We start from the raw sequence: 141,203 nt of genomic DNA, 5'->3' as shown, positions 1-141,203 counted from the left end.
TCCCACTAAGTACAACTAAAAAAACCCTGGACATTGTAGGTAAAATAAACATAAGGAGATTCCAAAAGGTGGAAAAAAGAAAGCAGACTGGCTAGGGACCTCAGTACCCAAGAAACAACATAGTAGTGGGTTCTATGGGTTTCCTTTTTGCCTCTTATATGCCAGACTGGGTGCTAGAAAGGTCAGTAACCTAGAAATACCAACATACACAGATTAAAAAAAAATTTTTAAGCTGTAATAAAAGCCCTGCTCTCCCTGGCCAAAGACCAGGAACGGGGTGGCCTGCAAAGACAAAATCTTTTAGACAGCCACTCTGCTCCAGCGAAACCCTAAATAAAAAACTGTGGGGGGGCGCCTGGGTGCCTCAGTCAGTTGAGCGTCTGACTTCGGCTCAGGTCATGATCTCGCGGTTTGTGAGTTCAAGCCCCACGTCGGGCTCTGTGCTGACGGCTCGGAGCCCGGAGCCTGCTTCGGATTCTGTGTCTCCTCCTCTCTCTGCCCCTCCCCTGCTCATGCTCTGTCTCTCTCTGTCTCTCAATGATAAATAAACATTAAAAAAAAAAATTTTTTTTTTAAAAACAAAAAACTGTGGGGACCATCTGGGTGGCTCAGTCGGTTGAGCATCTGACTCTTGATTTCAGCTCAGGTCATGATCCCAAGGTCATGGGATCAAGCCCCGAGTCAGGCTATGCACTGACAGCATGCAGCCTGCTTGGGGTTTTCTCTCTCTCCGCCCCTCCCCCTCTCACACTTTCTCACTCTCTCAAAATAAAAAATAAATAAATAAACTTAAAAAAAAAGTGGTAGCCAAAATTTACAAAGAACTCTTAAAACTCAATAAGAAGATAAACAGCCCCGGGGCCCTGGGTGACTCAGTGGTTAAGCGTCCGACATCCGCTCAGGTCATGGTTTCACAGTTCACGAGTTTGAGCCCCGCATCAGGCTCTGTGTTGACAGCTCAGAGCCTAGAGCCTGCTTCAAATTCTGTGTCTCCCTCTCTCCCTGCTCCCCCGCTCATGTTCTGTCTCTCTCTCCTTCAAAAATAAATAAAAACATTTAAAAATTGTTTTAAAAAGAAGATAAATAGCCCCAATTTAAAAATGAACAAAAGATCTGAATAGACACATTACCAACCAAGATTTACAGGTGGCCAATAAGTATATGAAAAGATGCTCAACATCATATGTCATTAGGGAATTGCAAATTAAAAGAACAAGTTACTACTAAACACCTATTAGAATAACCAAAATCCAAAACTCTGAAAACACCAAATGCTGTCAAGGATGTGGAGAAACAGGAAGTCTCATTTATTGCCGGTAGGAATGCAAAATGGTACAGCCACTTGGAAAACAGTTTGGAATTTCCTTGCAAAACTAAACATACTCTTACCAAACAATCCAGCAGTAGTGATCCTTGGTATTTAACCAATGAATTGAAAACGTTTGTCCACATGAAACCCTACACATGAATGTTATAGCAGCTTCACACATAATTGCCCAAACTTGGAAACAGCCAAGATGTCCTTCAGCAGGTGAATGGATAAACTGTGATACATTCATACAATAGAATATTATTTGAGGGGCACCTGGGTGGCTCAGTCAGTTAAGCATCCGACTTCGGCTCAGATCATGATCTCCCGGTTGGTTTGTGGGTTCAAGCCCCGCATCAGGCTCTGTGCTGACAGCTCAGAGCCTGGAGCCTGTTTCCAATTCTGTGTCTCCCTCTCTCCCTGCCCCTCCCCCACTGGCACTCTGTCTCCCTCTGTCTCAAAAATAAATAAACATTTAAAAAAAACTTTTTAGGGGCGCCTGGGTGGCGCAGTCGGTTAAGCGTCCGACTTCGGCCAGGTCACGATCTCGCGGTCCCTGAGTTCGAGCCCCGCGTCGGGCTCTGGGCTGATGGCTCAGAGCCTGGAGCCTGTTTCCGATTCTGTGTCTCCCTCTCTCTCTGCCCCTCCCCCGTTCATGCTCTGTCTCTCTCTGTCCCAAAAATAAATAAACGTTGAAAAAAAAATTAAAAAAAAAAAACTTTTTAAAAAAATATTATTTGATGATAAAAAAAAGAAAAAGAAACGGGCTAAAATTTAAAAAGAAAAAGAAATGAGGTATCACCCCTTAAAAAAGAAATAAAGGATTCTTAAGTGAAAGAAGTCAATCCAAAGAGGCTGTGTGCTGTATGATTCCAACTGTGTAGCATTCTGGAAAAGACAAAACTATGGAGACAGTAATAAGAACAAAAGATCAGTGGTTTCTGGAGCACCTGGGTGGCTCAGTCAGTTGAGTGTCCAGCTTCAGCTCAGGTCATGGTCTCACGGTTCATGGGTTTCAGCGTGACATCTGGCTCACTGCCGTCAGCACAGCGCCCGCTTCAGATCCTCTGTCCCCCTCTCTCTCTGCCCCTCTTCCACTCATGCGCCTCCCCTCTCGCTCTCTCAAAAATAAATAAAACATTAAAAAAAAAAAATCAATGGTTTCCAGCAGGGACAGGGAGGAGGGAGAGATGAATTGGAGCACCCTTCTGGGAAGAAGGATTGAATTGATATTTTGCCAAAAATACCAGAAAGATGGCCTGTTGTAGAGACCGCAGGCTAATTACTAAACCTCATTCCTCCTCATCATGGGCACACAATCAAACTACATTTCCCAGCTTCCTCCACTGTAAGGGAGGGGGGCAGATGACCAAACATTAGCTCACAGAACCTGAGCAGAATGATAAGCACTACTTGGAGATCTGGCCTGTGAAATCTTGCCATGTGCCATCCTCTGACTCTTGCTCTTTCCAGCTTGGTGCAGCCATCCGTGCATAGTGACCTTGGAAATCATGTGTTGAAATGGCAGAGGCACCTGAGTCTCTAACGCAGAAGTCATTATCCTAAGCAAGATTTCCCAGAGTCCGGGACAATACACTTACAACCGAGACCTACATTTTCTCAGGTCCACAGTCCGTCATCTTAAACTCTTGGAGGCAGATGTGTCTCACTATTCAGAACTTTTGGGATTTTAATAAGGTAAATACAGTACGTGAATTACATACCTTCCCCAGCCAGCACCCTAGAATCAAACACACTAATACTTCTTTCTGCAAAAATACGTGAATATTTACTTTGAGATGAAGTCTATAAAGAGCCTCACCTGTTCAGGCCGGGTTTTGCTCCCAAATGAGTTTTGGCATCAGACTTATTAAAAACACTTTTGGGGGGGCGCCGGGGTGGCTCAGTAGGTTAAGCATCTGACTTCAGCTCAGGTCATGATCTCATAGCTAATGAGTTCGAGCCCCACGTCAGGCTCTGTGCTGACGGCTTGGAGCCTGGAGACTGCTTCAGATTCTGTGTCTCCCTCTCTCTCTGCCCCTCCCCTGTTCTCTTTCTCTCTCTCTCTCTCTCTCTCTCAAAAATGAACATTAACAAAAATTTTTTTAAAGAGTTGGAAATTTAAAAATAAAATAAAAGATAAAAACACTTTTGCTTTTCAGAGATTTGGGGATTTCAGAATTGGATGCAGCCAAAGCCATAGTAGAAACTTAGGAGTAACTAGAGAAAAAGAGTAATGAGAATAGTGTTTTCAATGTCAGGCTATGCCCATAGCCATGAAATTAAACATCAGTGAGAGGATTCTCCAATCGCAAGTTTGATGTAGTAGAATGCTCACGTTCCATTTGGGCCAATGCTCAGTCATCCAGAAGCTGGGAAATGTAGTTTGGCTGTACCCCATGGTGAGCTGGACCAAGGTTTGGTGAGCACCTGGAAATCTCTATGACAGGCTACCTTTTTGCTCACCAGTAGAACTATGAAATTAAACTCCACTGAGAGAATTTTCCAATAAACAGGTTGGTATAGCTGTTTCAATCTTTCGATCTTGTAATTTCGAGATATCTCATGATATCTCCTATCTTCTGTGGTACAGGACTCCTCTATCTTAGATTTCTTTGGACCCCATCACTGTTTCTGACCCAACAATGACAGGAGGCCCACCCACACGGCGTCGTTGTGAATAGCTACAACATCCAATGTGTGTGGAAGAGACTACTTCCGGTGCTCTGGGTTTTAAATTTAGTATTTAATTTATCAACCTTGTAAATATAAAATCTGGTTTTGCTTAAATCTTTAAATTCAACTTACGAATCCTGACATGCTATATATAAATGTACTGAATGGTACATTTTAATCACTCCTACTTGTTCTTTGATTGGTGTTTAACTCGACTTGAACAGATTTGAATTTCCTTACAATTAGTTCCGTCTACAAATGTACTAAAATTTCCATAACTGGTTTAGACCACATTCATATGCTTAATATACTTGACTTTTTTTATTTTTTTTCCTCATTCACTTCATTTGCCTGACAAGGTAGAGTTGAAATCCTAACATGCAAAATCTTCCTTATAACATAAGCGACGCTTGTAAATCTAATTACTTGATTTACCTTGTTCGGATGTTAGATTTGTCTTAACTGTTCTAACTCTGTTTATAAGCTTGAGAAATACCTTACAACTTTCAACTGAAAGTCATAACTCTAAAATCAACAGATACTCCAAGTTGAAAATGCAAAGCTTACCTTAACTGCGTACAGATTTTTAAACTTCCCTGAAACTTCACATCAAAATATTATGATTCACTGTCTCTATGCTAAATTTTATACCTTCTCAGAAGATCAATTTGACTGTCTCGGGAAGGCTGAGATCATTAGGTCAAACAATTAGTGCCATAAAACTGTTATCGGTGAAGAGCAGGACAGGAACACACAGCGGGGCAGGGACTGGGGGGTTGTGGTAAGGGGCTACCTGATGCCAAAGTAATTTTTACTGGTGAACTCACTGAGCATGCTCCTGGTGGCATTAACCTGTGCGGACAACAGGACTGGGCTTTCAGCTGGACCAGCTCACAATTTGCAATTCAAATCAGGGCATCTTTTGCATGGCACCTCATCCCATCTTGGATAGATGAACTACGACTGTACCCCCACCTAGCTCTCAGCAAACTTCCCTTTACTTATCAGGTCCTCCACTCCTTCTCTGTTTCTCTTGTCTTATCCAATTCCGGAGCCCCATCACTGGCCTCTTTTCTAATCCTCTAATTCAGGGTCATCAGTCCCACAGAAATCTCTTCCCATTCATACCTGCCTGGCCTGGCCTCTGAGACCTCATGCTCCTCTCCTATGTGTCTAGCCTGTCTCGAAAGACCATAAAACCTTTCTTTCAGTGAAATCTGTCCCTTCCTCCAGCTTAATCAGCCTTCTATTTTTCAATTTTCTACCTCTCCAAAACCCTACGTAAAAGCAAATCCTACATTGTTCTGGTGCTGGTGTCGTTTCTCACTTGATCTCAGCCAGGAGGCCAAGAAGCTGTTGTTTTTTAAGCCGTTCTTCCTGAAGACTTGAGCAAACGCGATTCTCAGAGTCTGAAAGTTCCAGACAGAGGCCTTTATTTATTTATTTTTAATTTTTTTCAACGTTTTTTATTTATTTTTGGGACAGAGAGAGACAGAGCATGAACGGGGGAGGGGCAGAGAGAGAGGGAGACACTGAATCGGAAACAGGCTCCAGGCTCCGAGCCATCAGCCCAGAGCCTGACGAGGGGCTTGAACTCACAGACCACGAGATCGTGACCTGGCTGAAGTCGGACGCTTAACCGACTGCGCCACCCAGGCGCCCCATAGACAGAGGCCTTTTTAATCACCTTCTTGAGTCTTTGGGCTTGCTGTAAGTTCAGTTATTTACCTCACCAAGAAAATGGCATGTCCCCTGTATACTAAAGGATCCTCACTTCTTTTTATCTCTTTATTGGAAAAAATATGCCAATATTTTTGGTAGGGAAAGCTGCAGTCTGGGTCTACCTACAAGACTCAAAGTCACAGCCAAGGACTGGATCATTAACCAAAGGAGTATAAAGGTTACAATTCCAGATCCCCCTTGAGATGACAGGAGGTAACTCCAGGCCTCTCCACACTCCATCCCCTTGTCCCATGACACAGCTCACAATGACAGTAAGAGGCTGACTGGGCGCGGCCTACTCGGGCCTACACAAAGTTCACACACTTCCCTCCTTGGAGGTGCGCAACCCAACCTGAAACCCTGGCTGAAAAAACACAGCATAACAAAAAGCTATTCCATCCACCACCACCTTACCTGGAAAGACTTCATAGCTAAAATTCTGCCCATTTTGAAGTGAGACCAAAAGACCCTCCCTTTGGTGAACTAATCCCTGTTTGTGCTTTAACCGCAGTTCCAGGTCATCGTCGCCCATCTAGCCCAAGGTCAGCCGCAGGAGTCGGCACCTGAAAGCCTGTGAGCTCCTGCTTATTAAGACCCTGGCAGCTCATGTTGCTTAAGCCCCCATCTATTAAAAAATAATCCTGTTATTTTAAAACAGCCTGGCAACTGTAAAAAATAGTCACTCTACTTTGGGCATTAGCCACACTAAGCTTCTGCCAGCTGCTAAGGTGAAAGAAAACCCAGGTGTGCCTGACTCCAAGGTATGTGTTCAAAACCATAAGCCTGGGCTTTGGAGGAAAGGAACTTCGGGGACCCTTCCTTCCTCAAGACTTTGTGTTTCTCAAGACCCCACTGCCCCCCGGGGCTGGGGATGGTTTTTTCCATCTCCCGATAATCAGGGATAATGATAGCTAACGAAACATGCTGATTCTGAGTTACTTCAGAGAAAGTTATCTTAGTTAAGCCTCATTCAACCCTTTGAGCAACAATTCGCCTTGATAGGTGATAAACCAAAGCTTAGAGAAGTTAAAGACCAAGACCACTACGGGTCTGGGATGTGAACATAGGAGCCTGAGAGCAAAGCCCACCTCATGCTCTCCTCCCCACCACCTCATCTTGCCAGGTGAGGTTGGCAAGAGACGCCCTTCTGGGCTTTGGGATTTCCCCAAACAAGATGGCCGTTCACAAGTAGAGTCCTGAGGTACAAGGTCATTGGCCCAGCAGTCTGTGAGGGGACGGCTGAACTTTCAGGGGTCACGGTAGCATGAATAGCCCAAGTCCACCTTAGGCCTGGTACCCCGGGGCCTCGTCCAGTTGTTGGGTGAAGGTGGTATTAGACTCTCTTCACTGCTTCGTGCTTTTTGGACTCAACCCTCTCTGTGGTGCCACGGAATGAAGGAAGACTGCTCCCCCTCCAGGGGCCTAGGTAAAGATCAGAGGTCTTCTCAAGTATTGCTTTGGCCCGTTAACAACCTCTTCCCCACCCCACCCCCAGAGCCAGCCACACTGCAGCCCACGGGAAAAGGTCGGCATAATCCCAACATGCACGTACTTGAGGAGAAAAGACCACATATGATGGGGGAGATGGGAGAGGGCTGTAGAGTTGGGGTGAGAACTTCAAGAGTTGGGGTCAGGTCTTTGAGACTGGATATTTGGGACAGAGGTCCCCTTATCCTCCTGAGTCAGAATCCCCACCGGGCACCATGGGCTTCCTACTCCTGTTCTGACACAGCCAACTCCACCACGTCCCAGAGCTGTATCCCCTCCTCCGACCCACTGTTGCTAAATTTACACCCTCATCTGTCCTCTTCCTGTCGGATGTGGGTATTTTAAGGGAGTGACAGCGTGGGGCCGCAGCAGAAGCAGTGATGGCAGCGCGGTGAAAATAAGCGTGCCAGCTCCTCCTCTCTGTCTGTCAGATGAACCTGCCCGCCAGGGACTCGCCCATCTCCCTCCGCACCGAGCCCCCTGCCTCCTGCTCTGACTCTCTCCCAGGAGAGAGCTCACCGTGAGCCCTTAGCAGGGCACTGGGTGAGGAGAGGACCCCCAGGAGGTGGAGTCCAGGAAAGCGGTACCCACAGTACCACAGAGGAACATAATGGACACAAACTCACCTCGGTCCAGGCTCACGGACACCTCCATCAAACACCCCCAGGGTCTGAGGGACACGCGATCAACACACAGCCCAGAGGAGCCCTGAGGTGTGATAAGTCTGGGGGATCTGGGGGATACGCTTTAAGGAGTGCCCAGCACGGAGATTAAAATCTGAAGGGAATAGGAGATCTTCCATAGCTCCTAGAAGACCGGCAGCAAACTCGTCATCCTTGACCTACCCCAACAAAGCCCACGGGGGTGGGGGCTGGTGGGTGGGGAAATGGAGGCCTCCAAATTGGCGCTGATTAGTGCATCCTCCCGAAGGTTGTGGCGACGCCTGAAGTGGCCAGCGTGCCGTGTTTAAATACCACCAATGTGTCTGTGTCCACCTGCTTGGAAGGCACAGGTGAGTTTTCAGGTGTCTGGTCTGGTAACAGGAAGAAGGGCACATGCCACCTATTCTTGAACTAGCGGTACCATATCTGCTTCTACGGCGTGGCTTTTCCCAAGGGCATAGCTTTTCATCACACGCCTCTTAGGAAGCTAATCAATTTACACTGTGGAGAGTGAACTTAAGGGGAAAACAGCCTTCCAATGCAGAAGGAAAGATCTGAGTTAGGCCAAAGGAGATGTGTTTGCTGTTTCTAATTAAGTTGAGAAGAGGCAAATTGGAAACCCTGTCCAAGGCCTGGCATCCTGAGGCTTTGCCAGCTGCTGTGAGGGAGGTTAGGGAACATCCTTCCAGGAGAACTTGAGCAACAAAATAAAAACCCATGTGGACCCCTGCCTGGTGCCCTTTGTCTACATGATTGGAGGTGGCATTTTGCCTCACTCCTGAGTCCTACTGTGTGTGTGTGTGTGTGTGTGTGTAATGGAGAGTGAGGAGGAGAGAGACAAAGAAACAGAGACAGAGAGACTGAGAGAGGGAAGGCAGGCCAGCAAGCAAGAGCAGCAGTTTGGGGCATGTGATGGCATAAGGAGTTCAAGGTCTTCTCCAGGCCTCCAGGCTCCTACTTATACGCTCAGCCTGCCATGACACGTCTACCTGCCCAATTGTCAAACAGGGAGATAATGGTCAGCAAGGGCTGAGGTCTATGGTATCAGACATTGAGGGTAAAAAGGAGAGGAAAGCTTACACCTATAGGACATGGCGGTCAGTGGTTCAGATTCTGGAGGGAGTCTCCAGGAAACGAGTGCAGAATGATACATTTGGGCAGGTGTTAGGAGCAAGACTTCGTGCTGCCACGTGCTTTCCATGCTGCACATGTATGCACATCAAGCGGGGGACAGAATTCACAACAAGGTGGCCCTCTCCTCCCCCTGCTCCCTGGGGCCAGGACTTGAACAAGAGGTCAACACAGACCCCCAAATCACCAGTCTCAGCCACACGGTAGGGGGTCCAAGGGCAAACCCAAGAAAAATGGGATCTACTTGGCTTTCACTCCACTGCATGGAAAGCTGTAGCCCCTGAGACTAGGGCTGGGTGAAGACTGGTAAGAGGGAGGAGAAGGAGGCAATTCACTGAAATTCAAGACCACAGGCTAAACACTCTCTCTTGCACCCCTTTGAGAACAAGGCTCTCAGATGTCTGAAGTCTCTACCTTTGGAGCCATCGCCTGAGCCTCTGAGGGTCTGCAGGCTGAACAGGTAGCGCTGCCTCCCACTTGGTATTGCTCCAGACACGGAAACATCAGCTTGGCATCTGGGGGGGCCCCGCTATAGACAGGCTGCTGCGGGGCACCTGCTAGGTCCTCTGTGCACTGACACCCCAGGCCAGACGCTCCCAGAGCCCCTCTCCCTCAGCTAATAAAGTCTTCTCTCAGCCTGAGAGCCACACACATCACCTCGCGCATTATTTATGGAGCTCCTACCCCGTGCCAGGCACTATGTGAGTTGCTGGGGACACAGCAGACCCAGTGGTGGAGACAGATATCTGCCACAGCCCAGGAGGAAGTGCTGTGATGGAGGCGTGAATAAGGGGCACCAGAGCACAGACTTCCTGGAAGAGGCAATATCCCAACTGAGTCTTCAGGGATACGTGGAAGACCACTAGGCACACCGAGGGAAAGGGCGTGCCAGGCGCGGGGGGAACAGTACATGCAAAGACATGGAGGCAAAGGAAGAGCGGGGTGAGTTTGGAGCAGCCCCAGTGGTTTGTGCAACTGGAGCCCAGGTACATGGGGGTGGTGGAGGCAGAGAGGGCCAGGGAGGGAGGCGGGGCCTGACCCACTGGGTTAGGGAGCCTCCCAAGGTATCAGGACTTAACCCTGGCGGTGACGGGGAGGTTGGGACGGCTGTAAAAAGCAGAGTGGCGCGACCAGAGTTGCACTTTAGAAAGTTGACTCGGGCCCAGAGTTGGGCTGGACTAGAGCAAGACACCCCGGGCAAGAACAGGTAGGAGGCAGGTAGAAGGGTCTGGCAACAGATCAGCAACAGGTGTATCTTGAAGAAGTATCAACTGAGGCAGCAGTGGCAGTAGGGGAAGAGAAAGAAAGATGTATCTGAGAGATGTTAAGGGGTAAAAAGGACAGGGTCTACTCACCGCTTGGACATGAGGTTAAGGGTGAGGGAGAAAGACTGCCTCCCAAGATTCTGGCTTAGGTAACCTCACGAAAGGGCAAAGGGACAGGTAACAGGTACTAGAGCAGAATTTGGGCAAAGGTTGGCTTCGAGGCACAGGCTGCCTGGGCAGAGGCACCAGTACGTAGCTGTGACCGGGGGTGGAGAAAGAGGTCTGGGTGGGAGACATAAATGGGGACGCATCGGCACAGAGCTGCTAGACGAAGCCGTGGGCCAGGACAGGGCACCTGGCAGAAGTCACACCGGGTCCTGGATGGAGCCTGGGAAGGGCCAGTGAGCTTCCCCTTCACCCTACCTGTGTTAACGAGAACCATGGAGAACCACTGATGGTCGGAGCCCCCTCTTCAACAGAAAGGGGTTAAGACGTGGATCCCTGGTCTTTCCTGTGACGGGGAAGGCACCAGAAGGATGCTCCCTCTACAGTTCCCTCTTCTGAAATGAGCTTGTCTTATTACTGCCCCCGACTATGTGGGGAAGATGAACCAAAGCTCGTTCTCTTGCTACAAATAGCAGGGTTTCCTGCCCTCTCGCCCTGGACCCTGGGGCTAGAAGCTACAGGCAGAATGTCCAAGAGATGGGGAGGGACTGGCGGTGTCTCCCGCAAGGCCCAGACATCTGTGGCATCCTCTGAACTGTCCGTGCTCTTCTAGGCGGTGCTGAAGGAAGAAGGCAGTGGGCACCATAGCCGCACATACCCAGTGGCCTGGCCTTCTGGGGATTTATCTGGGGGGGGGGGGGTTGCTTTGATGGCCCTGCCCCCTCACTTCGGCCCTGCCCCCTCACTTCAGCCCTGCTCAGACCCCAAATGGACCCTGAGACCTGAGCTCCTACCACCTCCGTAGCACCCACACAGGATCAGGCAGGCAGGAGGCAGCTCACGGAGCTTTTTCTGGTTGTTTTATTTGAAAACCCTAGGGTGCATCCCCTCCCTCACCACGCCCATCCCCCTCCCCCCTCTCCCCCCTCCCAGGACATGACGATGCCACACACACACACACACAAGGCCGTGAGCTGCACACAGAACACGGGGGCTGCGCTCACAGCAACATGAAAAAATATACATTATATATAATACACCTGGGGCCCCCACTCCCCCTGCCATCCCCACAACCCAGCCTCAACCAGGTCATGTAGGAAGGGGCAGGGGCTGCAGGCCCTCAGGCAAGGAGAAGAGGGGAAAGAGGACAGAAAAGGAAGGAGAGCGGGCAAGGTGAAGAAGCAGGGATCCCCAGAATGAAGTGGAAAGAGAGGGAGGAGAGGACGGAAGATTCCTCCCAGCTGCGGAAGCCCTGGGGAAGACAGGCCTCCGTGGACAGGAGAGTAGGGAAGGGTTCCCCCTTCAATTCCACCCGGGCCCCTGCCACTGCTAGTGACCCCCACTCCATGCAGGGTGTGCCTGGTGGGGGAGAGACAGAGACATGGGCAAGCTAAGGGGCCACTGCCGGGGGGGGGGGGCGCAGAGAAGGCAGCCAAAGTCTTCCAGGGAACAGGAGCCCAGAGGCACAGGAGGGAGGTGGGCTGGGGGCCGGGGGGAAGGCAGACCCCAGCACGGCCCACTGGGATTTGGGGATTAAAGGAAGACTCGTTCCAAAGAGCTCTCTCCCTCTTGGTCTCTTCTCTCAGAAGGTCCTTCTCTCTTTTCTGGGGGGTGTCTCTGTCTCACCAGGGCAGAAATCTCTCTCTGTTCGGGGAAGGGTGCAGCATCAGTAGCGGTGTGGAGGGGTCTCGATGATGCGTCTCTCGTTGCTGCTGGGGGAGTCGGCTGCCTCCGAGTCGCTGCTGTCCTCGTCCTCCTGCTGGCCACCGGCAGCCCCTGCCACAGAGGCCTGCCGATTCTGGTAGGACTGGATGAGGCAGGAGCAGAGAGCACAGGGCTCAATGGTCTGCACACACCCCAGAGCCTCTCCTTTGGGGGCCATGCTCCCCTCAGGCCCCTTGCCCCACCCCCAACCTCCCTTTTAACCTTTCTCCTTCCCACTCGTGGCAGCTCTGCCTGGAGCCTTTTTCCCCAGGGCCTGGCCACTCTGTGCTCCAGCTGAATCTGGACTCTAGGCTTTCCCCCTTCCCACTGCCACTCACCTCCATGGGGTTCACGATAATGGTGAGTGCCGAGTCATCCCAGAAGAGGTCAGGGTCTTTGGGGTCACTGGAGGCCTCTGGAGGCCCGCCAGCCCCTGAGACACGGCGGTGAAGGGAGTGGATACGCACGAGGCCCAGGATGACCATGAGCACCAGGAACCCCACACACACCACAATGATGAGAGTCGCTGCGCTGGGGACCACTGTGGGGAGAGTAAATGGACTTGGCACCGTGGGGCGGGGGGGGGGGGGGGGGGGGGCGGGGATGGAGGGAGACGGGGGAAGAGGGAGTCCTGGAATAAGAGAAGAAGGATGGGAGCGCCTGGGTGGCTCAGTAGGTTAAGCATCCGAGTCTTGATTTCGGCTCAGGCCACCATCTCGCAGTCTGTGAGACAGAGCCCCGAGGCAGGCACTGCACTGACAGTGTGGAGCCTGCCTGGGATTCTCTCTTTCCCTCTCTCTCTCTCTCCCTGCTCACATGCCCCTGCCCCTCCCCTGCGAGCATGCGCTCTCTCTTTAAATGTTCAATAAACATTATTATAAAAATAAATAAATAAATTTTCAATAAACCTTTCAAAAGAGAGAGAGAGAGAAGACAGGATGGTCCCGGAGCGGGGAGTGCCCTGTACGAGCTAGAGGAGAAAGAGACCCCTATTGAGAAGAACAGGACACAGGGAGGGAAGGGTGCTGAAGGGCCGCTTAAGGCCAAAGGGACAGAGAGGCAGAGGGAGGGAGGTATGCAAAGGGGGGCACGGGCAGGGGGAGAAGAGCTCCTGGCCCAACGCTATCAGAACAGCCCTGTTCTCAGCAGGCAGAGGGCCAGGTTGGAGCTCGAGCCCAGTGGGGGAAGGTGAAAGGCGCCACATAGGCTCAACGGTGTAATCGGAGAGAATGTCCTCCCGCATCTTGAGAAACAGGCCCCAAGCTGGCCTGGCAGCCAGGAGAAGCTGCTGGCACCCAAGGCTGGGGGGACACGTCCAAGGGGCCGGGAGCAGCCCCTTCACTCACCCACCTGAACCGCACTCATTCCTGTTCTGTGACTCCTCCCTTCTTCTCGCGGGCCTGGGCCTCCTGGACACCTGGGGCTTCTGCTCCCCCCGAATCTCCCCCTGAGGATTACCTACCTCCCCCTCGGCCCTGTCATGCCTCTGGCCCCGCAGCCTCACTTTGATGCCTAGGCTCAGGGGAGTGAGGACCCTGAAGGGCAGTGAGACAGAGAAAGGCGCGTGCACTCTCACGCGGACCGTGGAGCTGATGGCGGCAAAGCAGACGTGCATGCACCAGCACGTGCCCAGGAGGACCGCATGGGCACACAGCTGAACAAGGACGGCCACCCCCTTCACCCGAGCCAGGACTCTGCCGGTCTGCACACCTGCCCGCACCAGCAGCCTGGCGGCCTGCTCACACAGCAGGAGCAAAGGGCGGCGTCCGAGGGCCTCCAGCAAGGCACGGCAGAACCACACGTGCAGCGTCACCCAGCTCCCCGCCAGCTGGGCACACCAGGCGACCCCCTGAAGGAAGATGTAAACGCCACAGACGTGCGCCGCGAGGGCCACGGAGCCAGCAGCCGTGAGCACAGGGCGGGCCACCTCCCGCACACACGCACACAGCGCTCGGGGAAGCATGGGCACGCAGAGCAGGAGAGCCCGCAGCCCCCGGGACAGCAAGTGGAGGCAGAGACCCCACACACGTGTCCCCAGGCTGAGGGCCCGCGTAGGCAGCTGGGTCGCTGCACCCCACATGGGTGCACACCCCTGCTCACTGTTTGCGCCCGCAGCGGCTCTCCCAGCCACAGAGGCCCCGTGAGGCCCCGAATCTGGAGAGTCCCGTTGCTAAGGGGTGATTACCCGTGTAATCACACTGTGTTCCAGCCCATACATCTACCTCCCAGTCCCCGATTTACCCACAGCCTTTGAGACGTGTTGAGAGACAGAGCGGAACGCAAAGAAGCCAAGAGCACGGGAGCCGCACACACACCCTGTCCCACACACACCACTCCTCCCCGGCAAGCGGCACAGCAGGCTGTCACAAGCTCCGGGGCCAACCAGGTGTGTGCAGAAGGCCCTGCCTGAGCGGGCACACTAGCCTCACACCTCCCTGAGGCCACCCTGACGGCTCCCTGCCAAGTTGGTCCCTATCCTGACCCAACCCATAGCTTGCCTGTGGCCGCTCGCCAAGGAGAGCCAATCCTGTTTGGCAGGGCAGGCAGGCTCCCTGGGCACGGGCTCTAGGGCAGAGATGGGCCTGGCTGGATCAGCACTTCTCAACTGCCTGGGGATGGGGGAGGAGGGAGAAAGGGGACAGAGGTGCTTTTCCCGACCATCTGCAGGAAATGGTCCCTCCCAGGTCCCCATGTCAGTGGGCAAGAGCCAGGAACAGTGACTCTGCCAGCAGGTGGCCCCTGTAGCTAAGCTCAGGCTCTAGAAGGACTGGAGACCCGCCCCTCCACACCTCCGAGTGGAGGCCGCAGCAGGTGAACCTACTCTAGGAGCACACTGATGATGACAGGCCAAAGTTTCTGGTTTGTGCCTTGATCAAATGCATTTGTTCTTCTGAGCCCCCAGCCTGGTGAAGGAAATGGCAAGTCGATTGCCAGGAATAAGAAATGACCACAGGAAAGACAAAATGCAGACACTGTTATCTGCAGGCAAACAAGTAGAGTTAATTAGTTTAAAATGAGGCTGGAAGCCAGCGAGATGGCAGGATTTTTCAATTAGCCACAAACAAAAATCAAGAGTTTAAAAAAGCGCAATCAGCCTCGCTTGCTGCATGAGACCCGAGCAGGTGACTGTGGCCTTGAATGACTGGCACCGCCGACATGAAGGGGTGTTTTATCAAACGGCCCTTGTGCAACTGCTGGTTTCAGGTGGGTGTGAGGACACGGTTAAAGCCCCATCCACAGTCCTGCATGGTGCCCCCTTTATGAAGACCCTGGGGAGAAACTTCTTTCCGCTCTCAGTCCCAGGGCTTCTCTTGAAATACTGGTTGGCTCTCATCACATGACTCTCGTAACTGCTCAGGTTTCCTTTTGCTTAAACTGCAAGGAAGCTCAGAGCCAACATGCTGGCCCATTCTACCATTCTAGCAGCTCTCAGAGTATGTCTTTTATGAACTGACTTTATTCCCCCCCTACATCTTATTCTTCTTTCAGAATCGTCCTTCCCTCCCCACTCCCGAGTTCATTTTCTACGCTAACTCTATTTCATTGTAGGTCTGTCTGCAAAGCTTCAGGTACTTGTAAGAAACAAAGTAGGGAAACAATTCCCAAACTTTGCTGCACATTGGAAGCACTTGGGGATCTTTAAAAACCATCGACGCCTGCCTGGAGCGCCTGGGTGGCTCAGTCAGTTGAGCGTCCAATTTCGGCTCAGGTCATGATCTCACGGTGCCTGAGTTCAAGTCCCACATCAGGCTGGCTGCTGTTAGCACAGAGCCCTCTTCGGATTCTCTGTCCCCCTCTCTCTCTACCCCTCCCCCATCTGCACTCTTTCAAAAATAAATAGACATTAAAAAAAAAAAAGGAAAGAACTGGAAAAAGAGCTAGGAAATTATGAGGGGGAAAAAAAAGCTGGCCCCAAGGGTCTATTTAACAAACAGGGTTAGTTTGCTCACAGGTCTCTAAAAATTGTATGAAGTTTCTATGAACCTTTGCAACTTGATTACGCATTATGCTCCCCTCTTCACCCCTACTTCCCTACTCTCTATACCCCTACCCCCATCTGCTTTCCTATAGTGAGTAAATACTTAAAAAGGCCTCTCTTTTCAGAGAGAGGAAGGAAAAAGGGAGCTAGCCCCAGGGAAAAGGGAACACAAGAGACTCTGTAGTGGTGGCCACCACTTAAGGGGAGGAAGCCAGATGGAATCCCTGGGGATACCAGGGAGCTAGCCTCAGTCAAAAAAGCCCTAGGAAGCCCCCCCCACCACCACCAAATTAAGTGCAACTATAAACTAACAAGAGAAAGAAAGAAAGAGAGAGAGAGAGAGAGAGAGAGAGAAAGAAAGAAAGAAAGAAAGAGGAAGAAAAGGAAGAGCGGGCAAGCATCAAGCATAAATGGAGAAGGTATGGAGGTCAATGGTTAATGCACAGTAATGTACAGGCTCTGGAATCCTGCCACCTAGATTTGAATCCTGGCTCCTACCACTTCCTAGCTGTGTGATCTTGAATAAAATGCTTAACCTCTCGGGGCGCCTGGGTGGCTCAGTCGGTTAAGCATCCAACTTCGGCTCAGGTCATGATCTCACAGGTTTCTAAGCTGAAGCCCGGTGTTGGGCTCTGTGCTGACAGCTCGGAGCCTGGAGCCTGCTTCAGATTCTGTGTCTCCCTCTTTCTCTGCCCCTTCCCCGCTTGTGCTCTGTCTCCCTCTGTCTCTCAAAAATGAATAAATGTAAAAAAAAAAAAAAAATTATGGGGCCCCTGGGTGGCTCAGTCGGTTAGGCATCCGACTTCGGCTCAGGTCATGATCTCACAGGTTTGTGAGTTCAAACCCCACGTTGGGCTCTGTGCTGACAGCTCAGAGCCTGGAGCCTGCTTCAGATTCTGTGTCTCCCTCTCTCTCTGCCCCTCCCCTGCTCGTGCTCTGTCTCTCTTTCTGAAGAATAAATAAACATTAAAAAAAAAAAATGCTTAACCTCTCTGGGCTTCCATTCCCTCCCCTTTAAAAGGGATAATGCTAGTACCCATTTCATTTGCTGTTTGTAATGACTAAATGAGTCAATATGTAGAAAAGCTCATGGCACACACTGATGTGTTCAATATTCTTATTATTGTATGTATTGAAATGAGCTTTTTCAAGGAAGCATTTTCAGAATTCTTTAGGGAATTGCCTTCAGAGCCTGTGATACACCTTTCGGCTTTTTTCAAAAGGGACAAACTTGTGCCCTTTGTGGGTTTGTATATTTAAGAACCTAAAATGATATCCAGAGACAACTCTGACAAAAATGGATGATGAAATTGGGTAAAACTGAAATGGGTCAAAAGCAAAGCATATCTAAGAAGTAATAAACATAAATGCATCATGTAAATAGGCTTTGAAAGCAATTCTAAAAGGGATTCCAAAAATCATTTTTGGCATCAACAGAATCATTTTACAGTGTTTAGTATGTGGAAAAAAACTCATTTCATAATATTATGTGTAAATACCAGGTTAAGTAAAATAGTTTGATCCCAACTTTGTAAAAAGAAAAAAAATAAGGCATAGGAAAAAAAAAAAGGAACATTAACAATGGCTTCTTCTCTGGGGTGGAATTATGGCTGATTTTTCTTCTTCATACTTGGTAGTTTCTAGTTTTTCTACAATAAACCAACTCTTAAATTGGAAATTAAAACTCGCATCACTGGTAAAGTGCCACGGCCAGGGAACGTGAGGGCAGCTCTCCATCTGGATTTAATACTTTGCCAAGTTGCACACTTGGCGTTAGAAAGACTTATGACATTATAGGGGCGCCTGGGTGGCTCAGTCAGTTAAGCATCCGACTTTGGCTCAGGGCATGATCTCACAGTTGGTGAATTTGAGCCCCTCGTCTGACTCTGTGCTCACAGCTCAGAGTCTGGAGTCTCCCTCACTCTCTGCCCCTCCCCCGCTCATTCTCATTCTCTTTCTCCCTCTCTCTCTCTCTCTCTCTGTCTCTCAAAAATAAGCATTAAAAAAAAAAAAGACTTATGACATTATAGATAGCACATAATTACACACGTATTAGCCCCAACTTTCTCCTTGAGGATAGAGACTGTATCTAACCCATAATTCTTTTATGTCCCTAATACCACTTTAGGACAGTGCTAGTACACAGTAGGTGCTTCATAAATACTTGATGGCTTCACTAGGTCCAAGGCTAATTTGATATTCCTGGGGGAGGGAGCAGGAACAAAAAAGGCGCCTAAACCCCACACCGACTTCATGATTCCAGACATGAGCACCCCAGCGATGAATGACATTGACTCATATTCTTCGGGAGGGAAAGTTAATGGTCCAGGGGTTACAGGGATTGGAACAGAGTGATCAGTTAAGTCAGCACAGGGAACAGAACCATAGCTCCACCGGCCTGCCCCACTCCCAGTGGTAGAGGAGAGAGGATGCCCATGCCCAGCCCACCCCCCGCCACCCCCCCTGCCCTGCCTGGCCCTGCGCACTCTTACGTACTGGAGTTTCGGTGGGAGCTGGCCAGGCTGTGTCCGGCCATCTCAGGAGGGGGCTGGTGGCCGCGGTGCAGGAACTGCTGGGAGCTGAGCATGTGGCTGGGGTGGGCGACCCGGTTCATGCTGTGCAGGACATTGACCTGGGGGAGGGAGAGCTCAGTGGGCACCCGCGTCTCCTATTCCTATCCACTAGAGTCTTGTCCCACCTCACTAGAGGCCATCTGCTAACCATGCCCCACAGCTCCTCCCCCTCTGAGCAGACAGGTTCTGGGCTCCTCCGTGCTGCAATGTCCATTCCCGCCAACTATGGGTCTCAGTCCACTCCTCCAGGGCTCCTCGCTAGTGGGGGAGGAGGGGAGGGAAGGAGACTCTCTGAATACCTCCACGATGAATTCATTGCTGGAGTAACGGCCATTCATTTCTGAGCAGGACAGCCGGAATTTCCTAGCATAGAGGGCAGCTCCGTGTCGCAGCCGATAATGAGCCTGCCTCAGGATCTCTTCATACACAGTGATGCTCTCCACCCCTGGGGGGCGAGGAAGCAGCTCAGGGCGGGGAGCCGGCCAAAAGGGCCCGGCAGGCCCCTCTCTCTCAGACTCCCGCCAGCTGAGAGCAGACGCAGCCACAGAATGGGTCGGTCCCGCGCCTCAGCAGGGGAATGACCTGAGTTCTCCCAAGAGATGTACCCCTCCGCCCCCAGCCCGGCTCTGACTGATTGGGAGAGTGTGGCTGGGGTCCATTTCCTGCTCTGCTCTTCTCTGAAAACTCTGCAGCTTCTGGGTAGAGATGGAGAGAAGGCATTAAGGACCCCCTGCAAGACAGAAGGGAGGAGGCCAGCAGGGGGGAAACGGAGAGAGGGGAAAATACAGAAGTCCTCCGTGAGGTTCTGGAAGGGGATGGCAACAGGAGGGAGCCGGTTATGACCAGCTTCTCCCATCCCCACCTATGGAGGTTTCCTTCAGAGAATAGCAGGCTTCCTCTGAAAGCTACCAAGTCATGACCACGATTCACTACGACGTGAGCACACGAGTTAAAGATCTGGTGTGGGGGCGCCTGGGTGGCTCAGTCGGTTAAGCGTCCGACTTCGGCTCAGGTCATGATCTCACAGTCCGTGAGTTCAAGCCCCGCGTCAGGCTCTGTGCTGACAGCTCAGAGCCTGGAGCCTGTTTCAGATTCTGTGTGTCCCTCTCTCTCTCTGACCCTCGTCCGTTCATGCTCTGTCTCTCTCTGTCTCAAAAATAAATAAACATTAAAAAAAAATTTATAAAGATCTGGTGTGTACATGAGATCAGAGAGATGGAAGGTGTAGAGGAGATGGCTAGGACCAAACAGCTAGAGGATTGAAGGCTCGTCAGAGAAGGCTGAGTCACAGGAGGAGGGAGCAGCAGAGGGGAGCCAGGCTATAGAGAGAAGCGGGGAGAAAGAACCACTTGGGAGCCTGAACCCCAGCACACCTCCTCTAGGGGCAATCTGGAAGCCTGAGGAGCTTCCAGTCTGGGGAGGTACAAGATGGCACTTGCCATTATCCTTGGGGACCTGGGAGGAGGACCTCTCGAATTCCTAGATACCTGATACTGGGGAGGGGCGCACACAGAAAAAGAGGACAGGCACTCAGTCCCCACTGACCGGCAATGGTGAGGTAGGCAGACGTGTTGGTGAGTTCCAGCCCTCGCTGCTGCAAGGACGCCATGTCTAGGAGCAGGCTTTCCCGCTCGGGGTCCAGATCATCCCCGACCAGAGAAATCTCACAGCCATCCAGGTTGTGCACGATCTCATCTGACATGCGTGTGTCTGTCACTGGATGGGAGAGAGTCGGGATCGGGATCAGAGCCACAGGGCCCACCTCATGGCCATGCTTCCTCCCTTTCCAGGCTCATTCCCCGAGAGCAGTAGGCAGCAACTTCAAGAACGTCATTACGCAGTACTTTCCTCACACCCACAGGCCTCCTCCTTCTATGTCCCATGTAAGTGGTTCCAGACAAGCGAATGTGGGATGAAGTCACCCCAGTTGCGGACATGAGCCCCTTCTCGGGATGATATCACTCCCTGGAGTCATCCTTACCTGTGCCCTGCCAATTCTCATCCTTTTTGGCCTCCACCTGGTGGGAAATGGAGCAAGTGATTTGAAGATCGGGGAACAAGGGGATCCCCTCAGGTCCCTCAAAGTCCACAGCCGGGCGAGCAAAATGAGCAGTGCCACTCAGCAGGATCTGGGGGGCATCAGGCTGAAGGACCACCACGTACCCCTCCACTTCGGGGATGGAGACACAGGATTCTTCGCTGAAGCACCTGCAGAGCAGAGGGGAGAGAGGCAGCTTGTGACCCCAACACCTCCTGTCTAATGATCCCTATTCTGTTTCATCCCTCCGGGCGTCCATCTCTACAACAGAGCACCCCACGTCAGGGAGGGGAAGGGAGGAGAGAGGGATAGTGTCCCCGTGGCAGCACAACTACCCCCACCGGGGCAAAGCTGGAGAGGAGATACCCTTTCCTGGGAAGATGCCACTGTGGGAAAGGGTCAGAGACAGATCAGGCAACCCAGACCTGCAGGGGTGATCACATCACCAACGCCCTGACCTAAGACTATGGAACACCTATCAAATTTCATTTCACAAACCGAACTTGCCAAAATGTTTACACATACACAGTTCCTTACTCAGGAGATTTGAATTAAGAAGTGTGTTCAGTAAAACACACGGCAGACACATGCCCAAAAAATACTCAACAACAAAAGTGGAGGGGAAGGATGTGGTGGGGGAGCCTATCCAAGGATGTCCTCCTCCTTGGTGTTTCTTCCCTTCAAGATCAGAGAAACCTCCTTTGGTCGGTGAGCTAATGTGACAATCTCGGACCTGCATCCATGGTCCCATGAAGCCTCGTGGACCTTGGCACCAGGACAGACTCCCTCAAGCACTCAGCCAGGCCAACCAATGCACAGCACAGCTGCTCAGGAAGGCGCTCCCAGGGTCACCTCCTGCCCCATCCTTTGCCAATCGATCAGAATGACACCTCACTTTCTCATCACACCTGCTGGTTTCTGAAGCGTTTACACATACTCTTTCATGCAACCTTATTTCAACCTGTGGAAAAGGGGTAAGAAACCAAAGATGATCAAGCATCTTGGCCACACAAGAAATAGGCAACAGGGGCACCTGGGTGGCTCAGTGGGTTAAGCATCCGACTTCGGCTCAGGTCATGATCTTGCAGTTCATGAGCTCGAGCCCGCATCGGGCTCGGTGCTGACAGCTCAGAGCCCGGAGCCTGCTTCTGATTCTGTGTCTCCCTCTCTCTCTCTACCCCTCCCCCACTCATACGCTGTCTCTCTCTCTCTCAAAAAGAAACAAACATTAAAAAAAAAATTTTTTTAGAAAAAGAAATAGGCATCAGAGTCAAGGCTTAAACCCACAGTTCTTATGCCAAGATCCCACTCTTTCCGCTGAACCACAGCCACTATTTGGCGCCTGGGTTTGCACCAGTCTGATTTATTTATAAAGAAGCACCCCCTGGGGCGCCTGGGTGGCTCAGTCGGTTAAGCGGCTGACTTCAGCTCAGGTCATGATCTTGCAGTCCGTGAGTTCGAGCCCCGCGTCGGGCTCTGTGCTGACAGCTTGGAGCCTGGAGCCTGTTTCCGATTCTGTGTCTCCTTCTCTCTGACCCTCCCCCATTCATGCTCTGTCTCAAAAATAAATAAACGTTAAAAAAAAGAATTAAAAAAAAAAGAAGCACCCCTTAAACAAGCAGCCTTCACAAGGAAGTTAGTAGCATAGGAGCAGGGCCTGTGGTCCATATGCTTGTGCTAACTGAAATGCCCAGCTTGACTGCAGGAGCCAAAACGGGAAGGGGTAACCTCAGCAGATACGAAGAACTCAAAGCCCCTGAAGCTGCCAATGTCCACAGCTTGCAGAGTTCCTGTGCCACAAGGGGTGGGGCCCAAGAATCTGCACGGTCATTCTGAGGGGCCCAGATCAAAGCCTCCTGGAAAACCACCTAAGCTGACCTTGAGAGCCCAGACTCCAACAGACATCCCCACTGCAATGAGCAATCCAAAGGGGACCCAAAGGGGAACAGGGCGCCGGCCCTGGCCCAAAGGCACTGATGATCTGGTCTAGAGCTTAGTTATATATGGCACACAACCTTAAAATAAGGGCAAATATGGTCACCATCGTGTAAGTGGAACAAACAAAAAATCACAAGGGTTTAGAGAGGCAAAGGTTATTTCTGGCTAGGATGGGAATGGGGCATTTGGCCAGGGAGGATAGGAATAATCAAGGGAAGTAGCAACTGAGATAGCCTTTGAAGGAGGGTAGGACTTTGCTAGGCAGAAGGTAGACCATAGAATGGGTGGTGAGGAGTGTACCAAGGGGAACGAAGGAACATGAGGCAGAAATCTGGGGTCAGACGGTTGAAGGCTTTGAGTGCAAATTTTGAGCACTGGCCAAGGGGAGGTCATTAAATTCTTCTATATCAGGAAATAATGAGGATGAAAATTCTGATTTATGACCACTAACCTAGCCTCTGGTGAACTTAGAATACTAGAGATAGGTCAACTCGTTAGGAGATTATGGCAATAGGCTAGGCAAGAGGTAATCAGAGACGGGGCTGGAGTAATAACAGCAGAAATGGAAAAAGAGGAGACAGATTCCCAGCACCCAGCACAGGCAGGATCAGGGTGACCTGGCAACGGACGGAGCGTGGAGGATAGACAGGGAGAAATCCAAGATGACTCAGAGGTTTCAAGCCTGGATAACCGCAAGGGCAGAGACACCATTACAGAAATGGAGAATTCAGGGGGAAGGGCACGTTTGGATATTGAAGGCCATTATTCCATCTTGAGCTCATTTCTGTGAGGTGCTGGCAGAACTTTCTAGATAGAGGTTATAGTAAGCAGAAATTTAAGGGCTATGGGAAAAAGACAAAGCTAGAGAAAAAAGATGTGGTAACCATTTGTTCAGGGGCTAATGCCACAAAGGAGGCGGGCTTTCCAAGAAAGAGGTAGGGGGACAAAATACCTTAGGGAAAGTCTGCATTGACCAAATAGTTAGATAAATCTGGCTTTCAACGAACAGAGCTTCAAGAACTGAACCCTGGAACTTGGGGAAGCCACGTGGACTAGGGCAAGGATGTGTATCAGAGAAGAGGAGGTCTCTCTCTCTCTTTCACTCATGTGCATAAGCAGGTGCACGTGCGTGCACATGCACACAGGTGCGCACGCACGCGCGCGCACACACACACACACGCACCTATATTTTCTCCAAAGACCTCAAGGAAGTATTAGGGTAGCACTAACCACATGATAGCTCTACAAACGGAAAAACTGAGAGCTCTCACAAAGAAAACAAGGCCCCCTCCCCTACTAAAGGATCAAAGTCAGGTTCCTAGCTGGTGGATAAGCCTCTCCCCAGGCATGAAAGAGGTAGGAGGAATTCAGCTGAGTCCATCCACAAAGGATGTCACCTCCTCCCACTGTGGGACTCCCCTCCCCTTGCAAAGCTCCACCATAAGCCAAAAGACAGCGCCCTCCCTTGATGTGGCTTCTGAGCCGAGTGAAGGTGAGGAGGCAATTACTCAGTTTCTAGTGGGTTAAACCCTTCATAGCTGCACGACTGCCCTTTTAACAACTTGAGTTCTGGCTAGAACGTGGTGAGCTGCACGCTCAGCTCTGGTCTGTGCCCACATGACCCCAGCTACTTGTGGCCTTCAGCTCCACACTGTGGGCTAGCAGCCCGATTCCCAAAAGCTGCTGCCTCTGCCTTCCAGAGCTGTAATTGTGAGGCCTGATAATCATGCCCAGTCACTGTGTAGGGCTCAGAGCCCTCTCCTCTCTCTCCTCTCTAAAGCCACCCTTCCCAGGATAGGAACAAGCCAGAGATATTTATCTTCAGATTGCTTATGGAGAAACTGAGGCACAGTAGGGGAGAAAGGCATGCTTGCTCAGGAATCTAGTCTCCTGCATTGTGTAATCCGCCCACCAGATAGCAGTATCTCCTAAAAACTGCCCCGCAAACATTCTAGGGGGTGAAAATAGCCAGCATTGGCGGAAGAGGCACCGGGCTAGGTGGTCAATCTGGACTGTATCATTTAGCTCTCAAAACAATCCCAGGAATTAGATTCTATTGTTATCCCTGTTTTATAGCGTTTGCTCAGTGCAAAAAGCCAGTACATAACAGACTCTGTGTCCATAACTATTATGCTTTCATGACCTCTCAGTTATTCTGCATTTTAAAAAATGTTTTCTTTGCTTTCGAGAGAGTGCAAACAGGAGAGGGGCAGAGAGAGAGGGACAGAGGATCTGAAGCAGGCTCTGTGCTGACAGTAGTGAGCCCGATGTGGAGCTTGAATTCACGAACCACAAGATCATGACCTGAGCCAAAGTCAGACACTCACCCAACTGAGCCACCCAGGTGCCTCTCAGTTATTCTGCATGTTTAGCAACATACTTAAACCTTGAAAATAATGTACAACTTTTCTTTTAAAGAATTAAAATTATTTGCTTAGCATTCAAAGGTCAGAAAACTTTCAGTGAAGGGCCAGACAATAAATATTTTTGGCTTTTGGGGCCATACAGACTCTGTCCCAACCGCTAGCCCTGCCATCATACTGTGAAATAATATGCAGATGAATGGGAATGGCTGTGTTCTAATAAAACTTTACTTACAAAAGCAAGCAACAGGCCAGATTTGGCCCCAGGGTCACAGGTTACCAATCCCTAGACTTCAATGATCCTATTTGATCTTGCAAGGGCTTGCTGAATCGAGATGAAAACAGGTGAAACAACTAGAGCTATTTGCTCAAGGTCATCCAGGCGATTAAGACAGTGTCAGAAGCAACATCAGATCTCCCAGCTCCCAATCCAGTACCTTCTCTGTACCACTTTACGTATCAGCAAAGAGGCACAGAGAAAATTAAAACCCCAGGGTCCTGGAAGGGTGGTTAGTGGAAAGAGTAATGAGTCCGTTGTTTAAATCCGAGTCTAGTCCAGGCTCTTCTACAAACGTGGCTGTCAACTGAGCAGGTCAGTTGTCTTTGGGGCCCAATCTCCCCATCCATACGGTGACGGAGGTGCGCCTAGCCCTGGGTGACCTCTGAGACCAAGGAGTTCTGACACCGTCTACCTCTGCGCTGTGATTTGCCCGCCCCACCCAACACTCACTTGACAGCAGTGGTGAGGCGCAGGGGCCTGACGCCAGGCGTGGCAAAGCGCAGAGTGTTCATGTAAGCCACATGCTGCAGGGCATGGTTGAAGGTCTCCACATCATCCCCCTCCAGGGTGAGCAGGGACTGCGAGGGGTTCACGTGGACCTGGGCCCCAGACACAGACAGCTGAGAGCAGGACCAGGAGGTGGGAGAGGAAGGGAGCAGAGGGAGAGAGGTGGGCAGAGGTCGGGGGCAGGGGGCATGCCCGGAAGGACAGGGCTAGAGGAAGGGGCGATACCTTCATGCCTTTGCCCAGGCTCTCGAAATCCCTATAGTCCAGCCCCTCCCGACATGCATAGAGGCACTCGATGACCTCGCGGCTCTCCAGGCGGCCTGAGCGCACGCTGAAACCAGCCAGGTAGCCATGGAAGTAGTGGTGGATCGGCAAGGGGTCTCCTAGGGCAGGAACACAGGGATGGAAGGGAGGTAAGAGCAGGTGAGGGGAGAGGCAGCTGGAGCAGGAAATGAGGCAGAAAGAAAGGGCAGAAGGCTGGAGTAAAAGTGTAAGAAGGAGAAATGTGGAAATGGAAAGGAAAGAAGAGACCAGGAAGTGAGGCTGAGGGGGGGGGGGACTGGAGAATGCAGAAAAAAGGACAGAAGAGGGAATAAATCCGAGGAGAAGAGAAGGGTGAAAAACAGAAGCAACAGAAATGAGAAAAGCCCCCCAGGAGAGGGAGAAAGGGAAGGAGGAAAGTGGGACCAAAGGGAGGAAAGAGGAGCCCATGGAGGAAAAGAAGGGGAGGGCGAGAGGACATGGTCACAGGGCATGCAAGGGGACCCAGGGGAACGTGTGGAGCTTCACAGATGCCCAGATCTCCCTGTGTGGGACCACCTCCTGCCTCCCACGATCTGCTACGTGGAAAGCCAGCAAGAGAACTCTCCCACTTCCTTCTGTGAGCAGGAAGGGACACTCAGGAGGCCACCAAGCTCCCTCTGGCCTTACCTCTCCAAGGGAGCCCTGCCCTGCAGTAGTTCATGGAGGTTCTGCCCCCTGGTGGCATGTGCAGCAGTAACTATGAGGCTGGCTGGGATTTGGGGTTGGGGTGGTGTCAGGAGCATAGCACAGAAAGTTAAGGTGAGAGCTCTCTGGTCTCCAGTTCTTATGCACAGAGTACCTTGTGTGGTGTCTGTACTGTTGTCTCCTCCCTTTTCCTTCTCTTTGTTCTTCTCCTCTGGAGGAAAAAAAAAAAGTAGCAATGAATTCAGTGTTGTGGGGACAGACTGACCGTAAGGAAGAAGGGGTCTTCCCTGTTCTCTCCCCGCCAATGTAGGGCTTGCAACCTGTTCACCAATTTCACATCTCAATCTCTCCAGCTTCTGTTGAAAACCAGCCCCCAAATACATGGCTGAGAAAACACAAGGGCTTTGGTAAGACACACACACACACACACACACACACACACACACACACACACACGCAGGCATGCACCCAAGTTCCCAGAAGGGAAAAAAATGAAAGAAATAGCTTAAGGAAGATTGAGAACTCTCTGAAGTATTACTGGTATTACTGGCCTCCAGCAAGGGAATGCACTGTGGACATCATCTCTTTGATGGAACAATGTGGGCATTGGCCAAAGTTACAGAAAGAGAGATTCTGGTGATGCCTGAGGTAATGACTAGTTGAACAGGTGGGAGATACTGGGGGGGGGGGGGGGGGGAGGGGGGGGTCCTGTGGTCTCCTCCACAGAGATCTCTCTGAGTCACCATGCCCAACTGCAAGGAGAGATGCATGAAGTCAGGCTACCCTTGCTCCTTCATTAATCCTAACTTTCTAAAGGCTCCAACCTTCATTGTCTTCACTGAGAAGCTCAGAGGGACTTACCAGTCCAGCAGGCCCCAATCATGAGAGCAGGTTCCCTTCGGGGCGGGTGGATGAGACCATTGTCATGGATGAGGGCAGGGTCAAATGAGATGCCATCGGCATAAAGCGTGACTGTGGGGAACTCCAGGTTCAAAGCATAGTGGTGCCATTCATCATCACAGACCTGGCAAAGCAGTGTAAGGGTAAAAACCCTCAGGTGCTTTATCTCCAGGGAACTAACACAAGGCACTGCCCCTTCTCCTGGGAGACAGGGTACAGTCCCTTATATTCTCAGCTCTATCAGCAGGGCTTACTAGTGAATTGTTGCCTACCCAGCTCAGGAAATAACATCCCTGCCCAAAATCTATCAGGCACCAACCAAGTAGGTACCTAAAATTCCGTTCTTCAGGCAAATCTCTAAAACTATAAACATTCCTAAGAGAAGTAACACACTATTTTCTGAATAATTTTTTGCCCAAAACTGTATGTACGCATGGCACTGGAAGGTCCACAGTAGTTTGTATCCCAACAGTAAAACAAACCCGCTCTCCTTGGCAGTTTCTCCTAGGGTCAATCAAGATGGGTGTGGGGGATGGTCAGAGGAATGAGGGGTAGCCAGTTCTCTGCCTTATTAGCTTCCAAGTGCTGGAATGCCTCACGGTTCAACCTAGGCCCTTTTTCTCCCTTTTCTCTCTACACACTCTTCCTAGGAGTTACCTCAACTGTTCCCACGAGTTCAGATACCATATTTATGCTGTTAATTCCAGAATCTGCATCTCCAGCCCAGAGCTCTCCTTTGAACTCTGGGCTCTCCACTTGGATGTCTCAGAGGTATCTCAAATTTAACATGTGTAAGACAGAAGCCCACACCCCTTCCCAATTTCCTCACTTTTCCCTGGGGCAGCATCAACACTCCACTGTCCATCCAGTTGCTCAAACGGACGACCTACAGGAAGCCTTTGATCCTTCTCTTTCCATCACCTTACACATCCGACCCATCAGCAGTGCTGTTGATCCCAGATCCAAACAGAGCCAAAAGCTGTGGATTTCTGTGCAGTTCTTTATAATGCCATGCATCAGTCCAGTCCTCAACCTTACCATGGCAACAGTCTTGTCTGGGTCTTTACCTTTTTATGTCTTTTCAATAAGTTCCTCCCATAGTTTGCAAAGGGATCTTCTTAAAATACACATCTGATTAGAGTTGCAGATATAAATCTGATCTGATTGGATCACCTCCCTGCTTTAAACCCTTCAAAAGGCTTCCTACCTCATACAGGACAAAACCTAAACAAACTGGGGCACCTGGGTGGCTCAGTTGGTTAAGTGTCCAACTTCAGCTTAGGTCATGATGTCATGGTTCTTGAGTTTGAGCCCCACATTGAGCTCTCTGCTGTCAGCACAGAGCCTGCTTCAGATCCTCTGTCCTCCTCTCTCTCTGCCCCTCCCCTGCTCACATTCTCTCTCTCTCTCTCTCTCAAAAATAAATAAATAAAACATTAAAAAAAAACCCTAACCTTAAAAAAATCTAAACAAACTACAGCTGGACAAAGTCCATTGCACAACCTGATCACTGCCCAGCTCTCTAACCTCATGCCAGTCTTTCCCCCTTGCTCATTGTATTCCAGCCCACTGACCTTCTTCCCATGCTTGGAACAGGCAAAGCGCTTTCCTGCCTCAGGGCCTTTGCATCAGCCCTTCCCTCTGCCTAGAACACTTTCTTCTCAGCCATTTCCCATCCTTTAGAACAAAACTTAGATTTCACCTCCATCAGGACTTCCCTGAGCATTAGATCTAAAGTGAATTCCCCCTCTTTGTCCTCCCCCACTCTCTACTTCAGTCCCTGCTTGTTCTTTCAGAGAATTCATCACAATTTACCATTTACATATGTTTCCCTACTTTCTAAAAATCTACCTCTCCAACTAAAATGTAAGCTCAAAGAAGGCAAATATTTTCTTTCCCTTATACTCCACTGTATCCCTAGAACCAAGCAGAATGGCAGACACGTACTTGATATTTAACATGTGTCGAATAAATAAAGGAAAATAAAAGAAAAACAGATGTTACTAACATTAGCAACAAGAGGGAAAGATCAAGAAGCAGCAAATGGCAGACTGTCTCCTTCACAGAGTACCAGAGAAAGCAAAAGCTTTTGTAGACAGCCCTCAATTACCCAGTCTGTGGATTTTCTAGGCCCCTCCTTTCTCTTTCTCTCTCTTCCACTTCCTGCCTTTTTGCAGCTATTTGCTTACTCAGCCACTCTACTGGGGCCTGCAAGAAAAGTAGAAGGAGATGGGAACTCAAATTAGTCCCCATTTGTCCTCACGGTCAGCTTACAGAGAGAGTAAAGAAGAGATTGTAACTGTCGACTCAAGAGAGGATTTTACATATTTTTTGTCCGTTTTTATTTATCCTTCATAATCATGCGTAATAATAGTGAAAATTGACATCCTTCCTGCCTACAAGGTCTAGTCCATCATTCGCTCCTGCAACAACCCTCGGATATAAAGTTCATATTATTGGGGCACCTGGGTGGCTCAGTTGGTTAAGCATCCAACTTCAGCTCAGGTCATGATCTCACAGTTCGTGAGTTCGAGCCCCGCATTGGGCTCTGTGCCGACAGCTCAGAGCCTGGAGCCTGCTTCAGATTCTGTGTCTCCCTCTCTCTCTGCCCCTTCCCACTCATGCTCTGTCTCTCTGTCTTAAAAATAAATAAAACATTAAAAAAATTTTTTTTAAATAAAGTTCATATTATTCCCATTTAATAGGCCAAGAAACTGGGATTTAGACATACTAATAGAGATTTCTTGGCTAGTGAGTTCCCCTGGCTGCGTCCCCCAGAATTACTTACTTTCTCACTTACTACAGCATGCTAACTGCTTGAGAGTCAGGGATATGCACTGTGAAGGTTCTAGGTAAGAAAGAGATGAAATCAAACAAGCAGGAAAAGATAGTTGGTTGGATATGGTGTTAGTAGTAATGTGCTCCCAAATTCCTTTTAATCTTGGAGTGCTTCCTGCAGGAGACAAGCTTTGGAAAAGAACCAGAGAACCTAGGAGTAGAATGGTCAGGAACTGAAGGTGGAGCATGAAGAGGGACCCAGGGCAATGCAGAAAATGCCAACCCTGGTCCCGGGACCCTCCTTCCATCCACCCAGCTCTCCCAGGAGCCTGGCACTGGCCTCACCTGCTCCAGCTTCCAGAGGAACTTGACTGGGCGGGCACTCTCAAGCAGAGGCCAGTAGAGGAAGGCAATTCTGCAGCCATGGACGGTCAGCGAGTAGTGAGAGAAGCCATCCTCTGAGGAGAGAGGACAGAGACAGGGGTCAAACACAGGGCCTGAGGCAAGAACAGGTTCTCATTACTCTCTTAGGTGCTCTCCCTCCCGTATTCCCTAGTGTCTCTTCTCTTTCTCTCTGACACATGCACAGAGTCCAGGCCAAGCGATAACTAGGGCTTCTCGAGCATTCTGATCGGCCAAGGTGCGACACTGGGCAGCCTGTTCCCACCCAGATTTCTACTACTCCTTTGGTTAATACATGGGTGACAACCCTTCTTAGGTCAAGAGAAGTGAGCTCGGAGAAGTGGCAGAAATGAGAGGTCAGGTCAAGACTGAGCCCTCCTAGGAAGGACGTGCTATGCAGTCGAAGGAAGATGGGGACTTGGAAACGGAGCCAACTAGCCCTTCAAAGAGGAGGACGGGATAGTGGTAGGAGAGGAAGAATGGGGCACACCACTATCCAGGCTTCTCCACTGCAGTGAACAGGTTTTAATGGGAGTAGACTGGGGAGCAGCCTACCACATGGTGGGAGGCAGGGGGATTGGGCAACTGCAGGTGAGAAGGGCAGTGAGCCGTCCCATTGCCCTCTGAGAGTAAGCAAGGTCTCAACTCATGCAGGCAGTAAACCACACAGCTTCAGGGAGCACCAAAGCCAGCACCACCTCTTACAAATGAAGAAAGAGGCAGTGGCCTGTCCACAGCCACAAACTGGATGGTGACAGAAACAGGATAAAAAGCCAGTTTCCTCACTCGCAGACCAGTGGCCTGGGGAAGGCTCACCATTCTGGACAGTGTTACACACGATGGTTTCCTCTTCCTTCTTGCCCTTGTTGGGGGTCACACCATGCTTCATCCAGAAGGACAGAGTAAAATGGTCACTGAGGCTGTTCTGGGGCCCAGAGCCCAGCCCGGCTGTGCCACCTAGGGGCACCTGCACGGCTTGGGTGCCGTTGAACCAGTAGATAAGGCTGCTGTCCTGGCTGTAGTGCACCGAGAGTCCGGCCGTCCAGTTGGCATTGGGGCCGGGCATGGGCAACAGGTCTACCTCCCCGGTGGCGGCACCTGCAGAAGCCCCAGAAAGCACAAGTGTCAGAGCTGAGACACAGCAGATGGGGAAATGGGAAGCAGCCAGGGAAAGAGCGAATGAAGGAGAGAGGTTTCCCACAGCTAGTCTCACCCCTTCTCCTGGCCCCTCAAAGACACCAGAGGGTAGACCTCTCTTCTAGAAATGGCTCTCCAATGAACTCAATCTCCAACTCGTCATCTCTCCCTACCATTGTTCCGCAACGTACCTGGTGACTGTCTTGTGCTACGATTATGATTATGCACCATTGCCAATGACCTATTGATTTGCTTTGGGGGCCACAGGAGTTAACCACGTGCTACAACCTCTGTGGATATATATATACATATACACCTGTGGGTGGGCAAGGGAAGATGTGAGGCAGATTCTTCGGAAAGAGGCAGAGGAGGGTCAGGCAGAAGCCTGGGGAGAGGAGGGCACACTCACCACAGAGTTTCCGCAGTGCCCGTTCTGAGTAGTTGTCACGGTCACAGCCCTTGGCCACATGGCTCGTCTGTAGCTCTATGGTGGCCTGAATGTTCCAGAGAGGTTCATCACAGGTCTCCAGGCGGATACCAGGGAACAAAGCCAGGCTCCCTGCGCCTGGTGCATATTCAATCCTTTTGTTCCAGCCTGCACGGGGGACAGGGAGAGGGTAGCGGAGAGAGAGGAAGGCAGCCCCTCTTATCCATTCTGCCATTGTCGTGTCCGCTGACACCGTTGGGTAGACAGCCAAGGTAGACAGCTGCAAGCCTGCCCCCAAATCTCTCTCCCCTGGCTCTTAACCTAGCCCTGTGATTGTCAGAAGGGACAAAAGGGAGACCCAGGTGAGAGATGATTTACAAGATGGGTGACAGCACAGCGCGGAGCTCCTCACCTTGCCAGCTGGGTTTACAGGTGGGCTTCACCTGGATCTCCACCTCGGCATCATCCGCTGCCCGCTTCTTCCCGCAGTCGTAAGCTGTCACCGTGAACTTGTAGAGTCTCTCGCCACTGTACTGCAGCTTCTCCGTGTTCTCGATGTTTCCTGGGATAGGTGTGGGGGGAAGACAAAGAGGGTAAGGTGCGCCAGGGAAAGGCTAGGGAGGAAAGGGGAGGACTCGTGAGCCAATTGGGCAACAGGTGAATCAGGCAGCAGAAGACGGGGAAGGAGGTGTCTGGGGGAAAAAGGCTCTCCATTGGGAAGGCGGGTGTGGAAAGAGGATCTGAGGGACACAAGTGGAGAGTTCAGCCCCGGGGGTGTTCGGAGGGATGTGGGCGCCCAGGGGTGGGGCCGCAGAGGATGCACTCACCGTCATTGTCGATGAGGAAGGGCGTGTTGGGGGTGAGGATCTCATAGTAGCAGATCTGACTGTACTGGGGGGAGCAGTCACCATCGATGGCTTCCACCCGCAGAATGCGGTCGTACAGCTTCCCCTCAGTTACCGCAGCGCGGTACAGCCGCTCCACAAACACGGGGGCAAACTCATTTACGTCATTGACCCGCACGTGTACAGTCGCCCTGCACAGTACCCGAGCAGAAGGAGGGACAAGCAAGAGTCAGCCGGCCTCAAAACTCAAAGAGGGGAATGCAGACAGGGAGTCAGAGCACACAGGAGCCAGTGTGTCCCGAGCCTAGGGCTGTGGGCATGCTCATCCCACCCTCCAGGGCACCAGGCACCACACAGGAAGGGGTGACTGATGTCAGGGGTAAAGGACAACCTCAGAGGACACCCTCAGCTGACTTGGAGAACTCCTGTACAGAGTCCTATAGGTTCGGTGCTAAGACAAGGGCTAAGACAGAATTTTGCGTCCAGCTGGTTGTTCCTCCACAACAGTCAGATCCAACGGGATAACCGAGGAAGACACAGAAGAAAAGCCAAATTAAAAGCAACTGGGGGGTGGGGCGCCTGGCTGGCTCGGTCAGTGGAGCATTCAACTCTTGGTGTCGGGCTTGTGAGTTCGAGCCCCGCATTGGGTGTAGAAATTACTTAAAAATAAAATCTTTAAAACGAACCAGGGGAAGGGAAGTGGTATTTATATAAAAGCCATTAAGTCATCCGACACGAGCGTGAGCGGAGGGCTGTCTTCTGTGCACATGTGTGCAACGTGTTTGACAGGTGTGGCCCCCCTACTCAGGGCCCATGGGGCGGACAGCCCTGGGGCTATGCCTTTCATGCGGAGCGCGGCCTCCCACCAAGATCTAGGCACCCGGGGCCCAGAGGCAGGGTCCTGTCTCCAAATGGGAAACTGAGTCACAAGGTGCGGTTTGCCACCGGTGCCTCTTAGCGGCCCAGGAACCCTGACTGCCAACCTTTCTCCCATTCTCTGATGAGAAGCCGGCTGGGAACAGACAGAGGAGTCTCGGGCCCCAGGCTTGGCCGTGCCGGAGCCATTTCCTGCGCACCCTCTCCTAGCATCGTGCATGTGTACATCGTGAGTATGTGAGTGTGGGACGCGCTGCAGACTGGTGGGGCAGGGGGAAGAAATCCGGATGTGTGCTGATGTGCTCATCCTCCTCCTCCTTGTTCCCCTCCTCCTCCTCATGACCCAGGTACTGAGCCTCTCCCGTGCATCAGGCACTGTGGTGCCTGCTTTTTACATAAACCATCGCCTTTACTCTTCACGGCAATCTAAGGAAGGAGGATCGTCATTCGCCCCATCTTATAGAGCAGTAAAAGCGGATCCAGGAAGGCTAAGTAAGTTGCCCAAGGTCATAAGAGGCAGAACTAGGATTAGATCCCATGAGTTCTTCTACATGTTTCTGTCACCTAGAGTGAAAGCTCCTGGAAGAAAAGACCCCGATGAACAGAGGGGGGAGGGGGTAGGTATTCAATGACAGCATGGACAGAGGAGGGTGAGGGGCTTGGGAGGAGCAGGGAGGGCTCAGCAGCCGGAAGCAGGGGACAAGGGTCTCCTCACTTGTGGGACTTCTTGGTGTTGGCCCCGTCGGGGCCCTCGCCACAGTCGTAGGCCTGGATGGTGAAGGTGTGCTCCTTCTGGGTCTCACAGTCCACTGGCTCCTTGGCCCGGATCAGCCCTTCTCCGGTTGCTTTGTCCAGAATCACGGCCTCAAAGGGCACCCCAGACCCATGGAGCCGGAAGCCACAGATCTCACCTGACCCAGGGGGGGAAGGAGGGATGAGGCTCCTTCTCCTTCACCACTTCCAGCACCTTCTGCCCAGCCTCCCCGCCTCCGTGCCACTTCGCCTCTCCTCCCAAACCCCCGTCCCTTCTCTTGTACGTGTGACAGTGTTAATTATCAGACATATAGCTCCAACACCAGCGTCCCCAAGCTGCAGCCTCTCAGAGCTACTGGGTCTGAGATCTGACCAAATCGTGATGCAGTTAACCTCTGCCTGCCCGCGTCCTTCTCGCTGGCTCCCTGTACTCAGCCACCATCCTTAAGCCTACTTCTACCACTTTGCCGAGGCCTCTTCCCCACTTCCTCTGCTCTCCTCTCCCAGGACCTCCCCTCTCCCCACCTTGCCCTCTGCCGGCCCAACCACTTTTCTCCGTCCCACCCACCTTGGCATCCCCCAACCCCAATTACCTGCATAGCGCAGGGGAGCATCCTTGTCCAGGGCAAAGAGTGGTGGGTTCAGCAGGACCGTGTTGTCATTCTCCATGACGATGCCCTGGTATTCTGCCTCGATCCATGGCTTGTGCTTGTTGGCTGACCCCCGCCCAGGGAGAGGAGAGGACGCACCTGTGAGCTGGCCCTCCACTCCTGCACAACCCCGACCCACTTACACTCCACTATTATCCCCCTTTCCACCCTCTGCAGAAGCACGTGCAGGAGGAAGGGCTGAGGTCAAGAAATCAGCATTAAAGGAGTCAGAGGGTCTGTGGGATGTCACAGCCTTCTGCCCAAGGCATGGCAACAGCCTACCCTGGGGGAGGAGGAGGAGGAGGAGGAGAACCACTATCTCCCCTGGGAAACATGGTCAGGGGGTAAAGAATTTTCTTGAGGGATTTCAAGTGCTAGTGAGTGGAGACCGGAGACTCGGAGAGCAGTGGTGGGCCATCAGAAGGCCCTGGGAAAGGGCAGAGTTGAGATTAGAGAAAAAAGATCTAGACGTTTCCTGAGATCCTGCGTGTTTATCTTCTCCACCACCACCCCCACCCCCACCCCCATTTCAGTCCTGATCCCCTCACTCTGCCCTTCTCCAAGCCAAGCCCCAGCCTAAATCCATCCAACCTAAGAGAAGAGAAAATATATAGGACAGAAGGAGGGGGACAGAAAGGGGCAGGGATGGAGGTGAGGAATCAATGCCAAATGACCGGACCCAGCACAGCCGACATCCTAAGGGATTATTGAGCTGGCCTAGAAACACGACAAATCTCCTGCCTGCCTCTCATCCCTACACCCAAGAGAGCACAATCGCAGCCAGCACACTGCTACGTCCCCCACAAGGCCACCAAACCCCACACTCCCTGACCCCCACTTCTTATTCAGACTCATGAGTTAGTCCTCCTTCTTGCTTACCCCTTTCTTCCCTTCAACCACCAGCCAAGCCAGGAAGGATACAGGACTCACTCAGCCTCTAGATTTCCCTACCTCTTGCCAGACTCAGCTCACTTGTGTCTCCTCCCCGGGACCGATCTCCCCCTAGCCCGGTGAGGGGCCTTGGGGAAGGCACAGTATGCTCCCTTCCCTTCTACATCACCTCCACCTCAGCTGCCACCGTTTGCTCTATGTAATCCCACCATGCCAGCCCCCAGACTCCCAAAGCACATTCATGATGGCCCATCAATGGAACATGGGTGGAAGAAGACATATCATCAGAGGGAAACTGAGTCACCAAAAGGAAACTTCCCCAGGATGTCATGGTGAGCAAAAAATCCTGTCTTCCAGTCTTTCCTCCAACTACACCACAAAAAAAAAAAAAAAAAAAAAGGCTTCTGGTATCGGAATGCCTGCCCCTTTCTAGCAGATGACCACCAGAAACCCCTTCTCGAATGGCAGAGGAGGAAGCCACAAGATGGTGCTCAAAAAGGCAGCACAGGAAGTGGCAGGAGGCTAAGAAGCTGGGTTGAGGTCAGACACTGAGGCGAGGAGCCACAGCCTGAAGATGCAAGGGTTGTGGTGCCGCAGGGCCAGGGCTGGGCGCCTTCTCCACAGCTCACCCCCAGTCTCCCTGCTCCTCTCCTCTTGGCCACAGACTCTCCTTGTGTTCTTTTCCTTCACTCGCTGCTGGCTCCCTGCCCTTCCTTCCTCGACTTCCCCTTCCCCCTCTTCTGTCCCTTTCAATCCTCTCTCTTTTTTTGCCTCCACCTTTACCCTCTTCCATCCATCTCCTTCTTACCCCCCTCCCACACCTCATGTCCGTCGTCCTCAGCTTTTTCCTCTCACCGCTCAGCTGGCACCCCCTACACACCCACTTTTGCCCTTGCCTGCTTTCCTCCACCTACCTGAGCCTTAGCCCCTCACCCCTCGCCCCTCGTCCCTCGTCCCTCGTCCCTCGTCCCTCTGATGGCCTCACCCAGCTGAATTTATCTGCTGTCTGCCAGAGAGGGCAGCTCTGGTAACCCTCAGCCCAGCTGTATGCCGGGTATGGACGCAGAGGAACACGCCAAAACATACGTGCTCCGAATTGCTGAGCTGCTGCAAGCAACTGTTTCCATCCAGGATGGGATGGAAATGAACCAGATGGATCTACCACACACCCTTAGTGCGGGCACACCCCAGTGACAACGGAGAACCCCCCAGAGATGTACATTACCCTCCAGGGGCAAGGCCTTCTGAGACCTGAGATAGCTCCCGGAGGTGAAATTGAAGGGGGGGGGGGGGGGGGAGGATGCAGAGAGCCCAGGATAGAAATGAGGACTAAACGGGAGCAAGAGAAGCACATGGGTAGAAACAGACCAGAGAGGATGGTGTGGGGAAGGGGATGTGAGGCCGAGAAGGGGGCAGCTCCGAGAAAACGGGTGGGAAGGGGGATGGTGGCAAGAACCCACACCTGTCATTTGCCCGAGAGCTTCAACAGCCCCTGCCCACCCCTACCCCCACATGGCTCTCCCCATACCCCTCTTTCAGTGGCCCCCTCCCCCACCTCACTCACCTTTGTTACAGGAGCTGGAGGGGAGCAGGGAGGCCAGCAAGAGGGGCAACAGCAGGAGGGTCATGGTGTGGTGTGGGCAGGGCAGGGCAGGGCAGGGCAGGGCCAGGCGATCGCTCTCCCCCGAGAGCCTCTAGCCGGCTGATTCCACCTTGGGGAAGGGAGGCAGGGGCTCTCCAAGCAGTGGGGGGGAAGCTAGGGGGCAGCAGGGCACAGGCAGAAAGGAGCCTGCCGCCCACACTGGTCCATACAGCAGACCTGGGCAGACCTCAACCCGGGTGGCTGAGGTGGGGGACTTGCAGAGGCTTCTCGTTTGCTCTGGAGCCCGGCGTCCTCACTCTCTCCCTCATTCCCAACCCATCCCCGCTACTGCAGGATGACGTCAGCACAGCCAGGCGAGGATTGATGGGGTCGCTGGCCAATCGGGTGGCGGGGGGGGGCCAGGTGCTGCAGGGCGGGGGAGGGAGCCAATGGGACTGGGGAGCAGGGGCGGGAGAATGTGTTAGGGCTTTTTCCCTAGACTGCAATTTGCGGGCGCAAGGGAACTGCGGGGGCTGGGGAGGAAGCTGGAAAGCCGTAGAGGGGGTGGGAAATAAGAGGGACATTGGGAGAATCGAGAAGCTAGATGCCCGGGGGAGGGAAGGGGAGACGTCAACGAAGACCTGAGCGAGGCGAGGAGGGGCACTATTCACGTCACCCCACCACCACCACCACCACCAGCAGCAGCAGCTCTGCATTAACCTCTTTTCACAGCCCTTTCCAACAGCAGGTTCCTGCTGCGTGCCTCCCGGGAGCCCGTGAAGCAAAACCCAGACTAAACCGGAGAGATTGTAGCATTTCAGTTTCTGGCCCCAGTATCTGAGGAAACCATGGGATGGTCAGCAGGGAGGTGGAAAGAGTTCCGGGACTGGAGGAAGAGTGTGCTGTTTGTGTACCCCCCAACACACACAAACCTGTGGAAACAAGTCACTAGCAGGTGGGATTTTTTTCCATTGCCTAGGCTCTCTGCCTCCCTCTCCCTGCTTTTCCCACCTTAAACCATGATGAACCAATCCAGCTGATTCTGAAGCCAAGGAAGTTGGTAGGTCTGAGAGAGAGAGAGAGAGAGAGAGAGAGAAGGGGGTAGGGGGTGGAGGCGAGGTACACAATAATTTAGGCAGCCCCAGCCACGGGAATACATCTGGTAAGCATGGGCTGTCCAAAGGCTGGGAACTGGGGGGTGATGGTTCCATCAGTGACTTCAGAGGGAGAGGGAAACCCCTGGGTCCCAAGCCAAAGAGTAGAAAATTCTCCAAAATAGCTAACCAAACTCCTCCCTCACTTTCTGCTCTGGACTTTGAACCCAATACTTCGCGCTGACAACCCTCTCTGTGCTTGGGAAGAGCACTATTGGACAAAGAGTTTGGAATCCAGAGTTGGGGCCCCAACTCGGTGAAGCTGTCTGAGGGAGTTGTGGGAGGCAGCACTGGAGAATTCTCTTCACGGTGGCTCCTGGCCAGCTGACTGTCACCCCTTCTTTCCCCACCTCTTCCCCCTCATACCTTTCGGGATCCCTGACTCAATCCCAGGATCTCAGGATATTGTTAGAACTCGTCCCTGGATGAGTCTGGAAGCTCCCCCCGCCCCCACCACACAGCAGGACCGGACCTCTCCCAGGGGAGACTCCCCCCTCAGAGCTCTGGAACAGTTCCCAAACCTGCCAGAAATGGGCTGGAAGCCAAAACTGACCTTCGAAAAGGGTCAAGTCTTGGATGACAGACAGCCCCAGATACTACCTCAGGTTCCTTCCTCAGGAAAAGCCGAGGTCAGGCACAAAGCTGCCAAGTTCTTACCCCTCCCTCAGGCTGCAGGCACCAGTCCCAAACTCATCATGGGGGGAGGGGGGAAAGTCTGGTAGGAGCTCTTATTGCACCAGGGCCCAGCCCTATAAAAGCCCTGGTAAGCACAGACCTTTACGCAGCCTCTGTGTTCGAGAGTGTTCTGTGTGTGTGTGTGTGTGTGTGTGTGTGTGTGTGTGTGACTGTGTGTGTGTATAGAGGCTGGCCTGGAGTCTCTCAACCTCACCTGCCAGACAACATCTGCTCCCTCCTCATCCTGTCTGCTGTATTCTCCTGAAATTTCCATCTCCATCTTGGCCAGCCCAGACAATGCCTCCCAACCTCACCGGCTACTACCGCTTTGTCTCGCAGAAGAACTTGGAACATTACCTGCAAGCCCTAAGTAATGGCCTCACCCCTCCCCCAGGCCCCATTCACTCCCCTTTTCCCCTTTCCCTTCCTTCCTCTCTATCCCACTGAGAAGGAGGAGTGCTGGGGTTAGAAGCTGTGGAAAGGCTCAGGTGGGGGCAGGTGAGCTGGGATCCGTTTCTAGCCAGGAGCACTGGTAGGAGAGTCAATCTCTAGTCTTACACCCAGCTAAAGGGAAGCTCACAGCCCCAAGGTACTGCTGCAGGAGGGAAGTTCCTGGCTGGCTGGTGGGACCCCTGCTAAGAGCTAGCCCCCCACAGACATCGGCATGGCCTTGCGGAAGATAGCGCTGCTGCTCAAGCCAGACAAGGAGATTGACCATCAGGGCAACCACGTGATAGTCAAGACCCTCAGCACCTTCCGCAACTACATTCTGGAATTCGATGTGGGAGTTGAGTTTGAAGAAGATCTAAGGATCGTGGATGGACGAAAATGCCAGGTACTTTTCCCGGGGGGTTGGGGGAGGGCATGTGGGAGAGCAGATAGGTGCCTCTTAACAGACTGAGGCAAAACTAAGGGACCTCTCCCAGCCAGAGAAAGTGACCACCACAGCAGGCTGCAGAATCCCCAAGGTAACAGTCTCCGGGTGCTTCCCCCAAACCACTCCCTCCTGCCCCCTCTTATCACCAGCTAAAGGACAAAAAGAGCAGGTCACCTTCAGTCCAAAGAAGAAATATTTGCTCACCCTCTAGCCTGTGACACAGTAGGTCAATGCAGAGTCTCCTTTCCTTTAGCCTCTCTGACTCCACTCTCTTCTATTTCTTTCTGTTTCTCATGCCGTCTTTTTGGTCTTTTTTGCAGACCCTAGTTCCCCTATTAACCCCTTTATCTGGGGTTCCCCCCCAGTGTTTTGTTCTTGACTTTGTCTCTCTTGTCTGTACACAGCCATCAGCTAAATCATCTATACCCATGCATTCTGCTACCATCTGTAAACTGTCCTTAACTTGTATTCTCCAGCCAGATCTGTCTCCCGAACTTCAGGGTGAAGCTTTCGTCTGTCGGACAACGTTTCCATCTGCACGCGCCAAGCTCAAATCCAAATTCATTATCTTCCTACCCAAACCTATTTCTGCTTTTATATTTACTGCCTTTGTTAATGGTGATAACCAGGCAGACCAGAGACTTGGGAATCACAGTCAACATGTTCTGTTCCCTTACCCCTGCACCCCAACACATGCACACACACACACACACACACACACCCCACATCTAGTTGGTCAAGAAATCCTTATAACATCTACACTGTCTGATATAGTTGCTACTAGCCATATACAGTTATTGAACACTTGAGATGTAACTAGTCCAAACCGAGGTGTGTTATAAGTATAAATACATAGTGAGTTTTTTTAAGACAGTACAAAAAAAATGTAAAACATCTCAGTAATTTTTATTTTAATCACGTGCTGAAATTTTAGTGCTTGGGATATTCTAGGTTAAATAAAATATGTCATTAAAATTAGTTTCACCTGTTTCTTCTTCCTTTTCTAATGTGGCTTCTAGAAATCTTGCAGTTACATATGTGACTTACGTTCATGGCCCATTTTACTTCACTGAACATCACTGATCCTTCCTAGCCTTTCTTGCGATTACTACCTTTATTTAAGCCCTCTCTTCTCGCCTGGTGCCCGAAATTGGCCCCCAGGCTTAATCCTCCTCTAATCTACTCTGCATGCTATAGCCACAAGGATTCATCTAAAATGTAAAAGTGACCATGAATTAAACCCTTTCAGTGACAATCCATTATGTTCCAGATGAGGTCCATGGAATACAAGGGTCTTTTCCACAAACACCCTAGTTTAGAGCCTCTTACAACTACTTGACCTTCTCTCTTACCTCTATCTGTTCCTTTCCTTGCTGGAAATGTCCCAGTATCTCCAATCTAACTAACCCCTCGCTTCCTTGAAGACTCAGCTCTTCCCCAGCGCTTGCCTGGCATCATAGACACCTGTTTCCTGCTCTATCTGATCAAGATTCTCAGCACCTTGGTTAGCAAGGCCTATTCTATAGGAGGGTTTAAGAAATGCTGATTGGAATACCAGGCCCGCCCCACTCCGATGGGGGAGGGGGGGTGATTCTTTACTCTCAGGGACACTTCAGCTGTCCTTGAAACTGAGAAAGAGGAGAGATTCCCTGGTGGGACTCCTAACCAATCTCTCTTCTTTCCCAAATGACCTTCCAGGCCAGCTGGAAGTATCCCAAGGACCAAGTCTTTGTTCTTCATCACCCACCACCCAATTTTACCCCTGGTTTATCCTGCTCCATCCCTGCCCTACCCTAGTAGTCACCATAGACAAACTATGGCCTCAGTAGCCTGTAGGAGTTGGCAGTGGGGGTGGGGGGGTCATGTTGAATCAAAACCACCCTCTCACTCAGAATGAAGAGGCTGGAGCAAGACAGTATCTGCTGCAGTGTGAAGCGGGGCAGCCCAGAGTGAGTTGGATGCATTTGGGGTGTTCTGCCTCCAAATCTTCCCTTATTCTTGCTTTCCCTATAGACCATAGTAACCTGGGAGGAGGAGCAGCTAGTATGTGTGCAGAAAGGGGAGGTCCCCAACCGAGGCTGGAGACACTGGCTGGAGGGAGAGAAGCTATATCTGGTAAGCTCGGTGAGGGCTGGGAGAGGGGTTTCATCTCCCTATTTGGGCTAAGACACATCCCCTTGCCCAAATCAAAGCAGTCTCCTACTCCACTCTCTGCCCCCCTCCAAGGAAGGCAAGCAAGAAAGGAAAACAAAAGCACTGGGAAGAGGAGAGAGAGGAGGAAATAGAGGGGCCAGTTGGGCCCCTGGCTACAAATCAGATGAATGTCCATAAATCATGACTGGAGAGATGGAGACTTAGCCGTTTCACATTCTGTGACCCAGCTTCCTTCCTTCCTCTGGGGTGAACAGTTGAAGGTTTGGGACAATGATACAATTCCCCATACATCAAGCACTCCGACTGCTGTATCCTGAAGGATTAAATGGGGCTCCAGGACCTCAAGAAAGGAACTCTGGCTGGCAAGAACCTTCTTTCTCTCTCCTCATTATTCCTACTGTGTCCCCAGGAACTGACTGCAAGGGATGCAGTGTGCGAGCAGGTCTTCAGGAAGGTCAAATAGCCAGAGAGGAGCTGAGGGGCCCTCCAGACCACACCGGTCCCCAGGCTCCTCCTGGGGAGGAGGCCTTGTACCCCTTCAAGCCAGATTGTTCCAGGTCAGCAGTCCCTTTTTTTGGGCCACTTACTCTCCCTCCAGGTCCCTCCTCCCTCCTCCCCATGTTAATCTATAACTTGTAGCCTCCAGGCCAAAGTCTTTTGTCACACTCCACTGCCTCACATCTGGTTCAAGGTCTGGCCTCCTGGATGAAAGAAACAGGCAAAGGGGAAAGACCCCTTGAGAACAGTGGATCTCAACTCTCTTCATTTCATTTGGTTTCTTCTTTTCCATCTAAGAAAGAACTAAGCTTTGAGCATTTGAGGACTAGTAAGAACTCTTCCTGGTGAAACTTCTGGAAAACTGAGTTGGGTTCAAGAATGTAAACAGGAGCTACTGGTAGAGTTGGTTGTTGTTGTTGTTGTTGTTGTTGTTGTCTGTTTCCTTGTCCTTATTCTCAAGAAAGCCTCATGTGCTCAACAGAACCCATCCCAAGGCACAGCCTCACCCACACAGAGTTCAACAGACCACACATACCAATGTCTGAATGAATCCTAGCTATCTTCTATTTCCATCCTTCACTTTGGGGAAGAGGGATGGGACAGAATAAGACCCTTGTTCAGTGCTGGGGAGGCTACAAAGCTTCAGAATAGTGACCTGGCCTCCATGTCTGCTTTGGGAAGGACAGGCAGCAAGAAGGCTAGAAACCGATGGAAGAGATAAGGCTAAGGGCTAGAAAGATGAGGACACAGGGGCGTGAAGGCAACAGTAGGGAGAAGACCAACACGCCTGGCTATCGGGACCCTTTGCTTGAAGGCCAGCAAGGCCGGGACAGAGGATAAGGGGGAGAAGTGAGGACAGTAAGTCCCCTCCTTTAGGGTCCTGGAATCACTACCGGGAAAACAGCCCAGAGGGCAGGGCCTGTTCAGGGTCATGGCCAGCTCCAGCCTCTGGATACCCCCCCACACACCCCCAAACCGCCAGGGGCCTTGGTCCTTTCAGAATAAAAGTCCCATGGGGCCAGAGGGCTGTATGGCTTGGGGACAGAGCCTGACTGTGTGGGAGGCAGGGCTTGTTGGAAAGTCCCTGGCTCATTAGATGATCACCGCTGCCCCTTCTTCCTGCAATGGCCAAGCCCCTACACATTCAAGACAGTCACTAGTGTTGAAACACTGATCCTACTATACACTCTGGAATGAGTTTGGGAAAGAACTGAGTGGAAATGGATAACTTATTCCCTGCCAGCCTCTCTGCAAATGTCCCCAGTAGAGTAGGATGTAGAAAGCCCTCCTCTGGGCAAAGCCAACCAGCAGAAGCTCTGAGGACTGCTGGATCCTACCTTGTCCCTTTCCAAGGAACAGCGAAGGCAAAGGAAGATGTTCCATGTGTAGACACCCATTGCCTAAATCACCAGGGCAATGCAACGTCCTGGTCACTCTGAGTTTACAGTGCATGTCCAAGCCTCTCCCCACAGGACAGTCCCCTGTGCTCTGCATGCTGGTCCAGCACCCCTCGCTGCAGTCTTGCCAGAGGGCCTGACCCAGTAGCTTGGAGTCCTCCATGGCAACTGACAGGTCCAAGCTGAACCCCTCAAAACCCATGTGACATGAATATCCAGCCATCCACACTGCAAGTTCAAATCCTTCACTTGACCTCACCCCTTCAGGAGCCAGAGTCCAACAAGAAGCCTGGAGATCCGCAAAAGAGCACAAGCAGTCAGAGATGACTGAGCAGCTTCAGAAACATCACCAAGGGGGTGGGTGGGAAAGGGGGTGGGTGAAAGCAGGTACCTGAGACTGGGAAGCTGGGGCTGCTGTTTCCCCTGTGGGAAGCAGGGGGCGCCACTCAGTGCAGTGGGAGCTGAAGAAGCACCAAGTTTAATCTTCCCTCTTCTGCCACATTCTCGAATATTCCATTCCCCACCACACACACACACACACACACGCACGCACATACACACCACACCCCCACCCCCATCAATTTTGAACCCACATACTCACCCTGACAAAACCCCAACCCTTCATTCAGATCAGGCTGCTCCCTCTGTCTTCAGATGGAAGAGATGGTTAGGAGGGACACCAACCTGTGAAAGAAGAAAAACCAGGCCAGAGGGAAATAGCCCTCAAGGAAAGTCCCACCACCTGCCTGTCTTGGAGCACACAAAGCTGTGAATCCAGGGGACCAACTTTGACTTTTTTGACCAGAATCTTCGCCCCCAGGGAGGTGATCAGGGATCCAAAATGTTTATTTCCATGTGAGAGGGAATAACTGCATCCCTCTGAGCCAGCCCCATGCAGGGCCCCTACCCCATTCCCTCTTCCTCAGGCCCAGATAGCACCATATGGTCACAAACAACCTCTGGCCTGAAATTCAGATGGTCCTTTAGTCTTGATCCCTTATATCAATACAGATCCTCATCTCAGAAGAAAGTAAGCAACAGCGTATACGCCAAGAGCAGCTGTGTGTCTTCTGAAGCAGAGAGCCACGTGTTGCCCGAGGCCTCGGGCTCCACGTTCTGGTAGGGGACCAGAGAGTAGGCAGGAGCAGCAAAGTCTAGCCAGACGCTCCTCCCCACTGCCCCCTCCCTTCAGCCACTGCTCCCACGTGACCCCCCACTCCACATGCCCAGACCCGCATGTTGAAAAGGAAGCTCAGGAAAAAAGCGCAGGAAGTTCCTCAACTCTTAAAGCACAAAGGCCATCGCAGCCAGGAGCTCCATTCTATAACAGGGTTGGACCCCTTACTAGCAGAAGGGAACCCTTAAAAGGCACTGCAAATCCTGGGAGCCCAAGAGACAGCAGAGGCTTGGCCATATTGACTCCTTTCCCCAACCCAAATGTTATCCCCTAAGAAGTAAAAACTACATCTGGTCTAGACTTCAGTACCCAAAGGCCAGTAAGAGGCCAGCAGTTGCTGATATGGCTGACCCTGACCATGACCTGCCCCTCCCCTCCTGCCTCTCCCTGCTCTTCCAAAGGCTCTTCCTCCTCTTCTGGAACTCGCTGCTCCTACCCAGCCTGGGGACCACCTCCGGTACCTCCATCCAGCTCTCTGACATATCTCCCCCCACTTCCCCCTGGCTCTAATCCCCTCAATCACAGCAGCACCCATGCCATCAGGGTCCCCAGGGACTGATCTGGAGCCATCCCAGGGCTGTGTCCATGATTATGGTCAGGTGAGGATGGGGAGACCTTGTAGGTATAGCAGAAAGGGAAAAGATAGCAGGTGAGGGGATGACGGCTAAATCAAAGGGGCTCTGTGACCTGGGTTTGAAAGAAAGAAAGAAAGAAAGAAAGAAAGAAAGAAAGAAAGAAAGAAAGAAAGAAAGAAAGAAAGAAAGAAAGAAAGAAAGAAAGAAAGAAAGAGAGGAAGGAAGGAAGGAAGGAAGGAAGGAAGGAAGGAAAAAGAAAGAAGGTAGCCAAAGTCTCTGAGGCCAAGCATACAAGCAGTGGCCCTGCCTGACCAGGGGCCAGGATCTGCATCCATCAGGGCCTCCTCCTCCCCTAGATCTCAGCCAACAGGATGGCTCTGGGACAGCTCCACACTGTATACCCACTCTCACCAGAGGCCATTTAGATTCCAAAGGCATGAGATGGAGCTGACCTTCCAGCAAGACAAGGGCACCACTGTTCTCTCAAGGACTTCCTGGCCCACTGTCTAGCTGGGCCTCCTGCCTTCCTCCACCCACCCAGTCCCACGTCTCACTTCCTTCTGCCTTCACTTTTTTGTTCTGGCTCCTCGAGAGAGGGGGCATCCCTAGGAGCCTCTTTTCTGTCCCCCATGGCCAGTGCCCAAGCAGAGGGTCACCAGCGTCGCCAAGCCATTGGGTTCACGGATAAATCACTTGCCTCAGAGGCTCTAGATCAACCTAAAATCGCACCAAAATTGGGAAAGAGTATTCCATAGTGGTCAAGTGAGTAGGGTCTGGTGTCAAATTGCCACATCTTACCAGCTGTGTGAGCATATCCATCCACTAACCTTCAGTAAATAAGACCCATTTGGTGGTCATACAAAGCAATACCGAGTATTTCCTTCGTCCAGGGAATTTTGTGACAATTCCGTGTGAAATCACTCAGCATAATACCTGGAACAGAATAAGAACTGGTGAATATTAGCTATTATTATTTCTATTCTCTCTTACCTCTTGACTTGATGATCGCAATTCTCTTAACCGGAAGCAAAGCCTTGCACTCTGCCGTTAAGGATAAGGCATCCCTGCCAATGCCTGTGAAGTCACACAGTGTCTTATATTTATACCCAAGTGTTAAGGGACTGAGATCAGAGATTCAGAGACAGTATAGCCTTCACCTTGGCTACTCAGGCAGATAAAATGTCTTCCCCGGGGCCGGTGGGGAGATGGAGGGGTGTTGCCTCCCCCAGGCCTCCAGAAAGAGAACCTCTCCCTGTATCCTGTGGTCCCCTCATCCCCATGAGGACAAGTGTGCTGTCCCAGACAGTGCTGCCCTGCAGAGCCCCTGTGCTGGAAACTGGAAAGCTACGTTTGCTCCTGCCTGCTAAACCTGCAAGAGTAACAGCCACTCTTGCCTTCCCATCAAGAGAAGGCTTCTCTGCAGGGAAGAGGGAGCCGATGGCGGGCAGCCGCCCAGCCCCGGCGCCACTGCCACTGAAGCGATAGCTCACACAGAGCCATCAGGCTCCAGCAGCACCCCCGAGTTCCTCAGGGGTCTCTCCCCACAGCACACACTGAAGCCACACCATTTAAGGGACTGGACCCCCAGCACGAGCTCCGTCAGTTACCAGCTGCAGGTGCGACCACTTACCCTTGGCCCTCCTGGTCCTCACTCGTCTTCTACATGGATGCCAAAACCAGCCAGCACCCTGTTTTCTTCCTCGTAAGTTTTTTTTTTCTCATGCTTCCCTCATGCCTGAGAAGCCTTCCCCCACCCCGCCGTCCCTGATCCCCTGCAGAATATCCCCTGGCCTCAGCAACCCCCCATTCAGGCCCCAGTTTGGGCTTCACCAGCCCTGCTGACCCCACAGATGAGCCGGGAGGAGGAGGAGGGTCTACTTAAGTATCAACTACAGTTTTCCTCCCATGGAAATGTGCGTGTCGCTCCTGAGTCTGTCTCACACTCGTCTCTTCCACGTACCGTGTGTGGGGAGAGGTGTGTGTATTGTCCACGTGGCCTTTTCATCCAGTGTTCTGTAAGTCTGCTGACAGCCAGCACCCACCCTTCTCTTTCCTTCACGCACACAATAGCTGTGGGTACTCATTGACCTAATCAGACCGCAAGGCAGAGCTAAAAGCACTGCCTGAAGAGTCATTATTGCTGCCTCGCTGCATGATCTCAGGGAAATTATGTCACTTCTCTGTGCCGCAGGACTGGTCCTGTTCAGCCTCAGTGTTCTATGACTGATCTATCTCGCCTTCCACACCCACACCCTCCCCTTGGATTCCTTTCTTTTCCGCCACTGTTTTTAGAAAAGCTTTGCTCCCTGCCCTTGACCCAGCAGTCAAGAAATTGTCATCCTTAATGTAACTGAAGTCTAGCCTGCAGCGTCCCCACTGGAGAGAGAACCCCAACGTGGGAAGGAACGGCTAGATCACAGAGCATTCTCTCTTTCCATAAGGTGGCTCCCCTAATCTCTACTGCCACTCACCGTCCTGTTTTCTTTCCCCTCCACTCATTTTTGACTGAGTAGCACAGACGGGACAAGGGTGCATCATTTGAACAAGGGTTTATTAAAGTCTTGGAGAAAGCAAAAGCCAAATAGAACAGAGAGTAATATATGAGTCAATTACCTGAGGTCCAAATGCAGCCTCACCCATAAACTCATTGTGAATGGCAGGGATGGTGCGGGATATAGCAGAACTGCCTTCCTATTCACAAGCAAAGCACATACGCAGTATGTTTAAAGAGTTCTTTACTAGAGGACTTTATTTCAGGCTTGAAAGTCCACACAAAGCCCATCGGGTATGGGAGATTTCGGAACTGGAATCTCTAGCCTCTGAACTTGTCCTGTTAGACAATCTGCTGGTGTGGGACCATTGTCCTAGATTCTTAAGACTCGTGCTATGGTTACCCTCCCTTACGTTGGAAAAAGCATTCTATTTAGGGCTTCTCCTTGCTTCTCTTCCTTTATCCTTTTCAACAGCTTCTTGGTCCTTTTTTAACTCTTTGCTATCCTTCCAAAGCCTCACCTCCTCTGTATTTGTTCTCCTGCAGGTCCTACTTTGATCTGTATGGTCCTGCTACTTGATGGGGACAAGTGAAGGAGCCCTTCAGATCTAAGGTGAAGGAGAGGGTCAGAAGCCCCCAAAGGCACTCTGGCTTTAGGGTAATGCATCTGAAATACAACCATGCCTAGCAAAAATAACATCTTACTAACTGATCTTCTGATTTATTGTACTAAAATAATATGTCTATTTCTGTGATACCCAACCAACCTCCAAGGTGGCCCCCAATGATCCCTGCTTCTTGGCATTCCCTTCCTCGTGCATTCTCCTCCTACACTGTATCAGGGAAGGGTCCTGTGAAGAGGGTCACATGGAAGGAACTGAGGCCTCCTGCCCATAGTCCTATAAGGGAGCCATCTTGGAAGCAGACCCTCCAGCCCCAGTCAAGCCTTCAGATGAATGCAGCCATGGCCAACACCTTGATTGAAGCCTTGTGAGAGACTTAGCCAAAATCACTCATCTAAGCTGCTTCTCACCTTCAGAAACTGTGTGAAGTAATACATATTTGCTGTTTTAAACAGCCAAATGTAAGAGTGACTTATTATACAACAGGTAACCAACACATATTCTCAGCTTTGAATTTCAACACAAATGACCCTCCTCCTAGCACCATAGCCTTAGTATTTGCCAAGCTGGCAAAAGGATGTAGATGAGTGAATTAGGGCAGTATAAACCTGTCCAGCCACAAAAAGATATGGCTGTACACCTAAGGGCGTTATAGGCCCTTCCATCCTAGCCCTAAGCCCAGACACCAGCTGCATGCCCAGCACCAGGGACCCACATCTCAGTGTCCCCCTAGAAGTCTAAAGAAAGTGAAGTCCAGAGATAGGCAGGTGCCCCCTTTCCTTCCTCTCTTAGGCCCACCTGCCGGAGTACTTTCTGAGAACCCACTTTTTCCCTAGGTAATTGTTAAAAAGAATGTCCAAATCTTCAAATAATACCCCCCCCACTTTCACAGATGTATAAGTTTACCTTGTGGCTTTAATAGGACAAATGCAGCAGAATACAACTCAATAAACCTCATGTCAATAGAGAGAGTGCATATCCAGGGGCAGGGAGATTATCTCAGATAGCATCAGATCTTTATTGGCAGGAAGCTAATTGACAAATTCTATGATGGCAGAGCATCAGGGTCCTGAATACCAGCAGTAATGAGGGGAAGTTGGTGTCCAGACATACAATGCAATGGAGAGCCACGCCTGCGTGGTAAGCTATCCCTCACAGAGTAAGAAATCTTTGGGGTCCTCCTCAGCCTTCCAAAGCCAGCACAGCAATACCAGAGCCAAAGATTTCTTTGTTGAAAAAGAGGGTGAAATGAAGAAACATAGATACCAGAAGGCTCTGTGCAGAGGCCACCAGGTGTAGCCAAATCTGATGGCTAGAAAGAGGGGGACGCCAGGGAAGGTGTTTTAATGGCTCTCTGCTCTGCTATACTCTCCCCAGCAATCATAGGCTATGGGAAGCCCCTGAGCCTGTCATATAATAACTTCTGCTTTCACCCAACAGATGCAGGACACTCACCAGGCCCAGATCTACCACCACTGCCAGAAGCCCCATTACTTAGTGAAGATCAGAGCAGGTAGAAGCCAGGTCGCCCAGGTTGGGACCAGCCAAGCCCTCTCAAGGGCATGTTGTATTCATACGCCTGCTTTCTCTACTCACATGCTCTCTTCCTCCCTGGGCACCTTCCTTGAAAACTCCAATACCTCATCCATACTCTTCTTCTTTACCTCATCCCATGAATTCATCCTATGGATACATGTACCAGGCATCATGCTCAGTTCTGTGGATATTGAAACCTATAGAACAAGCCCTCCCTCAAGGAGCTCACAGTCTTAGAAGAAAGATAGCCAAGCGAACAGGTGGTTGTCATATATGAAGATAAGTGCTAATGTGCTGATAAGCACAGGAAAGTAATCTAACCCCGAGTCAAAGAGGGCTTCCCAGAGGAGGGGACACATGAAGAGAGAAGTCCTAATATAATGGATGGCATCCATGGCATGATTACTGCATGCCAGACATTCACCTCTCAACTCATTTACTCGTCCCAAGAATCCTATGATATTGTTATCCTTACTTTACAGGTAAGGAAACCGTATTGTCAGGATTCTCCAGAGATTAATTATAAGATATTGGCTCAAGCAATTATAGAGGCTGAGAAGCCTCACAATCTGCCAGCTGCAAGCTAGAAATCCAGGGATGATGATGGTGTAATTGTAGTCCCAGTCTGAAAGCCTGAGAAGTAGGGGAGCTGATGGTGTATATCCCAGTCCAAGGGCAGAAGACCAGCGTCCCAACTAATCCTCCCTTCCTCTGCTTTTTGTTGTGTTCATGTCCTCAATGGATTGGATGATGCCTACCACAGTGGGGAGGCCCATCTGCTTTAGTCAGTCTACCAATTGAAATGTTAATATCTTCTGGAAACACCTCATGTACACACCAAGAAATAATGTTTAACTAGTTATCTGGACATCCCTTGGCCTGGTCAAGTTGACACATAAAGCTCACCATCACAAAAACTGAAGAACACAGAGTTCCTTAGTAATTTGCCAAAGGTCACATATCAAAGGCAGAGCCAGGATTTGAACCCAAACAAATTGGTTCCAGAATAACCTGGCCACCTAAGCCAGAGTTTCTCAACCTCAGCACTGTTGACATTTCAGGCCAGATAGTTTTTTGTTATGGGAGGTGATGTCTAAACATTATTGAATGTTTAGCCGCATCCTTGGCATCTCTCCACTAGATGCCAGTAGCATCCCTGCAGCTGTGAAAACCAAAAATTTCTAGATATTTTCAAATATCCCCTGGGGAGCAAAATTGCTTTTGGTTGAAAACCACTGACCTAACCATTTTGCTATTCTGCCTTTCTAAACAAGTAGTGATATTTATTGAGGGTTTACCAAAGGCTGGGCACTCTCCAAAGAAATTAAATGATTAGCTCACTTAATCCTCACAACACCCCTATGGAAGTGGGTACCACTGTCTTCATCTTTCTTCTATAGGTGAGGATCTTTATGGGCAAGGAGAAAGTGCATGAGCTGCCTGTAGTCACAAAGCTTCTAAGAGGCAGTGCCTGGATTTGAACCTGGCGAGTCTGGTTTAGGAGCCCACTCCTTTAGCCACTGTGTTATGCTACCTTTTGGTCTCTGATGACTGAAAAACACAGAATTGGCCAAAGAGTCACATGTGCAAATGCAAGGTGTTGTTTAAGAAATAGCAAGATCACCAGTGAGGTTGGAATGCATATGAGAGGAGGAAACTGCATGGAATAAGGCAAGCAGAGCCCAATTACCAATGAAAAATCTGCCATGATGGCCAAGTAGCTTGGGCTCCATCTTGTGCATCAGAGGGTGCAGTTGTTAAAAGGTTTTAAGCTGGGAAGGAGCAAGATGCCATAGACAGATAGCTGGCAGAGTAGGGAAGGTAGACTGGAGGGCCAACAGAGGTGGCTGGCACTCCTTTGGCATCGATTTAGCCTCTGCCCAAATATCCCTAACCTATGGATATCAATGTCCTAACTTCCATACCCGAGATGACTTGGGGATAGTGGAGCTTGCAGGACAGACCCAACTCTTGATAGAGTCACTCTCATCCCCTAAATCTCTGTCTACATCTCTAGTGTCCATTAAGGATAGAAGCCCAGGATCCCAGCGCAACTGACTCAGGCCTCTTCCACTCCCTCTGCTCTCCACCTCTTTCCCATATCTGTCTCCTTACCTGATGTGGGGCATAAAAGGCCCAACGTGTCCTAGCCCAGGGCAAGGTGTCTAAAGACAGGAAACTTCCCCCACTCTCTCAGCCCAGGGTCTCCCATGGCTGTTTGGATTCCAAGAGAGAGCAAACGCCTCTCTAAATTCTAGGGTCTAATGAAGGCTGCAGGAAAACCTCCCTGGTCTGGAAAACCCAGCACTATTCCTCACAGGCCCTTCCCAATGCTGGACAGCAGGTGGCATCACGAACAGGAATTTCAAAACTTAAAACTAAAACTCCAAACTGAAAATGGACTCCCGCACTCCTGCACTCACACCATGTATTCCCTCTGCTTTCTCTCGAATCTGTTCACAACTTTGTGGATTGCACCCCTCTCTGCTTCTGCGCTTTGCCCCTCCTCAGTTAAGGAGAAACAAAATTCAATGGACCCAGAAGTAGGTTCAGAAGATATAAGTGAGACAGAGATGCGAAGGTGTTGAGACTACAGGATATCAACCTGTGCTTAGACAGAAGCCCCCCAAGGTTGAAAGGATCTGTGCCTGGCCTGAGTTTGTATCCAAGGACAGGAAGTCCTTCTTCATTAATCACACGGATTAAAGATGCCCCCAGAGCCAGGGTCTAGCATCATCTTCAGGATCCATGGCCTCATCCTTCTAATTTTGCCTGGCCTAGAAAGAGCCATCTGGTCACAGCTATAACTCTAAATACATTCATTCTGTAATTATTAAAGTGGTTTAATAATGTTACAGAAATTTCACTACACAGAGAAACATTTCTTAAACTATCCACATCCCTCTACTCTAAGATGGCCACAGTTATGTTAGATTGTTCTTGTGAGTGTTTCCTACTTTTGTGCACATGGTCTGCTTATACCTTTGTAGCTTGCTTCCCTTCCTTCCTCTATCCTCTTACCTGTCAGGGGCCTACACGTAGCACAGATGTGGTTTTGCTCTTCAGAGACTCACGTTTGGCCAAGGGAAAGGGGGACAAAGTAGCTGATTGAAGGGCTAGAAATAACCAATTGTCCCAATTTGCATGGGGCTGAACCAGTTTTAGTTTTGAAAGTCCTGCATCCCAGGAAACCGCTTGGTCCCCGACCAACCAAAACGGTTTCTAATAGGTCACCCTGTTAGAAACGAGTCCTGCAAAGTAAGCCAGTTCAGAATCCAATTTCAATGTAATTGATAGATTGACCTTTCAGCTATACCTCTGTGTCTTTCTTTTTAACAAACTATTATAGTGTGTGATAATATATTGTATTCGTTGTATTGTATTTATTGTAGAGTATTTTTAGGGGTTGGTTTAGAGACGTTCCTCTTAAACTTTATCCCCTTAAAAATTGAGAACCCCAAAGAACTTTTGTTTATGTAGGTTATAGCTATTCATAGTCACTGTATTAGAAATTAAAACAGGGGCACCTGGGTGGCTCAGTCGGTTAAGCGTGTGATTTCGGCTCAGGTCATGATCTCGCAGTTTATGAGTCAGGCTCTGTACTGACAGCTCACAGAACCTGCTTAGGATTCTGTGTCTCCCTCTCTCTCTGCCCCCTCCCTGCTTGCCTCTGTCTGTCTCTCAAAAATAAACTTTTTTTTTTTAATTTTAAAGAATTTAAAACAGAACTTTTTTTATTAATTTATTTTCAAGTTAGTTAACATACAGTGTAGTCTTGGCTTCAGAAATAGAACCCAGTGGTTCATCTCTTACATATGACACCCAGTGCTCATCCCAACAAGTGCCCTCCTTAATGCTTGTCATCCATTTAACCCACCCCCCACCCCCACCCCAATCAACTCTGTTTTTTTCTCTGTATTTAAGAGTCTTGTGGTTTGCCTCCCTCTTTGTTTTCTTTTAATGTTTATTTATTTTTGAGAGAGACAGAGAGACAGCACAAGTGGAGGAGGGGCAGAGAGAAAGGGAGACACGGAACTCTAAGCAAGTTCCAGGCTCTGAGCTGTCAGCACAGTGCCCAATGTGGGGCTCAAACTCAGAAGCTGCAAGATCATGACCTGAGCTGAAGTCGGACGCTTAACCGACTGAGCCACCCAGGCGTCCTGTCTCTTTTTATCTTATTTTTCCTTCCTTTCCCCTATGTTCATCTGTTGAGTTTCTCAAATTCCACATATGCATGAAATGTGAAACCATATGATATCTGTCTTTCTCTGACTGACTTATTTCGCTTAGCATAATACTCTCCAGTTCCATCCACGTTGTTGCAAACAGCAAGATTTCATTTTTTGTCATTCCCAAATAGTATTCCATTGTGTATATACACCACATCCTCTTAATCCATTCATCAGTTGATGGACATTTTGGGCTCTTTCCATAACTTGGCTATTATTGATAGAGCTTCTATAAACATGGGGGTACATGTGTCCCTTCGAATCGGCATTTTTGTCTCCTTTGGATAAATTCCTAGTAGTGCACTTGCTGGGTCATAGGGTAGTTCTATTCTTAACTTTTGGAGGAATCTCCATACTGTTTTCCAGAGTGGCTGCACCATTTGCCTTCCCACCAACAGTCCAAAAGGGTTCCTCTTTCTCTGCATCCTCTCCAATGTCTGTTGTTTCCTGAGTTGTTTATGTTAGCCATTCTGACTGGTGTGAGGTGGTAGCTCATTGTGGTTTTGATTTGTATTTCCCTGATGATGTGTGATGTTGAACATCTTTTCATGTGTCTGTTAGCCATCTGGATGTTTTCTTTGGAAAAATATATATTCATCTCTTCTGCCCATTTCTTCGCTGGATTATTTGGGGTTTTTTTGGGGGGGTGCTGAGTTTGGTAAGTTCTTTATAGATTTTGGATACTAACCCTTTATCCAATATGTCATTTGCAAATATCTTCTCCCATTCCATCAGTTGCCTTTTAGCTTTGTTCAAAGTTTCCTTTACTGTGCAGATGCTTTTTATCCCAATAGTTCACTTTTGCTTTTATTTCCCTTGCCTTTGGAGCCATGTCAAGTATGAAGTTGCTGTGGCCTAGGTCAAGAGGTTGCTGCCTGTTTTCTCCTGTAGGATTTTGATGGTTTCCTGTCTTACATTTAGGTCTTTTATCCATTTTGAGTTTAATTTTGTGTATGGTGTAAGAAAGGGGTCCAGGCTCATTCTTCTGCATGTTGCTGTCCCATTCTCCCAGCACCATTTGCTAAAGAGACTGTCTTTTTTTCCATTGGATACTTTTTCCTGCTTTGTCAAAGATTAGTTGGCCATATATTTGTGGATCCATTTCTGGGTTCTCTAGTCTGTTCCATTGGTCTATGTGTCTGTTTTTGTGCCAATACCATACTGTCTTGATTACAGCCTTGCAGTACAGGTTAAAGTCCGAGATTGTGATGCCTCCAGCTTTGGTTTCCTTTTTCAACATTACTTTGGCTATTTGGGGTCTTTTGTGGTTCCATACAAATTTTATTGTTCCAGCTCTGTGAAAAATGCTGGAGTTATATTGATCGGGATTGTCTTAAGTGCGTAGATTACTTTGGGTAGTATCGACATTTTAACAACACTTGTTCTTTTCCAATCCATGAGCGTGGAATGTTTTTCCATTTCTTTGTGTCTTCTTCAATTTCTTTCATAAGCTTTCTGTAGTTTTCAGCATACAGGTGGTCTTTTACTTCTTTGGTAGGTTTATTCCTAGGTATTTTATGGGTTTGGGTGCAATTGTAAATGGGATCAATTCCTTGATATCTCTTTCTGTTGCTTCATTATTGGTATATAGAAATGCAAACAATTTCTGTACATTGATTTTACATCCTGCGACTTTGCTGAATTCATGTGTCTGTTCTAGCAGTTTTTTGGGTTTTCCATGTGGAGTATCATATCATCTGTGAAGAGTGAAAGTTTGACTTCTTCTTTGCCAATTTGGGTGCCTTTTATTTCATTTTGTTGTCTGATTGCTGAGGCTAGGACTTCCAACACCATGTTGAACAGCAGTGGTGAGAGTGGACATCCCTGTCATGTTCCTGATCTTAGGGGGAAAGCTCTCAGTTTTTCCCCTCTTTAGGATGATATTAGCTGTGGGCCTTTCATATATGGCTTTTATGATGTTAAGGGATGTTCCTTCTTTTTTTTTTTTTTAATTTTTATTTTATTTTATTTTATTTTTTTAATTTTTTTTTCAACGTTTTTATTTTATTTTTGGGACAGAGAGAGACAGAGCATGAACGGGGGAGGGGCAGAGAGAGAGGGAGACACAGAATCTGAAACAGGCTCCAGGCTCCGAGCCATCAGCCCAGAGCCTGACGCGGGGCTCGAACTCACGGACCGCGAGATCGTGACCTGGCTGAAGTCGGACGCTTAACCGACAGCGCCACCCAGGCGCCCCAAGGGATGTTCCTTCTATCCCAACCTCCTTGGGGGTTTTTATTAAGAAAGGATGCTGTATTTTGTCAAATGCTTTTTCTGCTTTGATTGACAGGATCATATGGTTCTTATCCTTTCTTCTATTAATGTGATGTATCACACTGATTGATTTGTGAATATCGAACCAACCCTACAGTCCAGGAATGAATGTCACTTGATCATGGTGAATAATTCTTTTAATGTACTGTTGAATTCATTTTGCTAGTATCTTGTTGAGACTTTTTGCATCCAGATTCATCAGGGATATTGGCCTGTAATTCTCCTTTTTAGTGGGGTCTCTGTCTGGTTTTGGAATCAAGGTAATGCTGGCTTCCTAGGATGAGTTTGGAAGCTTTCCTTCCATTTCTATTTTTGGAACCGTTTGAGAAGGATAAGTATTCACTATGCTTTAAATGTCTGGTAGAATTCCCCTGGGAAGTCATCTGGCCCAGGACTCTTATTTGTTGAGATATTTTTATTTATTTTTTTTAACCTTTATTTTTATTTTTGAGACAGAGAGAGACAGAGCATGAACGGGGGAGGGGCAGAGAGAGAGGGAGACACAGAATCAGAAGCAGCCTCCAGGCTCTGAGCCATCAGCCCAGAGCCCGACGCGGGGCTCGAACTCACGGACCGTGAGATCGTGACCTGAGTTGAAGTCGGAGGCTTAACCGACTGAGCCACCCAGGCGCCCCTGTTGAGATATTTTTAATAACTGATTCAACTTCTTTGCTAATTATGGATCTGTTCAAATTTTCTGTTTCTTCACATTTGAATTTTGGTAGTGTGTGAGTGTCTAGGAATTTTTCCATTTCTTCCAGATTGTCCAGTTTGTTGGCATATAATTTTTCATAGTATTCTCTAATAATTGTTGGTATTTCTGTGTTATTGGTTATGATCTCTCCTCTTTCATTTGTGATTTTATCTTTTTGGGTCCTCTCTCTTCTTTTTGCCAAGTCTGGCTAGGGGGTTATCAATTTTGTTTATTCTTTCAAAAAACAAGCTCTTAGTTTCATTGATCTGTTCTACTGGTTGTTTTTTTTTTGTTTGTTTGTTTGGTTTTTTTTTGGATTCTGCATTATTTATTTCTGCTCTAATCTTTATTATTTCCCTTCTACTGGCTTTAGGCTTTATTTTGCTGCTCCTTTTCTTTTGACTGTCGTGTTTTCATTTTCATTTGCTTCCATGTATTTTTAAATTTATTCTTTAATTTCCTGGTTAACACATTCATTCTTTAGTAGGATGTTCTTTAACCTCCATTTTTTCTTGTGGTTGATTTCAAGGTTCATAGCATTGTGATCTGAGAGTATGCATGGCATGATCTCAATCTTTTTGTACCTGTTGAAGGCTGTTTTGTGACCCAAAATGTGATCTATTTTGGACAATGTTCCATGTGCCCTTGAGAAGAATTGTATTCTGCTGCTTTAGGATGAAACGTTCTGAATATATCTGTTAAGTACATCTACTCCAATGTGTCATTCAGAGCTGTTATTTCCTTACTTATTCTCTGCCTAGATAATCTGTCCATTGTTGTAAGTGGAGTATTAAAGTCTCCTACAATTACAGTTTATTATCAATAAGTTTGCTTATGTTTGTGATTAATTGATTTATGTATTTGGGTGTTTCACGTTGGGGGCATAAATATTTACTATTGTTAGCTCTTTTTGATGGATAGACCCCTTAATTATTTTATAATGCCCTTCTTCATCTCTGGTTGTAGTTTTAATTTTTTTTTTAGTTTATTTATTTATTTTTTGAGAGAGAGAGAGAGCATGAACAGGGGAGGGGCAGAGTAAGAGAAGACGACACAGAATCTGAAACAGGCTCCAGGCTCCAAGCTGTCAGCACAGAGCCCAATATGGAGCTCAAACCCATGAGCCACGAGCTCATGACCTGAGCCAAAGTCGGATGCTTAACCGACTAAGCCACCCAGGTGCCCTAGTCTTTTTTTTTTAATCTAGTTTTCCGATAAAAGTATGGCTGCTCTGGCTTCCTTTTGATGTCCATTAGCATGATAGCTGGTTCTCCATCCCCTCACTTTTAATCTGCAGGTGTCCTCTGGTCTAAAATGAGTCTCTTGTGGCAGAATATAGATGGTTCTTGGTTTTTTATCCATTCTGATACCCTATGTCTTTTGACTGGGATATTTAGTCCACTTACATTCAGAGTGATTACTGAAAGGCATGGATTTAGTGTCATTGTGTTATCTGTAGGTTTCGTGTTTATGGTGATATCTCTGGTCCTTTGTAGTCTTTCCACTACAAAGTGCTGCTTTCCACTCAGAGTTCCCATTGGGATCTCCTGCAGGACTGGTTTAGTGGTCACGAACTCCTTTAGTTTTTGTTTGTCTGAGAAAGTGTATCTCTCTTTCTATTCTGAACGACAGCCTTGCTGGATAAGGGATTCTTGGCTGCATATTTTTCCTATTCTGCATATTGAGTATTTCCTGCCATCCCCTCTGGCTTGCCAAGTTTCAGTAAATAGGTCTGCTACTAACCTTATGTGTCTACCCTTGTAGGTTGAAGACCATTTGTCTGTAGCTGCTTTCAGAACTCTCTCTTTATCTTTGTATTTTTCCAGTTTCACTATGATATGTCATGGTGTTGACCTGTTATTGTTGATTTTAAACGGAGTTCTCTGTGTCTCTTGGACTTGGATGCCTGTTTCCTTCCCCAGATTAAGGAATTTCTCAGCTATAATTTGTTCAAATAAGCCTTCCGCCCCTTTCTATCACTCTTCTTCTGGAATTCCTATGATATGGATGTTGTTTCATTTCATGGAATCACTTAGTTCTCTAATTCTCCTCTTGTGATCTAGTAGTTTCCTTTCCCTCTTTTTTTCAGCTTCATTATTTTCCATCATTTTTTCTTCTATTTCGCTTATTCTTTCCTCTGCTTCCTCCATCTTCTCTGTCACTGTATCTAGTTTATTTTGCATCTCAGTTATAGCAGTTTTTAATTTATCGTCACTATTTCTTAGTTCCTTGATTTCTGCAGCAAGAGATTCTCTGGTGTCTTCTATGCTTTTTTCAAGCCCAACTATTAGTCTTATAACTGTTATTCTAAATTCTTGTTCAGATATATTGTTTATATCTGTTTTGAGCAATCAAAACAGAGAACATTGTAAAACACAAGGATACACAAATACATCTTCCTTTAGTTGTCAGGAGACTATGTCTCCACACCTCACGTGGCCTCTGCTAACTCCATGGTACTCCCATGAGAAAAAAGCAAATAATATCTTAAAATTATTATGAAAATAATTTTGACCTCACAACCACCCTGAAAGGATCTCAGGGACCCCCAGGGCTTGCCAGACCACAGGTAGAGTAGAGAGCCACTGCCCCAGAGAGAATTTCTTCTCCACATCCTTAGCTTTTTCATCTCCTTAGAATTAATACTGCATGAAGAACTGTAGTCCAACTCTCTCCATTATGCTATGGTTTTCATGTATATTACATCTACATATGTTATAAAACCCATGATACAATGTTATAATTTTTGCTTTCAACAGGTATATACATTTTTAACTTAAGAATAAAACATAGATGTTTATATTTAGCTACAAACTTACCACTTCTCTTTATCGCAACTCGCAGCTTCCTCTTCCACCTGGATTCCTTTCCCTTCTGCCCCAGGTGCTCTCGCTTGCGCTCTCTCTCTCTCTCTCTCTTTCTGTCTCTTGCATTTCTCATCCTGTAGGTCTGCTGATGACAAAGTCTCCAAGATTTCTTTTATCTGAGAATGGTTTTATTTCATCTTCATTCTGGAAGATTTTCATCGGAAAGGCAATTCTGAGTTGACGATTTTTTTTTCTTCCAGAATTTTAAAGATGTTGCTCCACTCACTTCAGTCTGCGTTGTTTTTGATGAGAAAACAGGGACATTGAAAATGTTGTTCTCTGTGTGCAGTGTGGTTTTTTGGTGTTTTGTTTTGTTTTGTTTTGTTTTCTCTGGGTGTGTTCAAGATTTTCTCTTTACCTTTGGTTTTTAGCAGTTTGACTATGACCTGCTTAGATGTGCCTTTTGTGTTTTTAATTTTCCATTCTGCTTTGAGTTTTACCAAGCTTCTTGGATCTAAAAATGTTTGGGTTTGTTTTTTTTTTTTTTTTTCACCAGAGTTGGGAAATTTCCAGCATATTTCTTTGAATACTTTTTTCTGCCCCATTCTTTCCTCTCCTTCTGGTACTCAAGAACACATATAGTAGAGGGGTTTTTTTGTTTTTGTTTTTGTTTTTGTTTTTGTCCCACCGGTCCCTGAGTTTCTGCTCATTTTTAAAAAAATTTTCTCCTGATCTTCAGATTGGATCATTTCTATGTATCTATCTGCAAGGTCATTGACTCTTTCTTCTGCCATCTCCATTCTTCTGTTAAGCCTCTCCAATGATTTTTCTTTAATTTCATAGAGTATTGCATCTTTCAATTCTAAAATTTACACTTGGTTCTTCTTTAAAGTTTCTGTTTCTTTGCTTATGTTTCCTTTTTTTTTTTTTTTTCTGTACCATGAGCATATTCCTCTTTGCATCTTTGGGTGCCAAAAGCCTGTGTACTGATTCCAACATCTGGGTCATCCTGGGAAATGCTCTCTGGTGTCTTTTCTCTTGAGTGTGGTTTGTGTTTTCCTGGTTCTTCATATTTGGAGTAATTTTGGATTGTATCCTGGACATGGCAATAATACATTATAAAGACTGTGGATTCTGTGATGTTCTTCCAAAGAGTATTGATTTTTTTTTTCAAGTAGGCAGTTAACTTGGCTTAACTCAAACTGCAGACTTTCTTGACAGAGGAGAAGTTCAAATTTAAGTTGAATTCTTTCTGTCTTAGCTAGGCTGCCTGGAGTCTGACCCATGCATTCATTGTTTAGGGATACGAAGGTAGAAATCTCTGAGTCACTCAAGTAGCTGACAACCTGATTATGAATCAGACGTCACAAAATGAGAGAACAACACATTGTCGAACCAGAAGCTCAGGGAGGTGGTTCAAAGGCTCAGGGCTATAGCCCCACAGCCAGTCCCAACACCTGTGCCCCTAGAGAGAGTAAGGGAAGCAAAAGTGTCTCATGATGACAAAATTAAGAAAATAGTGCTAGCTTTCCCTCAGACATGTTCCCCTCCCCAAGGCTCCTGAGCCCAAGTCGTCAACTCCTGGCATTCTTTCTGTGTCCCTACTCCCAGATGTGAACAAGGGAGCATCCCACATGGCACCAGCCCTGAAGAGCCCCTGTACCTGTGTTAATGCCATAACTGCTTGGTAGCCACTTCTGCTCCTCCTGCCAGGCTACAACCTGCAGAGCAAGATCACTTCTATCTCTCTCTTCCAGCCAGAGAGGGAGCCCCAGTGCAGGAGAGATGGTCCTGAAAGCAGGATGGGGGCATAACTACCTAATCCCAGCTCCACATGGGCCTGCATCAACCAGCTGCACAGAGAACCATCAGGCCCTTTCTCCAGTCCCACATCCCTGGAGGCTTTGTCCTCTGACCCCAATGCTCACTGCAGCCACACCACCTATATGGGACCAAGGCAAGCCTTTATAGTCAAAGTGTCGGATTTTTCAAAACAGGGACCACGTCTGGGCTCAAGACCGCTCAAGGCATCAGCTGCAGTGTGGCCACTGCCTCTTCACACTCTTAGCTCCCTGCCTCTTTCCCACCCAGCCTCCACCCAGCACTTGAACCCCTGTCCGTTAGTGGAAATTATCCTGGTTCCCTCAGAACTTGCCTAGTGTTAAAACTGAAAGGCCCCCATCCCAGGAAAGCCCTCAGTCCCAGGCAAGTCTGAACAGTTGGTCATCTGATGTGCCCTGGAGTTTTCTTCTAAGGCTCTTCTCTTCCTCTCCTCCAGATCATCTCAAGAAAGTCTTCTCTGATGGGCTAACCTAGGGACTCTGGTATGTGCCCCTCTTAGAATGGAGTACAAGCTTAGGGGCACAGTACAATCCTACCCATCACAGACTATCAAAGAGAATAGGGAATGATGCTCTGAAGGGAAACGAGGGTGGACTCCCAGCTCTGGCTGCAGCCTTATCTGATTTCTTCCCACCAGATGGGTCATAGACTAGGACCGCTGTTCACTCCTATGGATGTGTCTCTGGCTTCTCAGATGTTCCATGCGATTCTAAGGGTTATTATATAAGAGGGCAGGTGTCAGTGCTCCCAGGAATGGGGAGAAATCCTGGCCAGAGGGGCCTACTCCTCAACATATGGATATGGGAGATTGTTCCCAGGTGTGGTAGGTGTTGGGTATGGAAGACAGGTAGACTGATACCAGGACTGTGTCTGGGAAATTGTGTATGACTTGGCCATCTCCCTTCTGTCATCCCTTTCAGAACCATGAACCATAGTTCTCCTGAAACTTTCCAACTTGGGAAAGCCAAAGATCCAGAACATACCCTGTTTGGGTCTATAACTTACTACATTTGTGAGGATTCACATTACTGCTTGCAAAATGGAAGAAACAATGGAGTCTTCTATGAAATGGTGTGTGTGTGTGTGTGTGTGTGTGTGTGTCTACAATGTAGGACCAAATGGAATGTAAGAGTTTGCATACATTCCACATACTTACACCTGGCACATAGCAGACATTCAAGAAATATTGGTTGAATCAGGGCGTCTGGGTGGCGCAGTCGGTTAAGCGTCCGACTTCAGCCAGGTCACGATCTCGCAGTCTGTGAGTTCGAGCCCCGCGTCATGCTCTGGGCTGATGGCTCGGAGCCTGGAGCCTGTTTCCGATTCTGTGTCTCCCTCTCTCTCTGCCCCTCCCCCACTCATGCTCTGTCTCTCTCTGTCCCAAAAATAAATTAAAAAAAAAGTTGAAAAAAAAATTTTAAGAAATATTGGTTGAATAAATGAATGTGTTTACATGTGCATGTCTCAGGGTCTGAATGGTAAGTTCTTTTTTTTTTTTTTAATGTTTATTTTAAGCAGAAGCAGGGGAGGGACAGAAAGGGAGGGAGAGAGAGAGAATCCCAAGCAGTCTCCATGCTGTCAGCTCAGAGCCCAACGAGGGGTTTGAACTCACGAATCATGAGATCATGACCTGAGCCAAAACCAAGAGTTGGATGCTTAACCGACTGAGCCACCCAGGCACCCCTGAATGGTAAGTTCTTCTTAGGCCTGATATTCTCCCATCCATATGAAGAATTCCTTCTACAACAATCCCCAAATTCCACATGAATTATTTCACTGAGTAATCTGTGGGCGAAAGGCTTCAGCCTCAAACCCCCACTCTCCGATGACTGTTTTGGACAGGGCAGCCTATACTGCCCCCGACAGGCAGAATGAAGCACAACACTACTTCACCACATTGGACCTCACTCCAAACACATTGAAAATCTCTTCCATGATCTTTTTTTTTTTTTTTTTTCTGTTTTGAGGACTCCCCCCAACCCCTCCCTTCCTTCCAGCCACCTTGGCAGGGTGGAAATAGAAGAGTCCTTTGGGGGATATTCCCAGCCTCTTTCTCATGATGAGTTCTTAGGGGCTAGTAGACAGACCTCAGAACTTTGGGACAAACCCATCCACAAACACCTTTCAGGCCTGAGTACATTAAGATGACATTTTTTTAAGTATTCAAAAAAAAAAAAAAAAAAGGAAGGCTCTGATTTTGGTGGAGAAGGAGAGACCAGAGGTATGTTACTGAGCACATTTCCCACATGTTATTCCAGGAGAGTATCGTGTTGCTCATGAAAGCATGCTGACCGATGCAGTGGGCGTGGAGCTGCCAGAAAGTGCTTCAGGTACCCAGAGCTCAGCCTGGGGTAGTGACCACAGTGACAAGTGACCACAATGACAATGACAAGGGCTGGAGAGAGGAAGGAAGGTCTCATGCAGCATACTGAAGTAGCTGCAAAGCACTTTGCACAAGGATGACGATATAGCTTATTGTCCAAACCAGGACTCCTTTGAAAGAGAAGAAGGGTGCTATTAATAACTACACCAGGACAACCAGAGTAAACTGGGACTGTTCCAACCAAACGGGGACATATGCTCTCCCAATGGGTGACCCTAAAGAGTGTTCTGGAAGATTGGATAAAGTTGGTCCACCAAAGCTACAAAGAGAGAGAGAGAGAGAGTTAATACCCTGGTGGGTAAAGCACTAACAATCTTATTAGGCCTATCAGACTCACTCAGGGAGCTGATGACCATCATGGGGAGGTAGGAACACTCTTGCCTCTAAGAATTTCTTAGAGGCAATAAAGTGAATCAGGGCGGGTGAAAACAAGTGCTAAAGTGGCCAATATTGTTCGGGCTGATAGGTGGTTAGATGGGCGTATGAGGAAGGACTGGTATAGTGAAGCGACCAAAAGAACGTCAGAGACAAAGAACACAGTACCCAGCCCGTAAGCCTTGTGATCCAGTGGCTGGTTGGGCACCCCTTCCTTCCAGGGCAGATCCCTGGGGGCTCATGTCATGGTCCCCTTCCTCCCAGAGGAGGTCTCTTGGGGCTCGTGCCATAGTCCCTCTTATTCATGGGCAGTTGCTGCAGGTCCCAGCTTTTTACCTGCAGAGGGCAGTAGAAGGCTTCCTCCTCTGCGGCTCCATTTGCCTCCTCCTGCTGCAATTGGCACCAAGTGACCCAATCTGGACGTCCAAGGCCCATCATGCTTCCTGCCCATGGGCGAAGAAGGCCACAGTCAGCTGCCTTACGTACTCTGACACCCAATAAGAAGGCAGGACCTCAGACAGCGGCTGTATCTCAAAATTTCCTCTTCAAGGCCTGGTGGAAGGAAGAGTACAGGCCAGGATGTGAGGAGGAGTCCACGGAGGTGAATTCTACTCACTTCCACCAGAGTCTTCCTTTCTCCACTGTGAGGTGGCATCCTGGGGCCTCCACATGGCCATTGGTCTTCTCCCCAGAGCACCCGGTATGGAAAGAAAGGGCACAGAGAGAGACAACCACAGTCCGGGGAGTGATTAACAGAGAACCAGGAGCATAAAGAAATAGAAATAGTCTTTGAAATAGAGAAGCTTTTAAAAGTGAACACCTGGCAGCATCCCCCCAGAACTTTCCTTCAGCTTCTCCTTCAAGTCAAGTCTGGGTGTTGGTGGATAAGAGGTCTTCTCAATCTCAGAGATATCAAGCCTCAATTTGGGCAAAAACTATCTCCAATATTTTAGCCATTCCTGAGCCAGGTAGTAAGTTGTGTCTACTCTAGAGATTTTTTTTAACAGTCATTCTGGGAATTACTATATTTCCAGTGATCTTCTGTTCCTCCTGCTTCTCCAGGCCACAGCCCTCACTTGGGCCAAACCTTCTCACTTGACCTGGAGTAAGATGGACCTGTCTTCCAATTGTAGATGAAAACCAGAAAGTATTTCATATGCCATTTGTCAACTTTCTCTTTTGTACATTTTAAGCTTCTCAGGCCTGCCTTTTTTACCCTCTAGATACCCTAAAATGAAATTCTGGTGCCTGGTTTTAAAAAGCAAGCCCCACAAATACTAACAAAATAAATCTCGGTGAGATGAGGAGACTATATTCCCTCTTATCCTAGAGTTGCAGAAAATCAGACACAATTCTGCCTCATAGAGTTGATTCTGATAAAGTGGTAAATCAAGAACATTCAGTCCCACTGGTGTGAAAACATGCAATCCTGTTCTATGTTATATTTATATCATCTTTGGAAGTGTAATTTGTGCAAAGGAATCTTTAAGACATTCAGCTATCAGCGATGATTGCTATATGACCAATACAATGTAATCTATAAATCTTGAAAGTCTGCAACTCTGGTTGGCTGTTGATAACTTATTACTCTGAAAACAATATTTAAATTAACCTCTTCGGTTTTCAAAGGCATAAATACTTGTGAGATTGATGTTTGTTTTTTTGTTTGTTTGTTTGTTTGTTTGTTAGACCTTTGGGACTCTCTTGTCCTTTCAAGCATAAAGGTAAAATCCCATTTCTCTGTTTCAATTTCTTTTTCAAAGAGTTTTAGAGTCTGTGACAATTTGACAAGCACCTGGGTGGCTCAGCTGGTTGAGCATCTGACTCATGATTTCGGCTCAGGTCATGACGTTGCAGTTCTTGGGTTCGAGCTCCAAGTTGGGCTCTGTACTGACGGTGTGGGATTCTCTCTCTCTCTACCTCTCTCTCTCTCTGAGCCTCTCCACTCATGTTCTCTCTGTCTCTCTCAAAATAAATAAGCTTTAAAAAAACTTTTTTTAAAGATCTGTGATGATGTTTTTTTAAGTTTATTTATTTATTTTGAAAGAGAACACAAGCAAGGGAAGGGCAAAGAGAAAGGGGGAGATAGAGAATCCCAAGCAGGCTCTGCACTGTTAGCATGGAGCCCGACACGGGGCTCAATCCCACAAACTGTGAGGTCATGACCTGAGCTGAAATCAAGAACAGGATGCTTAATCAACTGAGCCACCCAGGTGCCCCAAGGGTCCGTGATCACTTGAAATAACAAGAAGAATCCTTGCCCAGTAAAGATAGGAATCAGCCTTGTGGGAAGAGCTGGAAAAAGAAACAGGGGGGAGCAGCTTAACCCCAAGTTCAATTAACTTGAGGGGATTTGGAATTTGTGGCCCACAGCACCCTTTCCCTGGGGGTGATATAAGGAAGACAAATGCTCTGACCATGATATTTGGGGGCACCATCTCCACTGCACCCCTATTACTTGGGAGCAATACAGCTTCCCAAGTACAATAGGAAGTTAGTTGCCTTCGCAAGTCAGAGGCTCCCCAGAAAGGTGGGGTGATGTGAGGCTCAGAGGAGAGGAAGCTGTCAGAGCTAAAGCTTGGATGGGGGAGGAGGATCAAAGGCCTGGAGGAAGGGAGGAAAGCAGTGGGGGCGAGGGACAAATGAAGGAAGAAGTAACGAGAAGGAGAACACATGACCAGGGACCTGAGTGGTGTGCGTGGGCCCAGAGTAGACGTTCCTTCTGAAATGGGGGTGAGAGGGATTGCCTCCCAAGCTCCCCCTTGGACTGAAGGTGGCAGAGGGATGCTCCAGGAGAGAGGGTAGCCCAGAGGGATGGCGCTCGAGAAGGAGCCTGGTCATGTGGGATGACCCAGGGAGAGCCTGGAAGGAGCTGCTTGTTGCTATCACAGGATTACAAAATATCACAGAGGTATACCATTTTTAGTATGTTTTATACCTTTAGATTTTTCTTACTCTCTTACTAGGGCTCTGTTACAGCCCTGTGTGTTTTGTTGCCTGTGTGGGGTAAGGGAAGGATCCTGCAAAAGAAGGGGAAGCAGGAAAAGTCAGGTCCCCAAGACTGGTAGCAGGAAAGCACTTGGCAAGGTGATAGTGGGGCTGGAAGAAGGGGAATTTGAGGGTTAATGTGGAAGGGGGAGAGAAGAAGCCGGCTAAGGGACCTTCTACCCACAGAGTCAAGTTTCAAGAGCACGGGTGGGTGGCGTGTTAGCCATCAGGGACGGTGAGCCAAGTAGCCACAGTCCCTGCCTTAATGGAGCTAGTAGCTGGCCCAGTGCACGGCTTGGGAGTGTCCCTAAGGGTTTCTGGAGAGCGTCTGGAAAGCAGAGTGGACCAAGAGCACTGGAGTGAGTGAGGAACCATTCTCGGCATATGGCAGCCTTTGCGGCTAGCAGAATGGAGGGGGAAAGGGTAAGTCCAACTATTGGACAAAACCATCATGTTAGTTATAACTCTGAGCCCCAGAGGTGTGCGGGCGTGCCTAGACGGGGCACACACACACAGAGGTGTGCCCTCCACGGGGCTGGAGTCCACGCCCAGCACGGGACCCTGTGCTGGTGCTGCAGATTCACCCCACATCTGCCTGCCATCCCCCAACCCCTCCGCTTTGGGATCACAGCGGGGCTGCTCTGAGCTGGTTTTGAGGGCGGCAGGGCTCTCCACTGGGCAGCCCTCCCTGGTCAGAGGGAGTTGTGTCCTCACATACTGGCCGTCCACATACCTGCCTCCTTTGAGGACAGGAACATTGGCCTCCACAAGGGCTTCCCGCCCCCCACCAAGCCATGGGTGAGTGTCCCTCCTGGAGGCGCAGGGAGGGCGGGCTCTGCCGCCAGCCATGGCCTCTGGCGTCTGTCGAAAGAAGCGTGAGTCTGGGCCTGACCCCAGACCTGCCCCAGCATGACCCCACTGGACAAGCAGCTCCCAGGGGTTGTGGGCAGAATTCAAAAGACAACCTCAGCAAGTGCCCCCACCCATCCTGGATGAGGAGAGAGGAGGAAGGAGTAGCTCCAGTTCATGGGTCACAAACTTTCATTTCTACAAGATGCAGTCTGGTAACATAAATGAGTGGAAAAATCAGGGAGGGAGACATATGGCCATTAAAGGTGACAGCCCTAACTCAGAGGGAGCGACCCTACCGTGTGATACATGCATGAGGCAAAAATTAGTTTTAAGTAGTACACAAGACTCAAGAGTCAGCACCTTCCCCAGCCCCCGATGTCTTCTGAGGGCAAATATGGTTTTTGGAGAGGTCTTTCCTCTAAATCGTGGTGGGCAAACTATTCCCGAATCAGACAGCAGGTGGCGCGCAACTCAGAGAATTGAAAAAAGAACTGCGGCATTTACTTAACTCATTTCCAGTAACTTCTCCCTCCTCCCCCACAAGGCCTTCCCCAGCCCCACCTCCTGTTCCCCGGCGTGGGCCAAGCCTCCCAGATGTCCAGTTCCAGATGCCTGGTCTCAGAGTGGGGAAATTACCTCTGGAGAAGCCCCCACTCCACAAGCTGCCAAGGCAAGATGTGAGTGTGCCCTTGAAGAGGCCTGGAAGAAAGGGAAGTGGCCCTGGGGCGGGGGAGGGGGAGGCAGACCCAAGGACACACACACACACACAACACACACACACACAGCCAATTAATGCCCAGGGAGCTGGAATTTGCCTGTAGCCTCTAGCAGCCTTCCCCAGCCTTCCTGTCCGAGCCAGGAAACTAACATATTGAAATGTCCCTCCCTCCTACCACCATTGCTCCCTCAGATCCCGGGGGGGGGGGGTTGAAAATTGCTGAAGCAGGGAGCAGCCCCCTACTTTGAGACTGGCCAGGGAGATGAGCAATGGTGGAAAACTCACAGTCCAAGCTCAGGCTGGCTAGGAGGCTCAGGGTGAGGAGGGACGATGAGGGAGTGGCCAGCAGGTGCCGGGGGCCCCAAGGACTGAGGCCACAGCTCTGTGGCCACATGTTGCTCTCACCCACGCACAGGTGGTGGCTACTCCTCTGGGGAGTCCTCCAGGCTTGCCCCACACAGGGCTCCGTGCTCTTGGCCCAGCGGCTACCCCAGCAGCTGACATCCCCCGGGTATCCAGAGCCATATGTCAAAGGCCAAGAGAGCAGCAGTGACATCGAGGCTCCAGAGGGCTTCGCCGTGAGACTTGTCTTCCAGGACTTTGACCTGGAGCCGTCCCAGGACTGCGGGCAGGACTCTGTCACAGTGAGCTGTGGTGGGGGTCCTGGAGGGACTCTGGGGAGGAAGGCTCCCGGCCTGGAGCCCAGAGGCAGGGGGGTGTGGCTGTGCCCTGAATGGCAAAAGATGGCTGACGAGTCCAAGTCAGGGGCTCAGGCAGCTTACCTGGGAGGCCAGGATCTGCCCCAGGGCACAGCCTTCAACCAGCGGCCCTGTCCCTGCCCGCGTTACCGTGTGGGCCCCACAGAGCAAAAGAGCAAAAAAGACTTCCCTGCCTTTGGAAGTCGTACAGAGGGACACACAAGTACCGCCAAACCCTGGAGTAAAAGAGCGGGACTCACGTATCAGTCGTTTAAAGATCCATCGAGTATTGGTGGAGCGCAGGCTCTGTCAGATCAGGAGGCTGGGCGTAAATAATCACAAAAGACCAGGTGACGGTTCAAGTTGCAGAATAAGAACACTCTAGAAACGGCCCCTTATCTTGTCTCTTGGGTTAAATTTTATTCCTATCGAAATAATACCGTGCACATAGTTCTTTTTAAAAATGAGTATCGTCCAAGGCTTATCAGGAAAACAGCGTCTCCAGCCTTCTTCCCAGCCCCACTGCCCCTCCCGGGGAAGCACCTACAGTTCATGTAGCTGCTCCGTCTGGCATTTACGCCCATATGTATAAATAGCATGCTTATTATGTTACTTTTTGCATCTGATCACTTAATATCTAACTATAGAAGATGAGGACTCTATTTACCTCTCTTAGACCTTCCACATGTCCCCACCCCCATCATCCCTGTCAACCACCATTAGCATTTCTAGTTAACTCTGTACTCATTATTTGCATTCTCTTGACTTTAAAACATTCACTTCAGGGGCGCCTGGGTGGCTCAGTCGGTTAAGCCTCCGACTTCAGCTCAGGTCATGATCTCATAGTTCATGAGTTTGAGCCCCACGTAGGGCTCTGTGCTGACATCTCGGAGCCTGGAGCCTGCTTCATTCAGATTCTGTGTCTCCCTCTCTCTCTGCCCCCTCCCCTGCTCCCGCTCTAACTCTCTCTCTCTCTCTCTCAAAAATAAAGAAAACATTAAAACAATTAAAATATTCACTTCTGAGCATATGGTGTACCATAATTCTATGTCCTTGTTTCTCCAACTTTTGGGTCTCCCAGGAGTCGGTAACCACATGGAATTTTAGGGGGTTTCTGTTTGTTTTTGATTTGATTTTTAGTTTGTTTAGTTCTGTCTGTAACTAATCTCCCCAGACTCTTAGCCAGGACAGTAAATATCCTCTCTATATAATCGACACAATCAACCACACATCTCAATCTCTAGTCCTCCTTTGTACTGGTGACATCCCCCTGAAGAGCTCTTGGTGATTCATCTCCTCAGTCTGAGTCCCCTGCTGTCTAGAGCCTCAGGCATTCTGGGAGTTCCCTACCCTTCCTTCTGGGCATTTCCTTTACGTGTCCTGTGTTGGAACTGAATCCCGTATCATTCTCTTCTTGGTATAGTACCCCATTTGGGGGAGAACATTCTGCTCCAGAAAGAGCAAGAGAAAATAACTTGTAAAGGATCGTACATACCCTGAATGTCCCAGCTCTACCCTCACCATTGATGGACAATTGTTGATATGAGTCTTTTTCTACTCATTGTACAGGTTTTTTTTTAACCTAGAGACTTTTTATTATTTTTATTTGTGTTTGTTCACTTTATTTATTTATTTAGTTAGTTTCAGCGGTGGCGGGAAAGGGCAGAGGGACAGAGAGAACCTTAAGCAGGCTTCATGCCCAGCATGGAACCCAACACGGAGCCCAATGCAGGACTCGATCTCACAACCGTGAGTTCATGACCTGAGCCAAAATCAAGAGTCAGTCACTTAACCAACTGAGCCACCCAAACACCCCTAATGTAGGGACTTTTTTTTTCCTTTTTAAATGTTTATTTATTTTTGAGAGAGAGACAGAGACAGAGTGTGAACGGGGGAGAGGCAGAGAAAAGGGAGACACAGAATCCAAAGCAGGCTCCAGGCTCTGAGCTGTCAGCGCAGAGCCTAATGCGGAGCTCGAACTCACAAACCATGAGATCATGACCTGAGCTGAAGTCGGATACTTGTCTGAGCTACCCAGGCGCCCTCTAACGTAGAGACTTTTTAAATCTAATTCTTCAATTCTGGGAATGTTCTTACATTTTTTTTTTTTTTTACTGAAGTATAGTTGTCATACAATGTTATCTTAATTTCAATTGTACAAAATATTGAATACACAATTCTGTACATTGCTCGGTGCTTATCCCAATAAGTGTAGTCACCATCTGTCACCATACAATGTTATTATAATATTATTGATTATTGATTACATTCCTTGTGCTGTACTTTTCTTCTCCATCACTTAATCATTTTTTAAAGTTTTTACTTAAATTCCAGTCAACATGCATTGTAATATTAGTTTCAGGTGTACAATATAGTGATTCAACACTCAACATACAACACCCTGTGCTCATCACAACAAGTGCCCTCCTTAACCCCCATCACCTATCTCCCCACCCACCAGTCATGTATTATTTGTTAAGTTCCAGATGTCTGCTTTCTGTATTTTCTCTTTCTGGAACTCCTGTGATTGAGTTGTTGTAGATTCCGGACTGATTCTCTCGTTTTGTTAATCCATTCTGTTCTGTTTTCCGTCTCTTTTTCTTTTTGTTCCACTTTCTGGAAGATCTCTTCATTTTAAATAACATTTTAATCAATTTTTTTCTGCTAACATTTTTTCACGTCTAAAAGGTCATTCTTCAAAACGTGCCTTTTTATAAAATACTGTTCTTGTCTCATTGAGGCCATATCTACTTCTTTCCCTCTACGGGGATTATTTTTAAAGGTTTCTTCTGTCCCTTGTATTATCTCTGCCTCACCCAAGTTCCCTTTTATTGTTCATTTGTTTTGGTCTCTGTTTTTTGTGTTAGAAACCATCCTATAATGTCTGATAATCCTTGGCTCTCCATTCATATTTAAGAGTGAAATACTTGGCTGGCACTGGGTTCTCTGTGTGGGTAGCTAAAACTTGTGCAGTGACAGTTTCAGAAATAGAGTTATCAACACGGTGACCTATTTGTGCTATTGGGCGCCTCCCAGATATTAGCTCGCAGAAGTATTTTCCTTGGGGACAGCCGACCTCAGATCAGAATCCTCTGGCCTCCTGCTCAGGGTTGCTGACATTCTGGCAAACAAGCAGAGAAGGGAATCTCATTGTTTGCCACGTGGACTTCCACCTAATCCCTCTGCTCTCAGTTGTGGTTTTCACCTCCTCCATCAAGTGGGCTGGCGGACCCCAAGTCCAGGCTGTCTGGCTCACGCTCAGGTCATCTGCCAGGATGAGCCAGAGGAGTTGCCCGGATGCACAGGGTGGGCAAAGGGATCCAGAGTTCTGAGGTCTCCCCGCATAGGCTTTCCATCAGCCCTTCCTTCGTCCTCATCCTCAGGGGCTCCTGGTTACCCCAGTTTCTGGAACCTCCCTGGGTTGTGTGATGAGAATCTGCCCGCTCTGTGTTGGTTTCTATCCTTGCAGACTCATTGCCATGGTCCATCTCCATTCTATCTTCCAAAGTGTGGACAGCTCTCATCCGCTGTCACGCCGTCCTCTCTCTTTTTTGTCCTTGCTCGCGTAATACCATTTTATCCCTTTGCTGTCACGTTGGTGGGATTTGAGGTGGGAGAGGAGATAAATGCGTGTGTGTAGTGCTTCAGATTTAACTGGCAGTCGGGACTATACTTCCTTCAATTCAGCCTTTGTCCGTTGAGCACCTACCGTGAGCCCCGCTCTTCTCAGTCACGGACAGTTGTGATCTTGGCCTGACTCTTCCTTGTCAATGAGGGACTTTAAGCTCAGGAATAGGACTCTTCCCTCCTCTCTGTGTCCAGAGCAAAGCACACAGACACCTCAAATGCAGAATTCAACACCCTGTAGTTCAGTTCCGTTTTTACTTGTCAGTGTACTCAGCCAGCCTGTGGGCTCCTCGGTAGCAGAACTGTGTGTTTGTATCTATACCCCCCCCCAACACCTAGCACGGTGTTCTATTGCCTAGCACATAGAACATAGCCAATAACTTTTTATTAAAAGAATAAATGAGGGGCGCCTGGGTGGCTCGGTTGAGCGTCCAACTCTAGATTTCAGCTCAGGTCATGATCTCACGGTTCATGAGATCGAGTCCCGCATCGGGCTCCATGCTGTCAGCGTGGAGCCTGCTTGGGATTCTCTCTCTCTTCCTCTCTCTGTCCCTCCCCAGCTCATGTTCTTTCTCTCAAAGTAAATAAATAAACTTAAAAAAATAAATAAAGGATTAAACGAAAGAATGAGTGGAACCCAAGCCTCTGTAGAACACACAACAAAATGAATTTTGAACGAGCAGGTGGCTCCGCGTGAAGATGCTGGACAGCTATCATAGGGCGTGATGTTGTCCTGGCTAGAAGAGGACTTACGGGCCATTTTATAGGAGGTTTCGCTTTATAGGAGGAAACTGAGAGCTGGAGTAGTTAAGAAACCACCCCCCCCCCGCCATGTCACACGGGGAGTCGGGGCAAAGTCTGGAATTTAACACAAGTCTGATGACTTGCAGCGGGTGTTCATTCTACGTGCTAGTTAGACTCTTAAGTGACTTTAGTTAGCCAACAGCTCGTAAGGAAGAGGAAGAAGAAAACTGGAGCATTTAACAACCAAGTATATCAGTAAAGGACCATTTTCTAGGGTAAAATGCTTCTTCCCCAAGAGGTAGGTCTCTGAAATAGGGAGATTAGTTTTGTTGATGTTCTAAGGAAGCAAAAGCATTGGGACAAAACTTTTCTTTGTGCCAACTTCCACCCAGCTGCTGTGACCATGAAGAGACGGGCTGGATGGGGTCTTAAGGGAATTCGAGATTCGGAGAGAATGAGGAAGCAGAGAGCTAGCAAGAACCCAGAGTATGTGTGTCAACATGAAGGTTCAGAAATCAAATGAGCTGACCAGTGAGCGGTGCACCAGAACAGAGATTAGGCACGAAGCATGGACCGGGGGGACTCCTTCCAAGGTGCCCTTCCTTGGATTGGGGAACCCACAGGAAGGGATTTGAGCCGGGGGGAGGCAGCCAGAAGGGACAGAAACAGAGACAGCCTGCTCAACGAACATATTAAGCACAATAGCCAACGTACACACACCATGTCCATAGATTTCACCCCGTGTCAGTGGCCACCGTTAAGTTTATGGAGTATAGGCAGAGGAACATTCCAAAAGAAGAAGAACAGGAAAGCGAGGAACCCAAGGGGCTCAGTCTTTGCAAAGGGTCTTTGCCTCACAGACGTTGGTCCTAGGAAGTTACTCGAACTGGAAGGTGATGGGAGTGGAGGAGGCTGGATGGGAAGGACTTACGTCTGTATATTGTTTGATTCAAGGCTCTGGCGCTCTATGTACCATTTGGAGCGTCAGAGAGTCAGTGGTGAGCAAAATAGATGTAATTCCTGCCTTCTTAGAATTGAGAATCCAGTGGACTGTTTGGAGAAACCCTGAGGTTCCCAAGGAGCTTCTTGAAAGGAGGTAACTATGGTGGGCTTTGAGGTAATTATGGTAGGCGAAAGAAATGTGCGAGGTATCTGGTCATGGATGAAAGAAACCTGGGTGTCAGTAATGCAACAGAAAGCTACTTGAGGAAATCTCCCCGAGGGACAGCTTCTGGGCCCCAGAGGTGGGCAGACCTTCTAGAATCTACGCCCAGGACGTGACCCTGTGGTGCAGATTCACCCCACACCTGCCTGCCCACCCTCCCCTTTCCAGATCACAGCCAGTGGGATGGACCCGAACCGGTTTCTGTGGGCAGCAGGGCTCCCCGCTGGGCAGCCCCCCTGGTCAGAGGGAGTTTGTGTCCCCAGGGAATCGATTGCGGCTGACTTTCCGAGCACCCGCCTCCTCTCAGGACAGGACTACTGGCCTCCACAGGGGCTTCCTGGCTCTCTACCAAGCTGTGGGTGAGTGTCTGTCCCGGGGGTGCAGCCTCTGCCCACGGCCATGGCCCCTAGTATCCTGAAGTGACATGGGGAAGCTTGAGTGACTACTGAGGCAGGGACCAGTGATCCCTCCCGGCCCCACCTGTGCCCCAATTCAAAGAGCAGCCGCTGCTCGGTTCCAGCACTCCTTTTCCATGCAGACTTCTAGGCCAAATGCATACAGATCATCTCATCCTTCAAACGAAGCCAAAAATTCCAGATTTTTAAAAAATGTTTGTTTATTATGGAGAGACAGAGAGAGATAGAGCACGAGCAGGGGAGGGGCAGAGAGAGGAGGAGACACAGAATCTGAAGCAGGCTCCGGGCTCCGAGCTGTCAGCACAGAGCCTGACGTGGGGCTCAAACTCACAGATTGTGAGGTCGTGACCTGAGCGGAAGTCGGACGCTTAACCGACTGAGTCACCCAGCCACCCCCAAAATTCCAGATTTTTAAGTGAAATTCTAGATTTTCAAATGGTAACTCGGATTTTTTTTGGAAAGATAATGCTAGCACATGGTAATTTTTTTTAAATAACATAATATGGTGAATACAAATAATGTAATACGGTAATAATATAAGAAGTAAGTCTTCCTCTGATCTCTGGCCCTTAGTCCCTGGCTACCCTGTCCAGAAACAGCCCTGTTGTCCACTTCCTGGTATCTTTCCAAAGACATCTATGCCATTCAATTATACATATTCTTACAGGGAAGGAAAGGATTGCTGATGAAACGTCTTAAATGTAGTATTTTTCACACAATAATATGTCTTAAAGATCATCCCATGGGGGCGCCTGGGTGGCACAGTCGGTTAAGTGTCCGACTTCAGCCAGGTCACGATCTTGCGGTCCGTGAGTTCGAGCCCCGCGTCAGGCTCTGGGCTGATGGCTCAGAGCCTGGAGCCTGTTTCAGATTCTGTGTCTCCCTCTCTCTCTGCCCCTCCCCCGTTCATGCTCTGTCTCTCTCTGTCTCAAAAATAAATAAAACATTGAAAAAAAAATTTTTTTTAAAAAAAAGATCATCCCATGTACATGTGGCTAGCATTGCCTAATTCTTTTGAATGACCACACAATATTCCTTTGATTGATGCATGCAATGGATTTAACCAGCCCTCCACTGATACTTTGCTGCCACAAACATTGCTGCTAAGGGTATCCTTCCTTGTTTATACACCTTGAGCACGTGTACGAAGGTGAATTCTTAGACGTGTACATGTCAGGTGAAAAAAAAAACGCTTGCAATTTAAATCTTGGTATTGCTAATTTCCCTCCAAAGAAGTCTTGTTCATATATACTGACTAGCCATGTCTGAAACTACCTGTTTCCCTATACCCTATTTATCATGGTTATTTTCAAAATTTATCATTTTTTATGTTCATTGCTTTTTGAGAGAGACACATAGACCACGATCAGGGGAGCGGGAGGGGCAGACAGGGGGAGACACAGAATCCGAAGCAGGCTCCAGGCTCTGAGCTGTCAGCACGGAGTCCGACGCGGGGCTCGAACTCACGAACCACAAGATCATGACCTGAGCCGAAGTCGGAACGCTCAACCGACGGAGCCACCCAGGCGCCCCATTTCGGTTGTTCTAAACAAAAGATTGTGCAAGTCAGACTAAAATATGGCCGTGGGCCAGAATCGGGTCCCGGGGTTGCCAGCTCTAGGTCCTTATGACCACTGTTTTCCTACAGGGGTGAACCACAGTCGGCCCAGTGGGGGCTCTGAGGCCATCAGCATAGCTGAAGACAACTCCTCCAAGATCCAGAACCACTGCCAGGAGCCCTACTACCAGGCAGTGCCGGCAGGTAAGCCCCCACCTGCTGGGGAACTGGCTCCTACTTGCCTCACTCCCACCAGGAGGCCTGAGGCCTTCTGGCGCCCGCCACCCCCACCTCCCAAGGCTGAGCCTGTTTCTTTGCCTCCTGTCTTTTCACTCCTCAGGGGCACTCCCCTGCACAACCCAGGGCCTCTGGAAGGAGACACAGGATAGGGAGGAGCTTCCTCGCTGTGAACCTGGTGAGTAGTGACCTGCCATCGCCCCTCCGGTGGCCACTTCCCAAAGAAGTCTCAGCTGCACATGGGGCCTGTGGGAGCAGGACACGGAGGTTTAAGCCTTGGGGTAGAAAGGGAGAGATAAAGGCAGAAGTGCAGGGGAAAGGGGAACCAGGAGGGCGCAGAGAAGGAGAGGCAAGGATCTTGTCTCTTTTTCTTCAGGATCAAGAGATAACTGAGAAAGGAGGGGCGGCCGTGTGGCTCAGGCGGTTGGGCGTTCGACTTCGGCTCAGGTCCTGATCTCACGGCTCGCGGGTTCGAGCCCCGCGTCAGGCTCTGTGCTGACAGCGCAGAGCCTGGAGCCTGCTTCGGATCCTGTGTCTCCCTCTCTCTCTGCCCTCCCCGGCTCACGCTCTGACTCTCTCTCTCTCTCTCAAAATTAAAGAAAACATTAAAATTAACGACAACAACAAAAGAGATAACTGAGAAAGGAAAAGCAGGAAGGAAGTTCATCAAATGGGACAGTACAGGAGAAGAGGGGTCCGCAGAGTGGAAATAAGGGAAACCCGTCTCTTGGGATGGTCTGCTTGAAGCATATATAGACAGGCTCTCTGTCCCCAAAATATCTCCCTACCTAGATGTCACAGTGCCAGAAAGTCCACCATTTTTTTTAAAGACTCTTTATTAAGATACAATTTACATAACATAAGATTCACCAACTTCACCGTTTAAAAATGTCCAATGCAATCATTTTTTTAAATTTTTTTTTAACGTTTATTTATTTTTGAGACAGAGAGAGACAGAGCATGAACAGGGGAGGGTCAGAGAGAGAGGGAGACACAGAATCTGAAACAGGCTCCAGCTCTGAGCTGTCAGCACAGAGCCCGACGCGGGGCTCGAACTCACCGACCGCGAGATCGTGACCTGAGCCGAAGTTGGCCGCTCAACCGACTGAGCCACCCAGGCGCCCCTGTCCAATGCAATCATTTTTAATATGCTTGCAAGCTCGTGCCACCATTCCCACTAGTTCCAGAACATTTCCATCACCCCAAAAGGAAACCCCGTACCTCCATCTACCCTTCCCCGTCCCGTGGCAACCACTAATCTCTCTGTCTCCATGGATTTGCCTGTTCTGAACGTTTTCTATAATGGGAATCCTACAGTATGTGGCCTTTTGCCTCTGGCTTCTTTTACTTAGCGTCACGTTTTCAAGGGTCAGCCATGTGGGAACAGGTATCGGGATTCCATTCCTTTTGGTGGCTGAATGGGAGTCCGTTGTCGTGGGGATGCCCTGCCTTTTGCTCACCCATGCATCACGTGAAAGACATTTGGGCTGTTTCCACATTTTGCCCTTTATGGATCGTGCTGCTATGAGCCTTCGTGGGCACGTTTCTGTGTGAACATATGCTTCCTGTTCCCTTGGGTCTATCCCTGTGAGTGGAATTGCTAGGTCCCATCATACTTGTATGTTTAACTCTTTGAGGACTTGCCAGACCGTGTTCTGCTGTGGCTGCCTCATTTTACACGCCCACCAGCAAATACAAGGGTTCAAGTTCACCGTTTTGAAACCCACTTTTTTGAGTCCAAAGCACTGCCTTTCTAACCCAGTCGGAACAAACTTCTCAGGTCTCACTCCTGACCCTCAGAAGGCTCTCGGGCCAGCCTGAGCACTGTTTTGGGGGGTGGGTGGGAGGGCCGGTGATAGTGGAAGATGTTAAAAATGAAGGAAGGTCGGGACGCCTGGCTGGTTCAGTCGGTCAAGGATCCGATTTTGGTTCAGGTCATGATCTCACAGTTCGTGAGTTGGAGTCCCACATCAGGCTCTGTGCTGTGACAGCTCAGAGCCTGGAGCCTGCATCGGACTCCGTGCGTCCCTCTCTCTTTCCCCTTCCCCCGCTTGCACTCTCTCAAAAACTAAATAAACATAAAAATTTTTTTAAAAATGGAAGAAGGGGGCGCCTGGGTGGCGCAGTCGGTTAAGCGTCCGACTTCAGCCAGGTCACGATCTCGTGGTCCGTGAGTTCGAGCCCCGCATCAGGCTCTGGGCTGATGGCTCAGAGCCTGGAGCCTGCTTCCGATTCTGTGTCTCCCTCTCTCTCTGCCTCTCCCCCATTCATGCTCTGTCTCTCTCTCTGTCCCAAAAATAAATAAACGTTGAAAAAAAATTTAAAAAATAAAATAAAATAAAATAAAATAAAAATAAAAATGGAAGAAGAATATGCTAACTAATTTGGATGTAAATTAAAAATATATATAATTAAGTATTATGTTGAAAATAAATAAATAAAAGTTACCAAAAAAAAACTGAAAAAAAATAAAATAAAAAAATGAAGGAAGGGCACAGAAAACAAAGACAACAGACGCTGAGGACAACCTCGGCTGGCTGCATGATTGTGCTCAGGCTGGCCCCACCAAGAGTCTAGAGAAGTGGCTTTAAAATAGCTGAGGGACTTGTTGGGAAAGCACTGGGTGTTGTATGGAAACCAATTTGACAATAAATTATATTTTTAAAATTTTTTTTAAAAAATAGCTGAGGACTCTCTCTGTCCCAAAATAAATAAACGTTGAAAAAAAAATAAAAAAAAAAATAGCTGAGGAATGGGTGAAAGCGGTGAAGGGGATCAAGAGTACAGTTCACCACGGTGAGCACTGAGTAATGTGTAGAGTTGTTGGATCACTATATTGTACACGTGAAATTAATTACACTGGAATTAAAATTTTTAATCCCATTATTTTTTTTTTTAGCGTTTATTTATTTTTGAGACAGAGAGAGACAGAGCATGAACGGGGGAGGGTCAGAGAGAGAGAGGGAGACACAGAATCGGAACAGGCTCCAGGCTCTGAGCTGTCAGCACAGAGCCCAACGTGGGGCTTGAACTCATGAACCACGAGATCATGACCTGAGCCCAAGTCAGACGCTTAACTGACTGAGCCACCCAGGCGCCCCTTTAATCCCATTATTAAGGTAAAATAAATAAGTGATTTTTTTTTGAGAGAGAGAGACCAGGGGAGAGGGGCAGAGGGAGAGAGAGAATCCTACACAGGTTCCACACTGAGCATGGAGCCTGACACAGGGCTCAATCCCATGACTCTGGGATCATGACCTGAGCCAAAATCAAGACTGGGATGCTCATCACCCCAAGAGTGATTTTTTTTTTTAAAGTATCTGTGGAGACAGGAGAGAGAGCACTTCACAGAAGCAGGTCTTTCACAAGTGTATCTTTTTTTTTTTTAACGTTTATTTATTTTTTGAGAGACAGAGACAGAGCATGAGCAGGGAGGGGCAGAGAGAGGGAGTCATGGAATCTGAAGCAGGCTCCAAGCTCTGAGCTGTCAGCACAGAGCCCAACGTGGGGCTCGAACTCACGAGCAGTGAGATCCTGACCTGAGCTGAAGTCTGACAGCTTAACCCACTGAGCCACCCAGGCGCCCCATTCAACAAATGTATCCTGATGCAGCTGCTGATGACACCCGTACCCCTCTTCTCTTCCAGTCTGTGGCCGGCCACTCACCCCCATCGCCCAGAACCAAGAGGCCCTCGGTTCCTCCAAAGCCAAGTTGGGCAACTTCCCCTGGCAAGCTTTCACCAGTATCTACGGCCGTGGAGGGGGGGCCCTGCTGGGCGACAGGTGGATCCTCACCGCCGCCCACACCATCTATCCCAAGGACAGCGTCTTTCCCTGGAAGAACCGGAGGGTGGATGTCTTCCTGGGCCACACAAGCCTAGACGAGATGTTGCGGCTGGGAAGTCACCCTGTGCGCCGTGTGGTCGTGCACCCCGACTACCGCCAGAACGAGTCCCACGACTTCAACGGGGACATTGCCCTCCTGGAGCTCCAACACAGCGTCCCCCTCGGCCCCAGCCTCCTCCCGGTCTGTCTGCCCGACAGTGAGACCCTCTACCGCAGCGGCGTGTTGGGCTATGTCAGTGGGTTTCGGCGTGGAGAGGGGCTGGTTAACCACCGAGCTGAAGTACTCCAGGCTGCCCGTCGCCCCGAGGGCGGCCTGCCAGGCCTGGCTCCAAGAGAAGCAGAGGTCTGAGGTGTTTTCGGACAACATGTTCTGCGCTGGGGATGAGATGAGGCACCAGAGCGTCTGCCAGGGGGACAGTGGTGGCGTCTATGTGGTATGGGATGAGCACGCCCATCACTGGGTGGCCACGGGCATCGTATCCTGGGGCGTCGGGTGCGGCAAGGGCTATGGCTTCTACACCAAAGTGCTCAACTACCTGGACTGGATCAAAGGAGTGATGGGGGGGAAGGACTGACCCTGGGGCGCTTGAGCAGTGACCCTCAACTCTGGAGGCCCCCACCCCGAAAGGAGAGGGCTGGGAGCTCAGACTGGGCTCGGGGACGGGGATGGGGGCAGAGAATCTCTATTCGAGCTCCTGCTGCCCTATCCCTCATGCGACAGAACTCCTCCTCCTTCCCGAGGCCCCCCTCCTCCTCATCCTCTCCCTTCCTTCCAGTTTGCGAGTTTGTGCTCCACCCAAGGAATCCCTGTACATCTCAGCCGGTTGCCTTTAAACTTCATCTTCTGGGCGCTTGGGTGGCTCAGTCTCTAAACTTCATCTTCTGGGCGCTTGGGTGGCTCAGTCTTTAAACTTCATCTTCTGGGTGCCTGGGTGGCTCAGTCATTAAGTATTGGATTTCAGCTCAGGTCATCATCTCACGGGACTCCATGAGCTCCAGTCCCATATGGGGTGAGCTCCAGCCCCATCTCTCTCTCACCCCCCCCCCCCCCCCCCCCCCCCCCCCCCGTCCTGGGATTCTCTCTCTTTCTCTCTGTCTGTCCCTCGCTCACTTGCGCCCTCTCTCTCCCTCTCAAAAAATAAAATAAAGCCTGGGGGGACTCAGTTGGTTAAGCGTCCGACTTCCGCTCAGGTCATGATCTCACAGTCCTGGAGTTCGAGCCCCGCGTCAGGCTCTGGGCTGACAGCTCGGAGCCTGGAGCCTGCTTCAGATTCTGTGTCTCCCTCTCTCTCTGCCCCTCCCCTGTTCTCTCGCGCGCTCTCTCTCTCTCTCAAAAATTTTTAAAAACATTAAAATTTTTTTTCAATAAATAAAGTAAATAGTAATAATAAACTTCATCTCCTGCTGACATGGCTTCTTCTGTACTCTCCTGGGAGTCTGTCACCTTCTCATCCCCCTGTTCACGTGGAGTATGAGGGATGTGGTCCTAAATGCTTTCATTTCTGAAACATTCCAAAGCCCCTTTCCTGGACCTTCCCGCGTTCAGAGTTTCGGCTTCACCCCTCACCCTATCTCCTAGCTGCAGTTACCGAAGTGAATAGTTCGTTCTGTTTGACATCTGCCGCACACCAGGTGCTTCTCATGTTATTTCATGGACTCCTCACACCAGGTTTGCCATGGATGTGTTACGGGCCACATTTCACAGATGAGGAAACTGAAGCCCAGAGAGAGAAAGTGGCTTGCCCCAAACCCCCAGCGGATACCGGACAGCGAAGGCCGTCTGCTTTCTGGTACACCATGATACCTCCTGATTGTCCTCAAGACCTCCTGTACCTCCCCTACCCAGTCCCCACATCCTTACGGACGCCCCCTGGGAGTTCCTGCTTCGGTGAGATGCTCAGCCAACTGAGCCACCCAGGCACCCCAAGAGTGATTTTTTTTTTTAATGTCTCTGGAGACAGGAGAGAGAGAGAGCACTTCACAGATGCAGGTCTTTAACAAATGCATCGTGATGCACCTGCTCACACTTTCCTGCCGGCCGCACCTCCTGTGGACACCAAGCTGAGCCCAGCCCGGGGCTGGATGTTTCTACAGACAGCCTCCAGCACCACGGGACACCCCGGTCCAGGCTCCACCTGAGAAGACCAACTCTTTAACTTGTAGTAAGGACTCGAGGTGATTTACAGTGCAAGACCCGAGTAAAGTACAGTTGTTCACATGGAAATAGGAAATTAATGCCAGAACACAGAAGAGAGCCAATGTGCTAACATGGAAGGTCAAGTTAGCTATGTGGTTAAAGGTTGAATTGATCTTGAAAAACAGCAGGATGCAAAGTTGTACATACAGGTGGTTACGTCGATTTTTTTAAAACCATTTTCAAACCTATAGTATAAAAGACGATTAAAAATAGCCTAAAAGTTAAAAAAAAATACCCAAAAATATTAATCAGAAGTTGTTGTAGCTGGTATAATTTTGGCTGTTTTGTTTTCCCCAATCTTTTGTGTTTGCTAAACTTTGCTAAACTGTATTTAATGAGCATATCTTAGTTTTATTTTATTTATTTTTATTATTGAAAAAATGAGGGGTACCTGGGTGGCTCAGTCGGCTGAGCATCCAACTTTGGCTCAGGTCATGATCTCACAGTTCATGAGGTCAAGCCCCGCGTCAGGCTCTGTGCTGACAGCTCAGAGCCTGGAACCTGCTTCAGGTTCTGTGTCTCCCTCTCTCTCTGCCCCTTCCCTGCTTGCACTCTCTCTCTCAAAAATAAATAAACACTAAGGCTATTATAAATGGGAATACATTTCTTTTTCAGGAACTAGAAAAAGAAGAATAGAGAGTTAGCAGAAGGAAGAAAATAACAAAGATTAAAGCAGAAATAAACGAAATACAGACCAAAACAACAATAAAAAAAAAAAAGATCAGTGAAACTAACAGCAGGTTTTTTGAAAAGATAAACAAAATTGGGGCCCCTGGGGGGCTCAGTCGGTGAAGCGTCTGACTTCGGCTCAGGTCATGATCTCACGGTTCGTGGGTTCGAGCCCCGTGTTGGGCTTGCCAACTGTCAGTGAGGAGCCCGCTTCAGATCCTCTGTCCCCCCACCCCTGTCCCTCCCCTGTTCATGCTCTCTCTCTCTCAAAAATTAAAATAATTTTTAAAATATTTTTGTAAAAAATGTTTCTCCCAGCCAAGCCAAAAATTATATACCTATATCTATATAGAGCCATCTGTCTAGATTTAGATATACCCACAGAAGGAAACTTACCATAACTTTAGGAGAGAAACTTTTCCCCCCAGAATCAAATCCTGAGAGGAATGAACAATAAAATAGACCGTCTTCGATACTGGTTTTTTAGGCCAGGGCAGAAGCAATCTTCATTTGGCTGTTTCTTTCTATCCTTGGTGTAAGTTAGTCAAGGGTTCCTTTCAGTGGTCGGGCAGTGGGGAGGCAGGGCTGGGACTGAGCTGATGCGCCCCAGGTTTGTCACTTTCCAGTCATGTCGTCTACATCAGGACAGAACTCAGGATCCCTGGGACGGATGGGAGAGCTTCAGCTAAGACTTACCTTCTTGGACCACTGCTCCTTAACCCGTAACCTCTGCTATTCTGCCTCCACTGTGAACACCACACGAGACATACGCACAGCGCTGTCAGCCTGCTGACACGCAATTCGCTAAGCAAGGTTCCCCGTCTTTCTTGTCTCCTGATCTGGTCCTTATCCCTCTCCTCTATTTTTTTGCCTTTCCTAACCTGACAAGGTCATGGGTCATGTCAGGGATTAAGTCATGGATCAGCCCCGCCATCAGATCCGTTCCTCAGCTCTGACGTACAGGCCTGCTGGAGGAACCCTCCCGCACCTTGGTTGACCTTGCGTCTTCCCTGTGCCGGCTCTCTAAGTACATTCAGTGACGACTTGGCCACTGCCTAATGGGAAACTGCCCCATCTTTGTGAGTCCTCGCTATCCGTTGCCTGGGAAAGTGCCTGGCACATTAAAATAGGTACGTCCCTACATGGAGGAATGAGTGGGTAGGTGGAGCGGGTAGGTGGAGGGATGGAGGGATTAATCTCATTGGAGAAACAAGCGGGATACACTCCGAAGGTCTAAAAACTCAGACGACTGCTCTGCATGAGCTGCCCTATAAAACATGGTGCCATATTGGTATTTTGGTTTTGCCACATACGGTATTTGAGCCATGGCGAGTTGAGAAAGAAAGCCTTCCACAGAGAGCATACTTTTAAATTAGGAGACTATGCCCTGGAGCCCAGGAAAGATAAGAGTCCCCCACCCCCACCCCAGGACCTGGCTTTCTCTCAGAAAAGGCCAAGTCACTGTTGGTCCACAGCCACACTGTTGTTTGGCTAGCCCTAGGCAGCCATGACTCTCAGGGCCCCAATATTTGACCAGATGCCCAGAAGAAGAGATGTCTCTACCCCCGCTCAGCTTCCCTTGCCTCTCTAAAAGCCAACTTCACTGGCAGGCCTGAGCTCATTGAAGTGGGGAGGAAGCATCTTACAAGAGTCCCTAGTGCTGCTTTAGGGTCACCCTGACACAACAAGCCCTGTTCAGTGTTTGTCATTCAAGGATGAGTAGGCCGGGGCCCCAATGCAAACAAACTCCATTGTCTTCTTTCACTCCTGCAATGCCGTCTTCTACCTTGTTGTTCCTGGACATGAAAATCCTAACCATTCCTGGACCAGGGCCGTTGGGTGACTAAGGGCAGGACGAACCAGATTGATGGAACAGGTGATGCAGAAAAGAGAGTCTCCCTCAACAGCGATTTCCACTGCCTTTGGTGTAGGAACCTTGTAAAGACAACGGCGGTCCCTGAAGAAAATGAAAATTCAGATCAGATTTAGAAACCGCGAGGTCTGGGTTTTCCAAACCAAAGGCTGTCTCCACTGGAGAAACTCAGGCCCGGCTCCCTAGCCTTTCCCCAGATCGGCCAGCAGGTGGCGCCACCATCAGGGATTTCAAAACCAAAACTCAACTGGAAACAGACTTTTTTTTTCATTTTGTTTATGCAAATAGTTCATTCCCTACAACATTCCTCCGGGAATGGTTCCCACCCCCCTTCCCCTCCACGCTCATTCCCTCCCCCTTCCCTCCTCTGCATGACCGCTGTCTCCCTCAACGCAGAGTGGATGAAGACGCTGTCAGGAGAGTCTAGGATCCAAAAACAGGCCTGGAGAAATGTGAGTAAGGCTGATGGGGACCCAGGGAGGGAGGGAGGGAGAAGCCAGAAGGGAGAATCCTGGGCAACTCTGCTCCCAAATTTATTCAGGGAGACAGGAACACCCTTCCCCTCCCCGTATATCTTACCTTATGCCGGTATGCACATGCGGGCACACGCAAACATATACCTTCCATCCCTCCTCATGAGGACAAAAGGAGACCTTACACAAGTGAGGTGATGGCCACGCTCTTCTTCTTCCTCCCAGCTCATAGCAGGGGAGCAGCAAGATGGGGAGACCCACTCTGCCCAGGAGGGGTGCGCTCTGTGTGTGACTCCATATTCTATAGGCCGTTTCTCCCAGAGGCCTTTGCTGGCCCTTGGGAACCATATCAGAGAGCCATGACTGGAAACCCTCACCCTCAGTTAACTGGTCCCAAGCCAGCCCTATTCCAGGAAGGGGAGGGGAGTGTTGCGAGAGGGCAGGGGAGGAGGATGGGGAGAGAGGACAGGGAGTATGATGAACCTTTGGACTGCACATTGCCCCGGGGGAGGAATACCCAATGCAGTGGCTGCAGAGACCAGCCTCCCCTCTTCACCCACCCCCACCGAGAACATCTCTATGAGGTCTAGAATGGCCAGAGTGGAAAATGCCGAGCGGTATGACCATCCCAGCCCCCACCCCAATCACTGCCAAAATGGCAAGGGTGCTGCACCCCTCCAGCCCCACAGACACCCACTTTCTTTTCGGCAGGTGGCTCTTATACCTCCTGGTGATGATCCTGTTCTGTAAGGTGGAAGGCTCCATCCCCATTTCTCAGAAGCTCTTTGGGGAAGTGACTTCTCCTCTGTACCCCAAGCCTTACCCCAACAACTTTGAGAAAACCACTGTGATCACGGTGCCCACAGGATTCAGGGTGAAGCTCGTCTTCTGGCAGTTTGACCTGGAGCCTTCTGAAGGCTGTTTCTATGACTATGTCAAGGTATGGGATCGGGTTGGGAGGGCAGAGGGAGAGCTGGGTGTCTCTGGAAACTGAGGACTTGTGTTCTAACCACCCTGGATAGTATTCCTCACACATGGACAGAGCCCTAGCCCTTCAAGAGCTGATGGCCAAGTGGAGCTCTGAGAGTCAGGTGACACCCTGGATGTGTGTGTGTGCGGGGGGGGGTGGTGTCCACTGGATTTAGAGGCCCTCAGTGAGCACTGAAGGGAGAAACATGGAGGAAGGAATGTATAGGTCCCACTTCCAGGAAATGTACTGTCCATAAGAGTCAGAAAAACCTTCCCCATCTGCTGACTTTCTGGGAGTCTTTGGAAAACAGCTGTGCCTCAGTTTCCCTGTTTCCATGTAGAATATCACCATGGCTGCCTACCTAAACAGGAACATGGAGAAGAGAAATGTATGCAGTAGTAGCTCAAACATAGCCCTCAGCAAAGTCAATGGGCTCAGTCTCCTCACCTTTGAAGCAACCAAGAAGGCCAAGTCTCAACTTTCTATATCCAATAAAAATGAGATTCAAGTTTCAGGATCCAAGTAGAGCCTACACACATCCGATAAATACCATTCCCAGGAGGGTATACCCTCTGGAGGCTATGAGAGAATGATCGGAAAATGATACATCTTCCTAACCCAGAGGACTTGAGAAGTTTGCAGGGTTGGGGGGAAGGGTCTCCAGGGTAGGGATAGAGAGGGATGGGGAGGGGGCAGGATGTCTTCCACTTTTGAGGGGTTAAGGAACCTGTGAAGAAAGAGATAAGGTGGGGGGGGGCGCGCCAGGGTGGCTCAGTCGGTTAAGCATCTGACTCAGTTTCAGCTCAGGTCATGATCTCATGGGTTCTTGAGATCAAGCCCCGAGTCGGGCTCTGCATTGACAGCATGGAGCCTGCTTGGAATTCTCTCTCCCGCTCTCTGCCCCTCCCCCACTTGTGTACACTCTCTCTCAATTTCTCTCTCTCTCTCTCTCAAAATAAATAAATAAACTTAAAACAATTTTTTTTTACGAAAGGAAAGATAAGGGAATCTAGGCGATGCTTGCCGATATGAAGGCTGGAGAGGCTCACTCTCAGCTGAGTCTATCAGGAAGCATGACTGGATGTGAATGGTTTGCATAAGGTGAGGTGGAGTAACTAGACAGAAAATAAAGCAAACCTGTCGGGCTCTCAGAATGAAAGAATGCTAAAGACTTGGGTGGAGACAACCAGGATTCCAGTGGAAGATGAGCACGGGAGGTGGTGGAAATGAAGAAAGGTCTGAAACGTGCTGGGGGACGGAGAACAAGGAAGAGATGATGTACCAGGCACAGGGTGACATGCAAGGAGTTACCCACTGGGAGACTCAGATGCACCATGGAAGTCCCACCAGGGTGGGGAGAAGTTCACAACAGCCAGATCCCGGCAGGCAGAAACCAGGCAGAGGCTGTTGCGCCAGTAGAGTGGAACTCTTTGGGACACTCGCTCTTTGGGACAAGAGGAGGACCTTCACTGACCTTCCTCATGGGACGTGTCTCCTTAACAGCTCCTCTTCCCGCCCCTTCTCCTTCCTCCACCAGATCTCTGCTGACAAGAAAACTCTGGGGAGGTTCTGTGGGCAACTGGGTTCTCCACTGGGCAACCCCCCAGAAGCAAAGGAATTTATGTCTGAAGGGAACAAGATGCTGCTGACCTTCCACACGGACTTCTCCAATGAGGAGAATGGCACCATTATGTTCTACAAGGGCTTCCTGGCCTACTACCAAGCTGTGGGTGAGTGGTCCCTGGGTGCCTTTTTTCCTGGCCTTAGTCATATGGACTAGGGACCAGAAAAGGGGAATCTTGAATCCAAAGGAGTAGGAAGCCTGTCCTTCCTTCCTTTTCCCCTCAAGAGAGCTTTGTCCAAAGGGGGCCTGACAACCTGGGTTCTGTCACCATTGGGGGATTTCCAGAAGACATTATTAGACAGGCCTGGAAGTTGAGGTGGCCAAGAGATGACTTTGTCTTTCGGCCTCCAGTGAGTGATCTCTCTGAGAGCAGAGCCATTACAGAAATCCCCGGCAGGAATTTAACCTCTCCTTCTGGAATCTCTTCCAGACCTCGATGAATGTGCCGCCCAGCGCAATTCGGTTGAGGAGAATCTCCAGCCCCAGTGCCAGCACCTGTGTCATAACTATCCTGGTGGCTACTTCTGTTCCTGCCGTCCAGGCTATGAGCTTCAGAAGAATGGGCATTCCTGCCAGGGTGAGGTTGGGGCACTGTGGAAGGGAGGCAGGGATGGAGCAAGGGCTTGCTGGCCAGCCCGAGAGTCTCCGGTGACCCCCACCCGGCTCTGCTCCCACAGCCGAGTGCAGCAGTGAGCTGTACACGGAGCCATCGGGCTACATCTCCAGCCTGGAGTACCCCAAGCCCTACCCCCCTGACCTGCGCTGCAACTATAGCATCCGGGTAGAGCGCGGCCTCACCCTCCACCTCAAGTTCCTGGAACCTTTCGAGATCGATGACCACCAGCAAGTGCACTGCCCCTATGACCAGCTACAGGTACAGCCGTCCTACTCCCTGAGAGACCCCCTTCCTCTCCTTCCCCTCTTCACCCGGCACCCCTCACCCCTGCTTCCCGCTAGATCCTCTGGCCAATCGGGACAGGAATGACCAACGTCACACATGGGCTAGGCAAGTTCCCACACAACTGGGTGTGGATCCTAGGGATCCCTTTCCCCCTCCAGCTGAAAGCATACACAAAAAGCAGACTTCCCACCACCGCCGCCCTCCTGGCTCAGTGGGGAAATGTCTGAATTAGAGAGATGGCCCTCACCTCTTCCCCACCAGATCTACGCCAGTGGGAGGAATATCGGCGAGTTCTGTGGGAAGCAAAGACCCGCTGACTTTGACAGCAGCAGCAATGCCGTGGATCTGCTGTTCTTCACGGATGACTCGGGGGACAGCCGAGGCTGGAAGCTGCATTATACGACTGAAAGTAAGATTTCCCGGGGGCCTCTCCCATTAGGCAACACTGGGGCAGAATCAGATGGGTAGAAGAGACAGTGGCTCTGACATGAATATGTCCTCTGGTCTCCCCAACAGTCATCAAGTGCCCCCAGCCCAAGACCCTAGACAAGTTCACCATCATCCAGGACTTGCAGCCTCAATACCAGTTCCGTGACTATTTCATTGTCACCTGCAAACAGGGCTACCAGCTTGTGGAGGTAAGAGCCCAAGGCTGAGGGAAAACAGCTGGCCCAGCCTTCCAGGGGCAATTCACACGGGTAGCTCAGCCCCGCCGCCCCCCCCCCCCCATCAGATTTAGGCTCAGTCCCGATTGGACTCACAGATGCTTGAGCTGGAAGGGTCACCTGGTCTACCAGCTCTCAAACCTGACTATACACTGGGAACACTTGGAATGTTATGAATACTGATGTCTGGGTCCCCTGTAAGAGATTGATTCCATTGACCTGGAGATTGATTCCTCGGCCTGGCACCTAGGGCATCAGGATCACTCGAAGCTAATGTGCAGCCAAGTTTATGAACTACTAACCTTGGGCAGTAACGGTAGGATTAGGACCTGAAAAGGCACGGTGCAGTACAAGGAGTGACTCGCTCAGCATCACAGATTTTGTACAGGAGGGACTAGAACCAAATCTCCCGCCTCTTGCCCCAGGGCTTTTTTATGTACGATGAGGTTCTCAGCCTGGGCCCACCAGCCTGTTCTCAGCTTTGCGGGTGCAGTAAAGAACGTGGTTTTATTGGTTAATCTCACAGAATCCGGTAAAGTAAAATGCGGTTTTGAAAGACATGAAAGTTAGAGTGACCCCTGGGCAGGGGCACGGGACGGGACATCCCATCTTTGTTCAATAGATCCACTTGGAAGACCTCATCAGAATCAGAGAGAAGATCTTTGGTATGCCCTCAAATAGTAGTTAATTCATTCAGCAAACATTTTAAGTGTTTACCGAGGGTCAGGCGGTGTTCTAGATGCAGGAGGTCAGTAAAAAGAAACGCGCATATTCACGAGAGCCTTCATGCAGCCTACCTATGAATGTTGCATCAAGCTGAGCTAGCCAGACGAGTTGCTCTGTACCCCTGGATGTCTCCAGCTACGTCATGAGGACTGGCTGTCCCAGGCCCAGAAGACTGGAGACTCCCGTAATCTTTGCTCACGTTACAACCCTCCCTGTCTTCTGCTGCCACCACCCTTACCTTGGCATGTGTGACTCACATCATAGAATTTAAAGCAAGCCACACAGCTTGTCTCCCGTTATTTGCATTTCACTCAAACACCCTTGTTCTCGTACGCACTCTCTTGCGATCTTTTCCAGGGCTAACTCTCTGGGATGGTTGTTGGCCTTAATAAAACTCATTCATAGGGTCTGGTTAATTTTCATCTCAGAGGGTGCCATTTTCTTGCTTTGTGCTTGCTATCTACTCAACTACTATAGCATTTGGCACACATCAGTATCTCAAGCACCCTGGAAAGTGGCTGGGCCCTTGCCCTTCAGAAAACTGCGGTCTAGGGGCACCTGGGTGACTCAGTGGGTTAAGCAACCGACTCTGGCTCAGGTCATGATCTCGCAGTTTGCGAGTTCAAGCCCCGCATCGGGCTCTATGCTGACAGCTCAGAACCTTGAGCCTACTTCAGATTCTGTGTCTCCCCCTCTTTCTACCCCTGCCCTGCTCACGCTCTGTGTCTCTCTGTCTCTCAATAATAAACATTAAAAAAAAATTTTTTTTAAAAAAGGAAAACTGCGGTCTAGGAGAAAGGAAGTGATGCAGGCTGAGACCGGTGTGTACTCCAAAGGAGGAGAAACATGGTTCTACTTCAGGGCACGGTGTTTTGTTCCAACGCAGAAAACACCCAACCAGTCTTGCTGTTTTTTTAATCTAAACCTGTGGAGTCCAAATGGGCCTCCGTGGAAAAAGGCAAGAGTCTAGAGAGAGGATTATTGGGCCTGACAATGAGTCCTTGCTCTGACTTGCTGCTGTGTGACTCGGGGCTCCCCTCTGTAGCCCTGGTCTGAGAAGGACAAAGGAGCCGCACCCACAGAGGTTCTGAGGTCTGCGAGTTTGAGATGTTCTTGCACTGGCTGCTGCTCTGGGGTGGGAAAGGCGGGAAGGGAACCGCAGTGCCTTCTTGTACTAATGACACAGCTACTTCTGTCCCTCTTCTCACACAGGGAAACCAGGTGCTGCTCTCCTTCACGGCTGTCTGTCAGGACGACGGCACGTGGCACCGTGCCATGCCCAGATGCAAGAGTAAGTCCCAACTCAGGAGTATCTGCCCCTACTCCCACCCCCTGGCCATGGGGACCTGGGATGTGAAAGGAAGAGGGGGCCTGGGCTAAGCCTCTCCCCAAAGGACTGTCCCCCCCACTTGTCCTCTGAAGCCTATGGCCCACACCAGGAACCAGTCGGCCCTCCGCTCAGCTGTATTGGGGGGCTCTACCCAGAACTGAATTTCACTCCATCCAGTTCCCATCCGTCATAAGTTCCCCCCACCGACCGTATTGCCCTGAGGTTCTCAGCTTGTTCTGTGGGCAGACAACTCGTGGTCCCTCCGCTGAAGTTCCAGTACGTTCTCAGCTCTCATACGGCCCTGTGTTCTCTCCAAGTCAAGGACTGTGGGCAGCCCCAAAGCCTGACTAACGGGGACTTCAATTACACCACCGCAAAGGGGGTGAACACCTACCAGGCCCGTATCCAGTACTACTGCCGGGAGCCCTATTACAAGATGCAGACCAGAGGAGGCATCAGTGAAACCGAGCGAGGTAGGGACCCATGCAAATGGCAGCCTCCTCCCTTCCATCTTCTCGGGACATCTTCCGAGATTTCTTCCAACATAACCCCTCGAGAACGGATGCATATTACGGTATCTTCCCAGGACACTGGCTTCAGGGGCCTAAAGTACGATGCCAAGAGGCGTCTAGTAGGGTTGAATAAGGAGGCACCGGAGCCGATACAAAGAAAATCTCAAATCTCATAAACGGTCCGCTCCTTCTCACCACAAGCATCATCATTCCCACCTGCGCAAGCAGCGTCACCATCCCGACCTCCGTCACCATCATTTCCACCACCACCATCCCCACCACCTCCAACACCCCCTCAGGCTACTATGTTGCAACTTTTTTGCATTTAGATTTACTAAATGACTCTCAAACTTATCTTCCAAACTTTTCTTTAAAATAAATCAGGAGTGCCTGGGTGGCGCAGTCAGTTAAACATCCGACTTCTGCTCAGGTCATGATCTTCCAGTTTGTGAGTTCAAGCCCCATGTCAGGCTCTGGGATGACAGCTCGGAGCTTGGAGCCTTCTTGGGTTCGGGGTCTCCCTCTCTCCCCGTCCCTCCCCTGCTCACACTGTCTCTGTCTCTGTCTCTCTCTCAAAACTGAATAACCATTAAAATAAATAAAATAAAATAAAATAAAATAAAATAAAATAAATCACATCCTAGGAGCGCCTGGGTGGCTCAGTCAGTTAAGCGTCAAACTCTTGATTTTGGCTCAGGTCATGATCCACAGTTTGTGAGTTCCAGTCCCGCATTGGGCTCCGCACTATCAGCATGGAGCCTGCTAGGGATTCTCTCTCCCCCTCTCTCTCTCTGCTCCTCCCTCACTCGTTCTGTCTCTCTCTCTCTCAAAATAAATAAACTTTTTAAAAATAAAATAAAATAAATGACATGCTTTGTAGGTTAGAAACATCCAAAAAAAGAAACAATCTTATATTGAAATTATATAGTATTATTAAAGAGCTGGGCTTTGAAGTCAGACAATCCTTAGTTTGCATCTTGGTTCTGTAACCTAGAAATTATGTGACCTTGTGCAAACTATTTCAGCTCATTTTCCTCCTCCAAAAAAATGAGGATAGTAATGCATCCCCGAAAGTGTCACTGTGGTGCTTCAAGGAGATAATGTCAAGAAAGTGCTTAGCAACAGGTACGGTACTCCGTCAGCCATCAGAAAATGTAGCCACCATTATTATCTACAAACCCACTTCCAAGGTGCAGTCACTGACAAGATGTTCATATGTTCCTTCCGGTTTTTATGTCTACCTTCACAAACAGGGAGCACATCAAATGTAGAGTTAATGTTCTGATTTTTTTCACCGAATGTCAACACCAAAAAAATATACATAGGGAGCCTCACAACACTTGTGATATTCCATCCTTATGTATTTCAACCTTCCCTTCGTCCGTGTTGGTTCCGGATCTCCCCTCTCCCCATCTAGCGCGCTCTGTGCTTACTGGCCTCTGCGAGCCGCTTCTTTTGCCCACCATCTCCCAGCCTGCTCATCGCCCCCTCTTTCCACAGGGGCCTATACCTGCACCGCCGAGGGCATTTGGAAGAATGAAAAGGAAGGACAAAAGATTCCTCGGTGTTTGCCAGGTGAGTGGAAGCCCTCTGGGGCCATCCCCAGTGCCTTCGGCAACCCTGCGGGGCCTCAGGAAGAGCCTGCACAGAGCATGGAGACAAAGTGAATGGAGAGACACTCCAGCTTGAGGTCAAAAATAGACAGGAGGAGTAAAGGGGGAAGGTAAGGAGAAGGCCCAGGAGAAACGGACAGAGGGACCCAGACAACTGGACTCGGTCCTGACATTCCCGCTTTTTCCCTGAGCAGATGGGGAATCGGGGAGTAAAAAAGAGCAAGAAAACCCCCAGGAAGAAATAAACCAAAGCCAGGAGGAGAGGGTGACAAAGGCCAAAGACTCAGGGGGAGGGTGGGAATGGGAGAACAAAGAGGAAACGCCCCGGAGCCAGAAAAAAAGGCCTCAGGGGGGAACTGCCTGATCACAGAAGGAAAGAGGATGGGCCGGACTGACTTGAACTTGCCTTCTCTGTCTCTCCTCTCCAGTGTGTGGGAAACCCGTCAATCCCGTGGAACAGAAGCAGCGCATCATTGGAGGGCAAAAAGCCAAGCTGGGCAACTTCCCCTGGCAGGCATACACCAACATCTACGGGCCAGGCGGGGGGGCCCTGCTGGGCGACCGCTGGATCCTCACGGCTGCCCACACCCTCTACCCCAAGGACTACAACGGGGAAAATAACGCCACCAGGGATGTGTTCCTGGGCCACATAAACGTGGAAGAGATCACAAAACTAGCAAACCACCCTGTCCGCAGGGTCAGCATTCATCCAGACTACCGCCAGGATGAGTCTAACAATTTTGAGGCGGACATCGCCCTCTTGGAGCTGGAAAATAGTGTCACCCTGGGGCCCAACCTCCTCCCCATCTGCCTCCCTGACAACGAGACCTTCTATGACAGGGGCCTCATGGGCTACGTCAGTGGCTTTGGGATAATGGAGGAGAGGCTTTCCTATGACCTCAAGTTTATCCGTCTGCCCGTAGGTAGGCGAGAGGCGTGTGAGAGCTGGCTCCGGAAAAAAAATAGGAACGATGTGTTTTCTCAAAACATGTTCTGTGCCGGGGACCCGTCTCTAAAGCAGGATGCCTGTCAGGGCGATAGCGGAGGGGTCTTTGCAGTGAAGGATGAGGACAATGATCGCTGGGTGGCCACGGGCATTGTATCCTGGGGCATCGGGTGTGGCAGGGGCTATGGCTTCTACACCAAATTACTCAACTACGTGGACTGGATCAAGAAGGAGATGGGGGAAGGGGAGGGAGAGGGCTGAGCCCACAATTCACTAGGTCAAAATCCAGACAGCAGTGTGTTAAAAAAAAAAAAAAATGATCTGACCAGTTATTGATAACCACTAAGAATCCATATTAAAATCACTGATGCAGAAAGACACTGTGTGAAATAAATGCTCTTTTCTATAATCCCATCCCTGAAACAACCCAAAGGTCACCTTTATTTCCTCCAAGGATTGCAGAAGATGTATTCCACAATCTCTAGTTATCATTGTCCTCTTCCGTCATTATACCCTTGGGCAATTGAAATTCTTTCCAAAGAAAATTTTATGAGAAATGCCAGTGTGCAGAATGAGTTAAAAGTAGTATTTAACCAATATAAAAATATTTAATAAGATCATATTCAAAATACTTAAGGGGCACCTCGGTGGCTCGGTCGGTTAAGCATCGGACTTTACACAGGTCATGATCCCACACTTCCAGGGTCCGAGCCCCGCGTCAGGCTCTGTGCTGACAGCTCGGAGCCTAGAACCTGCTTCAGATTCTGTGTCTCCCTCGTTCTCTGCCCCTCCCCTGCTCGCACTCTGTCTCTCTGTCTCCCAAAAATAAACAGTAAGAAAAAAATTTTTTTTCTTTTTTTTTTTAATTTTTTTTTTTAACGTTTATTTATTTTTGAGACAGAGAGAGACACAGCATGAACAGGGGAGGAGCAGAGAGAGAGGGAGACACAGAATCGGAAACAGGCTCCAGGCTCTGAGCTGTCAGCACAGAGCCCAACACCGGGCTCGAACTCACGGACGGTGAGATCGTGACCTGAGCCGAAGTTGGACGCTTAACCGACTGAGCCACCCAGGCGCCCCAAGAAAAAAATTTTTTAATACTTAAGAAGACAATCAGAATCAAAAATGTTTATGCACACATTTACAATTAGGGTTCTAGATAACAATTTATTTCTAATTTTGTTTTGATTATATAAGAAGAAAATCCTGATTTCCCCACACATGTAGTTGCAAATATAACAGTTTTTTTTTTTAAAGCTCCCTTTCCAGGGGGCCCGGGTGGCTCCGGCGGTTGTCAGATTCCCGATTACAGCTCAGGTCACGATTCCAGGACTGTGGGATTGAGTCCTCCTTCGAACTCCTCATTGAGTCAGGCTCCCAGTGGAAGCGGAGCATGGAACCTGCTTGGGATTCTCACCCTCTCTCCTTCTGCCCCTCTCCCTCCCTCAAGTGTTTCTTTCCTCTCTCTCTCTCAAATAAAAAAATAAAAATTAACAAATAAGAAACATTCTTTAAAAAATAAATTGAAAAAGTAAGCAAATAAAAGCTCCCTTTACAACTTCTACGTGTTTCTTTTTTTGTTTTTTTATTTATTTATTTTTAATGTTTATTTATTTTGAGAGAGAGAGAGAGAGCATGAGCGGGGGAGGAGCAGAGAGAAAGGGAGGCAGAATCTGAAGAAGATTCCAAGCTCCAAGCTGTCAGCACAGAGCCCGACAGGGGTTTGAACCCACAAACCGTGAGATCATGACCTGAGCTAAAGTCAGATGCTTAACCAAGTGAGCTACCCAGGTGCCCGTTGGATTTTTTTAAGATTTTATTTTTACATAATCTCTGCACACAATGTAGGGCTCGAACTCACAACTCTGAGATCAAGAATCACATGCTCTACTGACCAAGCCCGTCAGACGCCCCTCTAAGTATCTCTTAAGGGAGGAGTGGTAATGAGGGCCACCTGGGTGGCTCAGTTAGTTAAGTGTCAGTCCCACTTTAGCTCAGGTCATGACCCCACAGTTCGTGAGTTCAAGCCCCACCTTGGGCTCTGCTGACAGTTCAGAACCTTGAGCCTGCTTCAGATTCTGTGTCTCCAACTCTCTCTGCCCCTCCCCTGCTCACGTCCTGTCTGTCAGTCTCTCTCTCTCTCTCTCTCAAATAAGTAAACATTTAAAAAAATTTTTAATAAATAAACATTAAAAAAAATTTTTTTAAAGAAGTGATATGACATTTTTGTTTCCAAGTTGAAAGATTAACAATATTTTTAGGGGTGCCTGGATGGCTCAGTCAGTTAAGCACCCGACTTCAGCTCAGGTCATGATCTCACAGTCCGTGAGTTCGAGCCCCACGTCAGGCTCTGTGCCAACAGCTCAGAGGCTGGAGGTTGCTTCTGATTTTGTCACCCTCTCCCTCTGCCCCTCCCCCACTCCCACTCTCTCTCTCTCAAAAATAAAATAAAAACATAAAAAAGAAATTTTTTAAAAAAACAATATTTTTAGATAACTTGTATTACTTAAGACATGTTTTTTTAATGTTTATTTATTTTTGAGAGAGAGAGAGCACAGGCGGTAGAGGGGCAGAGAGAAAGGGAGACACAGAATCGGAAGCAGGCTCCAGGCTCTGAGCTGTCAGCACAGATCCCAATGTGGGACTCAAACTCACAAACGGTGAGATCATGACCTGAGCCAAAGTCAGACGCTCAACCGACTGAGCCACCCAGGCATCCCAAGACACACTTAAAGGTCAGGGAAGAACCTGAAACTGAGAATAAGCATTGTAAGTATTCATAATAGAATGTTATCAGGATGTTATTGCACAACTGACTCTTCTGGACTTGTTTGAACAGCTTTACATGAACTGACACACACAAGCCTGAATTTTAAAAAACAGTGCAGAGTTAAAACTTTCCCAAGTAGTGAGAATTTTTTTTTTAACGTTTATTTATTTTTGAGACAGAGAAAGACAGAGCATGAATGGGGGAGGGTCAGAGAGAGGGAGACACAGAATCTGAAACAGGCTCCAGGCTCTGAGCTGTCAGCACAGAGCCCGACGCGGGGCTCGAACTCACGGACCTCGAGACCATGACCTGAGCTGAAGTCGACCGTTTAACCGACTGAGCCACCCAGGCGCCCCAAGAATTTTTAAGTCCAAATGAAGGTCCACAATCCCTTATCTGACACCCTCAGAGCCAACTGCCTTTCAATATTCCAGATTTTACAGATTTCAGAAATGTAGCAGACTGTTACGTCATGCCCCCAGCAGGGTCTAGGGCAACAATCTGCAACAAGAAAAGGGAATCATTCTTCTGAAAAACATTTGAATATTGTCAGCGTATGAGATAGGCAAAGACTCTAAATAGCTACCCATCAGGTCAGGTTTTGCCACTAAATAACTTTTGGTGCCAAATTATTTAAACACTTTCAGGTTTTAAGAGCCCTTTAGAGGAGTGCGTGGGTGCTTCGGTGGGTTAAGCATCTGACTTCAGCTCAGGTCCTGATCTCACAGTTCATGAGTTCGAGCCCCATGTTGAGCTCTATGCTGACAGCTCAGAGCCTGGCACCTGCCTCAGATTCCCTCTCCCTCTCTCTGCCCCTCCCCTGCACTCCCTCGCTCCCACACGCTCTCTCTCTCTCAAAAATAAATAAACATTTAAAAAATATTTTTAAAAAAGAGCACCTTAGATGTCAGGATTGCAGACTTGTAGAGGCAGAAATGACAGGAACACATGTTTTCACACCGTCTACACAAAAGCATACACGGGGGGGGGGGGGGGGGGGGGAGGGTATGCAGTGTTTGAGGAGCACACGTTAATTGCAGTCACCGCGTATTTTTCAGAAGCCAAGTGCCTGCAGGATCCCAATGGAGATGACAGTGGAGTGGGTGGGGTGGAAGAGGCGGAGGTAGTGAGAATAAAACCTGAAACAAAAATGAAAACATTGAACTGTATCATTTCTAAGGTTCCTGGCAAATGTAAGATTCTGAGTCCTTTGTCCTTACTGTAATCATCAAAGGTCATCCCAGCAGAGTCCAGGGACTACTCTGACCTTCCTGGTTCCCACTCCCCTCACCCAAAGTCAGGTGCGGCTTGTCCTTCAGGTGTGCAGAGTTAAAAAAATAAATGCATAAATAAGGATAAAAGCAACGTTCTATGAACAGATCAGAAAAAGAAATACAAATTAAGATTAAGCTGTGGGGCTTAAGCTAACTCATAAAAAGGAAAAGCATTAAGACACCATTTTTTAAATGTTCACGTATTTGTTTATTTTGAGAGAGAGACAGAGGGACAGAGAGCAAGACCCAGCAGGGGAGGGGCGAGAGAGAGGGAGAGAGAATTCCAAGTAGGCTCCGCACTGTCAACACAGAGCCCAACTCGGGGTTCGAGCCCCCAAACCGTGAGATCATCAACTGAGCCTAAACCAAGAGCTGAACACACAACTGACTGAGCCACCCAGGTGCCCCAACCCACCATATTTTTAGCTTTAAGCTTTTTAGAGATAATATACTATGTTGGTGAAGATGTGGAGATAACAGTCACTCATGCATTGCTTATTGGAATGTGGTCCACACCCTGTAAAGAACAACTTGGCAACATGTTATCAAAACCACAAGGGCACATGCCTTTGACCAGCGATTCTACTTCTAGGAATTTTTCCCACAGATATTCTCACATGTGAGATACGTGACATACGGACAAGGTTAGTCATTGCAGTGCTGTTTATGACAGCAAAGTATTAGAATCCTGGATTCTGAAAGGTCTAGCAGCAAAGTTCCAAGCATATCACGGAATATCCAAATAATGAAATACAATGTAGCCATTCGATCTCCAAGATAAATGAAAAAAGTAAAAAGCAGGACCGGGTGTATAAAATACTATTTGTACAAAAAGAGGAGAGGGTATATATCGCTTTTATACCTATAAAATATTGCCGGAAAGATATGCAAGAAACAATGGTGATCTCTCAGAGAGGACAGGAGTAAAAAGAAAAGTTTTCACTGTGTACTCTGATCTTTCCAATTTTAAGCCATGTAGATGCTTTAGTCAAAAAGTAAAGAGATGATGCTCTATTAAAATATTTTTTAATTAAAAAAAAACTTTTAAAGGGGTAACCTTCAGGGTGCCTGGGTGGCTCAGTCACTTAAGCGTCCAACTTTCGATCTCATCTCAGGTCTTGATCTCAGGGTTGTGAGTTCAAGCCTCACGCTGGGCACCATGCTGAGCGTGGAGCCTCTTTAAAAAAAACGGCGGGGGTAACCTCATTGGGAAGGTGGACATTTGGCAAAGAATGAAGGAAGTTAGATATTCAGAGATCTAGGGAAAAAGTATTCCAGGAAGAGGAAAGAGCCAGTGCAAAGGTCCTGAGACAAGAACATGCTTGAACCATTAGAGAATTGCCGAGGCAGTCAATGCAGAGTAATACGAATTCATATTTTCAAAAGCTTGCTCTGGCCGCTGAATTGAGATCAGATTCCAGGTAGGAAAGAGCATAAAAGGGAACCGGTTAGGAAGCAATTATGATAATCCAGGCAAGAAGTGAAGGTCGCTCAGACCAAGTGCTAGCAGCGGAGGTGATTTAAAGTCATCATATTATTGGGGAACCTGGGTGGCTCAGTCAGTTGAGTGTCTGACTTTGGCTCAGGTCAGGATCTCACGGTTCCTGAGTTCGAGCCCCGCGTCGGGCCCTGCACTGACAGCTGGGAGCCTGGAGCCCGCTTCACATTCTGTTTCCCTCTCTCTCTGCCCCTCCCCCGCTCATGCTCTGTCCCTCTCTCCATCTCTCTCTGTCTCTCTCTCAAAAATAAATAAACATTAAAAAAATAAAAAATAAGTAAAGTCATCACATTACGGATAAAATTTGCGGGAGGAGCCAGAAGATTTCCTGAAGGAGTAAATACTGGAGAAAGCTGGATGAGGAAAAGAAAGAAGTCAAAGAGATACAGAAGATTACAAGAGCAGGTCTGGTGAAAAACATGAGGAGATCAGTCTTGCACATGTCAACATTCAGATGCCTATTGGATTAGGGTCAAAACGGAGTAACAGGGATTAAATTTACCCTCCTTCCTGAAACAAACAACAGCAACAATGGCAAAAAAAAGCATCAAATATATGACACGATAGTTCTCCAGACATTAAATTTCAGGGGACCAAAGACAATGATCCCTGAGAGACTGAGCCCTACCACTGCCCCAGCTTAGCTCTTGGAGAGAGTTTCCAAGCTGAGGTACTGGAAGGTGAAAACCAGGTCGTGCCTTAGTTGACTCCCTGAGTTGAGCCGAAAGTGAAGGGAGACCAAGGCCACTCAAGTTCACAGAAGTGAGGATCAGAAAGGAGAAAGCCACAAAGAACGCCAGAGATCCGCGAAAGCTCCCTACCAGTATTCACCCATAAGTGAGGAAATTACTCAAGGATGGAGAAAAAAGCTGTATGACGCGATCGGACGAAACAGTACCAGGCGATCAGCAGGGCTGGGAACAGTGCTGGATCCTGCCAGCCAAAATGAATTCACGGGGCATTGTGCAGGGCATGTGAAAGGGTCTTGCCTCAGTGGTAGGGAACGATTAGCCTTCGATTAAATGCTGCTGCAGTCCTGTCTAACAAATGTTAAAAGCAAGACCCCAAAGGATCAAACTGTTTCCAAGTAACTTAACTGAGTCCCAGAGCAAAGCTCCAGAATATTTATAGAATTACAAAAATATCCAGCACCCAACAAGATAAAATGTACAAAGTCTGGCAACCAATCAAAGAATATGAGGCATACAAAGAAGCAGGAAAATATGACCCGTAATGAGAAGAAAAATCATCAAAACCAGGAAAAAACTGACAGCTGTAAGAATTAGCAGACTGGGAGGTTAAAACAATTGCTATGACTTCATCTTCTGTATTCAGAAAGTTAAATAAATGTCTGTTAGACACCCAACAAAATATGCTGAATACGCTGTTGGATGCATACATTTGGAGTTGAGGGAACAGCTCTAAACTAAAGATGTCAAGTTTGGAGTTACTGGGAGGTGTATTGAAAGCCACAAGGCTGAATGAAACCACCAAGGGAGTGAAGGTAGAGAAGAGAAAAGAACCAGTGCTTATGCCTTGAGGCATGTCATTATAAAAAGTCTGGGAGAACAGGAAAAATCAGCAAAGAGGGCTCAGAAGTTGTGACTGTTACAGAATAAATGTGAATCTCAAAATTCACATGTTGAAGCCCTAACTCCCAATATGTTGGTATTTGGAGGTGGGGCTCCTCGGAGGTAATTAGGTTTAGATAAGGTCATGAGGGTAGGAAAAGAAGAGGAAAATCTCTCTCTGCACATAGGCACCAAGAAAAAGCATGTGAGCCCACAGTGTGGCGGCTGACTGCAAGCCAGGAGGAAGGACCTCACCAAAAGGGAATCTGCCAGCACCTTGATCTTGGACTCTCCAGCTTCCAGGACCGTGAGATATAAACACTCATCGTTTAAGCCACCCAGTCTATAATATTTCGTCACAGCAGCCTGATTGAACTAAGATAGTGACCGCTGAAGTAGGTGGAAAACCGTAGAGTGCAGAATTTTGAACCCAAGGAAAGAAAGTGCATCCAGGCAAAGGACTGATCAATTGATTGACTTAGCCAACGTCATTTCTGGGTCAAGATGAAGACTGAGGATTGATCCTGGGATAGAGCAATGCCAAGGTCACTGGAGAGCCAGGAAAGCACAGTTTGGTGGAATGGTGGGGGGGGTGGGGGTGCGGGGCGGGAAGTCAAACTGGAGTTGGAGTTGGAAAGCGAGTGGAAGAGGAGGAACTGGAGACAAAGAGTATAATCAGTTGTGTTAAGAAGTTTGCTGCAGGGGCGCCTGGGTGGCGCAGTCGGCTAAGCGTCCGACTTCAGCCAGGTCACGATCTCGCGGTCCGTGAGTTCGAGCCCCGCGTCAGGCTCTGGGCTGATGGCTCGGAGCCTGGAGCCTGTTTCCCATTCTGTGTCTCCCTCTTTCTCTGCCCCTCCCCCCGTTCATGCTCTGTCTCTCTCTGTCCCAAAAATAAATAAACGTTGAAAAAAAAAATTTTTTTTTAAATTAAAAAAAAAAAGAAAAAAAAGAAGTTTGCTGCAAAAGGGAACAAAGAAACAGGGCAAGCTATTGGAAGAACTGCAGTAAGAGAAGGGTGGCTTTTTTTTGATTAGAGAGAGAACAGCATGTCTATATGTTGATGGGAGTTACATGATAGAGGGAAAATGATGGTGATCAATGGAGGTAGGCGAGAGATAGAATCCGGTTGGAAGCATGGCTATGTTATCTGTGCTAACAGACAGGCAAGCAGAGTATAAGAAGCTGGTATTTCAGTAGGTGTGGTGACAGAAATGTGTAGTTCTTCCAATTCTTCACTTGTCTTGGTGAAGTAGAAAACAGGGTCATCCGCTGAGAGCGTGAATGGGGGTTGAGGAGAGAAAAGAAGGAATGAAAAGTCATCAAGGAGAGTGGGAGAGAGAACGGATTAGGGAATTTTGATTGCCGGGGAGCATTAAGGGTCCACTTGAGATTCATGGTCACGGATTAAAATGAGATAGCTGTTCTCACTGTTGTGAGACCATTGTATGAGTTCGGTTGTATGTCTTCGGCCGGCCACTATCAGCTGCACCAATACAAGGCATAGAGGGGTTCCTTTTTGCCACGTGAATATATTGAAACCACAGAAGGGCACGGGAGTCCAAGTTGCATGTGAAAGAGTTATTATATTGAATTTAAGCTGGGTAAAGAGGAGACTAAGTACGGAGCGGGTAATGGGCAGTAAATAGGCAGTAGGACTGATGTATTAGTGTTCTGGTATTGTGGGATATAGGAATTGACCTGGAAAAATAGGAGGTGGTGGCAAAAGAATGGGATGTGTGAAGTCAGGATGATAGGAGAGGTGGCAGTTATTGGGAATGAAAAGGTCTATCTAGGCATGACCATGGGAATGTGTGGCTGAGATGAAGTGGAAGATAAAGGTGTGAGAGAAGAAGATTTGTGGAACTACAAGGCTAAAGCTTTAGAGGCATCACCTATCTATAGACCGAAATTGATAAAAACTATGACAGGAATAGTGTTAGAATGACAGTGAGTCAGTTACCACAGTCACTGAGAAATGAGGGGAATGACCCAGGTTCCAGGAATGACCACAACAATGTGTAGGTGTAGATGATACGGTCTGATGATACGGACATGAGCGTCAAAACTAAGAGGCCAGGAGAAGAGCGTGGTCTGTACGTGATAAGGGGGCTCAAGGAAGGCAGTCACACAATGCCAGCCCTGGAACGGAGGCTGGGGAAGAAAAATGCAGTCACCGACTGAGTAAGCTGGAAGAGGTACAGTAGTTCAGGGAGTTCCCTCTTGTGTCAAGGGGGCTGGCCTCTTTCTACCCGTGGTAACTTGACAAGTTTCTTAACCTCTCTCAGCCTCAGTTTCTTTGTCTAATAGTATCTCATGCCAATTTTATACAATAGTATCTCATACAAATATCGAACAGTTAAATGAGAAAATACAGGTAACAGGCCTAACACAGTGTCGGCCATATTGTAAGCTGTACTAAGAAGATGTCCTCCTGGCGCTTTGCTGCTTTAACTTCCACAACCAGAGGGCGAGGTCTTTCTTTGTGACTGTGATCTTAGAATCGTGCTTTTTACCCCTTTACTTTCTCAACACAACTTTCACTCAGTCTGATGTAGTGCAACAAAAATTACTATCATTAAAGGTACAGAAACAAGGATGTGGTATGATTTCTAGGGTCCCGGGAGACTTTTAAGCCCCCCAACTTCAAGTAATCCCTCCCATTTCTGACTGATGACTGAAATGTCATTAACAAGGAGCAAACGTCCTTCAACATTTAGATACAGGTCAACCTGATGAGGTGACTTATATCTATTTGCACCAAAGGATGGTAGTGACGACAGCACAGGATGACCAAAGGGGAACAAGCAGCCAAGGACCAGGAAAGGAGGTTGGAAAGGGCTCACGGCCACCCATGACAAACTAACACAATGCCATAAATTGCTAGGGAAATTTTATTTTAATTTTTTTAAGTGTATTTATTTATTTTTGAGAGAGAGAGACAGAGAGAGTGAGTAGGGGAGGGGCAGAGAGACAGGGAGAGAAAGAGAATCCCAAGCAGGCTCTGCATTGTCAGCACAGACCCTGATGTGGGGCTCGAACTCCCAAACTGTGAGTTCATGACCTGAGCCGAAACCAAGAGTTGGATGCTTAACCGACTGAGCCACCCAGGCACCCCCCCCAAAAAATATTTTTTTAATGTTTATTTATTTTTGAGAGAAAGAGAGAAAGAGAGACGGAGCACAAGCAGGGGAGGGCAGAGAGAGAGGAAGACACAGAATCCAAAGCAGGCTCCAGACTCCCAGCTGTCAGCCCAGAGCCAGGCACTTGGCTCAAACTCACAGACCATGAGATCATGACCTGAGCCGAAGTCGGATGCCTAACCAACTGAGCCACCCAAGCACCCCCCACCCCCCGCAATTTTTTTTTCATTAATTTGTGTCACAAGTAGAGAATGTCAATCACACACCCCCAAATTAGAAGCAGAGTTCACCTAGACCCAAGCTAAATGATTATTGTTTTCCAAAATCTCTCTTAGGGTATCTCTGGCCAGCCTCTAAGGTTCAGCTCTTCCCCACACTCACCACCTCTGCTTGGTTCCATGAGAAGACCAGAGTCTTTCCTTTGGGATTTCTTTGGGACATTGGTCTCTTGTGATCCCAGGATTCTCTTTCTCTTTTATTTTGTGTTTTCTCTCAAACATCTACTCAAGGAATTTTTGCTTTTTACCCTGGCTTCTATAAATTTTTATTCTAAAAATTCTTTTTTGTTTCCTGTTGGAAACCTTAGATTCTTCTTGGTTTGGGGGCACCTGGGTGGCTTAGTCGGTTAAGTGTCCAACTTCCACTCAGGTCATGATCTCGCAGTTCGTGAGTTCAAGTCCCACGTCGGGCTCTGTGCTGACAACTCGGAGCCTGGAGCCTGCTTCGGATTCTGTGTATCTCTCTCTCTCTGTTCCTTGCCCACTTGCACTGTCTCTCTCAAAAACAAATAAAGACTTTAAAAAAAATTTTTTAAAGATTCTTCTTGCTTTTTATCCAGGGAGATCAAGAAACATTTTTATTTTACCCACGAATAGATGGATACCCAGAAAAACCTGAGCATATTATGCCAAAAATATTTCACCAGTCAGTCCCAAGCAGTGAAGACAAAAGAAATAATTTGCTTCCACACTAAACATAAAGGGAGATAGAGATTGCAAACAACCTATTTAGAGGTCAGACAGAATGAAGTGATTAAAATTAGAACCAGTGCCTTACTGGCAGTCGTTGGTATTCTGTGTCTTTTGTATTCCCTTGTAGTAAAACAAGAGATTTTAAAAACAGAAACTACACCCCGGGAAACAAGACCCATTAGGGGACTCTCACTTTAAATTTATGCTCTCCCCTTTTGGGTTCTCCCACTGTGGTTCCTGTTGCCACAGTTCCACTGTCCCCCATCATTTATCTAGTCGCCCTCCTTCTCTGGCTGAAGGGTGGGCACGCCTGAAATTCAATTCCCTTGGCCCCCTGGCACAACTGAGAAAATCTGGATCTTTCAAAATTGTCTTTTTTTTTTTTTCATTGAAAAAGAAAAGAGTGGGGCGCCTGGGTGGCGCAGTCGGTTAAGCGTCCGACTTCAGCCAGGTTACGATCTCGCGGTCGGTGAGTTCGAGCCCCGCGTCAGGCTCTGGGCTGATGGCTCGGAGCCTGGAGCCTGTTTCCGATTCTGTGTCTCCCTCTCTCTCTGCCCCTCCCCCGTTCATGCTCTGTCTCTCTCTGTCCCAAAAATAAATAAAAACGTGGAAAAAAAAATTTTTTTTAATAAAAAAAAAAAAGAAAAAGAAAAGAAAAAAGAAACGAGTGTGACTATAAAGGGGTAGCATAAAGGAATTCTTTGTGGTGATGGAATAGTTCTGTTATCTTGATTGCAGTGGTGATTATGAATCTCCACAAAGGACCACTTTATGATTTTATAACCTCACAGAAGACCATCCACACACATTGTACCAACAGAAGTTTCCTGGTTTTGACATTGTGCTATAGTTACATAGGATGTAACCATTAGAGGAAATCAACGGAGGGGCACACAGGATCTCACTGGGTTACCTTTGCAACTTCCTGTGAATCTATATTTCAAACAAAAATGATTTTTTAAACATCATGTAAAAAAACGACAGAGTTCATGGATTTGAGCAAAATAAATAAAGTTTCTCTACCCGCTTTCAACAACAGATCATCCCTTCAGAAAATCAATAAGGAAATATTAGATCATATGGATCCAAAAAACATTTACGGAACAACCCATAGAACAGCAGCAGAATACACATTCATCCCAAGCATACATGGAACATTCTCCAGGATAGGTCACACGTTAGGTCACAAAACAAGTCTTAATAAATTTAGGAAGATTAAAATGATATTAAGCATCTTTCCTGACCACAATGGTATGAAACTACAAATCAATGACAAGAAGAAAACTGGAAAATTCATTGGTTCTTGAATATAACCAATGAGTCAAAGAATAAATCAAACCAGAAATCAAAAAACATCTTGAGACTAATGAAAACGGAAATACACTGGCGCCTGAGTGGCTCAGTTAAGCCTCTGACTCAACTTTGGCTCAAGTCATGATCTCAGAGTACATGAAAGCAAGCCCCGTGTGGGGCTCTGTGCTGACAGCAGGAAGCCTGCTTGGGATTCTCTATCTCCCTCTCTCTCTGCCCCTCCCTCACGCTCTCCCTTTCTCAAAATTAATAAAGACACTTAAAAATAAAACAAAATGGAAATACACCGTGCCAAAACTTATGGCATGTGACAAAAGCAGTTCTAAGAGGGAGTTCATAGTGACAAATGCCTACATTAAGAAACAAGAAACGTCTCAAATAAACAACCTAACTTTATACCTCAAGGAACTAGAAAAAGAACTAAGCCTGAAGTTAGTTGAAGCAAGAAAATAACAAAGATTAGAGCAGATGTAAATGGAGAATAAAAAGATAATGGAAAATGAAACTAAGGGGCGCCTGGGTGGCTCAGTCGGTTGGGCGTCCAACTTCAGCTCAGGTCATGATCTCACGTTCCGTGAGTTCGAGCCCCGCGTCGGGCTCTGTGCTGACAGCTCAGAGCCTGGAGCCTGCTTCAGATATTGTGTGTGTCTCTCTCTCTGACCCTCCCCCGCTCATGATCTGTCTCTCTATGTCTCAAAAATAAATAAACATTTAAAAAAAATTTTTAAGGGGCGCCTGGGTGGCGCAGTCGGTTAAGCGTCCGACTTCAGTCAGGTCACGATCTCATGGTCCGTGAGTTCGAGCCCCGCGTCGGGCTCTGGGCTGATGGCTCAGAGCCTGGAACCTGCTTCCGATTCTGTGTCTCCCTCTCTCTCTGCCCCTCCCCCATTCATGCTCTGTCTCTCTCTGTCCCAAGAAATAAATAAATGTTGAAAAAAAAAAATTAAAAAAAAAAAATTTTAAAAAGAAAATGAAACTAGGAGCTGGTTTTCTGAAAGGATAAACAAAACAAACAAACCTTTAGTTAGATTTACCAAGAAAAAGAGAGAGAACTCAAATAAATAAAATTATAAATGAAAGAGGAAACATTACAACTGATACCACACAGATACAAAGGATCATAACAGACTACTGTGAACAACATATAGCAATAAATTGGACAACCTAAAAAGAAATGCATAAATTCCTACAAACATACAATCTACCAAGATTGAATCATGAATACAAAATGTGAACAGACCAATTACTAGTAAAGAGATTGAATTGGCAATCAAAAACCTTCCAACAAACAAAAGTCCCAGGACCAGAAGTCTTCACCAATGAATTCTACCAAATATTTAAAGAAAATTAACACCAATACTTCTCAAACTTTTCCTTTTTGAGGGAACACTTTCAAACTCATTTTATGAAGCCAACATCACCCTGATACCAAAGCCAGACAAGACCCTGCAAGAAAAGTTCAGACCAAAATCCCTGATGAGGAGAAATACAAAAATCCTCAAAAAAATAATCAACATTAAAAGGATTATAACAGCATGATCAAGGGGGCTTCATTCCAAGGATGCAAGGATGGGTCAGCATCCACAAATCAGTGTAACACACCACATTAACAAAACAAAGGATAAAAATCATATAAGCATCTCAATAGGTTCAGAAAAAGCATTGACAAAATTCAACATCATTGCATGATAAATACCTCTCAAACTGGATATAGAGGGAATGTACCTCAAAACAAATAAGGCCATATGCAACAAGTCCATAGCTAACATCATACTAAACAGTGAAAATCTGAAAAATTTTCCTGTTTTTTTATTTTTTTAATGTTTGGTTTTTTGAGTATTATATATATTTTTTTATTTTATTTAAATCCAAGTTAGTTAATGTATAGTGTAACGATGATTTCAGGGGTAGAATTTAGCAATTCATCACTTACATATGACACCCAGTGCTCCCAACAAGTGCCCTCCTTAATGCCCAACACCCATTTAGCCCATCCCCCCATCCATCATCTCTCCAGCAACCCTCAGTTTGTTGTCTGTATTTAAGAGTCTCTTATAGTTTGCTTTCGTCTCTTTTCATCTTATCTTTCTTCCCCTTCCCCTATGTTCATCTGTTTTGTTTCTTAAATTCCACATATGAGTGGAAATCATATGATATTTATCTTTCTCTGCCTGACTTTTTTTGCTTAGCATAATACACTCTAGTTCCATTCATGTTGTTGCAAAGGGCAAGATTTCATTCTTTTTGATCACTGAGTATTTTTCATTGTGTATATATATATATATATATATATATATATATACATACCACATTTTCTTTATCTATTCATCAGTCGATGGACATTTGGGCTCTTTCCATAACTTGGCTATTGTGGATAGTGCTGCTATAAACATTAGGGTGCATGTACCCCTTCAAAACAGCACTCCTGTATCCATTGGATAAATACCTAGTAGTGCAATTGCTGGGTTGTAGGGTAGTTCTATTTTTAATTTTTTAAGGAACCTCCATGCGGTTTTTCAGAGTGTCTGTACCAGTTTGCATTCCCACTAGCAGTGTAAGAGGGGTCCCATTTTCCACATCCTCGCCAACATCTGTTGTTTCCTGAGTTGTTAATTTTAGTCATTCTGACAGGTGTGAGGTGGTATCTCATTGAGGTTTTGATTTGTATTTCCCTGATGATGAGTGATTTCAGCATCTTTTCATGTGTCTGTTAGCCATCTGGATGTTTTCTTTGGAAAACTATCTATTCATGTCTTCTGCCTATTTCTTCATGGGTTATTTGCTTTTTGGGTATTGAGTTTGATAAGTTCTTTATAGATTTTGGATACTAACCCTTAATCTGATATGTCATGTGCAAATATCTTCTCCCATTCTGTCAGTTGTCTTTTAGTTTTGTTGATTGTAGAGGTTTTTTTTTGAGAGACAGAGAGAGAGCATGTGAGCACATGCCCATGGGAGAGGGGCAGAGAGAAAGGGAGACAGAGGATCTGAAGCAGGCTCCCTGGTGACAGCGGAGAGCCCAACGCAGGGCTCAAACTCACAAACCATGAGATCATGACCTGAGCCAAAGTTGGATGCTTAACCAACTGAGCCACCCAGGCTCCCCTGAATGCTTTTCCTCTAAAATAAGGAACAAGACAAAGATGCCCACTCTCACCACTTTTATTCAACATAGTACCAGAAGTCCTAACCAGAGTAATTCGTCAAGAAAAAGATATAAAACGAATCCATATTGGAAAAGAAGTAAAATTGCCTCTATTTGCAGATGACATGAAAACATATAGAAAAACCCTTAAAATCCGACCAAAATAAAACTGTTAGAACTAATAGATAAGTTCAGTAAAGTTGCAGGATATAAAATAAATACACAAAAATTACTCGTGTTTCTATACACTAACAACAAATTATCAGAAATTAAGAAAACAATCTTATTTACAGTAGCCTCAAAAAGAATAAAATATTTAGGAATAAATTTAACCAAGAAAGTGGGAGACCTATACACTGAAAACTATAAAACACTGATAAAAGAAAATGAAGAAGATACAAATAAATGGACTAGAAGAATTAATATTGTTAAAATGTTCCTACTACCTAAAGCCATCTATAGACTGAGTGCAATCCCTATCAAAATTCCAATGGCATTTTTCACAGAACAGAAAAAAAATCCTAAAATTTGTATGAAGCCACAAAAGACCCTGTGTATCCAAAGCAATTTTGAGAAAGAAGGGCAAAGTTGGAGGCACCCAAGGAGGCAGTTCCTGGTTTCAAACTATATTACAAAGCTATAATAATTAAAACAGTATGGTATTGGCATAAACACAGACACACAGATCAATGGCAAAAAGTAGAGAACCTAAAAATAAACCCACACGGATGGCCAACTAATCTTGTAAAAAGGAGCCGAAAATTGGGGCGCTTGTGTGGCTCAGTTGGTTGGGCATCTGACTTTGGCTCAGGTCATGATCTCACGGTTCATGAGTTTGAGCCCCACATTGGGCTCTGTGCTCACAGCTCAGAGCCTGGAGCCTGCCTTGGGTTCTGTGTCTCCCTCTCTCTCTGCCCCTCCCCTGCTCACACTGTATCTGTCTCTCTCCTTCAAAAATAAACATTAAAAAAAATTTAAATAAATGAAATAAATAAAATGGAGACAAAAACATACAATGGAAAAGGATAGTCTCTTCAACAGATGGTGTTGGGAAAACTGGATTGCCATATGCAAAACAATAAAACTAGACCATTATCTTACACCATACACCAAAATTAACTGGAAAAAAAGTCTTTAATCCTAAGGACTTAAACATGAGACCTAAAACCATAAACCACCTAGAAGAAAACATAGAAGGTTAGCTCTTTGACATTGGTCTTGGCAATGACTTTTTTTATTTGACACCAAAAGCAAAGGCAACAAAAGCAAAAATAAGCAAGGAGGACTACACCAAACTAAAAATCTTCTGCTCAGGAAAAGAATCCATCAATAAAACTAAAAAGAAAACTACAGAATGGAAGAAAGTATTTGCAAACCACATATCCAATAAGGGGCTAATATCCCAAAAGCACAAGAACAACTACAACTCAGTGGCAAAAAGGGAAATAACTCAATTTTAAAATGGGAAAAGGACCTGAATAGACATTTTTCAGAAGACATACCAATGACCAACAGGTGCGTTAAAAAGTGCTCGGTGTCACTAATCATCAGGGAGATGCAAATCAAAACCACAATTAAATATCACCTCACATCTATTAGGATAGCTATTTAAAAAAAAAAAAAAGATAACATGCTGGCAAAGATGTGGAGAAAAGGGAACACCTGTACACTGTTGTTGAGAATGTAAACTGCTACAGTCACCATGGAAAACAGTATGGAGATTTCTCAGGGAATTAAAAATAAAAATACAGGGGTGCCTGCCTGACTCACTCAGTAGACAGTGCATTTCTCGATCTCGGAGTGGTAAGTTCGAGCTCAACATGGGTGTAGAAATTACTTAAAAATAAACATATTTTTTAGCAAATAAAAAATAAAAATACATATGATCCAGCAATCCCTCCTCGGGATATATATTCAAGAGAAACCAAACTATTATCTCAAAGAGATGTCTGTACTTCAATGTTCTTTGCAGCATTAACCACAATAACCAAGATATGGAACAACCTAAGGGTCAAGAGATGAATGGATCAAGAAAATATGGTGTCTATTACATACAATGGAATATTATTCAGCTTTTTAGAAAAAGGAAATCCTGTCATTTGTGACAACGTGGACAAATCTGGAGGGCATTATGCTAAGTGAAATAAGCCAGACAGAGAAAGGCAAATACTGCATGGTATGGCTTACATGTGGAATCTTAAAAAAAAATTTTAATTAATTAATTAATTAAGTCAAACTCATAGAAACAGAATAGAAAAGTGGTCGCCAGGGGTGAGGTGTAGGGGAAAGAGGGAGAGTTTGGAAAAAGGTAAAAGCTTTCAGTTGTAAGATGAATAAAGTCTGAGGATCTAATGTATAGCATGGTGACTATAGCTGGTAACTCTATAGTGTATAATTGAAATGTGCTAAAAGAGTAGAGCTTAAAGTGTTCTCACCACCCAAAAAATATTTATAAGGGTAAATATGTGAGGCGATGAATTAATTAATGTGACGGTGGGGGGGTGGGGGGGGAACCTTTCACAGCATACATGTATATGAAATCATCACATTGCATACCTTAAATATTTTACAATTTTGTCAATTATACCTCAATAAAGTTGAAAAAATAGTTTTCTCATATTTTTAGTTTAAAAAAAACCAGGTATGCGGGAAGCATAAAGTCACATCTCCACAGAAGAAATTGCTGATTCTAGGAATCATACTAAAAGCAAATTTAGAAGGTCTCAAAATTCCACGAGCACCTTCTGGGCTAGCCCGGTTTCAACTAGGTTCCTTCCATCAAGTCCTCTTGGACTCTGGGCACCTTCTATTCTCCCTGGCGTGAGAAACTGATCCACCAGTCCATTTTCTTCTGACCAAAGTGTGACCATTGACCTGCTTTTATTTTTTTTTAATTTTTTTTAATGTTTATTTATTTTTGAAGGAGAGAGAGAGAGACAGAGTGTGAGTGGGGGAGGGGCAGAGAGAGAGGGAGACACAGAATCCGAAGCAGGCTCCGGGCTCTGAGCTGTCAGCACAGAGCCTGATGCGGGGCTCGAACCCACGAACTGTGAGATCATGACCTGAGCCGAAGTCGGACGCTCAACCAACTGAGCCACCCAGGCGCCCCTGACCTGCTTTTAAAAAGTTGTCTTGTCTTGGGGCGCCTGGGTGGTTCAGTCGGTTGAGCGTCCGACTTCAGCTCAGGTCATGATCTCGTGGTCCGTGAGTTCGAACCCCGTGTTGGGCTCTGGGCTGATGGCTCAGAGCCTGGAGCCTACTTCCATTCTGTGTCTCCCCCTCTCTCTGCCCTTCCCCCGTTCATGCTCTGTCTCTCTCTGTCTCAAAAATAAATAAAACGTTAAAAAAAAATTTTTTTTTTTTAAAAGTTGTCTTTTCCTGGGGCTCCTGGGTGGCTCAGTCAGTGAAGCATCTGACTTTGGCTCAGGTCATGATCTCACAGTTCGTGGGCTCCAGCCCCACATCAGTCTCTGTGCTGACAGCTCAGAGCCCAGAACCTGCTTCAGATTCTGTCTCCCTCTCTCTCTGCCCCTCCCCCACTCACACTCTGTCTCTCTCTGTCTCCCAACAAAATTAAAAAAAAAAAAAAAAAAAAAAAACTTTTCTTTAAGTTGTCTTTTCCTGAGTTTCAGGTGAAGCAGACATACATCATTCCCAAGTGATATGTGAGGCAGTCTGACTGATACCCTTTAAATCACAGTGCATGATTCTCTAGGCCTTGGTGACGAGTCCTTCCTGGCTCTAAAGTCTCTGAGGATGATGCATTTAGAACCCCTCTCTGCCATACACCCGAAGTAATGATCTTGTAGTAAAGTTAACCATGCAAAAACCATAACCATCCTACTGCATAAGGCAGCAACAATGAGGGAATTCTGCCCAGATGAGGCAATGAGGGAATACCCCAGCTCATTAGCAAGGGAAAAACCCAAATAGACTGATGATTCTGGCCTGGATGGGCTTTCTTTGTCTGTTATTTGTCGGATTCCAGGCTACCTGTTTTCCCCTATTATTTCAATTATTTCTCCTTTGATTCTTCAGACCTTCAGTTACAATTCTGGTTACTTCAACATGTGTTAACCTCCAGTCTAAGGTCAACTGTTGAATTTAGCCCTTTTGGTCTATGAAAAACGAAAGTCCTTTCTTGATGGGCCCCAAATACACACCCTTTGTGTAAAACACACACACACACTTTTTGTGTAAAAACAAAACCAAAAAACTGGTCTCCTAAAAGCCTCATGTCCCGTCAAACAGACCGGAGTCTTCCTGAACTACTTTTAACTCTCAGCCTGAGGCCTTCATAAGACACCCAGTTAAGGCAACTGGCACCCTAAGACAGGCCTCCTGTCCACAGTTTTAAAAATACTAGTCTCAGGGGTGCCTGGGTGGCTCAGTCGGTTAGGTGTCCGACTTGGGCTCAGGTCATGATCTCATGGTTTGTGGGTTCAAGCCCCGTGTCGGGCTCCGTGCTGACCGCTCAGGGCCCTGAGCCCGCTTCGGATTCTTTGTCTCCCTCTCTCTCTGCCCCTCCCCCACTCGCACTCTGTCTCTGTATCTCTCAGAAACAAATAAACGTTAAGAAAAAAATACTAGTCTCAATTGTGTGGTCGTTTTTCATTCCTAATCCATCTTGTGGGGAGGAGGAAGGTTGTGTTGTTTTTGTTTTTGTTTTTAATTTTCACTCCCTTGTCAAAGAATAGAAGGGAGAGTCTTTGGGTCCATCCATCCTCACCAGAATTTTCAGCTATAATGTCATGGCACAGAGTTTAATCCAGAGAAAGCATTGTTGCCTGACTGACAACTGATCAAAGCCACGAGGAAAGCAGATAAGAGCGTGTTCAATTTCTTCTTTTCTTCTTTATTAAGCCATAATATTGTATTATGCCAAAAAATATTGTATTATACAAATGAGTATTAAAGGAAAATTAATTTTCAGAGACACAAATAATTCATACCTCAAAATGTTATACTTAAAGATCTTAAACAGCCAATTCTAACTGTCGTTTGTGGACTTCTGCATGAGGTTCGGGTTTGTTTCATGAATTTCAGGGGCGCCTGGGTGGCTCAGTCGGTTGAGCGTCCGACTTCAGCTCAGGTCACGATCTCATGGTCCGTGAGTTCGAGCCCCGCGTCGGGCTCTGGGCTGATGGCTCAGAGCCTGGAGCCTGCTTCCGATTCTGTGTCTCCCTCTCTCTCTGCCCCTCCCCCGTTCATGCTCTGTCTCTCTCTGTCTCAAAAATAAATAAAACGTTAAAAAAATTTTTAAAAAAATTTCAAACGCACCTTATGGCACCTTGTGCTGATGACATTCGTGCTGACCCACAATATTCAATAAATCTCAATTGGAAGAGAGGAGAAAATCTGAATTGCCTTTTCATGACAATTAAATATTAGCTACTAGATGACTGAATTTCCATGACACAACAGCCCTTTCCTCGCCCTTTTCTGGGGCTGAGGTCCTGATGTGGAATAAGTCAAGTCAGCCAAAACTGAGTTTTTAAACATGATTTATTACAAGTAGATAGTAGACACTGAGTATGATAAGGTAAGTGGAACTTCAAACAGTAAAGGGGAAACAAAAAAATCAAGGGTATGCCCAACAATAAATTTCACAATCAGAACCGTAACGCCAGGCAATCATCAGGAGGGGGGAGAGGGGACTCACTAGGGAATAGCACAAGATAGGAGCATCCTTCTCATGTTATCCATAGTCGGTATTCAAGGGAGAGGACCCCCACAGATTCAGACCACACCGAATGGCCAGCACAATGTAATGTTCAAACACTCCTGCCAGCCAAGTACCCCAACAATCAAGTTCTATTTAAATCACACTCCCAGGTCTTTTTTCAGTCATAGTGAAATCGTGGGAATATTGAGAGGAACAGAAAGCAAATGGATTGGTCATAGCCCTTGAAGAAGCTGGTGGTGTATGTATGGATTAGTCCATACTGGGGGGACTATTTTCCTGCATTGTCTTCTTTATCCAGTCAATGTAGTTCTTTACTCGTGTGTAGATTCCATAGGTTCCACACTGAGGGCCCCAGGACACCAGACCAGCTACATAGAATTTGGGGGTCTCTACACTGGGGATCTGTACAGCAAAAGCTCCGCCACTGTCCCCTTCACAGCTATCAACACCCTTCTGTCCTCCAGCACAGATCATGTTATTAGTGAAAACGAAGGCATTTATATCCAGTTTAAGATTTTCCCCTTTCACCTCCCGGCACCTTTCTAAGGGAGCAATGGGTAACTTTGCCCCTCTGAGCTGGCGCACATGATCTTTTTTCTCTGTTCGGCCCCAGCCTGAGATCAGTCCCAGGTCTCCCACTGAGGGATTGTATTCTGAGGAGGTACCTGGCAGGCAGATAGGGGAGACAGTGGGTCCCATTTTCACGGGCTCTTTCAGCTGCACAAGTGCAATATCATTGTCAAAATTCTTCCGTGACTCTGGGTCATCCAACAATTTCCAACCCGGATGAATAATCACACGCTCAGCAGTAAGCATCTTGGTTTTTGTCAGATCTGAGCGGAGTACTGAGGTGGACCCAACGTACATTCCTGGGTTATGGTTTCTCTCCACGACGTGGGCGGCTGTCAGCACCCAGTACTCATCAATGAGAGCCCCACCAGCCCGTGGGTCTGAAAAGAAGACTTGCCAGGGGAAATTTTGAATATCTGCAACAGATCCTCCAAATATCCTCTGTCTTCCTACAAAGGGCTTACTGGGAACACCACAGACTAGGAAAGAACAAGAACAAGGTGGAGAGGGAATAAGAAATAAATTATTGGCCTCCTACAGATCCTCCAACTACTCAAAAACTTGCCGGGCTTCACAATTCTCTAGCACAATAGGGCCAACCCTCCATTTGGTCAACCATCTGAGTATCTGACTCATCCTGAATGTAATCACCAAACATCTCACTTTTCCAAAGCCAGGCAGGCTCATGGGAGAGAGTCTGGTGTGTGAACTGAGGAGTCCAAATGAGCTAGTGCCTCACACTATGAAAACAGCCCTCTAGAGGTATACTTCATCCTAGGTTGAGCACATGGGGACAGCGGCCCAACTGGAGGCAGTGCTGGGAAATTCTTTCCTTATACAGATGATGGAGGAGGCAGGCGTTCTACCTCCTTCTGATGCCCAGACCAAATGCTTGTCGCCTTCTGTACCGAAGGCCCTCCTAGTAATCCATGGAGGTAGGGCAAAGAGAGGGTTCTCTTCTTTCATCATTCATTTCAATTCCCCATTGATTCCAGGCCTGAATATTTTCCCATTACCGAATGCAACTACCACTGAATTTTATTCCAGACCAAGTCAGTTTACCTAAATCCCTCAGTAGTCAGCCTGAGTGGACTCTGAGTTGAGCATAATATCAGGCTTTGGACTCAGACAGACCTGGGTTAAAGTCTACTGCTGCCTGTTACTAACTCTGTGACCTTGTATTCAGTTCACTCATCTCTGAAACGGAACTAGTAACACCTCAAAGGGTTGTTGCAAGGACTGGAATGAGATAATAAATGCGATTAATTAGCTCAGTCCCTAGCTCTCAATAACACTGTTGTTACTACAGGATCATCAGTATTATTCTGGCTTTGCCTGAAAGCCTTCTTCTATTCAACTCTGATCTGTCTGCAACTCTTCCTTTCTTTTATTCCTCTGTATCTTGTTGCCATATAGACTTTTACATAATAACTGAGCTATTCAGCTGGTCTTGTTTCTGCATGCGGAATCCTCACTCTCAATTTTCGGGCCCTGTTTTTAGCAATTCTTTATCCCCTTATTGCATCTACTTTACCGAACTTAACTGGCCCTCCCTCTGCCACCAACTGTCACTGGCTGATTTTCTATTTCCTGTCAGTTGGCCTGAGTCAGGGCGGTGGAGGAATTCCCCAAGGCCCTGGCGGGCCCACAGCCCAGTGCTATCTCCACCTCCCTGGGCTAGACCCAGAGTCTTAAGTCCTTTCCCAAAAAGACTGCAGCTACTTTCAGAGAGTGGGCCCCCTCACCTCCACCTATGTCTGTGGTCTCTCCCCAACCCTGAGCCCTGATTACCTGGAACACATTTTGGTAGCTCGGTGCCCAGAAACTCATTCACCCAGCTCCCGTTGCCAGCACAGCGATACTCCCCTGGAATAGCACAAGGGACACAGGACACACTCACCACCACATCTTCTCTCTTCCATCCCCCCCCTTTCATTCAGAGCCTCCACAACTCTGGCGTTTGAGGAGGGAATCGAATCAAATCAACTAGAACAGAATGTTGAGAACACCCTCGAAACAATCCTTCTGTCCTCTATTCGGCCAAAGGAGGGAAAGGAAGAGTCCCCTAAGCAGAAAGAGGGTTACAGTAGAGATTGGAAAAATGCTTCCAGTGGGAAAATAAATTCAATTAAAAGCAACAAGGTGGTACATATTATGTCTTAACCCATCTTTCATCTAGTACTGCCAAGTCCCCTCCATCAAGAAAGCCAGGCATTTGGGGGCGCCTGGGTGGCTCAGTCAGTTGAGCATCTGACTCTTGATTTTGGCTCAGGTCATGATCTCACAGTTCATGAGTGTGAGCCCCTCATCAGGCTTTGCACTGACAATGCAGAGCCTGCTTCAAATTCTCTCTCTCCCTTTCTCTCTCTCTGCCCCTCCCCTGCTTGCACTCTCCCTCCCACAAAATAAATACATAAACATTAAATATATATATATTTACATATAAGTATGTATACATATACATATGTATATGTATATATATACATATACATGTGTGTATATATATATATAATATATGTGTGTGTGTGTGTGTGTGTGTGTATATATATATATATATATATATTTTTTTTTTTTTAAGCAATCATTTGGTATGGTGACTTGACACTGGAAGCATTACTCCCGTAGGTTCTACATTAAATAATTGGCCAAAAGCTGGATAACCACATGAATATGGATATCATAGGGGGAATTCCGGCCACAGTTGTGAAACCGAGCTAGGTGACCTCTTTGATTCTCTACGCATGATCCTATATCCCATAGGAAAACTGCATCTCTAGACCAAGCCAAGAGAATAAATAAAATCCATCCCATCTCCTTCATTTCTCTCCAAATTCTCTCCAAGCCAGAAAGAGTGCACTATTCACTCTCCAACTCTCACTTTCTCCTCTTTTCCCTAGTCAAAGAAACCTACCACTTTCTTCATTTTCCATGTAGTAATATGGCTCCTCACAAGTATAGCGAATGACAGAACCAAATAAAGTATCTTCTGGATCTTCGACTGTACCATGCTGAATGGGTTCAGGAATTCCACAGTCCACAGCTATCAGAGGAAGGCAGGAGAGTGATGGTCAGGAAAGCCACTTCCTTCCAAAAGGAGTCATTGGAGCCAGTTCTATCCTCCAGGCCATGCTCTTCACTCCTTCCCCACCCACACATCCATAAGGACACCTGGGCTGAATCTCCCCAGGTGACTGAGTCCTGCCAAATCAGATAGCCCCTTGAAAGCTATAAGGAGTAGTAGCTTCTCAGTGGTTGGTGGAGGCCCCTGCAGAAGCCAGGAATGGACCTCTTTGGTGCTACTAAGTCTACCAACCCCACAGCCTCTTTCTTTGAAAGAAGCATGCTAATCTGGCCAGTCTAGGACCAGAACTGGGCTGGCAATTAATTGGCTGGCTTCTCTTCAAAAAATCCAACCCACTCTCTCACAAACCTAAGAGGAAAACATGAATTTGAATCTTGATGAACCCATCTTTCAATTCCCTTGGAAAGGAAAAAAAAAAAAAGTCCCATTTTAAAGAGATACATACGTTGACATTTCAGTTTGGAATTACTCCACTTTCCATCACTTTGACAAGTAGAATAGAAAGATCTCGAGCCAACATTTCCCTGGAGAATAATACACATCACCATTAATTTATAAGGAGAGATATGAGAAGCCAAAATCAAGAATGGAATCTATCTCTGGCCTTGGATCAATGAGGAGTCCTGACCATAAGAAGTTTGGGGACATCTTATCTTAGCAGAATGACCCAAAGCACCCAGGAGTGGAGGCTAAAAGACAACTTTGTCCCAGCATATCAGAATCCCTTCCTCAAGAAGACTGAAAGCAGAAGGAGAATGTCAATCGGGCCAAGGAGCTCCATGACTTACAAGGAGGGACTAAAGATCCTGCAGTATTCTGTTTATGGAAAAGGGGTTATACCTTGCTCAAACAAGGACATTCAGTAAACCATTAGATAATTCCAGTATGCTCATCCTGACTTAGAGATTAGGGAGAAGCCCCTGAATTTGTACTTTACCTGTACGACTTCAAACCCTTCCAGGCAGGTTATCCTCACCACATCTTTGAACACATATTTTGCTTTCTCAGGCTCCCAAACAGAATTGTCAGTGACATCTTTGGGACAAGGGATTGCTTGGAAAGAACAGGGGGAATCAAATTACCAAATAGTTGGAGAATCTCTATTCTATTTCCATCACCTTCACACTTTCTAAAATCATTCAGTCATCCTTAGTTCTGATGCTTAACATTCCAATGCAGATGTCTAAAACAATATGGCCTTACCTACTCCAGAAAGAGTCATTAAGGCAGTTTCATCCTCCCAGCTGTGTTAGTACATACTAACAAACCACCCCAAGTTGTACATACTAACCACTCCATGTCATCTGCACCCGCAAGCCCAGTTGAAGGATTCCTAGAGGTCCAGGCATTTCTAATGACCACTGACAGGTTTAGATCTTGCTGAAGAAGTGACGTATCTCAGGTGAACTATCCATACAACAATCTACCTGTTTGGATTTTACATTGTCCGGGGACTTCGGTAGCACCAAAGAACAACTTATAGGTTACTCACGATCTCCATGGTAACGAAGTTTCCAGCCCCTTTTTTGCTCTGTTTGGTCAGTTTGGAAGATGATATTAAGAGCATTGCTCCTGGTTTCAATATTTAGTGGCCCAGGGAATCCATTACCACAGTAAGGACCAAATTGCTTGTCTCTTGCAACAAACTGAAAAGAAACAAAATGGTGAAATCAGAAGAGAGAAAGAACTAAAAGATACAGGTAGGTAAAATGGAGGGGACAAAAGTAAAGAAAGTAATAAAAGTAACATAAAATAAGAAGGAGAAGAAGAAAAGAAGGGGCAGAAGGAAAGACAATTTGTCTTTGGGGAGAAATTGATCTGTGTGAGTTGGGAGGAAAACTAATCATTCATCACTCACAACTAAACTGTCAGGGCAATAGCCCCCTGAATCAGCTGGTTCCACATCAAAATCTTCTCTCCGCACAGTCACGACCACTTGGTATCCCTCCTCCAAGAGGACCTGATATTCACACCTTGAATTCTCTGGGTATGGATTGGGATAATTGGGACTTGTGATCTCCCCAATCAGTGCCGTGAATACATCCCCACTGCAATTGACTATGGGAGAAAAAGAGAAAAGGGCAATCAAATATAGGGTCAAGCAAAGGAGTTCCTGCTCCATTCTGTGACTCTTCTCATGAACTAACCATCCCTAACTGGAGCCCCCATGCCACAATTACATACCCCATGCAAATCAGTAGAGATACCCAATGCCTACTCAGTTTCCATCACATTGCATATGATAAAGCCTTTCATGGTTATGAACAGCCCCAGGTAGACTCTTTACAGGCATCTATTTCTCCTCTCCAATTCACTAACTTGACCCTGTAGGCTTGTCTTCCTCCACTCTTGGGGCTCCTCCACAGCTTATGGGTAACTAAAGATAGGTGCCAAAGCAAGGCTGAGGCTAGTCAAAATTAGAAAGGCCAACAAAGATCTAACTGAAGCCTCAAACCATTCCAAACCCCAGGGAACACGCACCCCTCTTGATGCCAAGCTCACCTCCACAATTCTTCATATCATCATGGAGGAAGTATTCTGGGGGGCAGGAGCAGTAATAACCACCCATGAAGTTGTTGCAGAAGTGGCTACAAGGGGCATCGGCAAAGTCTGTGCACTCGTTTACATCTAGAAAAAGCAGAGGAAGATTGAGGTCAAGGACAGAGACTTAGAAGGAAGAATGAGTTTAAACCCAACCTTACAAGGGTAAGAAACGGTAGGAATGGCCTGTTACTTAAATAAATGAGTGCATCACCTTTCAGGATGGTATTATTCTGTGTTACTCTCCTGAAATATGATTCGAGATTTGTGCCCTGCCATTCACAGCTATAAGGGAGCTCTCAATGCCAGAGACCGTTGGCCTTTCTCACAGAGCATTTCGGCTCCAGAGACAACACTCTATAGGCTCAACATGATGAAATGTCTTCTTCAGGGAGGAGCAATTAGTACATTTATCACTTTATAGGATTTGGGCACTTGCGTTAAATCTAAACAACAGTTCAGCCTTATGAGATGTTCTAACTTCACTTTAACCTGGAGTTAGGTACAGAAGCACCCAGAATTTGAAGGTTTGTTTGCCATTGGATGGGTTTGAATACCACGCATTCTTCGTGTGATTCTTGGCAAGTTACTTAACTTTCCTAGTCTTCTCTTCCCTTATCTTTAAGTGGAGATCATAATACCCACCTTGAAGAGTTGAGGTGAAGCTTAAGTTAATATAGGTAAAATTCCTGGATTTTAAAATTCCTGGGTTTTAAAATCCCAGTTTATAGTGGTTCTCAATAAATCACTATTTATTACCTATTTTTACCATTATCATCATCACCCCTAAGATACCACGTGTTTGAATTTCACAAAGGCAATTCCTGGAAAGACAGACCCAAATCAAGTCAACACCTCTTAAGAGTTACAAACAGGGGGGCGCCTGGGTGGCTCAGTCGGTCAAGCATCCGACTTCAGCGCAGGTCACGATCTTGTGGTCCGTGAATTCGAGCCCCGCGTCGGGCTCTGGGCTGATGGCTCAGAGCCTGGACCATGCTTCCGATTCTGTGTCTCCCTCTCTCTCTGACCCTCCCCCATTCATGCTCTGTCTCTCTCTGTCTCAAAAATAAATAAACGTTAAAAAAAAAAAAAGAGTTACAAACAGGATCCTTATTCGCTGAATTGCTGTTTGTTCTGCTTCTAATCTTTTAGCTGGACCCATGAGGCACATAAAGAGGGGTGAGCCTTACCTACAGCGACATAGTAGGCAGCAAACCCGGTGAAACGTTCTTCATTGGAGAAGTCTGACTTAAAGATCACCTGGAGTTTATTGTACGGGATTTGGAACTCTTCCACGATGGGAGAGTTGGGACTCTTGCTGGTCCTCTGCCCACAGAGTTTCCCTTCTTCAAAGTCTCCTGACATTATCTAAGAGAAGAATCAAAAGGAAGCTGAGAAAGGGTAATATTTTGGCATGGAGGTCAGAAAAGGGGACAGAGGGAATAGAACATTCCACCACCACCCCCAGCCCTATCCTTTATGCGCTTATTATAATATACCTGCACTGAGTCATATGCGCAGTTCTCCGACAGCTCTATGTCCAGATGGGTGAAGTAGAGGTGGATCCCGTACCCTTCAGGAACTTCTATATCCCAAGATTTCTCTACCTCATTGGGGTATGCCTGAGGATAGTTGGGGGACAGGATCTCCCCATACATAGTAGGCTCAGCATAAGCGGATGCCAAAAGGGAAAACAGGAAGACGCACCTGAAAGAAAAGACATACGGAGACGTGGGTGACCCAGGTACTGGCAGCCTAGTGAAGTGCTCTAGCATTTGTCATGGGCAGAAGGCAGGGGAAAGGAAGAGGGCAAGAGCACATGGAGAATCTCGTTGGAATAAAGCAAAAAGGCCTAGGCTGAACCAAAACCTGGGCTTCAGAGCCGAGCTGTCTTCTTGAGAAGATAAAGGGAATAGAGCCCATGTACGTACATCTCTGTAGACTCGGGATGACTTACCGCATCTCTGGCAATTTGTTCATCCCTGGTGACCGGCGGTACGCCTCTTGGTCCTGGCTTTCTGCACCTCTGGACTTTGGAGCAAAGGGGTGGCAGGCCCGGCTGTATTTGTCTAACAAACACAGGCACCTTCTTTGGTGGTGGGGTCACCTGGGGTTCAGTGTCACCTTCGTGACAATAACACACAAGCTAAACAAAGCCGCACACTGATCACCGCATGAGGCCTGTCCTCTCCCCGCCTCCCTGGTTCTACTTCAATTCATTTTCTAGACTAAAACTAGAGCTAATCCTTCTCCCATTGCTTCTCAGGATCTTCTCCCAGTTTTTCTCCAAAAGAATAAGCACTTTCTCCCAATTTTCTTCCTTCCCTGTTGCCCTCCTTCACCCCTACTCCCCACCCCTGCCCCCTCTCTATCAGCCTCTCTCCTGCCCTCACAAGACAATATCCCCGTTTCCACTCAGGCTTTCGGGCGTCTTTCCCCATCATGACTATCCATCTAAGACATTTCTCCCTCCTCTTTTGGCAAAGATCCCCCTTATCACTTCACGCCAGCTCTCTTTACTATGTTTACTGTCACACATATTTCTCTTGGTGCTCCCGACGACCACTGATGGAGGAAAGAGCTTCTTTTACTAGGGGAAGGCAGTGACCTTGGGAGAAGTGGTCTGACGCAGGGTTGGGTGGGAAATGAGAAGAAGGGCAGCTGAATGACCAGAAACAAAAGGAAAGGAAAGGTATTCCCTCAATTTCCTATGTTAATTTTCCAGGGTTTGGGTTTGTTGTTTGGGGTTTTTTATCCCCCTTTACTAAAAAGAGGAGATCTCTTTTCAAAGTTAACAGGCTTGCCAAAAATGTTTCTAACCCTAAAAACAGTGGTAAGTAGTGTGGGGGGGGGGGAGGGGGGCCAACCTAAGAGAAACAGGTTGCCTCTCTTCTGCCTTCTTTTATTCAGCTCCTTCCAGCACCCCCCCCCCCCATCTTTGCCCGCAACCTTCCTATGTGAAGTTTTCTGCCTTTCTTTTGTCTTCCATCAAAGCTCTGCTCTTCCGTTTTTAAGGTTTTTACCTTCAGCAGCTGATGGGAGCAAGTGGGTCAGTCCCCTCTCTCGTGCCAGCGGGCATGCTGGGCGACCCTGCCGACTCGCAGGGAGAGCAGCTCAGGGCCTGGACGCTCCCTCTGCAGGAACCTCTGCCGGCCTCCCTGTCCTGGTTCTGTTCATATGATTCTCTACCCCAGTGTGCATGTCTGAAATTCCCTGATCTAAACAAACGGGGGAAGGGGGGGGGGGGGCTGGGAGACCAGGACATAGGGAAAGGGTAACTCAGCCTTGATCTTGGAGCTCCCTCTGCTTTTGAAACAAGAACTGCATACTCCGGTCAGGACTGAGGTCCCTGCATCTGGGGCTCCAGGGGGAGAAAGGAGGAGAGGGAAATTCCACCGATTGCCCAACGTTCTTTTTCAGCCAAAGGGTGTGTTAACAGAGTTTTCACAGAAGTCAGGTGACTTGTAGGAAAAGGAGGGGATTAATATGGTGGGGGAAAAGCCAAACCCAGAAGGTCCAACCCTCCAACTGTGTATGAATCACGACTTAAGGGAGAGTACTTACCAAAAATGCCTCTCATCGCTGCCCTTAAAGCAAATTTTATGGTTAGATAATGACTTAGACCTAGACCCGAGCTGGTGTGGGATGATGCTCTTCCTCTTCCTAAAATCCCCTCCAAGCATCGAAATCCTATCCACCAACCAAGCCCCAGTTCAGATACAGTCCGGTCTCTTATCCATAACCCTTGGGTCCCGACGGGTTTCAAAATTCAGAATTTTACAGATTTTAGAAAGGCAGTGCAGGACATGGCCCCAATGTTAGGTAACACCTTCTCCCCCCCCTCCCCTCAAGGGGCTGGGACAATGCTCCATTATCAAACATTAATATTTCTGCAGCTAAACATATTGATCTTCACAGTAAGCGGAATAACTAAAATTATATAATTTGGTTATAATTAAATATGACATTTATACATTCCTTATAGCTATAAATTACCTTACATCGGTTCAGGTCAGGTGTTGCCACCAAATAGGTTTTGGTGTCAAACTTGAAAACAAGCAAACAAACAAACAACAACACACATACACACACACACACACACACACACACACACACACACAAACACAAAAAGGCTTTTGGAATTCAAAGTTGCAGCTAAGGGACCAAGGGACGGCGCAAAGTCTTCCCTGATCTCTCACCTCCTCTTTGTGTCCCTTTTTACTTCCTACCCCTATTTGGTGACTGCATTCCAGTGAATCTATACCTTATCGAAGGAAGATGCTCCCTTCTTTTACACACCACTAGGAATAAACACTTGCCAGTTAAACTGTGATATATCATTGATTATAAGATGAATCTTGATTTCAGGAGCATTCAAATGTTGGGGGAAACCACGTGCCTTGAAATCGATTGCACTGGGCCTGGAATCAAAGGACGGGTCCAGGACCGGTTCATTACCTAACTTCTCAGCTTCTTCAAGTATAAAACAGAGACAGATAACATCAATTCTGCCTACCTTACATGGCTGTCAGAAGACTCTAATGAAACAGTGAAAGAGGGGCGCCTGGGTGGCTCAGTCGGTTAAGCATCCAACTTCAGCTCAGGTCATGATCTCATGGTCATGATCTGTGCTGATGGCTCAGAGCCCGAAGCCTGCTTCACAGCATGCGTCAGCACACGGCGAGAAAAAGAAAGCATCTTACCAAATTGTCCAGGATTCCTTCCCCTTTTCCTTCTGAATTCAACACTCACCAGAAAAGTTAGTGACTCTCTCCTACTCTTCCGTGTTTTGACTTCTCCTTTTCAATTTTGCCATCCAACTAGATTATTTTATTTTCCCCTCTAAATCTCAAGACACATGTGAGGACATCTCTGGGCCCTGCTACCTTCCCTGGGTCAGCAAGAGGTCAAGCCAAGGGCTCTTACAGTGACAGGGGACATGTTACATAATCTTCTCAGTATCCTGGGGAGTCATAAAAATGATGGTGCTTATTGCCATCCTCAGGGCCATCTGAACCCCAGCTGTGGTGACAATGCTAATATACAAACCGCAAATTTAGAACCTTCCGTGTTAGTATCAAATGTAACTAACACACATGGGTATAAACATGAAAAGGACATTTTATCTTGATTGATTGATTGATTGATTCAAGTGGAGTTTTTTTAAGTTTATTTATTTTTGAGAAAGGGGGGGGGAGGGGCAGAGAGAGAGAGGGAGACAGAGAATTCGAGGGAGGCTCCACACAGCCAGTACAGAGCCCAACATGGGGCTTAATCTCGCTAACCATGAGATCATGACCTGGGCCGAAATCAAGACTCAAATGCTTCATCGACTGAGCTACCCAAGCGCCACAAACATGAGAAGTACATTTTAGGATATGAGCACTAGTGCTACTCAGAATCCTAACTATCATATTCACAATGTTAGGGTCTCTAAGGGGCTGAATAATACCATCCCTCTTTGCATTCCAAGTTCTAGAGAGATGGAGAAATAAAACAAAAGCAGCAAACGGAGGCCAAAGTAATATCTCTAATTGCAATAAATGCCAAGATCGAGCAAGCAGCCTAGCGTAAAAGCCAAATAGTGGCTAACTGACTGCCAGAGTTAGAATTACCCTTCTAGGGGCGCCTGGGTGGCTCAGTCAGTTACGCATCCGACTCTTGGTTTTGGCTCACGTCGTGATCTCACGGTTGGTGGATTCAAGTTCCACACTGGGCTGTGCGCTGACAGTGTGGAACCCACCTGGGATTCTCTCTCTCTCTCTCTCTTTGCCCCTCTCGCCCCCCAAAATAAATAAGCTTTAAAAAAAAAAAAAAAAAAAGAATTACCCTTCTAGACACAGACAATGCTAGTCCAGGGAAGGCCTTCTCAAATAGAGAATACATGCTCCCCTTGGACAGCTCACTCCCAAGAGGAAGAAGGGCCAAGGTAAGGACATGCCCACGTATTCTTTCCGCCTTTACCAGGTAGATAAATCACTCTATCTCCCCAGAGCTGTGAGTGATGGAATGGAGTGGCCACAAGAGTCATATCATGGAGCTCTCTCCATCGGGAAAGATCTATCAGAGGTAGTACAAATATTTCCCCCCAACACTCCCAAGGCTTTTCTTCTTTAACCTGTTAGATTTGACAATTAAGCATACAATGAGGTAGGCAGACTACCTGGGAGAAAGGCTCAGCAATCTAATGAGGGCTCCATTCGGCCAACACCAACCACTGTTCCCCTTTTGTGTCCTCCAGCACCACTGGCCCCAGAAGCCCCCCGCCCCAAATGATTCTGAACAATCCATTAACGTTAAGTATATTCCGCACCCAAGGTTGGAAATTCACCTATTCCATTCCCATCCCAGATTACACCCAGCCTTGTCAGCCAAGACAGCTATCAGAGCTCTGCAATGGGATTAAATGACGGTATTAAGAATTCCAACAATAGAAATTCTTGTCCTGACAGCCCGCGCCGTACGCCTCTCTACTCGAGGCCCCGCTCTGGGTGTAGACCTCTGAGTGCCTGCTGGCCTGCGGGGAGCCCAGGGCCTGGGTTCCCTGCAGGACAAGTGCTGACAGGAGAACGTGGCGTTGCTCTCAGGCACAACCGTCCGGGACTACGCCCAGATGAAGGAGCTGCCGCCGCACCTCGGGCCCCAGGCCTGTGGTGCTCCGCTTCTCTTGCAAGCAGATCGTGCATCAGGAGAATGCCAAGAACAAAGAGATCCGAAATTCCCTGAGTACTTCCCACGCCGTAGCTGGTTCGAGCCCAACTTCACGCTAAGTGCCAGGGGAACAGCGCGCAGACGCACCCCTTCTTCACCTTCCTGCGGTAGGCTCCGCCTGCCCCTAGTGACGACGCCACTGCGCGCACGACCCACCCCAAGTTCATCATCTGGTCTCCAGTGTCCCCACCGACGTCACCTGGAATTTCGAGAAGTTCCTGGTAGGCCCAGATGGTGTGCCTATGCGCAGGGACAGCTGCTGCTTTCTAACCATCCACATGAAGCCTGACATCGAAGCCCTGCTGTGCCTAGGGCGCCCCCTACCCCCGCTGCTTGGCAGTCACAGCGCGGCCCTCTGGGGATTTCATCAAGGATGGTGTTTTCTCGAAATCTGCGTGGAGGAACACCTGATGTCCAGGAAAATCTCCTGAGATGGGCGCTTCTTGTCCATCCCAGCATCTGCTCTCCAAACCAAGGCTCCTCACTAGTATAGTGTTGGGTGTCATCAGAGAGGAAAGAAGAAAGAAAGAAAGAAGAAAGAGAAAGGAAGGAAAAGAGGAAGAAAGAAAGAAAGAGAAAGAAAGGAAGGAAGGAAGGAAGGAAAGAAGGAAGGAAGGAAGGAAGGAAAAGGAAGGAAAGGAAAGGAAAGGAAAGGAGGAAGGAATTCCAACAATAAAATGCCAACAATAAAGAGGTGTTGCCAATATGAACAACTATTTTAAAACTTCTCATTATCAAACTCCAAAATCAAAGTCCAAATCTCATTGCAAAAGAAATCCCAAAGGTACTGAAGCCCAAAGTTCTTAAGTTAAACTCATGAAACCATCAGTCCCAATTTGTGTTCAGTTGAGTCTCAGCTATGGGGTTTCCATACCTGAGCGGTGGTGTGGCTCCTTGAGTGGCTGCAGCCTGAGCCACAATGATTTAGTTCCTGCAAAATCCCAGAGACTGTGCAGATAGCTCTGAGGCACACCTTTCCTGAGCCCAGTTTTGGAAAGTCCAAAGAGTTCATGAGACACAAGAATATCGTAACACTAGCCCCACCACCACAAAATTTCTAAAACAAGCCATCCCCAGACCCCAAAGAAGACATCCCAGGAAAAATTAAAATTATATTTCCAAAACCCAGTACTTCATGTTGCCAAAGACTGAAGAAGAAATTCAGTAGCATCTGAGGGAAAGAGAAAATCTTAGTTTTGGGGGTGTTTTTTTTCAACGTTTTATTTATTTTTGAGACAGGGAGAGACAGAGCATGAACAGGGGAGGGTCAGAGAGAGGGAGACACAGAATCTGAAACAGGCTCCAGGCTCTGAGCTGTCAGCACAGAGCCCGACGCGGGGCTCGAACTCACGGAACGTGAGATGATGACCTGAGCTGAAGTCGGATGCTCAACCGACTGAGCCACCCAGGCGCCCCGTCTTAGTTTTTGATCTCACCTTAATGCCCCTTGGTTTATGCCAACTGTTCAGAATCCATATCTTGTGAACTTAAACACCACTGAAAGACATCATCTAGGAAAAGGCTAATCTGGGCATTCTACATTTACCATATGGGGTCCTTCTATATGACACATTTCCCTTCCATTTCCTGCCTTGGTCTCAAGCCTCTGGCACCCAGGGCTGCATTGATAGGTGAGCTTTGCCTACAATCCAGCCTCCACGATGTACAGGACAGATGGTTTCCAACATATGCCTCTGTGACTTTTGCCACTTTTATGGAATCTCTCAGAGCTGAAAAGCCTTCCCACTAAGGAAGGCTTTCTCTTCGTCCCCATGTTTATTTCAGCTGCAAAAAAAAGACACTCAGTAGATTGTTGAACCTGAGGTTCATTGTGAAGGTTCAGAAGCCTGTGCACTTTGGGAAGGACCAATACCTCTGCCAGATACCCTACTATCAGTTTTTCTTCCACTTTTTAATGTCAATAATAGATTATGGTGACTTCACAAATTAGGGCACAGGCAATGCCAGAAAAGCCTACCTACCATAAAGATATCACCTTGAGGGGGTGCCTGAGTGGCTTAGTCGGTTGAGCGTCTGGCTTTGGCTCAGGTCATGATCTCACAGTCTGTGGGTTCGAGCCCCGCATCGGGCTCTGTGCTGACAGCTCGGAGCCTGGAGCCTGCTTCGAATTCTGTGTCTCCCTCTGTCTCTGTTCCTCCCCACTCATTCTCTCTCTCTCTCTCTCTCTCTCTCTCTCTCTCTGTCTTCCTCAAAAAATAAATTAAAAACACATTAAAAAAATATATATATATCACCTTGAAACCCACTCAGTAATTTTTTGAGAATCTGCCGCTCTCAAGCCTGTGAACAAGCTGCTTGAATTCAAGATCAGTCTTTCCAATTTCTTCCTTGGCCCTGAATGTAGACAGGCATTTGCCAGTTGAGCACTCATTACCTTAGCCGGGCACTCACATATGAAAGCTACTCTCCCAGTGCTCTGTAGCACCCACAGAACTCAGCTTCCTTACGGGAGGTATTCCTGTAAGGAAACATCAGGAGTAATGGAAGAAGATCCCACTACTACTACATACAGGGTGTCCGGATTATTGCAAAAATTCGAATATAAACAATGCTTGCCAAAATACTAATTCGTTGTTCAATAAAACCAAATCAAGATCATTTTATTGATGCACTTTTTTGACATGGAAAAGATCATTTAAAAAAAGTGTAGCTACATCAGAATAAAGTGTAAGTGGGAGAGGGGGCTACAAGAAAGTAAACGTGGAAAAGAAGCAGTAATTTCTACAGTCTGCATGATTGTGTCCCCCCCCAATTCACAAGTTAGAATCCTAACGCCCTCTGTGCTAGTGTTAGAAGATGAGGTCTTTGGGGGTAGAGCCCTCAAGAATGGGATTAGTGCTCTTTTGAAAGAAACCCCAGAAAAAGACAGAGAGAAAGAGACAGAGAGACCCCAGAGAGCTCCCTAGCCCTATGTGAGAACAACGAAATTTCTGCAACTCCGAAGATGGCCTTCACCCAACCATACTGTCACCCTGACCTTGGACTTCCAGCGTCCAGATCTGTGAGAAGTAAATTTCTATTGTTTATAAGCCACCCAGTCTGTATTATTAAGTCCAAATTAAGAGTGTTAAATAACGAAAATCTACTTAAGTAATTTTAAAGACCTAATTGGTTTTTTTTAACTTCTTTCTAATGTTTATTTTATTTTTGCGGGGAGAGAGGGGGCAGGGAAGGGCAGCAAGAAAGGGAGAAACAGAATCCCAAGCAGCCTCTAGGATCTGAGCTGTCAGCACAGACAGAGCCTGATGCCAGACTCAAACTCACGGACCTTGAGACCATGATCCGAGCCAAAGTCAGATGCATAACCAACTGAGCCATGCAGACACCCCTTAAAGACCTGACTGGTTTTATTAAACAAGTCATGAATCAGGCAACATCCCATCTAGCAAGTTGAGGGGAACTCCAAAGGGCTACAGAAAAAGAAAGGTTTTTAAAGATACAGAGGGAGGAGTACCTGGGTAGCTCGGTTGGTTAAGCCCAGACTTCAGATCAGGTCATGATCTCATTGTTTGCAAGTTCAAGCTCTGTGTCAGGCTCTAAGCCAACAGCTCGGAGCCTGAAGCCCGCTGCAAATTCTGTGTCTCCCTCTCTCTGCGCTCCCATGCTCACACTCTGTCTCTCAAAAATTAATAAATGTTAAAAAAATTTTTTTTAAATAAACAAAGGTAGAAAGGGAGTGGAAAAAAGGAAATTATTAGCAAAGAATCCATTGTTTTAGGCAAGGTCACCTCCTAAGGAGAGCAGAAGGGGTCCATCAGTGAATTTCCTAGTGCTTATCAGGAAATTCCCATGTTGACTGGCTAAAGGTTACATTATGGGGGGGGGGGGGGGGGGAGGTCAAAACTGCAGTTAGGTTAGGTATTAAGCCTTGGTTTATTGGCTTGAGATCTTAGCCTAAGTGATGCCATTTTAAGCCTGTGGTTTACTTCCAGTGTCCAGAACTGTGTGAAGTAAATTTTTGTTATTTATAAGTCACTCAGTCTGTGGTATTTTCTTAGAGCAGTCCAAATGGACTAAAAGAGTAACAAAGTAAAGCCAATTTGGAGGGCTCCTCTGTTCCCACCTAAACTACATCATTAAAAGTACATGTACCTATGGCTTATGAAATACAAAGCACTATGTTAGTTCTGTTGACATAAATTGACCAGAAAGAACTCTAATATGAGAAGAGCATAGAGTTTTATTTGAGCCCAGATTAGGACAGCTGCCTGGGAAACACAATATTCACTGGGAAGAAAGTGATCCAGGGAATGAACAGTTTTTACAGGGTTATATACTTTTTTTTACATAAAGAGCCATAAATCAATATGTCAGAGGTATAGTCTCTCAAAAAAATTATAAATTAACATGTAGGCGGGATTTACGAGTTTTAACATCATAGACTAAGAAGTAGGAGCATTGATCGACATCTTAAGGACAGGAGGCTTTCCTTCAGGCTGCTCTTTTTTTTTTTAATTAATTAATTTTTTTTTTTTTTTTTTTTTTTTTTTTTTTTTTTTTTTTGGAGAGCAAGTCCGACCAGATGCGAGCAGGGGAGGGGCAGAGAGAGAGGGAGACACGGAATCTGAAGCAGGCTCCAGGCTCTGAGCTGTCAGCATAGAGCCCAATACAGGCCTTGAACCCACAAACAGTAAGATCGTGACCTGAGCCAAAGTTGACACTTAACCAGCTGAACCAGCCAGGTGCCCCCAGGCTGCTCATTTATAAAGCAGATGTCCTACACATGCTTGGTGGGCCTTAAATCAAGTTTTTGGTTTAAACAACGTTTATGTAGTCATGTTGACTTAGATGGAAATCTAAAATGGCCTCCCTCAGGTCAAGACTTAAGAGAGTTTTTCTCTCATCAGTTCCCCCATTTGATCAGTAATTTTTTGACAGAAAGCATTGATGATCATCATTTTGTCCCTTGATGTCAGGGTGATTCCTTATCCACCATGGGGCCATCATGTCCCTCCCTTCTAGGCCTGATTTAGGTGGCCTAGGAGTCTATGGGGGGGGGGGGGGGGCAGTGAGGTCAATAGTATGGCCTTTAAATAGGAAATATTACAACTGATTTTTTTTTTCAATGAGATCAACCTGTCGTGCAAACATTGTTCATGTGCTTTGTGGAGAGTTTTTCCCCTTTGCCTTTTTTGTAACCTTCATAGCATAAATATAGAAATAGTAATAAAAATCCAATTAATAACATTTAAAGCACCCAATGGGGAGTAAGTATAGAATCAGAAAGACAAGAGAAGAATCCAAAAAAATCCAGCACAGGTATTCTGATAATCTAGAATTAATTTGAGTATCTTCTTTATCTACAGTTATTTGTGCTTTGTGATATGTTTGAGCTGATTGGTTTAAAATGGTAATTACATTTTCTGTTATCTGTAAGGACTTCTCTGGCCCATTAGTTTCCATAGATAATACGTCTTGTGGTGGGTGTAATTCTCTCTCCCCATTTGGTCATCAATAACAATATTAGTATAATTTTTGTTAGCATCAGGCAACTCTATTTGAGTTGCAAAGCCAGTATTATACCATATAGCAGTAGTGTTGTGAAGAAAAGTCCTCTGGTTACAAAATAAATCAAGGAGTATTGCAGAGGTGTTTTATAAACCTTCCCAACAAAATCTTCCTTTTCCCGTATACCATATGTTAGTTTGTATAGACATAGCCATTGTAGGCCACGTTGGAATGAATTCAGGATTCCATTGTTGGTTAGGGAATAACCACATATTTTGCCTGAATTCACAGATGTTAGTAGATATTGGAATCCAGTAAGAATCAATGGCTAATAAGGCCCATTTTCCTCCAACGGGAAGAACTCTGGTCATATTTACAACAGTTTTTGTTCCTACTCATTGAACAACATCCTAAGTCTGGTTGACCATAAATTTGCCATAAGTACTAAGTTGCCATAAGTACTAAGGCAGAAATTAAATATTTAATATGAGTTACAGGAGGCTTTAAGGATTTTCTACAGATTAGGAGAGCCATATAATTTCCATAAATGTATATTTATGGAAATTATAAAATTTCCATAAATGTATATTTTGGGTTTCTGCAGTTAATAAAGGCCATTGGCCATAGATACTTCAGATTCATGTGGATTAGCATGTCTAGGAGCCCTCGGGTTAAAGTACATGCTTTTCTCCATTGTTGGATACAAGCATTTTTCATCATAATATGCTGTTTGATTTAGCCATTTTTAAAAAAATGTTCATTTATTTTGAAAGAGAGAGTGCACACGAGCAGAGAAGGGCAGAGAGACAGGGAGAAAGACAGGCTCCAAGCTGTCAGTGCAGAGCCCTACACAGGGCTTGACTTCATGAACCAGGAGATCCTGACCCCAGCCAAAATCAAGAGTCGGAGCCACCCAGGTGCCCCTAGCCATTTTATTAAAGGCTAGATTATCAGCCCAAGCAGATGCAGAATTCCATCCTTTACCTTCTTCCTGAAATAAACATTCTTCTAATTTTCCTTTTTGTCCAAGAGTGTTTTTCCTTTGACATGTCTTTTTTGCTTGTTTGTTTCATTGGTTGGTTTTTTTTGTTTGTTTGTTTTTTAATTGTTTTTAATGTTTATTTATTTTTTGAGAGAGAGAGAGAGAGAGAGAGACAGAGCACAAGCGGGCGAGGGGCAGAGAGAGAGGGAGACAGAATCCAAAGCAGACTCCTGGTTCCAAGCTGTCAGCACAGAGCCCCATACTGGTCTCAAACTCCCCTAACCACAAGATCATGACCTGAGCCAAAGTCGAATACTTAACCAACTGAGCCACCTGGTCGCCCCAGAACTTTTTTTTTAAGTTTTTATTTATTTATTTTGAGAGAAAGAGAGAGTGCATGCATAGGAGTGGGGGTGGGGGACCAGAGAGAGAGAGAGAGAGGGAATCCCAAGCAAGTTGTGGGACTTGATCTCAAGTTTTGTGAGATTGTGACCTGAGCTGAAATCAAGAGTCGGACGCTTAACAGACTAAGCCACCCAGACACCCAGACATGTCTTTATGAAAGGCAAGCTCAGCCTGACTGAGGGAGGATACCCAGACCTGGCATAACGATGCCACCCAAAGTTTTCTTTCTTCACTGGGGCCAGCGCTGACTTATCCACCAAACGTGTTGCTGCCATTGTAAACCAACAGCTTTAGTACAATTAGGATAAAGATTTTGAACCCAAAAGTGTTGGGCTCGCCAGACTAGTGCTAATTGAGTAGTAGGAACTTCTCAATGTAATTTGGTCTGAGTATGCCATGAGGCTTCTCATAATCTTCTGGGTCCTAAGACAAAGTCAGATTTAGAAGGTGGATGAATCCACCAAGTCACTCTGCTAAAGTAGCATCTCTGGGAGATACCCATTGGGTTTTTTGGGTTTTAGTTTTTTTGGCTTAGGCCATTCCATCTACAAAAACATGGTCTGTGAATACATGGGATATTTTGGCGTGTCGGACATGCTGTCACTTGTACCCAAGCTCCCACTGTGTCCAGGAACCTTTCTTAATAAATTATCATCTAAGTTTATAGAGACACAATGGTCAATCTGTTGAGTGTCATACATAATGCAGGTTAAACTTGAGTTAGGAAGTCCTTTTTGAAAGACTTTTCCTAATAAAAGTCCTTTATAATATATATATCCTAAAAATCAAGCGTCAGAAGCTAAAGGAACATTATAGTGTGTCCAAGAGGTCATGAATATGTTATCTAAGTTATCATCATAGTAAAGTACTAGGGTACTATTTGAAGTTACATTAGTTAAATCCGCAGGATATTTCATCAGGATATAATAAAGGAGGAGGTGAAAGCAAACAGGTAGGTTTACTATATTCTAACATTACAAACTGAAAAAGAAAGAAGAGTAGAATACAGGCCTGGTCTCAAATCTTGGGACAAGCTGATGTCATCTATTTCTTATCCTGGTCTGGCATCCATTGCTTAGTTAGTCAGAGCCAAGTGTCAGAGACAAGAGTTGAAGTTCACTCTGGTGAAGGGACCTTTTTAAAGGAGAAATGTGGATGCCTGCATTTAGACCTTTTGACATAACAGCACAAGGGTTATTCAGCAATACTTGATAAGGTCCCTTCCAGTAAGGTTGTAATGACCCTTTTATTTGATGTCTTTTCTAATAAACAAGATCCCCGGGTTGGTCTTTGAAATCTTCGTCTCCTAGGAGTTCACTGTAAAAGAAACTGTGAACAAAATTTTCACTTTGTTTAAGGGCTATAATGAGGCCTTGATAGTAATGGCAATAATATTAATAAGGTTGGTTCATACATTCCTTCATCTAACCTCATAAGCCATGCAATTGTTATGACTTCAAAAGGGGATAATCGATGTTTTTGAAGGGTAGTACATCTCTAACCTGGAAGTACAGTAAAACCTTGGTTTGTGAGTATAACTCGTCCCAGAAGCATGTTTGTAATCCAAAGCACTTCTGTATCAAAGTGAATTTCCCCATAAGAAATAATGGAAACTCAGACGATTCGTTCCACAATCCAAAAATATTCATATAAAATGATTACAACACTGTAATATAATACAAAATAATAAAGAAAATACAAAATATAAAGAAAATAAACTAACTTGCACTTATCTTTGAAAACCTTCAAAGGCTGGAGTGAAGGAGACAAGAGAGAGGAGGGTTATTGTGTTGGACAACTTTCACTATCGCTAACAGAATCCCTGCTATCTATTGGCTCAATGGAATCTTTTCCCACATGGCAGCTATTGTATACACTCACCCGGATGCTGACTACAGGACAGTATTAATAAACTCTTGGCATATATTGTACTTAGTGTAACTGGCAACAAGGCAGCAGAGGAAAGGGTCTGTATCTGCAGGCAGCCTGACCTGGAAAAAGCAAAGCATTCCTAAACTTACTCTTGTATGGAAAAGCAAAAGACTCTCATAGGGGCTTTGCAATAGCAAAAAATACACTAGTGCCAGCTGTGAGCACCTTCCAACGTTCTGAAAAATCACTGATTTCTGCCAAACACTATGGCCTGAGACCAAGCATCCGAGCATGGGAGACGATCACCCACAACTCCTCAGCAAATTAGAGAGAGAGAGAGAGAGAGAACTAATGGCGCAGTTGTGATCATGTGACATTCAGCATATGTACTACCCATATTGCAAGACATCATTCATTTATCAAGTTAAAATTTTTTAGAAATGTTTGCTCGTCTTGCAGAACACTCGCAGAACAAGTTACTTGCAATCCAAGGTTTTACTATACTAGTAGGAGAGGTTTTGGCCATGGAAATTTAAATCGTTCGGAAAATTTTGCCAAATGAATCTTAATGGTACCATTTTTTCTTTCCACCAATCCTGGGGATTGCAGACACTAAGCACAATGGAAATGTTATAGGCCAAACATTACAAATGGTTTTAATTATTTGTCCAGTAAAATAGGAACCTTGATCATGATGTAGTTCAGAGGGAATTCCCCAAACAGGAATTATCCTTTCTAAATAATTTGCCTACCGTTAATGCCATAGCTCTCTTCTGTAAGGAAAAGATGAAAACCAATGTGAAAATCATAGCCAAAACATATTTATATCCTTGAGATGGTGGCATCTGGACAAAATCCAATGGCCATACCTCAAATGGTCCTTTGGGAAGCGAGAGATGTCTTTGTGATCCATGTAATAACTTCCCAGAATTGTGTATTGGGCAAATGGTACAGCGGGCATACATTTGATAGGTTCCATAAACATTATTTACTCCATAAAATCATTTTTCCAGATCTCCAATGAGTCAATTAACAAATATGTGAAAGTAAAAGTATTTGTACTCCGATAGGAACACTAAGTTTTTTGTTAGGCCCAACCCATACCTG

General features: G+C 47.5%; 5 protein-coding genes and 1 pseudogene across 8 annotated transcripts; 4 read left to right on the top strand and 2 right to left on the bottom strand.

The window, feature by feature from the left end:
* Positions 1-10,217: 10,217 nt before the first annotated feature.
* On the bottom strand, positions 10,218-38,340 carry CLSTN3 (calsyntenin 3). Its single transcript, XM_043561893.1, has 18 exons — positions 37,972-38,340; positions 35,460-35,582; positions 34,829-35,024; positions 33,220-33,428; positions 32,805-32,954; positions 32,375-32,560; positions 31,645-31,926; positions 30,772-30,884; positions 27,610-27,772; positions 26,903-26,959; positions 26,026-26,183; positions 25,744-25,892; positions 20,656-20,882; positions 20,220-20,390; positions 18,974-19,119; positions 18,598-18,733; positions 12,461-12,663; positions 10,218-12,225 (listed from the first exon to the last, which is right to left on the bottom strand). The coding sequence occupies exons 1-18, from the start codon at positions 38,033-38,035 to the stop codon at positions 12,085-12,087; spliced, it is 2,874 nt and encodes a 957-aa protein (XP_043417828.1). The 5' UTR covers positions 38,036-38,340; the 3' UTR covers positions 10,218-12,084.
* Positions 38,341-39,913: 1,573 nt separating this feature from the next.
* On the top strand, positions 39,914-43,749 carry RBP5 (retinol binding protein 5). Of its 2 annotated transcripts, none has more exons than XM_043561891.1 (4): positions 39,914-40,188; positions 40,475-40,653; positions 42,709-42,810; positions 42,922-43,749. In XM_043561891.1, exons 1-4 carry the CDS (start codon positions 40,116-40,118, stop codon positions 43,024-43,026), a joined length of 459 nt encoding a protein of 152 aa, XP_043417826.1. In that variant the 5' UTR covers positions 39,914-40,115; the 3' UTR covers positions 43,027-43,749. The 2 variants fall into 2 exon arrangements, with proteins under 2 accessions (XP_043417826.1, XP_043417827.1); XM_043561892.1 differs by having other exon boundaries at positions 39,915-40,188; positions 43,259-43,749.
* A 26,418-nt stretch (positions 43,750-70,167) lies between these two features.
* C1RL (complement C1r subcomponent like) lies at positions 70,168-83,448 on the top strand. Its single transcript, XM_043561890.1, is given in 7 exon segments — positions 70,168-70,267; positions 70,724-70,962; positions 76,722-76,901; positions 78,607-78,720; positions 78,857-78,931; positions 82,401-82,837; positions 82,839-83,448. Coding segments are annotated over 7 exon segments (1,464 nt in total). The 5' UTR covers positions 70,168-70,184; the 3' UTR covers positions 83,175-83,448.
* Positions 83,449-87,575: 4,127 nt separating this feature from the next.
* Positions 87,576-97,474, top strand: C1R (complement C1r). 2 transcript variants are annotated; one of them, XM_043561889.1, is made up of 11 exons: positions 87,576-87,790; positions 88,523-88,751; positions 90,319-90,511; positions 90,836-90,982; positions 91,083-91,279; positions 91,568-91,715; positions 91,823-91,944; positions 93,910-93,988; positions 94,345-94,500; positions 96,040-96,114; positions 96,581-97,474. In XM_043561889.1, coding segments are annotated over exons 1-11 (2,127 nt in total). In that variant the 5' UTR covers positions 87,576-87,788; the 3' UTR covers positions 97,360-97,474. The 2 variants fall into 2 exon arrangements, with proteins under 2 accessions (XP_043417824.1, XP_043417823.1); XM_043561888.1 differs by lacking the exon at positions 87,576-87,790 and adding an exon at positions 88,259-88,428.
* A 20,791-nt stretch (positions 97,475-118,265) lies between these two features.
* Positions 118,266-127,968, bottom strand: C1S (complement C1s). 2 transcript variants are annotated; one of them, XM_043561885.1, is made up of 12 exons: positions 127,681-127,968; positions 126,615-126,726; positions 126,157-126,364; positions 125,848-126,025; positions 124,619-124,744; positions 123,975-124,174; positions 123,609-123,762; positions 123,054-123,169; positions 122,562-122,640; positions 121,946-122,074; positions 120,826-120,900; positions 118,266-119,513 (listed from the first exon to the last, which is right to left on the bottom strand). In XM_043561885.1, exons 2-12 carry the CDS (start codon positions 126,635-126,637, stop codon positions 118,714-118,716), a joined length of 2,088 nt encoding a protein of 695 aa, XP_043417820.1. In that variant the 5' UTR covers positions 126,638-126,726; positions 127,681-127,968; the 3' UTR covers positions 118,266-118,713. The 2 variants fall into 2 exon arrangements, with proteins under 2 accessions (XP_043417820.1, XP_043417822.1); XM_043561887.1 differs by having other exon boundaries at positions 126,615-126,781; positions 127,681-127,863.
* Positions 127,969-130,594: 2,626 nt separating this feature from the next.
* Positions 130,595-131,916, top strand: LOC122473567 (annotated as a pseudogene).
* The last annotated feature ends 9,287 nt before the right edge of the window (positions 131,917-141,203 follow it).

The sequence above is a fragment of the Prionailurus bengalensis genome, chromosome B4 (genome assembly GCF_016509475.1).
Source record: "Prionailurus bengalensis isolate Pbe53 chromosome B4, Fcat_Pben_1.1_paternal_pri, whole genome shotgun sequence".
Classification (NCBI taxonomy): domain Eukaryota; kingdom Metazoa; phylum Chordata; class Mammalia; order Carnivora; family Felidae; genus Prionailurus; species Prionailurus bengalensis.
Note: the sequence above shows the minus strand (reverse complement) of the source record. Positions and strands in the feature narration are given on the sequence as shown.

Coding starts and splice junctions, on each gene's coding strand:
- C1R (XM_043561888.1), top strand. CDS start 88,286: ATGATGAACCTTTGGACTGCACATTGCCCCGGGGGAGGAATACCCAAT. Junction 91,716..91,822: donor GCTGCATTATACGACTGAAA/GTAAGATTTCCC, acceptor TCTCCCCAACAG/TCATCAAGTGCCCCCAGCCC. Junction 93,989..94,344: donor TGCCATGCCCAGATGCAAGA/GTAAGTCCCAAC, acceptor GTTCTCTCCAAG/TCAAGGACTGTGGGCAGCCC.
- CLSTN3 (XM_043561893.1), bottom strand. CDS start 38,035: ATGACCCTCCTGCTGTTGCCCCTCTTGCTGGCCTCCCTGCTCCCCTCC. Junction 35,583..37,971: donor CTCCAGCTCCTGTAACAAAG/GTGAGTGAGGTG, acceptor GGCGGGGGTCAG/CCAACAAGCACAAGCCATGG. Junction 27,773..30,771: donor TCCTCTGGAAGCTGGAGCAG/GTGAGGCCAGTG, acceptor CTGCTTTGCCAG/GTCTGTGATGATGAATGGCA.
- C1S (XM_043561885.1), bottom strand. CDS start 126,637: ATGAACAAATTGCCAGAGATGCG. Junction 123,763..123,974: donor ATTGCCCTGACAGTTTAGTT/GTGAGTGATGAA, acceptor GTTTCTTTTCAG/TTTGTTGCAAGAGACAAGCA. Junction 119,514..120,825: donor GCTACCAAAATGTGTTCCAG/GTAATCAGGGCT, acceptor GTTCTTTCCTAG/TCTGTGGTGTTCCCAGTAAG.
- RBP5 (XM_043561891.1), top strand. CDS start 40,116: ATGCCTCCCAACCTCACCGGCTACTACCGCTTTGTCTCGCAGAAGAAC. Junction 40,654..42,708: donor TGGATGGACGAAAATGCCAG/GTACTTTTCCCG, acceptor CTTTCCCTATAG/ACCATAGTAACCTGGGAGGA. Junction 42,811..42,921: donor AGGGAGAGAAGCTATATCTG/GTAAGCTCGGTG, acceptor CCCCCCTCCAAG/GAAGGCAAGCAAGAAAGGAA.